This window comes from Chanodichthys erythropterus, chromosome 18 (genome assembly GCF_024489055.1).
Source record: "Chanodichthys erythropterus isolate Z2021 chromosome 18, ASM2448905v1, whole genome shotgun sequence".
In the NCBI taxonomy this organism is placed as follows: Eukaryota; Metazoa; Chordata; class Actinopteri; order Cypriniformes; family Xenocyprididae; genus Chanodichthys; species Chanodichthys erythropterus.
This window is the reverse complement of record NC_090238.1, coordinates 2,106,371-2,250,549: the sequence shown is the minus strand read 5'-3', so window position 1 is coordinate 2,250,549 and position 144,179 is coordinate 2,106,371. Positions and strand designations below refer to the sequence as shown.

Below are 144,179 nucleotides of genomic sequence, written 5' to 3'. Positions count from 1 at the left end.
TTTCCATTTTTATACATTTCCCGATTTTTTTAAACTTTATTTCTTTATTTTTTTCAATTTTCTCTGATGACAAGGGTGGGGCAACCTGTCACTCACATGAGATCCAACAATAGCAAACCACAACCATCCAATCAATTTCCCACAGACAAAATCAAGCCCCGCCCTACATTTGTTCTTGTTCCAGAAGCTGTTTCACTCGATTTACGGCACAATAGGGAAAAGAAGACAAGCACAACTTCCCTTTCATGCAGACTTTAATCTCTAAAAGAATAAATAATAAAGCACCAAACAGGATTAAAAAGCATCATAACAGTAGTCCACATGATGTGTCTTTTGAAATGCATTGATTCTTTGGGTAAAAAAACAGACCTAACTTTAAGTGAAAATCTTCCCCTCCACTGCAGCTCTTAAATATCATTCTCCATTCTGTGCATTTAAGACTGGTATGACACGTGAGAATCAGTGTTATTTGGCATCAGTGATATCAAACCTGGTGCGATGCATCAACATGCCATTTGCTGAATCTGAACGAGAATACAAATGCAGTTTGAGTGCTTCGGAGAAGAGGAATATTATCAGTAACTGACAGCTTCTGTGTGGATGGTATAAACACATGCATCCCAGCTAATAAAAATATGATCTAAGCTAATGTTCCGATTAAGTTATGAAAACATTTAAAGTGTTTTAAAAATGTTTTTTCTTGGTTACAGGAATGTTAAGGGAACATTCCATGTTATCATTCTTCAAACATTATTGGAATGTTACTTTAGAATGTTCTGAAAACATTTTTTTTTTTTTTTTTAAAAAAACAGAATGTTACAGAAAAAAGTTCCATGAACAATGTGTTAATAATGTTTTGAAAACATATTAAAGACCAGATAACTTTGAACAAGTGCTCTATTAATGTCACTGGAAGAACATTTCTAACATTGAGAGAATCTTGCTAGAACATTAGCTAAAGTTTTATGGATGTTTTTTATGATTTTATGATTTTTTTTGGTCCTTTAAAAGCTCAACAGACATAATGACAAAGGAATAACATAGGCTGCTTTAAAAGAAGAGACTGCTTTATGGTGAGAATCAGCATGTTTTCTGTATGTTGGATCAGTTCTTAACATTCTCATTTGTTGTTTCTTGCTTATTATTTTTATGCCAACACCGATTATTCCAGATGTAGTCTCATTCTACACTTAATAACTGAATAGGATGAAGAGCCACTGGACTGTCATTGTCATCCTCGCTTATTACAGTCATCTGAGACAAAGCCTCCATCTCATGACCGTTAATGTCACGTCACACCCATAAAAACACCAATGAACCGCTCCTTTACGTGTAGAGGCTCCGTTATTGTGGATGTATATGAAATACATGTATGATTTTAATGTTTCTGGCATAAAAAAAATCAGTGAGGGATCTCATAATTACAACAGTTTTAATGATTGCATTGTCTACAGTAATTTCTTGTCTTCATTAATTTCTAATGAGTATTATGTGCGGGACCAGCACATTAAAATGTTAAAGAGATCAAGCTGCATTGTAAAATATCATTAATTAAGCAATTAATCAACTGCAAATAACCGAGTGAACTTTTACAGCACTAAGTTATATATATTTCCAACCAAATTACTAATTTAATTTAGTGCCGCTTAAAAATGGATGTCCTGTAATCAGGAACAAAACTTTAAACTATTTCTCTCACTTCATTATGGAGCACATTAGAACGTAAAAAAGGAATTCAGGGTTTCAGATGCAGATCTTTTGCATTTGTCTCATACATATACACTACATAGTGATATAACTTGTTATGTCTCATAAACACATATCATCTCTCAGCACAGAAATGCTGCCTAATCAGAAATAATAAATAAATGTATACCTGTACGGTCATGTTCCTGCATCAACATATTTTGGATGTTGTATTTTGGATGTGGATGGTCTTCAAAACGGGCATTTTGACATAATTTAGTGTGTATTTGCTCAAGAAGACGCGTAAGATAACTCAATTTGGTACTGGCGCCAGTTCTCTTTCACAGTGTCTTTTGCTTGAATGGCTTAAAATCACTTGAATGTTTAAACTGACGATTTTAAAAACGTGAAAACGATAATCTTTCTTGAGGAAGCAGCAGATTAAGGGGCGGAAATATTATAATATGATCCCCTTCCTACGTCACTAGGGGAGTGAAATCTGAACAGCTCGTTTTCTCACATGCTTGCAGAGAAAGGCTTACCAAAACAAAGTTACCGGGTTGTCATTTTTCACATTTTCTGGCTTGGTATATGCACTGGGGACCCGATTATAGTACAGAGAAAGATCATCATGAAATGATCATTGCATTACATTGTGAGGGATGTGCTGCTGATGTCCGGGTCTAACACACTAAAGCAATATGCCTGTTTGAACAAGCCGATTACAGGTTTTTTAAATGTTGATATGGGTTTTCGCTTAAGCTGTCATTACTGAAACAAAGCAGCCTCTCAATGATCAACCCCTCATCGACTCAACTATCCCCGCCGTCACGCGTCCACCGTATCGACACTCATTGACCAACGGGTGAGTGAGTAGGTTGTTGTACATGGACTGTGTGTGTGTGTGTGTGTGTGTGTACGGCTGTATGTATTAAGGTCAAGCATGCAGGATCATATGATGATGCACAACCCAATCCATGAATAACACTGAACAAATTGTTTTGTTCAGTGACTGATTGTCCCTTATATGTTTGACTTACCAAAAGGCTGGACAGTTTTGCTGAATGTGAATTGTCTATTTGAGCTGGAATGGAAAAATCAAGGTTTGGAATACCAAAGTTTGTTCAAAATGTACTTGCTTAACTCTGTGAAAAATATTCAGAGTTTTGTTTGAGGCACTTACTAGTGAGTAAGCAAGATATCGACAAGCAGAATAATCATAATATTACTTGTGAATGGACTTTCTTTCAAATCTACACATATTTTCTGATATTATTTCTCTGCACAAATCTTTGTTGATTGTTTCCAGTGGAAGTATTATTGTGGTGTAATAACCTAGTGAAAAAGTCAACATGTGATTGTCAACGAGTGGATCTCTGATCTGGTGTGAGTGATTGGAGGCGGGGCTAATTTGCATATTCATAGCACCACATATACTAAATGAGGCAAGGGTGCAGAGTTACATTCAAGCTATTTTAAGACATGGAGAAAAATATAGGATAAAAACATATAAATATGTAATTTTGGTGATCAAAGATGAGTTTTAATGGATACAATTATTGACCACAGTGGGACTTTAATAATTTTAGTGCTTCAACTAATTGTCATTAAAGTTTTTCAATATATATATTTGTTTTGTTTTTTTAATTTCAGTGAACAGAAATGTTTTTAATATTAGTTTTAGTTAACTATAATAACCCTGCTATGTTTGTCATGAAACCAGATGTGGTATTATACAGACAGCTGCTATGAACATGTCAACTTTCATGATCTTAAACTAAATTACTTGGCAACATTCTCTGTTGAGCTAAAAGAAAGTTGTCCGCTGATGTCCGCTGTAGTGCTCATTGCCGTAACGGGTATTTGTGCTGTTATGTTGTCTGACAAATTTCAGAACCCAAAAATGTACAGTATGTTTCATGCCTCTGTTTCTTCAGCGTTCTCTGCTCACAGGAAAGATACCTGAAAGTAAACAGTGGAACACACACAAAGGTGAAGTGATTACCAGTGTCAGGCCAGGAACAAGTTTTCCCCTGGCAGCCTCCGAGAAAAACTCCTCAAGAATCCCAGCCGTGGCTTTCTCTTCGTTGCCCTATATACAGTAGCTAACATTTACTCTGTTTGGTATCAGCACAGATGCAAAAGAAAAATGGTAATGATATTTGGCCTGCTGTTGTATGACTAATGAGACAAGCTTAGACTGAACCCGAGTTACACATTTCTCTTGAGTGGTGTAAAACCTGCTGCCAGTGTCCCAGGGAGATTTGGGTGGTTTCTAGGGTGTTCTGGTGGTTGTTATTGTGATCTGGGTAGTTTCTAGGTTTTTTCTTCCTGTCCAGTCTTTGTTATATTGTAACATTCTGAAGTCATTATTAAGCATGTTTGCAGTTTTGAGACCCTATGCTTGCTACAGAGCTTTCCTCCCAGACTACAATGAGGCATCTCATCTTCTGCTGTGTGAATGCTGATGTCATGGATTCCTTGTGACTGGGGTAGATAAAGCGCAATGCTCTGTCATTTGTAACTCTCGACAGCTGTCCGCTTTTCTCACTATCTCCCAGGGTGAGCTTTAGTGGGCTTTAATTGGAGGGTTAAGAAGAAATCGACAAAGTTAAAGCAAGACAAATGAAGTAGGCAAAGTGGTGTGGAGATGCTAGCTACTATTACTTCTCAGGCAGCGTGATGTGATGGAGCGTTCGCCACATATCCCAGAGTTCAACATGCACCATATGCCAGTGAAAAGCAAAGGAGCTATGAAAACTAAAGATCAAACTGCCAAATGAGGTGCAGTTTTGAAATGTTGTACTTTTATTGGGTTTTATTGGGGTATTTAGTTCTCATTGGCTGGTTGCTCTGTGAGATTATTTGAGATTATAGTATCTTCAGAAATTAGAAAGAGCTTTATTGCCAAGTTGCATATTAAATATGCTATATACAATGCAAGGTAGGGTGACCATATGTGCCATTTTCCCAGGACGCATCCTGTCCAGGATTTCTAAATTGCCTAAAATGGTTTCTGTCAGGTTGGGTGGGTGGTGGAAAGAGCGAGGACTCAATATGCAGGAAGATAAGGGCTTTTTATTAATAATAAAAAATAAAACAAAAAAACAACAAAAACTAGTATAAGACAACAAACACAAGCAAGGTCACATTCAGAGATGAATATCTTGGGAATGGTAGCGAATATCAAAAATCCGTTCAGTCATTTCTGTGCGGCTCGGTCCAAAGATCATCTGAGCTGATTTTGGACAAAATTGACCAAAATTTGTAGGAGGAGTAGCGAAAAAACTGTTTTTGATTTAATTCAATATGGCAGACAGGTACATTTAAGGAAAATGACAAATGACACATTGTCGGAATCGGCATAAGCCAGGGAATAAAATGACATAAAGCAGACAAATTTTGGATAATGTTTTCAAAAGTTATAAGCAATTTTGCAAAAAACATTATATCTGTGGAACACTAGGTGGCGCTGTGCTGAAACTTCTCATGTACCTTCAGGACACTCTGATGGTCATATGTACCAAATTTTGTGATGATATGTCAAATTGTTTAAAAGTTATTGCAATTTATGACAAAATTCAAAATGGCGGACATGCTTTTCATCCGATGTTGACAAATTCAATATCCCCGGATTCGGCATGGCCCAAGGAATCCATAGACACCAAGATCTTGATTTTCTAATAAAGTGTTCAAAAGTAATTGGCCAAAATAGCCATTTTTCATATCTCATGACCTGTAGGTGGCGCTGTTCCCAAATTCGGCATGGAACCTTAGATCATGGTCTTGATCAAGGGTACCAATTTTTGTTTCGATTGCTCAAAGTTTGGCCGAGATACAGCCTCTATAGCAATTTCGGGTCAACCTCGTTAACTTCGTGACATCATAACTTTTGAACAAAGATGAATAAAAAAAATCTGTTCAGTCATTTCTGTGCGGCTCAGACCAAAGATCACCTGATCAAAGTCTGGACAAAATTGGACAAATTTTGAAGGAGGAGAAGCGAAAAAAACAATACTGTACTTTTCAAAATGGCCACTACTGTAATGGGTGGAGACTTAATGTAAGAAGTTGAATAGCATCAGCATGAAGAGACGAATCAGATGAACTAAATTTAATTTTTCTATGACAAAGAGTTCAAATGTTAAAACCGTTAGAATGTTGAAATTTTGAACTGGTGGTGGCGCTATAGAGTTGGTTCTAGAGACTCCAAATTTGGTCCAATCACTATTCATGAGCATCTCTACAACTGTGCCAAATTTCATCATTTTCTCATGTTCCGTTGATAGGGCTGCCATAGACTCCCATTCGGGAGGAAGAATAATAATAATAAAAGGGAAAACGTACAATTACAATAGGAGCTACAGCCCCTTCGGGGCTTGGCCCCTAACTACCCCGTGGGGGAAAACAGACTTGACAAAAAACAGGACATGACATGACTTGACTTGACTAGACTAGACTAGACTAGACTAGACTAGACTAGACTAGACTAGACTAGACTAGACTAGACTAGACTAGACTAGACTAGACTCGAATTGCGAAACACACCAGGGAAAATATGACATTACACGACAACGAACCAGCACAGGACTGCAAACACAAGGAGAATAAATAGGAGAGCAAACAAGGCAGGTAATGAGGGAGGACAGGTGGGGCAAATCAACCAATAATCAGGTAACAAGGTGGGCGGGGTCAAGACAATAGACATGAGAGCACATGGCACAAAGAAACACACGACAAGCCATGTGCTCACACCAAACAAAACAAAGACACAAGGACATGGCCAATGAAGACAAATCACAAGCCATGTGCTTACACAAGACGAGACACGAACACGTGACTATGAAAACTCATAAGCCACGTGTTCACACAAAACAAGACAACATGAGAGCACGCAGCCCGTGAAACACAGATTGCGTGCTACACAACACAAGACAAAAACACAACATGAAAGCACGCGGCAGGTGGAAAAAAAAACGCGTGCTACACAAAACATGAGACAAGAGCGCATGGCAAGTGAAAGTACACACAAACCGTGCGCTCACAATAAAGACAGGACTGGGAGCGCGAGTGTCCGAATCCTGACACAAACCCGAAACCAAACTAGACACGAGTGCCGGGATCCGAACGCCACGCTCCCAACATGAAACAAGGCACGCAGACAAGAGAGCGCACAGCCCCGAGAACACTCGAGACTGTACGCTCACACAAAAACACGACAAGAACGGGAGTGTCAGAGCTCTGTCACAAAACAAGAAGTAAACTAGACCGAAGTGACAGAACCCTGACAGGTTTGAGCCCTTGCCTCTTTAATCGTGAAAGTGGTCATATCGATGTGCCCCCGGAACACGATTTCTAAACGGAGGTCTGTGCAAGCCACTGTTCTTATTGACAGTCTTCATGCAACGCATTAAAATGTTGTCGTATTTGCAATGCTTTGACCGTTCTCTGTAGATCCAGCCTTCTCGCAAACCACGATTGGTTGATTATGTATAATGCACGCTATTGGTAAAATAATTTTTTAGTCATTACCTTCCGCAAATATGAAAACAAAACCAAAACTACATTTTATGCAACTTAGAAATCCTGGACAGGACGTGTCCTGGGAAAATGGCACATATGGTCACCCTAATGCAAGGGAATGTGAATAAGAGTTATGGTGTGCTAAATAAAAATGAGTATAAATAGTGTTTTTATTTCATGTTTATTGCCCAGTGGGGGCATTTAACTGTTCATCTTGTGCCTGGTCGTTCTGGTGCTCAGATGGCAACGGTTCAAAAAGGAAGTGGCCTGGGTGTGAGGGGTCCAGAGTGATTTTGCTGGCCTTTTACTCACTCTTGGGTACAGTTCTTGGAGAGTGAGAAGGGTGAGAATCATCATGCATTGGTGATTCTCTCAGCAGTCCGGACTATCCACTGTAGTCTTCTGAGGTCTGATTTGGTAGTGCAGAAAGTGCAGAGGACAGACTTTATGACTGCAGAACCACAGAAACAGCTCCTGTGGCAGGTTGAACTTCCTCAGCTAGTGAAGGAAATACAACCTATGCTTGGCCTTTTTCACAATAGAGCCTATAGCCCCATTTCCAATGCAGGAGCTTTCCCCAGGAACTAGGAACTTTGGGGTGGTACTCTGTGTGTTTCGACCACAGAAACCAGGGTGTAAATGAAGTTCAGGGTAAAAACTCACCCCTCAGAAAGTCCCTGCTCACTAACTAGTACTTTTTTCAAAGTTCAGGAACTTTCAGGGGTGGGACTTAGGTGCTGAACATGCTGATTGGTTGAGTTCATGCAGCGTTTTGATTGGCTGACTCCACGCAGCATTTTATTTCATCCAACATTTTTAAATGTCTTGTTTTTAAAAGTTGATTGCTATTCGAGTCAACAAAATATGACCAATGGACCGACGACAAGGTTCAGGCTTTATTAAGCTTATATGCAGAGGACGAAATCCAGCAGGAACTGGAAAGCTGCACGCAGTCCTACGTCACAGGTACTTTAGACCACTATGGAAACGCAGACAGCAACATGTCTGGAGGATAAAATTTCCTGGGACAAATTGTTCCGGGTAATTTCAATGGAAACAAAGCTTATGTGAGTGTCCCACTTCAGGTCCTGAGAGATGGTGGTGCCCAGGAACCTGAATGACTCCACTGCTGTGTTTTTCCTGAGGTCCACTGAGAGTGTTCAGCTCCAGGTTGTTGTGACTGCACCAGACAGCCATCTCTTTAACTTCCTTTTTGTGAGTAGACTCATCACCATCCTAGATGAGGCCAATGAGTGTAGTGTCGTCCGCAGACTTACGAGCTTGACACAGAGCTCTTTTGCAGTGCAGTCATTGGTGTAGAGGGAGAAGAGCAGTGGGGAGAGAACATACCCCTAGCGGTGCCAGTGATGATGGTGCAGGGCTTGAATGTGAATTTTCCCAGTCTCACTAGCTGTTGCCTATCTGTCAGAAGGTTGATGATCCACTGACTGATGGAGATGAGTACGGAGAGCCGGGTTAGTTTAGTCAGGAGGATATCTGGGATGATGGTGTTGAAAGGATCCTCACATAAGGTCTGTCGAGATGTTGGCTCTCATGTTGACTGCATCATCCACAGACTCGTTTGTCCGAAAAGCAAACTGCAGGGGTCTAGCAAGGGTCTAATAATGTCCTTCAGATGGTGTAAAACATTATCAATCTGACACTAACAATGAGATAATCATTAATGACTGAAACTGGAACTAAACAGAGTAGGCAAATCACAAACTAACAGAACAGAATAACAACATAGAAGTCCATAATCGTGACACTTATAAGACTTTTGACCAATTTTGAATCATCCATCCCTACAAATCTGTTTTATTTCATCAATATTTTTGGGGGGTCTTTATAGCACTTTATAGCACCCTCTTTGGAACAACTTGAGGGTGAGTAAATGATGACAGAATTTTCATTTTAGGTTGAACTATCCCTTTATAGCCAGATTTGAATTATAATTCTACAACCTGTTTGCTGCATTAAATTAAATTAAATTAAATTAAATTAAATTAAATTAAATTAAATTAAATTAAATTAAATTAAATTAAATTAAATTAAATTAAATTAAATTTAATTTAATTTAATTAAATTTAATTTAATTTAATTTAATTTAATTTAATTTAATTTAATTTAATTTAATTTAAATGTCCATTATGTTCTTCCAGTAATATAAATAGAATGTTAGTTCAAAATTATCTGGTCTTTAATAATGTTCTCAAAATGTTAGAACAAAAACATTATTTATACATCGTTCATGGAACATTTTTCCTGAAATGTTTTAGTTAGACGTTTTTAAATGTTACTAATTGTTAAGGGAACATTTAATTTCATCATTTTGCAAACATCGTGGGAATGTTACTTTTGAATATTCTCTAAATGTTCTGAAAGAGGCATATAACCATGAAAAAATGTTTTTAAAAAAACTGGACATTCTGAATGTTTAGGGAACATTCCGAAATGAAGTTTTCATAATTTAATGGGAATGCTAACAAAATGTTCTTAGAATAGTCTATATTTTTGTTAGTTGAGTAAGAATGTGAATGTGAAAAAGACAATAAATAAATATAATGTATAATGTAAATGACTTGAAACAACTTGCATGTGAATTAAAAGGAGGTGGTACCACACAACAGCACAGGCAATACCGCACTATACACTGATGGATACGGCTGTCGCTCATTCCTCTAGCGTGTGGCTGAGTTAAGATTTAAGATGATGATATACACAGACTTTCGGCCGACAATGAATTGGCGAGCAAAAGTCCTGTGGACTGTAGACAGCTGTCAGGTGGCCACCGATGAGCGAGCTGAATGCATCACGTGCACTCATTTGCCAGTGTCACAAGGATATTGTTCGTAACGTGGGTTCGCTGCCATTGTCTCAACTCATTTATTTCAGTCAAGGTCTACAGATATAAATAAAAGGAAATGTTACTGGAGCATTTTAACTGCACGGCCAGCCTTGAGCGCTGTAATGCAGCCACATATCATCAAGAGTGCTGAATCTCCCTTTGTCACTGAATATGACATGCAGCTCCTTCAAATGCTCACGTTACGTCTAATTCTCAAAGATGAATATTGTGATTACTAGTGCTAGACTGGTGTTACGGTCAGGCCGATTCAACTGGCCATACTGACATTATCTGCATCAACACAAATGTAACTCTAAACCTCTGAACTGTTAAGCAGAAGGTTGCTGGTTCGATCTCTGCAGCCGTCACCACCAGTGTGTCCTTGATGATGATTTTGAAGCTTCTGAACGTCGGGCTCCATTGTATGAACAGAAACCAGCGTAACAAACTTGACCAAAATCAAATCCTCAACGTCTTTTGGCCTTTTTCTACAAACCCGATTCCAAAAAAGTCGGGACACTGTACAAATTGTTAATAAAAAAGGAATCCAATAATTTACAAATCTCATAAACTTATATTTTATTCACAATAGAATATAGATAACATATCAAATGTTGAAAGTGAGACATTTTGAAATGTCATGCCAAATATTGGCTCATTTTGGATTTCAAAGAGATACACATTCCAAAAAAGTTGGGACAGGTAGCAATAAGAGGCCGGAAATGTTAAATGTACATATAAGGAACAGCTGGAGGACCAATTTTCAACTTATTAGGTCAATTGGCAACATGATTGGGTATAAAAAGAGCCTCTCAGAGTGGCAGTGTCTCTCAGAAGTCAAGATGGGCAGAGGATCACCAATTCCCCCAATGCTGCAGCCAAAAATATTGGAGCAATATCAGAAAGGAGTTTCTCAGAGAAAAATTGCAAAGAGTTTGAAGTTATCATCATCTACAGTGCATAATATCATCCAAAGATTCAGAGAATCTGGAACAATCTCTGTGCGTAAGGGTCAAGGCCGGAAAACCATACTGGATGCCCGTGATCTCCGGGCCCTTAGACGGCACTGCATCACATACAGGAATGCTACTGTAATGGAAATCACAACATGGGCTCAGGAATACTTCCAGAAAACATTTTCGGTGAACAAAATCCACCGTGCCATTCGCCGTTGCCGGCTAAAACTCTATAGGTCAAAAAAGAAGCCATATCTAAACATGATCCAGAAGCGCAGGCGTTTTCTCTGGGCCAAAGCTCATTTAAAATGGACTGTGGCAAAGTGGAAAACTGTTCTGTGGACGAATCAAAATTTGAAGTTCTTTTTGGAAAACTGGGACGCCATGTCATCTGGACTAAAGAGGACAAGGACAACCCAAGTTGTTATCAGCGCTCAGTTTAGAAGCCTGCATCTCTGATGGTATGGGGTTGCATGAGTGCGTGTGGCATTGGCAGCTTACACATCTGGAAAGGCACCATCAATGCTGAAAGGTATATACAAGTTCTAGAACAACATATGCTCCCATCCAGACGTCGTCTCTTTCAGGGAAGACCTTGCATTTTCCAACATGACAACTAGAAGCCTGTATTAGACAAGAATGGGACAACATTCCTATTCCTAAACTTGAGCAACTTGTCTCCTCAGTCCCCAGACGTTTGCAGACTGTTATAAAAAGAAGAGGGGATGCCACACAGTGGTAAACATGGCCTTGTCCCAACTTTTTTGAGATGTGTTGATGCCATGAAATTTAAAAGCAACTTATTTTTCCCTTAAAATGATACATTTTCTCAGTTTAAACATTTGATATGTAATCTGTGTTGTATTCTGAATAAAATATTGAAATTTGAAACTTCCACATCATTGCATTCTGTTTTTATTCACAATTTGTACAGTGTCAGAACTTTTTTGGAATCGGGTTTGTAGATGCCCTTGCTGGCTCAGGGCTCACTGAGGATGAAGAGACCACATCAACATCTGGTCCAGATGAGGCAGTAAGGGCAGGAGGAGTGATGGAGGGTCTCGTCCTCTACACCATTTCCAGGATCTACTGTGGCTCTCCATCCTCAGTGTTCACACCACACATTTTACATCCTACAAAAATGCACAAACATCATACAAAAGCAGTCATTTTAACAGCACAATGTCATCTGATTTCTGTATTAGAAGTAACAAAATGATCTTCATATTTTTTATTCAGGTTTTCCCTTTTTTTTCACACAAACGCCTCTGTCACATTGCCTTGCAGGTTCTGCTCCACTACAAAAGCTCTGCAGCAAATGCACAGAAATCAAGAATCAGAAACGTGCTCTGTTTGAAAGTACAATAATTAAAATAAACTACAACTTAAGATTGAAACAGACTTTGTATTCATTTCTGTAGTATCCTCACTCAAAGCCTTTGATGGCAGCATTCATTCATCAGCCGCTCAAACGTGTGATCATCTGTCCCTGTGACATCCAGACAAGATTCAAGTTACTCTGTGATTTATGTGCTCAAATCTACATTTACATGTTGAGGGAGTTGATGATGAGTTAACTCACTTTTTATCCAACGCAAATGTTCTTTAATTTTATTTGTCCGTTAGTACTGTTGATAAATAGATAACTTATGTTTAGTTACTCCATGTAGATTTGTTTATTTACATTATTAACATCCATGTAATGTAATCAGTGTTGACAACAGTGAATTCTACACACATCACTCACTCAGATGTCTATTTCATGTTGTGATGTGCTCATCATCTACAACAATACTTATCGAAAATGTTCCTGTCAGATGTTAAATAAACATTTAGTAAGCATCTTCAAGATGTATAAGGTTTAGAGTTCATGTAAATCAACTTTGGGAGACGTACATGTACTTACTAGAGCTCCCCTATTAGCTGTACATAATAAAAACGTGTTCTTTACAGCAAAATCACAACTATACTATACTGTCTAGCGTCTTTACACCTTCAACAGTTTACTCTACAGTAGTTCAACAAATGTGATTTTAACACAAGGAACCGTGCTATTGGTTACTCACATTTGAAAACACCCACCTCGCTTTTCTCCTCCGTGTTTGATTATGACGTATCCTCTCCCGTGGCCTCCTGGGAAGGCTGGGATAGAAAAGTATCTGACGATGAGTGCTTCAGGATCTGGGCGGAAGCAGTAGATTTCCAGGGATTTCTCACCTACTCTTTTATGAATACTGAGGTTTCGGACATACTACTCTTTTCACATACTGTTTTCTCTTATATGGTAGGGAAGTGGGGAGAGTGGGGTAAGATGAGCCAGTGGGTAAGTTGACCCACCCCCTGTATCTTGGCAACTATACCCTTTTATTGCCATGTGACCATATTTTGGAACCACCCATTATTTCTGCCAGACTGTGTAAAGGAGAAGCACATGGGAGGAGTGGAAGGCGCCAGTTTACTTTAAAAACTGTTTTTGGCTAGTCAAAGTAACATTTTAGCATAACAGATTTAATGGCTGTTACATCAAAGTGAATTTGCCCAGGTCTAAAGATATTTATGAATCATATTGGTGATTCAGCAACGTATAAAACCATGCAAATCATTTAGCTAAATATTAACCTAAATTGGTAAGCTAGCTTGTTTTTCCCAAAATGGCAGCGATGGGGCAAAGTGAGCCAAATGCTGTGGGGTAAATTGAGCCAGTGTTTACCCCACCATAAGGCACTGAATTTACAGTGTAAGTATAAACTGCTATAATTTAAATGTAATATTATGCAGCTGGGTTATTTTTTTCTTTTCTTTATTTTATTTTCTTTTCTATTCTTTTTTTTTTTTTTTTTTTTTTGAGTTTATTTGATAGGAACAGTGTACAAGTCCACCAAATCCTTCTCTGATATGAAGAAGATGTTTAATCATATAGCTTTCCACCAGTAGTCCCTAATGGTCTAACATGGTCAACATTGCAGAAAAACTACCAGACCAAGAACATTTTGACTAAAATATTTATTAGTTTCAGTAACATTTATTGATTCTAATTCAGTTTTTATTTAATTTTACTCAAATTCTGTTTAGTCTGTTTTTGGGAAGGTTACAACTTTGGTGTTCAACAAAATGCAAACAATTAAAAGACCACAGAAGTTAAAAAAAAACGGCTCATCTTACCCCACTCTCCCCTAGGCATATTCGAACACAACATTAGTATACACGCATCCGAATCTCACAAGAAATAGTCCAAAACCCAGGTAATTCTCGCCTACTCTTTCATGAATACTAAGGATTCGGACATAGAGAAGTATGCAGTTTCAAACACAGCCACTACTAACTAACTCAACCAGGCCCCGCTCCTTTATTTAGTGTATGCCTTGGATGGGAAGTATTTAAATGAGGAATCTTGTGACATGTTTGTTCCCGGAAGAAAACTCTGATATAGTGACAGTGTGACACTGATATAGAGAAGAACTCCCGCTGGAGGGACTTTGCAGAGCTTCTTCATGCTCAAACAGCAACATTACACACTAAAGAGAGATGAACATGTAATAAAGCACAAGGTCCTCTTTAATATTTTTGGTGTTTGTTTACAAAAATGGTCATATTAAGGACATTTTTGTTACTTTAGCATGATGAACTGAGTTGTGTTGATCTAGCACTGTTTGACTGCTCTGATCACTTTTGCAATTCAACAAGTGCTCTATAGATGGAGCTCTTTTCATTAAAACTTAATAAGTGTTCATCACTACAGTAACGGTCCTGTGGTTAATGACACTGCAGCAGCATCAGCACTCAGACCTGTTCTTCAGCAAATAAAGTGAAATGCATTAAATACGTGACTGATTAAGCCTCTGCATGCAGCCGATGGTGGAAATGGTGGTGTTATAAATGGGGTCTTCTCTCCTTTACTTAACAGACCGCAATGCTTCAAGTGTGTCAGTGGGAAAAGTACAATCGTCGGTCGTCCCCTGAAGCACAATGACTTAATTTAGTTGTCCATGGAAATCTAATTACAATCATGCACAGCGAGGATCATTCAGTACGGCTCAGCTGCTTTACAGGTACTTTCCACACCTGAAGAGAAGGAGACACAAACAAGGCTTTGAACCGGAATTCACAGTCAAATGTGGTCAAAACCGTGCTCTTGTCAGGAGCAAAACCACAACATATAGGCCAGGGGTAGGCAAGTTCGTTCCTAGAGAGCCGCTGTCCTGCTGAGTTTAGCTCCAACCTTAATCAAACACACCTGAACAAGCTAATCAAGCTCTTCAGGATTACTAAGGCTATGCAGCTGAAGGTTTTTTTTTCAGGGTTGGAGCTAAACTCTGCAGGACAGCGGCTCTCTAGGACCGAACTTGCCTACCCTTGATATAGTTCTATTTATGTACTACATAATATCATTGCCATTAAAGGAACATGAACCAATTAATGATGTCAAACCAGGTGTGATGCCGAAGAAACAAACTAATATGACTTGATGGTAAATGTGTGTTTAAGTCATGCATCGCTATTATTATTTCTCAGAGTTAGTGTTAATGCTTTGATCAAACTTCTCTTGCATGTAAAACTCTACTCATGTTATTACACAGCTAACAGGGAACATGTTTTGCAAAAGTTATGAAGATTTGGAGATAAAACATTCTTTAAATAACTTTTTTTTAGAATGTCCTTATGATGTGGACAAACGTTCTTAGAACAAAGTTCTTGGAATGTCTTTATAATGTTATTGTTACACTGTAAACAATTATTTTCATGATTTGTTATCACAACATTTATTCTTTTGTCAAATCAGCTTATGTAATTAATTAACAATAATGAATGTGATTCAGATAACATAATATCTAGAGCTTCTGTTGATTAAACCAATCGCCTTCATTGTATTAACTTAATTTTTTTATTTCAATGAACTCAATGAAATAAATTAATGAAAATTTTAAGGCAACCAGGTAACTTACTTTTTTACGTTAAACCAACAATTTTTTTTATAGTGTACATGATGAACATTCTCATAATGTTGAGAGAAAACGTTTTGTGAACATTTTCGGAACATCCTTATTAGTGTTGTCAAAAGTACACTGTAAAACCTGATAAGTTCAGAGTACTCAAAATTATTGTAGACACCGATTTTAAGTAAAGAATAATTATAAATAACAAAGTAAACCTGATTTTTTTTTTTTAGTATTATTTTGATGTTTAAGTGCACTATACTTAAAACTATTTACCATACATAATGTTTGTATTTTGATGCAGTGGTTGTAAAACCCAATAAGTTCAGAATACTCAAAACATTTAAGTAAACAACTCAAAGATTATTTTAATAGAACTTAAAAATATATGTATTTTATACTACAGAAATTCAGTAATTAATATTTAATTGAAATATTGAATAAACTAACACCTAATCTTTACGGTTATGTGTTAGTTAACACCATTAGCGCTCAAAGCATCACATTTTTAAAATTTCACGGACTTGGTACTGAAGTCGATACTTTTGACAACACTAATCCTTATGATCTTGTTTGTACTTGATGAATATTCATGTTCATTTCTTGGAATATTACAAATAAACGTTCATACAATGTTATATTGTGAGTAAAAAATAAGGTTAAGAGAATGTTGTACTAACATTATCGTAACCTTTGAAATAACATTGCAACATAATACATAAAACATCACAACATAATAGTCGAATGCAGTTATTGAACTGAACTGAATCAATATTGAACTGAACTTGTTTCATAATTGAATTATACAACATTAACAGTGTTATTTTATTAATATGAAGGTGCTCTGAAACAATCTATTATGTAAAGAGCTACAAAAATGTGACTTGACAACACAGATTCATTAGTGTACTAAAGCCTTACAAACACTGTAGGTGAACTAAGAGACTAAACGAACAGCAGAATCATACAGGAGAGCTTATAAACTTTATAAAGAGAAACGTGCTTCAGTTGCTAGTTTGAAAAATGCACTTAAATATTATTCAGAAATATCCTGTTGAATGTAAAGTATTTGCATATGGTGACACATTTTTAAAAAAATAATTTTTTACCTGTCTCTACAGCCGCTCCGAGAGACTTTTGGCCTCATGCTCACTGCCTTACATGACTTTTAATCTTTATCATTTCTTTGCACATAAGCTGTTCTGGATCCGTATTTTTTTTAATTCACCTGCACTGCCTCTATTGTCTGAGCACATAAAGAGCATGTGAAACCATCGCCGCTTCATGAAAATGTGTTTGGATTCACTTTGTTGGTCTAATTGATATTTTGTTGAGAAATCTATGCTCTGGACATTCTCAATTAGCCGTGTGGTGACAGTGCTAATTCTCTTGAAAAGCGTCCCAAAACGCCTGCCAATATGTGCACTTTACCAACGCACATTCATTAGAGCAATGCAGCGGCTGTAAGTAGGTGTATTGATCAGCTTGTGAATGCGATGGCGGTTTTCTTTGTGTCTTTGTGTTGTGCCGTGACAGACTGTAATTGTGAAAGACACTTTACTGCATTAAACCCTTTTACAGCGTGGAGAAGCTCTCCGGTGTCGAGGTGTTTTTCTCCTGGGCTGTTGTAAAAGTGAGTTGACAGATGCGCCTGAGATCAGAGGCTTGATGGGACTGTCTGTGTCTCTTTGGGTGATGAATCGGGATAGACATCCTGCACAAACAAATGATATTCAAAGCAATCCAAAAGGAAAAACACAATAATTAGGTCACCTGGTATTTCTATCAAATTAAACCTTCCAAACGCGCATATTATCATGTTTTCAGTTGCTATACAACAACCACGGCTGTTCAAAGACATCATTACATAGTCCATATGATTGGTGCACTATAATCTTCTGAAGTCACATGATACTTTTGTTTAAAGGGGACCTATAATGCTCCTTTTACAAGATGTAATATCAGTCTTTGGTGTCTCCAGAATGTGTGTGTGAAGTTTCAGCTCAAAATCCCCCACAGATCATTTATTATAGCTTGTCAAATTTCCCTCTATTTGGGTGTGAGAAAAAACACACAGTTTTTGTGTGTGTCCCTTTAAATGCAAATGAGCTTCTGCTCCCGCCCCCTTTCCAGAAGAGGGCGGAGCTTTAACAGCTCAACAACAACAAAGCTGGAGAATCTCATGCAGCCAAAATGAGGATTGTCAGTAACTGTGTTCAGCCTTACATTGTTCAAACCGGAGTCGACACTGATGGAGAGACTCAGGAAGAAGTTACAACTTTTAGACGTTTCTGAATGGTTAGTGGATAAATTGATGTAGTTGCTGTGGAGTTGATTCAACTCATCCACTAGCATGTGCCGTCATGTTCATCTTTTGTGCAAAAATCGTATGGACGCCCACTATACGTAGCCTACCTGTTTGCCAAACAGAGTCATACACACCAGACTAACATTAATCATTGCTATTGTAGCATCTGAATAGATCAAACACACAATTGCTCAACAAAGCAGTCTCTCTTCCAACCCTTCACCCATGCAGGCTCCATAATGTCTGCCTTCCCCACTGAGCGCTATCACCCCTTCTGCACAATTTTCTCTCCACATACACTTAGGAGACAGGGCACTAGAATCATAAATTGTCTATAAAAATGGATTCTTTGCCATTAATTCATTGACAACTTTGTCTAAATGAATGAACATGCATCTCGCCAGTGAATTTTTGCATTATATCTGTTTGTATATTGTTCTTTTGTATATTGTAAAGTGTTATAAAAGCATATGATGATACTTCTTGATCTTAGTCCATCTAGGTGGTGTTTAATATCAAATTACTCCTTGTTTAATGACATTTTAGTGGACGTCGAAATATCATAGAATGCATTGTATGTTTGTTATATTTATCAGACTACAAATGGACACAAACCTACTAGTTAACTCCCCCCATGCAAATGAACTCACTTTCAAACAAAGGAATCTCCCGCCAGAGAATTACACCTTTCTCATTGGTCAAGCCAAGACCGAGGGGCGTAAACTAGGGTGACCATATGTGCCATTTTCCCAGGACGCGTCCTGTCCAGGATTTCTAAGTTGCATAAAATGTAGTTTTGGTTTTGTTTTCATATTTGCGGAAGGTAATGACTAAAAAATTATTTTACCAGTAGCGTGCATTATACATAATTGACCAATCGTGGCTTGCGAGAAGGCTGGATCTACAGAGAATGGTCAAAGCATTGCAAATATGACAACATTTTAATGCGTTGCATGAAGACTGTCAATAAGAACAGTGGCTTGCACAGACCTCCGTTTAGAAATCACGTTCCTAAGTCGCGTTCAGGGGGCACATCAATATGACCACTTTCACATATTGTAATCCTAGCGTAAACTTTCTGTAGAAGTGAAATACCTCTGAGCAGATCAGAGTTTTTCCTTCTGGTTCTTCTTTTTGTTCCTGCTGATACTATGGATTGCGTCACGTGAGACCCCACCCGGCCCCCGAGCCGGGCTGGTAGGCTTCCCTTTTCCTTTCAAGCCATGAGCAACTGCCTCCACCACAAAAGAGTCAAATTAATAGGCAAGGCAAGGCACTTTTATTCATAGAGCACATTTCAAACAGCCACTGCTGACCAAAGTGCTGTACAATCAGTCCAGACAATATAAAATACATAAATACATCAGCAGACACAAACACATCGTAACCCATCATAAAAACCCATCATAAAATTACATTTAACCAAAAGCCAAAGAGATTTAAAACTATCAATAGTGGAAGACAACCTTAGGTGTTCCGGCAAATCATTCCACAGACACGGAGCAGCAACAGAAAAGGCACGATCACCTTTTCATTTCAGTCTAGATCGTGGCAGTGAGCATCAACTTGTTTGAGGACCTTAAAGATCTAGAGCATTTCCGGTGGAGAAGGTCTGTAATGTATTGAGGAGCTTGACCATTTAACCCCTTAAACACATACAACAATACCTTGAACTTGACACGGTATTCAACCGGCAACCAGTGAAGCGAAGCAAGAACAGGTGAAATATGTTCCCTCTTTCGGGTACCAGTAAGAAGCCTGGCATCAGCGTTTTGTACCATTTGTAAGCGGGATAAGGAAGACTTAGCCACCCCAAGGTACAGCGAGTTACAATAATCCAGCCTCGATGAAATAAAGGCATGAATCACCGTCTCCAAATCTTTTACTGTTAAAAATGCTTTTAATTTCGCAATAGATCTCAAATGATAAAAGCTACTCCTCACCACTGAGTTAATTTGTTTGTGAAATTTAAGGCCGTTATCAAAAATCACTCCCAGATTTTTGGTATAAGCATGAGAATTCTCACTTAAAGGACCCAGTTGTTTTTTAATCTGTATATTAGAAGCTGGTGATCCAAAAACTACAATTTCGGTTTTAGAGTCATTCAGTGTTAAAAAATTAGCTGCCAGCCAGCCTCTTACCTCCTCAAGACAGTTCAACAAAGACTTTATGTCATAATTATCCCCATTTTTTAAAGGGAGATACACCTGTGTATCATCCGCATAAAAGTGATATGGAATATTGTGCTTTCGAAAAATCGAGCCTAAAGGGAGCAAATGCAGCAAAAACAACAGCGGGCCCAAAATAGACCCCTGAGGTACACCACAAGTTAATGGTACAGAAGAGGAAGAAAAATTCCCAATCTCCACAGAAAATGTTCTATCAGAAAGAAACGATTTAAACCAATTCAATGCGGTACCTTGAATTCCTACACAATTACTCAACCGCTCAAGCAAGATAGCATGATCAAGTGTATCAAATGCAGCACTGAGGTCCAGAAGGAACAAAATTGCACAGTTACCCGAATCCATTCAACACCTTCAGCAAAGCTGACTCTGTACTGTAATGTTGTCTGAAACCAGACTGAAATTTGTCCAACAAATTATTCTCACTTAAAAATACCGTCAATTGATGGAAAACAACCTTTTCCATTACTTTTGATAAAAATGGTAGTTTTCAAATTGGACGATAGTTATCTTAAATATAAGGATCTGAACTGGCCTTTTTGCGGATTGGATTCACTACTGCGTGTTTCAGAATTGATGGAACAGTACCTTGAGATAGGCTGCTATTTATAATGGTTAAAACATAAAGGTTCAGGTACACATAACACTTCCCTAAAAAGACGTGGAGGCACCACACCCAAAGAGCAAGAAGAAAGCTTCATTTTGTTGAAAAGCTCAACAAGAAAAGTAGAAGAAATAGGCTAATAGGCAAATAGCGCAAAGTTTGTCGTCATTTTCTTAATTCAATGCAGAAGATATTGATTACAACTTCTATGCCAGCGTACCGAACCATCAAGGATTTCTCCTGAGCCTGCAGATCGGCATAGCTATGGCATTTTCAAGTATCATTTGAACACCAAAACAGCGATTTAGTATTAAGATTTTGAACCCTTTTGTTAACAAAGCTGCTTTATAGTATTGAAACTAAAGAGATGCAAACAGATAAAGTGCAATAAAATAAATAGGCTACTTAAATGTGTATTTTGGATTTTCTTTCCCCCACCACTGTACAAGAAGACGAGTTTTGGAAGCAAAATAGACCAAATCTCAAAATTCATAGAGCAAGAAAAAAACACTGCTCATGCCTGTACTGTCTGTTATTCATAGCTTTCAAATCTCATTCATTTTGCATTTTCAAAAAGACTTTGGCATCACTCACGACCCAAACTTTACACCCAATGGCAATAATATCAAACTTTTGAGCAATGTGCTAATGTGGCTTTTTTAAATAACACAAGTTGTCATGAAACAGAAGTTGCGCTAGTCTTTTCTGCAATATTGTGCCGTTTATCTGAGTGAAACGCTTCGCAAACAAGAACAAATGTAGGGCGGGGCTTGGTTTTGTCTGTGGGGAATTGATGGATGGTTGTGGTTTGCTATTGGTGGATCTCATGTGAGTGACATGTTGCCCTGCATTATTTTAATGTAGAATAAACTTTATACTAGGCTACATGAGAAATTATGTTTTTTGCATGAAAAATTGCATGAAGATTTTTCTTCATGTCTCCTAGCTATTCCTCTGAAAAAAACAACACCATGCTGAGTAAACAATGACAGAATTTCCCTTTTTGGATGAACAATTTCTTGAAGTAGGGCTACTGAGAGAGTGTGTTGATGTTTCTAATATCTGTTGGCATATTCGAGCTTCCAGTGCAGAGCCCTGCCTGAGGATGACACGGTGAGGAAGAATATGAATGTCATATAATATACCGCAGCCTATTTATGAAAGTTCCCTCTCAACAGCAAGGTCACCGCGGCCAGACGAGAGACGTGATACAGAGCCCAAGTACAGATGGCCATATTGAAATGAACCGGACCACACACTTCGTTCGCGATTTCCCTTCCCGAATGAGTGATATACCTGCGTGAACTGTCAGAGAACGAGCAATTTGCGGGATGTCGGAGAGGAGATGCAGCCGCGCTCCCGCTCCACCCCGTCGGACGCGCGCTTATTTATTTACAGCGTGTTTTGCACTGATCTCATAACACTGTAAATTACCGGCCGGTCAAGGTTCCTTTCTCAAGCGCGAGACGACATATGATCTATAAGACATTTAATCCCACAATCACATACCATCTGTCCATTTCCATATATCAAGTCTTAAAGGTCATATTTTAAATACAAATCACATTTAGGAATATAAACGTGTGAATTATGACCGCTCATATGTATGATAGTGCGTTAAGTAAAATGATGCACTCGAGACAAGAAAGTCTGTGGATAAGCGTTTGACTCTTATTTGAGAACAAATAAATGTGCAGCGGGTTTCACCTTTACCCTTTAAGACCTTTACATTCATATTGGTAATGAATCAGTGTGTGACTATCTATCTATCTATCTATCTATCTATCTATCTATCTATCTATCTATCTATCTATCTATCTATCTATCTATCTATCTATCTATCTATCTATCTATCTATCTATCTATCTATCTATCTATCTATCTGTCTGTCTGTCTGTCTGTCTATATATTTCTGAATGTTCTCTTAAATTGTTAATTTAAAAAATAAAATTCTTGGTTATGCGAACATTAAGGGAACATTCCATTTGATCATATTTCAGACATTATTGGAACTTTATTTTTGAATGTAACATTTAAAAAACATTACAGGAACATACAACTAAAACGTTTCAGAAAAAAAAAAAAAAAAAACCCATGTACAATGTATAAATAACATTTTTGTGCTAACGTTTTGAGAACGTTATTTATTATATTCCTTGAGGTTCACTTATAATGTTAATACATTTTTTTACTCAAAAAACATATATAAAACATATATTTTGAGTTTTTTACTCAAAAAAACACTATTTTCAACCTTCATTCTGAGCCTCTGTCTGAAATTATCTGTCTTTAAGGCATGGCTCCTTTAAAGGGTTAGTTCCCCCAAAAATGAAAATGCTGTCATTAATTACACACTCATGTTGTTCCACACCCGTAAGACCTTCTTTAATCTTCAGAACACAAATTAAGATATTTTTGATGAAATCTGAGGCCTCTATAGACAGCAAGATAATTAACACTTTCAATGCCCAGAAAGGTACTGAAGACATATTTAAAACAGTCATGTGACTACAGTGGTTCAACCTTAATGTTATGAAGCGACGAGAATACTTTTTGTGCGCCAAAAAAACAATATAACGACTTTATTCAACAATATCTAGAAATGGGCGATTTCAAAACACTGCTTCATGAAGCTTTACAAATCATTTGTTTTGAATCAGTAGTTCAGATCGTGTATCAAACTGTCAAAGTCATGCAAACTATTGACATTTCTGAACACTTATGACGTAACAAAGCCTCGTTTACTGAAATCACGATACTTTGGTGCTCCAAACCTCTGATTCGAAACTAAATATTCCTAAAGCTTTGAAGCTTCATGAAGCAGTGTTTTGAAATCGCCCATCACTAGATATTGTTGAATACAATTATTTTGTTTTTCTGGCACACAAAAGTATTCTCGTCGCTTCATAACATTAAGGTTGAACCACTGTAGTCACATGAACTGATTTAAATATGTCTTCCGTACCTTTCTGGGCATTGAAAGTGTTAATTATCTTGCTGTCAATGCAGACCTCACTGAGCCATCGGATTTCATCAAAAATAACTTTGATCAAATGCTTTATCAATGTTACTGGAAGAATGTGTTCATAACTTTGAGAGAACCTTGCCACAACGTTAGCCAAAGAGAATGTTCCCTGTTAGCTGGTAGTTTATCACAATGAAGCGAACGCAGGTTGAAAATATGAAAAATAGCTCTAAAAATGTACTCTGTGTAAAACGTTCTGCTGACAGACCCTTTAAATATTTTATACTTTGAGGCCTTAACCAAAGAGATGTGAGAATTAGGCAGACATGTCAAGAAATGCTTGGTTAAGAAGTAAAGAGAGTGAGACGGAGAGGGTTTGTGGGTCACGCTGCGGGTCCCTCGAGAGCGGCCGTGTGCTGCTGAGAGAAAGATCTTCACTGTAATGGCAAACAAGTGCATTTCTTTTAAGGCCAGTGGAGATTTCTAACCTTTGGTTGACATGCAGAAAAGGTCGAGTCCATCCCATGCAGCCCTGACCATTTCTGCCCCAGCGCAACACATGTGCCTGAAACACACCATCAACATGCTTCTGAAACACTCGCCTGATATCTGTCCGTCTTCTTGCCATGTTACTGCACGTGCTCCCAACTTTCCATTGACTGTACCATTATGTATTGTCTTGTAATAAAAAAGATTAGAAGTAAAACTGTCACAAGAGATGTAGATGGTGACCAACAAACACAGCTGCTGGTGTCTGAAACCAGCTTACGAATAACTGAATAAATCAGAGGCCAGTTTAGACTCGATGAGGCTTGAGTTTGAGTCTCATACAGTAATTAGACAGATAAATTACGCTATCATCTTTTTAGACATCCTGATCCATTTCTCAAGCCAAACATCTAATTTTAAATAAGAATGCACTTGGACAGTATTAAACACATATATTCAACAAGCAGAAACAGAGCTATAGGGTCCAATGAGAAGCTGGCTGGACCAGGAGAAGCTGCTGAAAGATGAAACCTTTTATTTTATGTCTGCAGCAGCTGCTCCCGTGGGATTGCTGCATGCTCTTTTTTTCAGTCCTGAGTGTAATTTTAGCTCTTACTTTATGCAAAGTGTAAACTGCAGCTCGGTTCAAAGCCAGCCGCTCGCACCGACACGCGCTTCTTCCGTCGGCCATCGGCGCTGAGAGTGATGGAGATGTGTTTAGACGGATACCAGGCCTTGAACTCGTACTGATGGGGATTCACGCTTTGATGAATGCAAATCAGTCCACCGATGGAGCAGAAACACACCGGCGACATGGAATGCTGGGAAAATTAGCTTTGACTTACAGTAAACAGCGAAAATATTCGTCCTGATAACATGTTTCCAACATTAGATGCTAATGCTTTAGTTGATGGTGTTACGAACTCAAAGAATAAATAAACTCTAGAATAAAGGATGTGCATGTGAAGTCACTGTTGGCTGGAGCAACTGCTGTTACGCCCACTGAGTGGCAAAAAGACTGAGTGGCAGGGTTGGTTTTCAGTGTGAATGCCACGAAAAAGCGCTTTGCGATTGACTGTACAAATAGATTTGACAAGAAACCTGAGGCATATTTTTACAGTCTGGCAAAATCTAAAATAAAGAGAAGCAAATGGATCGCTACAATTCACAGAAACAACTGGACTCCAGGTAGAGAAACGTGGATGTGCAGTTATCATTTTGTGTCAAAATGTTGGATTTTGGGGTAAAATCATACTTGTATATATTGTATTGACAACTCATCAATTAAATATCTTATATTCTGCATAATTGGGTGTTTTTAAATACAAACCCAATTCCAAAAAAGTTGGGACACTGTACAAATTGTGAATAAAAACAGAATGCAATGATGTGGAAGTTTCAAATTTCAATATTTTATTCAGAATACAACATAGATGACATATCAAATGTTTAAAATGAGAAAATGTATCATTTTAAGGGGAAAATAAGTTGATTTTAAATTTCATGGCATCAACACATCTCAAAAAAGTTGGGACAAGGCCATGTTTACCACTGTGTGGCATCCCCTCTTCTTTTTATAACAGTCTGCAAACGTCTGGGGACTGAGGAGACAAGTTGCTCAAGTTTAGGAATAGGATTGTTGTCCCATTCTTGTCTAATACAGGCTTCTAGTTGCTCAACTGTCTTAGGTCTTCTTTGTCGCATCTTCCTCTTTATGATGCGCCAAATGTTTTCTATGGGTGAAAGATCTGGACTGCAGTCTGGCCATTTCAGTACCCAGACTCTTCTTCTACGCAGCCATGATGTTGTAATTGATGCAGTATGTGGTCTGGCATTGTCATGTTGGAAAATGCAAGGTCTTCCCTGAAAGAGACGACGTCTGGATGGGAGCATATGTTGTTCTAGAACTTGTATATACCTTTCAGCATTGATGGTGCCTTTCCAGATGTGTAAGCTGCCCATGCCACACACACTCATGCAACCCCATACCATCAGAGATGCAGGCTCTTTTTATACCCAATCATGTTGCCAATTGAGCTAATAAGTTGCAAATTGGTCCTCCAGCTGTTCCTTATATGTACATTTAACTTTTCCGGCCTCTTATTGCTACCTGTCCCAACTTTTTTGGAATGTGTAGCTCTCGTGAAATCCAAAATGAGCCAATATTTGGCATGCCATTTCAGAATGTCTCACTTTCAACATTTGATATGTTATCTATATTCTATCCATGGATTATTGGATCTTTGGTAAATTGTAAGGAACACTTTCGAGCCCAATCTTTAGTTTAATCGTTTGTTTTACTCGCGTTTTCAAAGTTTTCCCTATTAAATCCAGTCATGCAGCAGCTCTTTTGCCACAAAGTCCAGCTGAGGGATTTCATTCTGGTCGGAAAGTAGCGTCAATAAATGCATAGAGAAACAATGTCATTTGAATCTATTTTTTTTTTCCCAGCTGATGAACAATAAAAACATCGACAGCCAATCAGAATCCATCCTGCTTTAAAGAGCTTGAGCATTTATGAAAGGAATAATTGAACAGCTGTTGAATTCTTAGAAAATAAATGCATTATTTATATGTGCATTATTTTCTAAGAATTCAACGGCCCGTTGTCAATTGACCCTTCGCCGGGAGTTTGATTGACAAGTGATCTAACCAATCAGAACGCCGAATCCGCCATTTTGTCCGACAAAGCAGTCAGGAGTTAAACTTGAAAAATTGTGTATATTGACATCTTTCCGCATTTGAAACAACGTTGATTCTCATGTTCATTCATGTTTATTTAATGCTATAAATTGACTCGTGTTGATCGGTTTACAAGCCTCTTGAGCTGAGGCGCTACAGCAATCTGTCACCACCATGGTCCTGACACATAAAGAGCAACAAAACGGTTTTATTGTTTGAATTTCTTAAAAAACTACAGTTTGAAAGCTGGGACTTTGTTTAATATCATAAGTAACCTGCTCTGTCTTGTCTGTCGGTGTGTTGTCAGTATCCTCTTTGCTCCGCGATGTATTTTTCACTGCGTGTAGCGTGACAGCGCCATGGGGGGCGGGTCTTTGTGAAGGGTCAATTATTCCGCTTATACTACGGTTACTAACCTCAAGACCACTGTTCTTGTGTGTGGGACTAATTTCTTATGCATTTCATCCCTATCCTCCGTTGTTCATTCCAAAATATCATTTCAGGCCAGTGGCATTGTGGGTTTTGATTCTTTTGTGGTTGTAGGCTGTGAGGACCTGTTGAAATATCTGAAATCATTTGGCGAAGTGATATTGAACTGCAATGCAGTCAAGACCTGCTAGAACTACTTTAGCCATGCTGAAAATAATTGAGGCGCTACAGCAATCTGTCACGACACATTAAAGAGCCACAAAACTGGGACTGGGACTTTGTTTAATATTTGTTTAATTGTTTTATATTAAGTCTTGTCTGTCGAAGTGTTGTCAGTGTCCTCTTTGCTCCACAATGTATTTTTCACACTGTGTGCATAACAGCGCCATGGCTTGTCGGACAAAGCAATAGTAACTAAGGGCGTGAGTCTTTGCAAAGGGTCAATTGCACACCTTAGAATGTTGGTCAGCCAATCAGATTCAAGCATTCAACAACCCCACAGTATAAAGATGACTAAACTGCAGCAGTGCTTATAATAAACAGCGTCAGGGTGGACACTAATATCATTATGGTTATCATTAAGACAACCTCCTATCTGACCTGATCTAGAACACTAGATAGGCAGCATCTTTGAGTCATACAGCTAGTGTTCTACACGTGAAGTGTATGACTTGACTCACAACTGATTTCAATGGAGTTTGACATTAACATGTTCTAAAAGCAACATTTCAATAGCTTAAGCATACAAATACACAAGAAAAACAGTCTATCTTTTAATTAGATTCATCTATATTTTAGTGATACCGCTATAATATATATAGCATAGTATAACATACTTTAAATGAATTGAAATCATACCTATGTAGATGAATACCACATTATTCTGTGTAGGAAAAGTGTAGACTGGAAGCTGGTGTGTAGAAAACAATGAAACAATGAATGTGTCTCAGAACTGAAGCAGATGAATGTGTTTCTCTCGGCAGCAGGTACTGTGTGTTTTTGCTACACAGCACATGTCAGTTCTGGGCTGTTTGCTCCAGTGTCTCCAGGGCTCTGCGGGACGGCCGGCGTCTCTGAGGACGGCGCACAGCACTTACACGTTACTACATTACTGAGCCACGCTTCAACAGAGGAGATAAAGGTCATTGTCATCCTGCTCTGCTGACCACAGTTATAGACTGGACAGTAATGCAGTCCTGCGCATGCCTTCAACTCTCATCTACCCATTCATGTGCAGATTTTGTGTGTCTTTTAAAATAAATAACAAGATAAATTCATTAACTATAACATTCCTGTAGCTCAAACAGCACATCATGGCACCAGTGTCATGTGATTGATTCCCAGGCAGTGCGTGAACTGATAAAATGCGTACTTTCAGTGCAATGTAAATTGACTAATGTTTTATTAACGTAATAAACGTAAATGTTTTATTGATGCATCAATTAAAACATCCTGCCAGCAGCTTAAATCCTAAAATGTCCCAAAAATTGTTATTAAATTACTAAATTATTATTATTATTTTTGTGTGTGTATAGACCAACGTCTATAAGCAATTTAAAGGGGACCTATTATGCCACTTTTTACAAGATGTAATATAAGTCTCAGGTGTCCCCAGAATGTGTCTGTTAAGTTTCAGCTTAAAATACCCCACAGATCATTGCGTAGCATAGCATGCCCAAAATATCCCTTTTTGGATGGATTCAAAAATGCGCTGTTTTAATGTGTATCTTTAAATGCAAATGAGTAGCTGCTCCCCACCCCCTTTCCAGAAGAGAAAAAAATCACTAATCATTCACTATTCCCTATATTAGTCCACTTGAGGGAGTGAATGAAAACGAGTGAGTGAATTCGGACACTGAGTGTGCCGGAAGGGATGCCACTTTGTCATTTGCTGTTTAATAATCATTTGAAACTTGGCAATCTGGCAGCTCCAGTAGTAAGATTAAAATATTCATCTTGAACTTTGTCTTGGAAACTATGTATAAACCTTAATTATTTAATAATCATTTAAAAAAGACTATACCTGTATGATATTACGCTGTAGCCACATTGGACCAGCTGTTTGGAAAATGGATGGATGGATGATTCAGCTACAGGCGCCATCTTCTGGTGAGAAGCAGGAATTCATTCAGAGAGCGACTCTCACAGTGCATTATGGGTATTCTCTAGCCGTTGAGAGTACATTCATTATTGTGGTGCATTATGGGATTGAATGAGTGCACTCGATATCGTCCACTATGGTGTCGGACAGCAATACAAATGGCTGTTCCCTCAAAACAGTGCCCTATTTAAGGGAAGAGTTGGTGATTTCGGATAGTTTATGATTTATGGGGAATATAAAAATAGGAGTGGGTTGGATTTTTACCATTATAGGGTAGTTGTGTAAGACACTGCCAACACTTTTAAGTGCAAACACAAAGCAAAAATTAATTTTGCATAATAGGTCCCCTTTAAAGCATATTTAAACATTGAATTAGCTGTGATTTGTTAAATTATCATCCCAATTTTTTATATAATATTTGGATACTTGTGTATTTGAATTGCACTCTTTATTTTCTTCAATGACGAGTGTGTTCATGAAATGATGCTGATCTTACCAAGATCTTACCTGAAATGACCTCCATCATGTAGATTTGGTACATGTGCACTAGATATTCTGACAGTAATTTTGTGAGGGGACTGACACGAAATGAACAGAACTCTAACACAGCTTTGAGAGTACGTCTTTGTTACTTTTTCATTTCTGACATAAAAAAAAGAAAGTGACACAGGTGTTTGTTAAATGAACAATATTATTGTACAGCGTGGCCAAAGTGATTTAATATACACAATGAATATCTTGAGGAGAAACACAAAAGCCTTCGTCACTTTGACGTTTTGAACATTAAGGGACCAATTCTGACCCTGACATGCTGAGTTATAAGCAAATAAATAAATAGATATGCATCTTGTCCTTCCTAAACAGTGACTGGAGAGGCACAAATCAACATTCATGTCAACTGGGTAGATGATGAACGTGGCCAATTGTCCCATTGTCAAAAGAGTAGAAAACAAGCACCTAAATCTGTGCACCAAACAGGACGTGAAGAGTGTTTTGTGTGCTTTGGTGGTTAGTGTGGTGTATATGAAACAGACAGCTAACGTAGTTAATCTAGCGATACCAGATGTTGTTACAGTCCTCAAAAACCAGTAGACATTACGACCGAACTGCTAGCTGACAACGGCTGAATAAAGGGCACTACGAAATAAAGGACTATTTACAGAATGGGTGAATGATGAGGTAGCTACGTGAATGTTGCATATATGTTAATTACTGTATGTCCATCTCAAGTGTAGGACTAACAGATGTTAATAAAACATTGCTGTACTATTGTGTTGCATTACGACGACAAAATGGTGTGTGATTTCGCAATTGCATACAGTAGCATGAAGCGTCTGTGTTCATGAAATTGAGAGGTGCGCATGATTTCGGTCAGAATTGATCCCTAATGTGAACCCACACAGTTGCACTGCATAAAAAAATGAATCCCTGTATTATCTTCTCTTGCTATCCGTCTGGTCAGGTTGAGACTGTGGCGGCTTCACGTTTTCTGGGAAGAGTTTTCAGAAATGCAGAGACAGATTCGACCTGGGGTGCGTGTCCTGTTCTCGCTGCTTAAATAGCAAACTATGATGATTTGTTGGTGTAATTAACTTTCCCAAAACCATAGTAAAGTTGCACCTCCGTCGTTTGGTCCAACATTATCGGACTGTTGTTAATGACATCATGCATGCACTGTAAAACTTAATACACTCTATCTACTCAATAAAATTGTGGCAATAGATAATGAGCAATATTATTAATTAAATTCAACATATAAGAATTGAGTTAGAATTAGTCAAATTAATTGCTTAAAAGTCAACCTTTTAAAATGTGTAAAAATAACAAACACCATTACAAAAACCACAAACCGACATAAAAAGCAAAGAATCAAACTACCCAACTAAATGAACACTGATCACCATAGTGGTGACCAAACATTTTCAATAAACTCAACATCAACATCAAACCTCTGTTAATTATTGTGTTTCTCTTTCCTTCAGTGATTCTGCTTATTATCATCAGGTGTCTTCAGTTTTGGTAATAAGAAATAAGGAGTTCTTAATTTATCTTTGACATCTGTTATTTAGATATTTTTGTTTAAATTTGAGTTGTTTTAAATGATTGACATTTAAGGAATCAATTTGATTAATTCTAACTCAATTCTATTTGTTGAATTTAATTCATAATATTGCTTGTAATCTGTTGCCAAAATGTTATGGAGTAGATATAGTGTATTACTTTTTATAGAAGTGGTGGAGTAATAACTTCTGCTAATCGATTCAATAAGGTACAGTCACGTTTACTGCTGCTCAACGAAATTTCACAGGCGAAATCCAGTCGTTTCAATAGGAATCCGTTATAAAGTTCCCCACGCAGACTTCTCACATGTTCAAACTTGTCATGCGAATTTGCTTGGTTTGAAAGGGCTTTGTACACCTGGATCAATGGATCTTTTTTGCATGCAAAATTTCGCTAATGTGACGCACCTTTATCATAAATCAGAATATCACAGTTCATTTACACAAACAACAAAAAGCCATTCATTTTTTTTTAATCACATTAACATGCAGTATGTAATTTTGTACACTTTACTCAGCAGCTTTCTCTTATGTCATAATCCAGATTCCCTAACGCATTTACACTCAAGTGCATTCTTCAAAAACGGCACTGATTGTTGACACACTAAAATAAAATGAAATGTTGATTGGAAGATATAGAATGTACTGCATTAGCTTGTTTATTGTGTCCAAGAGCATGATTTATATGAAGTCATACTAAACTAGGGCTGGGAAAATAAATCAATGCATCGAAAAATGATTCTGGATCGATTCTGAGATTTTCCAAATGCATTCTTATCCTCTTTCGAATCGATTCAGAGCTTAGTTTTTAACAGCAGATGGCACTGCTTTCTTTAGAAACAGCCGTACACTGCTTGCTTCCAATTCCTTACACACACCACTTCAACCATCTATAAAATAATCGTTAATAAAAGCATTCTGAGGTGCAAGTACATTCTCAGACTCAGCCGAATGCACGAGCGCTCTTCTTCATGAGCATTTGAGTGTGCGGTTAAAAACTAGCCTTGAACGCCATCTGCTGTTAAAAACAAATCCCAGAATCGATTCCAGAGACATTCGCAATGTATTCGGAAAGTCTAAGAATCGATCCATGAATCGAGAAACATCAATTTATTGTCGCAGCCCTAATACTAACAAGAAACTATGCTTCGAAGGTTGTGATGCTGTTTGCAAATGTTAGTTGGAACTATGGTTTCAGGAGGCACTGAATCATTAAACTATCCCAGCTAACAAAAATATATTCTAAGAACCTTTTGATAACTTTCACATTAAAGCTGCAGTCCGCAAAACGTCTAGTTTTTAAATGTTTTATAAATGTTTTTTCTTGGTTATATGAACATTAAGGGAACATTCCATTTGATAATATTTTCAAACATTATGGGAACATTACTTTTGAATGTTCTCTGAACGTACTGAAAAACATCCAACTGAAATGTTTCAGAAAAAAAAATGTATAAATAATGTTTTGAGAAGTCCAGATAACTTTGAACCAATTTTCTATTGATGTTACTGGAAGAACTTTGAGAAAACCTTGCCAGAACGTTCCCTGTTAGCTGGGATGTTGGTAATGACGGAACTTGTGACCACGGTTGTTTTAGGAAACGCACCCCAAGACACAATCCCCCTCAGGTCCTTCGATCACAGTATCGACTCACGACAGCGCCACAGTTCACTTCAAGTAAATGACATCAGTAGCGAATGCCGACAGACAGCAAAATGTCATTGCTGCCGTTTTCAGAGCTCATGTTTGTTGGATTTTCCTAATTGATATCTCGGACTAATGGCCGTACAGCTGTCCAGTGGATCTAGGGGTAATAAGCTGTTTATAGGGATGGCGACTTTGAAGGCCATTTTAGACACGATGCTATTGTGTCAACATGAGGTCAAACACCCCTCCTGTTCAATCTGCTGTCATCTTCCAAGAGCTAAAAATAAAGCTGGTGATAAAGACCTGCACCTGCCGCACACCTTCATTCGGATGCATGGCTATAAAAGTCTGAGCAGATGATGGGCACCTCGTTTCCTCTGCCGGAGGCTTAACAAGCCCAAAATAGACATACGGGCATCTGATTGTTTGAGTCTTCTGGACTTCTGCCATGCATCGTAAATCCTTTGAAACCTCGCCCCCTCCCTTTCGAATGACCCACCATCCCTTGCTCGGCCCTCCGACTACATTTAGGCCAAAACATCAACGACAACAATAACAAGTAGTTTAAAAAAGCAGTACAGTGCAACACAAGAGGTGGGCGCTCCTCGTCCTCTCTCTCGCACACGCCACCCGCCCGTCGGCTCAATTTATTGCTGAGTTACTACAGAGTAAGATGAATGAGATCCTGGCTACGGACGTTTGGATAAACACGTCACAAATGTCGTCCTCCCGGTCGCGGATGGCCAGGATTCAGGAGGTATTTTCAAGGACGTCGGCAAGTTCGCATTTAGGGAAGAACCGGGCCGTCCAGACATCCTGCGGCTCGCCGCCATGAATATTTACAAGTCCTCAAGGTGTCCTAGTGTCGTCTGAGAGGCCGAGCCGTGACGTATGTTGGACTGAGGTTGTTCGCGACGCGTACGAGGGTCAGCTTCTCGAAAGCAGAATGAAAATGACCACCTATGTGAGACTATTCACTCTGAAATGACTTACAGATTCTTCCATCATTTATAACCACAGATCATGAACAAAAAGCATTACTGTACAAGTACATAGTATTTGTTATAATTTGTTTAAATTATTTTTTCATTTATATTTACGCTTTAAACTGAGTTATTAATTTTTTTCAGGTCTTTAAAAACGCCTCAAGCCTCGGGCAGACGAGAGACGAGCGTCCTGCAACCTGCGTGTCCGTCGGAAGACCGTCTGTCCTCCGCAGTCAGACTGTCTCTGCCACGCCCCGCTCGCCGTGGCCTCCGTGATGTCACGTGACGACCGGCCAATCAGACCTTGGCCTCCAGCATTTCCAGGAAGAGTTTGTGCATGGGCACCTTGCCCTGCATCTTGATGCTGTAGAAGTGCTGAATGGCCTTGGTGGCCGTCTGCCGGAGCAGAGGCAGCGTCATGAGCAGCTTCCCCGCCCGCCGAGGGTCTTCTGTGTGCTGACAGCTCTCGTAGTCCTGCAGGGCTTCGTGAAGGGCGTCCTGGAGCTTCTGAACGGACTCCACGTCCTCTATGTGCATGGAGTCTGTCAGGAGAGCAACAAACAACACATACTGAGCACACGTACTGACATCTCACACTAGGGTTCAAATGTTTGAGGTCGCTAAGATTTTTTTAACGTTTTTCAAAGAGTCTCTTCTGCTTAACAGGGCTGCCTTTATTTAAAACAGTGAAATATTATTCCAATGTAAAATTGCTGTTTTCTATGTGAATATATTATAAAATGTAATTTATTCCTGTGATTAAAGCTGAATTTTCATTCTTCAGTGTCACATGATCCTTCAGAAATCATTCTGATATGATGATTTGCTGCTCAAAAAAAAAAATATGATTATTATCAATGTTGAAAACAATGTTGTGGAAACTGTGATACAATAACATTAAAAAGTTTGGGGTAAGTAAGATTAAAAAAATGAAAGAAAGAAACTAGGTATGTACCGATATGAAAATTTTGTCCGAAACCGATAACCGATAATTCTTTATATCTGAAAGCCCATAACCGATATATTGGCCGATAAATCTAAATAACATTTTTTATATAATTTTTGAGACAAAACTTACAAAAACAAAAGTCTCACCATTAAAATCCCAAGCAATGTACAATTATAATGTTCTCATTATAATATTATGTAGCTTTTGTGCGCTGTATGTTGCACTTAACTGTATTTCAATTTTTGAAGTGATTTCAATCATATTTCAAGCTACTGGAGTGTCTTGGCTGAAGAAAATAATTCATTATTTATCAACTTAGTCTGCCAAAATTTCTTATCGGACCAATAACGATAATATTAAAAATATATCGTCCGATACTGATATGGTGGCCGATATATCTGATATTTTTATTGAGCAAGAAAGCTTTAAATTGATCAAAAGTGACAACTTATCATAAAGTTCTTAAATCAAGAAGCATTTTCTTGACAAGTAAAAAAAAAAATATTTTCTTGTTTTCAGGGAAAATAAGTGTTTTTCTTAAAACAAGCAAAATAATCTTATATCAAACCAAAAATAAGATATATAAGATTATTTTGCTTACCCCATTGGCAGATTATTTTGCTTGTTTTAAGGAAAAACTCACTTAATTTTGACTTATTTTTCCTAAAAACAAGAACATAATTTTTACTTGTCAAGAAAATGCTTCTTGATCTAAGATTTTTTAGATATTTGGACTGGAAACAAGACAAAAATTCTAAGTAAGAACAGCATTTTTTGCAGTGTAGAGACAATGCACGTGACGTCACCATTGGCCATTATGACTGCGGTCACGCCCACCGAGTGGCAAAAGACTGAGTGGCAGCATTGGTTTTCAGTGTGAATGCTGTGAAAAACACACAAAACACTTCCAAAACGGGAACGAGCTTTGTGATTGACTGTACAAATAGATTTGACACAAAAACTGAGGCATATATTTAAAGACTGCTGAAAGCTACCGAAAAAAGAAGCAAACGGATCACTGAAATTCACAGAAACAGCTGGAGTCAAGCAGAAAAACATGGATTTGAAGTTATCATTTTGTGCCAAATTGTTGGATTTTTAGGTAAAATCATTGTATTGTTATATATTGTATTGACAACTAATCAATTAAATATTTACCATCTTATATTCTGCATAACTGAGTGTTTTTAAATAAACACTGACAAAAACTATACAAGTTTTAGGGCTGGACAATATGACGATATAACATTGATATAAGTGATCACTCGGATTTAAACCTACCTATATTGTAATTATATAAAATATTCACAGGCAGATTTTCTTTATGTATTTCCCCGGCGTCAAATCAGGCACATATAAATGTCAGGAAACACGACTCCTGGCTGCATGTCAATATCCATGGATTAGGTTTATTTGACAAGTTGTAAGAAACACTTTTGAGTCCAACCTTTAGTGTAATCGTTAGTTTTACTCGCGTTTTCGCATTTTCCCCTATTAAATCCAGTCATGCAGCAGGTTCTGTTGCCACTCCGGCGGGAAAGTGACGTCGATGCATACCCTCTATAAAGACATTTATACTGTTACAAAAGATTCTATTTCAAATAAACGCTGTTCTTTAGAACTTTCTGTTCATCAAAGAATCCTGACAAATAAAATGCATCACGGTTTCCACAAAAATATGTCTTGCCATCACAGGAATAAATTACATTTTAAAATATATTCACAAAGAAAACAGTTATTTGTGAGCAGAAGAAACTTTTTTCAAAATCATAAATGACCCCTTACTTTTGAACAGTAGTCTATATAAGTATTAAAAAGTATTTATTTGACAATGCTTTATATTATAAATATGATCCATAATACTGTTTCCATGTATCCTGATATTATCATGTCAATAAAGCAGTAACAGTGTGTGTGAGAGAGAGTGTGTGTGTGTGCGCGCGTGTGTGCGGTGGAGCTTAAAAAAACACGTCTGAAGAAACAATTTCCTTGCAATCCATCAGAAAGAGTCTGTCGATACGATTGATAAACTGCTAATTACAAAATCAATGGCTATGAATTTTCACAGCTGTCAGACAGCGGCAGTCCCGCGAGAGCCATCGGACAGAGCGCGTCTCTCTCTCTCTCCGCACCGGGCCTGTCATCCCGCCGCACGGCAAAGGCCACCATCAGCATTTTCATTTTTCAGGCAGACAAAGAGAGACAGCGGCCGAGACGGCGGAATAAAGCGAGGCGAGCGCAGGCTGCATTGATCAGGCGGGGACGGGGCCTGCCTTCTGAAAAGCCAGCTGTCGATACGGCCGCTGTGTCTTCTCCTCTGAACAGGCCTTCGCTCGGTGATACTCATTCCATTCGACTTAACACATTTTATTGACAGCCCTGGTGTTCCTAATGAAATGCTAAATTTATCTCTGGCGGCGGCCGGGCCCCGTGGCTACTGTTATGGAGATACGGCGACACAGAAGGCGTTCAATTAAAAGCTCAACGCTCTTGTCTTTCCGTGCGCCCTTCATCTGTATCTCAGACGGAACGTGATGAGCGTGTGTTTGATTGTACTGTACTGACAAATAAAGAATACAGACAGACAGTGTGTGTACTGTACGTGTCGAGCGGGTCAGTCTTTGTTGAGTTGTTAGGATCAGGATTTGAATTGATGCAGTGGTGGAATAACAATCAAATTATTCTCAAAACATTACATGCAGCTGTTTTGGTTTGTATATACTGTAAATGAAAATACGGTAAAGCGCTATAATATAAAGGCTAAATCTTTCCCGTAGCTCAGTGGTTAGAGCATGGTACTAGCAATGCCAAGGTCATGGGTTCGATCCCAGGGGATTGTACATACCCGGATACAAAATGTATAGTATAATGCAATGTAAGTCGCTTTGTCTGCCAAATGCATACATGTAAATGTAAATCAGATATGATATAGGGAACTTAATTTAATAGTAATGTTAATGTTTATCACAATTTTCTGATTAGAAATTTAGAATAATTGATTTTCTGTGCAATTTATGCCTAACATTGAAATATGTATATATGAGAGGGACACAGGAAAATGATGATAAAACATTATGAAAATTAAATGAAGATTTTTTTTCCAGACAAATTTAACTCAAAATGTGACAAATGTGGTTGGGTTAATGTGTTAAAGAAAAAAAAATGTATATGCAATTATTTGTTAGATTTTTTCATAAGCTTAATTAAACTAAACACGATCTTTTTGGAACAATTTAAGTCCATGGTTTAAATTTAATTTAATTTAGATGGATGGATGAATGGATGGATAATTAATGTTAAATCTACATACAAAATGTCTTTTCTGCTCACCAAGACGAAAATTTTGTTTTCTATGTGAATATATTGTAAAGTGTAATTTATTCCTGTGATCAAAGCTGAATTTTCAGCATCATTACTCCAGTCTTCAGTGTCACATGATCCTTCAGAAATCATTCTGATATGATGATTTGCTGTTCTAGAAACATTTATGATTATTATCAATGTTGAAAATTTTATTTTTCAGGATTATTAGATGAATAGAAAGCTCAAAAGAACAGCATAGAAATTGTTTGTAACAATATAAATGAATTAAAAGTATTTGTTTCTTAAAACTAAACTCTTACTGACCCCAATCTTTTGAACGGTGTTGTATGTATAAATATATTCTCATCGCACCTGAGTTGGCGAGTGCGATGGCCTTCAGTGTGACGAACTCCTCTTTCTCCACCTTCAGTTTCTTGTACTTGCGCACAAGCTGCAGGATGGACACGTAGAGGTCCAGCAGGCCCGTGAGCCGCGAGTGCTCCTCGTCCATCACGTAGTCCTCCGCGTACACCAGCTCATCCTCGTAGGGCAGCGAGCGGAACACGATGCTGAGGATCAGGATCTCCATCCATGCGCTCTGCAGTAGACTCATCTGGTCACCAAGAGAAAGGCTGGAGAAACCTGAGCAAGAGACGAGACATTCTTCATTCATTACAAAATACTGTACAATATGAATGAAGGGAATGTGATTGAGAACCTTAGTCAGGTTAGACGCCATACTGAATTTCCTGATACCCCCATGTCATCCTTTCCAACATGATTACGTAATGCGTGGTGCATCACATACTTAAGGTTAATAAGTATATACACTTTTATTTTTTTATTTTTTTTTAGAAAATGAGTGATGGTTTCTCTAGATAAGACTCTTATTCCTCGTCTGGGATCATGTAGAGCTCTTTGAAGCTGCACTGAAACTGACATTTGGACCTTCAACCCGTTGAACCCCAGTGAAGTCCACTATATGGAGAAAAATCCTGAAATGATTTCCTCAAACACCTTAATTTATTTTCCACTGAAGAAAGAAAGACACGAACATCTTGTATGACATGGGGGTGAGTAAATTATCAGGAAATTTAAATTCTGAAGTGAACTAATCCTTTAACATGGATGAAAATGAGGCTGTGAGGGACAGAAGGACAGTCTTTACAATGGCAAGCACTGTATAAAGGTCCTAAATCATGTAATTTTCACAACACACAACTTTTAAAATAGTTTCATGGTGTTTTTGTCAACTTGACTAAGGTCTATGGGCAGCCTGGGGCTAGTTGTCACATCTCTTTGAGGTTTTTTTCAGTCACAAAGTTGTTTTCTGACAGTGGTTTTATGTCTTAAATTGTATATTTATTGTGAAGCTTGTCCTTTAAATTAAAATTCATTATCATCATATTTTCTGTAACATTTGATACACAATACAACCGCAGTGATGTCTATTAAAAATCATGTTTCAAAATTTGTTTTCAGTTCAAATTCTGCTGAAAGGTCTACAACAGACTGTTTTCATAGGAAATATTGTTGTGGCAACTTGCCGCATATATTGTGACAACATGCCCCTCAGTGTGTGTATGTGTATGTGTATCCCGGACGAGCCCCCAGATCTGTTCAATATTTATCACAACACCTGATTTGATCATCGATATATTCTTTTAGGTTTTTAACTACCACCTCCTTCCTGGAATCCCACATAAAAGAAAATAAATAATTATCAATTAATGTATATAAAACAATAGTATGGTATGAAGTAATTAGATTAATGTGAGTATTTTCTTATTTTCTACAATTGGCGGACACTGAAGAGCATGAAAAACCGCACAACAAATACAAAAAACATTTAATTTCCCCTTTAAGGGTACTGTTTAATACAGAAATAGCAGAGTAACACTCATAAATATCGTGTAAGGCTCATTGTATGTGCTCTTTATTCATGTTTCCTCTGCTCTGACAGCTGTCAATAAACTCTTTAGTGATGTTCGGCAGCACATTTGCACAACATATGAGTCGCGCTCCCAGCGTCTGATGATTAAAATGATTGCTTTACAAGTCGACTAAAGCGGCGCTATCTGCCGCGCTCACGATTAAAGAGCTGATAGATTACAGTATTGATCGCCTCACCCCGCCATAGCTGACCCCAAACCTTCATATGAATGGTCTTATTGAGGCAGAGATGAGCGGGCGATGTCTATCTGCTGCCAGGTGACACTTTGCAGTGTTTGCGGGCCGACAGACAGAAAGAGCCAGAGGAAAATAAGAAAGCGGGAAAAAGGGGAAGCTGAGTGTTTAATTTCCTTTATCAGGTGGGCAAACAGCTGGAGGATACATTAATTAACAGATTGCGATCAGGACTGCGGGGCCCCTGACAATGTGAAGAGGGATCAATAAGGGCCTCGGAATGGAGGTGGCGGGATGAACGGGGACAGCCGGAGAACAGGTCAGCACAGAAACGCTCCGTACTTTCGGCAAACGTGTGCAGGTGCTGCTGGCCTCATTTCTAAGCATAAACACAAAAGGCTGGGTTCATGGATCAGAGATTCGTATGCAAAGTGCATTGATTCCCAGCTAACAGTGAATGAATGTTCTGGCAAGGTTATGAACAAGCATTCTTCCAGTGGCGTTACCAGAACGCTTGTTCAAAGTTATCTGGACTTTAACCCTCTGGAGTCTGAGGCTGATTTGGGGCCTGGAGAACTTTTGACATGCCCTGACATTTGTGCTTTTTTCAGTTGTTCATAAACATATTAATGGAAAAAGTGTCATTACACTGTATTCAGCACAAACTAGGCTACAATAATATGTGAGGAACATGTATGTACATGTTTGTGTTTTTGAAGGAATAACATTTATGCGTGGTTGTTGAAAAAACAAAAAACTTAAGTCACTGAAATAAGGCCAAAAAAAGTATAATAAATCTGTGTTCATAAGACTTTAGGGTATTGGAGGTTGTAGACTAGAGTTTTTGCTTCAAAATTATGTAAAAATTATGCTGCCTACTCCTTCATATTTAACAATATATTGATTTAGTTTTTGTAAGACACTTTTTGCCAAGAAACACAGTATGCAAGGAGGCGTGAATCACCACTGAAAATGGGCCATTCTCACCTGAGAAGACAAAAGAATTGGATAGTAATGAGCTGAAATGACTTGCATATTAATGAGGCATTTCAGTCAGGTAGGCTGTGAAAAAAACCTTCTGTGATGTCTCAAGCTCATTATGATATATGAAACATACAGAAAAATATTATTACAATATAAAGTAATGGTTTTATATTATACTTTAAAATATAATGTATTTCTGTGATGCAAAGAGTCTGAATATAGGCTTTTAGTTTAAAAGCATGCACATTTGGAGAAATATTGGATTCTCATATGCTTATGTCAATTTTCTATACAGAGGAGTTATTTTTATTTAATATTCACTGTCATTACTATGAGCGCTGGTGTTTTCAATTCATCCTTGAAGTCGGAGGGCGCTCTGTGCATTTTAGTCCACAAATTCATCTAAAAGAAGAAGAGGCTATTCCATGAATGGAGTTTCCAATACATACAGCAGCAGGAGGGCGCTAAAGAAACAAAAACTCATCTAAACTTCATCTGTAGAAGACAAGTAAACAGGAAGTAACTGCATGTCTTCTAGAGATCGCTAACCATGACTTTTACATCCAGATAAACACTTTTCAAGACAATAAATACACGATTGAGATAATAAATGCATGTATTGACTGAATTTGCGTCTGAATAGCGCTGGCTCCGTGGGCGTGGCCGCATTAGCAGATAATGAGCTGAATCACGGATTTCTGACATGGCTCTCTTTTCATACAGATTACATAAACAAAGAAGGTTTGTTTTCGATTTGACTTACATGATTTAAAACCTGACATCTTAACGTTTTTTTAGACATGAGTGTAATTTTTTTGTCATTAGTATTCACTAAGTTACAGTTCATTTTCTGAGAACTATCAGATTGGAGTTCGTTCAGAGGGAGAGGAGAAATCACGCATCATGTTAGTTTTCTTTATTTTACAAAAAGCACAAAATTCTGTTTTTACTCTGAGTGTACACAAATGAAAGAAGATATTCCACAGATTAAAATGGTGTATAACTCTTAATTGTATGTGCAACATTGACGGAGTATTTTGAGTCTCTTTCACACTGATAAGAAAAAAACCACGGTGGTATCGCCGGCGATACCGTCAGACCTCAGAGTGTTAATAATGTTGTCAAAACGTTAGCACAAAACATTATTTATACATCGTTCATGGAATGTTTTTTTCTGAAACATTTTAGTTGGATGTTCGTCTAATGTTTTTTAAATGTTTCTACTTGTTTCTTGTTTCAGAACATTCAAAAGTCACGTTTCCATAATGCCTGAAGAATGATCAAATGGAATGTTGATTCAATTCAGTTTAGTAAGTGTCAATGTTGCAAAGTTAGTGTCATCCCAGCTAACAAAAATACATTCTAAGACCATTTGGCTAACATTCCCATTAAGTTGTGAAAATGTTATTTCTGAATGTTCAGTTTTTAAAAACATTTTTTCTTGGTTATGCAAATGTTGAGGGAACATTCAATTTCCTAATTTTTCAAACATTACGGGAACGTTACTTTTCAATGTTGTCTGAACGTTCTGAAACAAGTAGCAACATTTAAAAAACATTTGATTGTAATGTTTCAGGTTAAAATGTTCCATAAACATTATTAAAAGACCAGATGACTGAATGAATGTTATAATAACGTTACTGAAAGAACATTTGAGAAACATTTCCTGTTAGCTGGGATTATTCAGATCAATCCAATTCAAATTTTGTTCTCATTCGATAGTGTCAGTGCAGTTAAATCGATTATATTATTGATTATTAACGGCCTTTTAAAGCCTGAATGTAAAGCAATTGATTGAATATTGATGTCTTTTATCATTTAACTGCTGTTGAGGTTTTATAAAGTTTTGCGTTGTGGACAAGAACAGCCCTTACCGTGGTAAAATCACTGTAACACTTGGCCTCATGGCTTATCTCAAAGGAGAGAGATCAAGTCTTTACATTTTGACAAAAGATTATGACAATCATCTTTTAAGTGTAAAAAGACAAGGAACAAGCATTAGGTGAGAAATTAGGAAACAATTATCTGTGACTGTAGGAGTTTAAGTCAAAGTCTTGGTAATGTTTGTTAACGCCACAATAGTTTTTAACCTCTGTCTCAGAATGCTGACTTTAACTTCAAATAAGCTGCTCATGTAGAAATGTTTCTGAAATCTTGGTTTTTACTCTCGCCATTGTGATCTATCTTAAGCTCTAGTAAAAAATGTAATCAGTTTTTAGCTTGTTTTTATGCAGCCCTATAAAGTTCATTGCTGGAAACATCTTCTGTAACAAAGACAAGCTCGGCCGTCTCCCCGTGAAATATTTCACGCTCACTAAATCAAAGGCCTCAATTCTGTAAAAAGGCAAAAGCAGAAACCTTCGCAAAAAGGCTTTTTATGAGTCCGGCAGCCTTTTACAAACAAAATAACCATAAAAAATGACAAGTTTTAATCTGCCTGTATTCACAAGCTTATATCTGAAAATTTATTTCCGTGAGTTTATGGCTTCGGTCTCCTCCTCCTCCTCACGCTGATGGTTTGTTGGTGGAGTTTGTGTGAGTTTCACTGTCAATCAACAGCGTCTCTAGAAAGCAAACTCTTCAGCCCATGTCACATGATGCTGAAAATAATGATATATTATTCTTAATAAGTTTGCATAATGCAAATATCATGTTGTGTCAAACTATATTTGATGGATCGCATCTGAGAACATAAACACAGTAGAGCACTTTATTCTCAAGTCATATGATGAACTCATCATTAAAAAAGCATTTCATTTAATGCCCACATCCACAAGTGTGTAGATATGCTTTTGAAATCAAAGACATAAACTTGAATTACACAGATCTGCATCCGTGGATGATATATGCATTATTAAACATCAGTCCCACAGCGTCATTTCATCAGTGAGTACTGTTATATCAGGAGTGATTTCAGAAATCATGTGCTTCCTCTTTTGATCTTGAGCAGATGTCTGACTTCAGGTATTTCGTCTTTAGTTTATTTCTGTAAGACACTAAATATTTAAACTAACAAATTTCACCATAGTTGATTAATAACAGTACATTTAGACAATTGTTCTGTATTTAAAGTTTTCTGAAATGTTGTTTAAAAATGCAAATGATGCATCTGATTAAAAGCACACTAATTTGCATAAGTCTTCAGAACAGAAAGGTACAAAATTCTTGTTTGATTTTGTTTATTTATGGAAGCTTGTTTCCACTGAATAAAAAATGAAAAAGGGTAATTGCAACTTTTTATCTTGCAATTATGACTTTTTTTCTAAGAATTGTGTGATATAAACTTGATATAATGTCAGAATTGTGAGATATTAAGTTGCAATTGTCTGTTATAAAGTCAGAATTGTGAGATATAAACTGTAGAATATAGATGGTAATACAACTGTAAAGTTTGGTGCATGTAAAGTGGAAAGCAGCCTTTAAAGATATGTATTGTAATTGGCTTAATAAATTCATAATGTTTTAATAAAAAAAACATAAGAAAGGTTTGTGTGAGGTCCAGAGTCTAGAAATGACTCTTAACTCACTATAAAAGCAACAGAAGTCAATGGACTGATAAAAACGAATGTGTGTTAGTGTGATTCCTCTACATTTTGCATGACATCACCAGCAGGGACCCAATCAATACATGTCTGCTCATAAATTACACTGCTCCATAAATAATTTCACACGTGCCTTGAGCTCATGCGTCTGTCTTGACTCATCTCATGACAAAACACACTTTCAAATAAAACCGTGCAGCAGATTCCACCTCGCAGTCCAACCCCAAAACTACTTTCATATCTTACTCTGAAGATAAGATGTTTGCCTTCATAATATTTCTTTAAAAAAAAAAATTAAAACTCGCTCACCTGTGATATATTTTTTGACTTGTTATACATGATGGATGGAAATACCTTCAATTACCAAGTCATTGAGAAAACCTGCATGTTTGCAAAATAATATTATGTTGCTTCTTGCTGGTTTCATGACAATTTCAAAGTGAAATGTTCTGTGGGTGACACTAAAAACGTGTTCAGAAACAGATGAACATCAATCTGGCAATGTTTTATTGTACTTATCGCACCAGTTCTGAAATGAAATATCCGGTGAGTGACGCATTTTAAAATAATGCAGCAGATGTTGACAAAAACAAACATGAGATAAAAACACATTTGCAACCATGCAATTTTAGTTTTTCAGCTCTTTTATCATGACTTGCATCACAAGTGCAGTGCTGTACCAGGTGAGCGAGCAAGTTTACTATGTCAGATAAGCCAAACATTTTTTTTTACAAACTATGCACTATAATAAGTGTTTTGAGGTGATAATATAGCATTTGAAAGGAATTGTGCAAAAAAGGTCTTTATTAATTGATAATCTGCACCTGTAATCATAGTTTGTGTGAAAAGAAAAAAGTTGTTTTACTGCCACTAGAGTTGCAGTGAATTGTACACATAGCTACATTTTTGGAGCAAAAATGTAGCTAGAGGTATGTTTCACCAAACAAGCCTATGTTGTCATCTGTGTAAGTAAAATGGGTTCTGAGTGCCATTTCATGTTGACTTTAAATGAAGATCTATTGACACTTTACTAACGTTAAGCGCCAGTGCAGGGCTAGAGATCATTTAGTCAGTGAAGTGTGAACGATATGACATTTGGTTCTGTTAAATACAGTAATACCCTTGTCTTAATCTGCGTCCCTTGACCTTCTGACCGGCCCGCACCACTGCGTACTCGTCCCCAGAGACACCGCTGGGCCTGACATGAGCCGTTCAACTTGATGACAGGCCAGAAACGAGGTTTAATCAGTCACGTAATTACACATCATTTATTTCCGCTGCTAAACTGATTCTGTGGTTAATGAGTAGCCGTGTAGTATTGACGGACCAAAACAGCTTCCTCAAGGGATTGACTCCATGTGTCTTCTGTGTGTCTTTAGCTGTGGATAACAACTGTAACGGACAAATTAACAGAACGGAGTTATGAAAAAGTGAACATTACATTTCGGAAGTGCATTTTTTAAGAACACTACGCAGCAGGATATCTATGAGTTAGTTTTCAATGTTAACTTAAGAACCCGAAATAGTGTTGTCAAAAGTACCGACTTCGGTACCTATCGGTACTGAAATTTTAAAAACGTGACGCTTTGAGCTCTGTTGAGCGGATTCATAAACATCTCTGATTGGCCATTGTGTTGACACGCTCATCGGATATGCCTGTGATTGGCTACAATGATCAACGCGTGGGAGCATTTGAAAGCACACGGAAGTGTTTGAATTTGAAAGCGTTTTGAAAGTGGGAGCGCGAGCGATTGAAAGCAGGCGTCTAACAGTGGACCGATCCGCGATAGACGCCTGCTTTCAAACGCTCCCGTGTGTATCTGTGTAAGCGCTTAGTGAAGAGATTAATTGATGACTATTTACAACGTTTTTACAGCGTTGATCATTGAAGCCTATCACAGACATATCCGATGAGCCGTGAAAACAACAGCCAATCAGAGATGTTTACGAATCCACTCAACAGCATTCAAAGCGTCACGTTTTTAAAATTTCAGTACCGACTAGGTACCGAAGTCGGTACTTTTGACAACACTAACCCGAAATAGTCACAGCAAAGTTCTTTCTCATTCTTTACTTAGACGTTTGAAATACCCTAGTGCATCTACCAACCCAGGAAACGTGTAACCCAGTAACTTTCTTTTGGTAAGCCTTTCTTTGCAAGCATGTGAAAGAACGAGCTGTTCAGATTTCACTCCTCTAGTGACGTAGGAAGGGGATCTTATTATAATATTACCGCCCCTTAATCTGCACGTTTCAAAAGTTGGATCAAAGCATGTTAACTGTTCTGTCGTTGCTGCACAGAAGAGCACTGAACACTATTTAGAGTCTCGCTAGCTTGGAGAGCCTGAAGTTGACCCTGGCAAGATCGATTGATAAAAAAAGGAGCGTTTCTGTCCGAGCGACTTTGGAAAAAATATTAGACCATTCACAGCATTTGATAGCAATCATAAACATTAGCCTGGTGTGTATGGCTGTTTGGGAAACAGGTATGCTATGTACGCCATACAGGTTTTGATCAAAAGATGAACATGACGACACATGCTAGTGGATGAGTTGAATCAACTCCACAGCAACTACATCAATTTATCCACTAACCATTCAGAAACGTCTAAAAGTTGTAACTTCTTCCTGAGTCTCTCCATCAGTGTCGACTCCGGTTTGAACAATGTAAGGCTGAACACTTTCCTCATTTTGGCTGCGTGAGATTCTCCAGCTTTGTTGTTGTTGAGCTGTTAAAGCTCCGCCCTCTTCTGGAAAGCGGAGCTCATTTGCATTTAAAGGGACACACACAAAAACGGCGTGTTTTTGCTCACACCCAAATAGGGGCAAATTTGACAAGCTATAATAAATGATCTGTGGGGGATTTTGAGCTGAAACTTCACAGACACATTCTGGGGACACCAGAGACTTAAAGGGATAGTTCACCCAAAAATGAAAATTTGATGTTTATCAGCTTACCCCCAGTGCATCCAAGATGTAGGTGACATTTTTTCTTCAGTCGATCACAAATGATGATTTTTAACTGCAACCGCTGCCGTCTGTCATTCAAATAATGCCGGTTGATGGGAACTTCATCTATAAGAGTGAATAAACCTTGCTTAGACAAATCCAAATGAAACCCTGCGGCTCGTGAAGGCACATTAATGTCCTAAGACACGAAACGATCGGTTTGTGTGAGAAACCGAAAAGTATTTATTAACTTCTGTTGTCAGAGCGCGATCTGACCTCACTCACCGGAAGCTGAACGAAGTTGGACATAGTGGTGTATTAGAGGTAAAAAATGATATAAATACTTTTCGGTTTCTCTCACAAACCGATCGTTTTGTGTCTTAGGACATTAATGTGCCGTCACGAGCCGCAGGGTTTCATTTGGATTTGTCTAAGCAAGGTTTATTCACTCTTATAGATGAAGTTCCCATCTACTGCAATTATTTGAATGACAGACGGCAGCGGTTGCAGTTAAAAATCATCATTTGTGATCGACTGAAGAAAAAATGTCACCTACATCTTGGATGCTGATAAACATCAAATTTTCATTTTTGGGTGAACTATCCCTTTAAATATAATAGGTCCCCTTTAAAGGCGTTTACCAGCCAAAGTGAACTTTTCTAGAAAGTTGACTTTTTACGTGCGAAACAAACTCCAAGCAAAACACGTTTTGGCCTGATTTTGCTCTAAATTATGTCAGACTAGTTTCAATTTAAGTTGAAGTATATCGGGGCCTTCACAAGCCAACATTTCTGTGCGAGTGGGACACGACTGCATCTTCTCTGCTCACACACTGGTACTCAACACATGGTGGACCGCTAATGACATGATGCTGATTAGTTGGCTTTCCTGGGCAACTAGTCGACTAAGTAGAGAGCACTAGAGCAAAGACTCTTGTCTTCTGTGGCAGATGCCCCTCACTCACCTCTCCCATCTCATGCACGGGTGGTGAAGGGGTCGGATCCGGGCTTTGATTGCCCCATCCATCATGATCGGTGGCGCTGAAGCCCGTCAATGGTTAAATTGAATATACTAAGGCCTGTCGGTCGGTGTCTATATTTAATAAAGGCCGCTGATGAGGTGCTGATTTATCGGCCGGCAGTATTCACACTCCATTACAAGGAGATTACACAGCTCGAGCTGGATCAGCCTTGGAAACACAGTAAGGAGATTTCACCATTTAATGACAACGAGAGAGAGGGAGACGGGTGGATACAAGCGGAATCACTGTATGTACGAGGGGAATTATCCACCGTCATGAGGGGTGACGTGATGCTTGTTAAATGTAGGCTTGATGCTTGCAGGTTAACTTCATACGCTTTACCAAACAAAGCAGTTTAATGCATGTGCCCATGAACTTAGTCTGACTTGATAACTGACTGAATGTGAAAACTGGACTGAGGAGAAAAATATACAAATGCAGTTTGGCTTGGCGAGGTAGTGTAAAGTCTGGGTCAAATTTGTGTGCACAATAGGTCTTTTATCTATTGTCAATAGATTAGAGATTTATGAAGCACATCTCACACAGAAATCACTTTCAAACCAAGTAGCTCAGGAAGCTTCGGATCATAAGTGAATCAGTGTGTCAAATCAGCGGTTCGGAGCGCCAGAGTTACGTGATTTCAGCAGTTTGGCGGTTTGACACACGATCCGAATCATGATTCGACACACTGATTCATTTATGATCCGATGCTTCCTGAAGCAGTGTTTTGAAATCGGCCATCACTAAATAAGTCGTTATTTTGTTTTTTTGGCGCTCCAAAAATATTCTCGTGGCTTTATAATATTAATATTGAGCCACTGTACTCACATGAACTGATTTAAATATGTTTTTAGTACATTAATGGATCTTGAGAGAGGAAATGTCATTGCTGGCTATGCAGGCCTCACTGAGCCATTGGATTTCAACAAAAATATCTTAATTTGTGTTCCAAAGATGAACGAAGGTCTTACGGGTGTGAAACGACATGAAGATGAGTAATAAATGACAGAATTTTCATTTTTGGGTGAACTAACCCATTAATACATCATAACACTATTGACAATAGACAATACATTTTTTTTGCTTGTGAAAACTTCACAGAAATATGGCTAATGTGACTGATTTGGCCAAAAGGTGATATTGTAGAAGGCAATGCAATGACTTCTGAGGAGCTGTGCTTCATACATCGCTACTCTACTTACAACAGACAATTGAAAATTTCACTGATAATTTGCTAATGTGCCCACAACTATTGGATTTGGCCAAAAGGAGGCATTGTAAAAGGCAACTTGATTTCTCAAGTGAAAGGAGCACGTCTGCGATGCCTTCAAATGCTGCCTATATAGGCAACTCACTGTCTATTAGAACAAAGCCATTTTGTGTCATTTCATCACACTCTTGTTCAATCAGAATAATGCTTTTGAGAGCAAGACAGCTATCATTGCCACAGTGGATGCTTCAGGTTGGGAAACAATCCGACATATTCTCACTGCAGAATTCCCTACTGGAACAATCTGGCCCTAGGAGTCAGGGGTCCAGAGGCAGGTGATCAGCAGCTGTCTAATGTGACAGGGCAACTGTGTCCGACCAGTAGCGGTATGTAAAGCCTTATTCCGAACCAGTTCTGCTTCTGTTGTTCATGATCATCAGACGTTAGTTCTGCAGTTCCAGCAGCAGCTTTGTGCTAGGCCTCATCGGAATCGTGATCCTGTGGGTTTTTCATCTCGTTGACTAGCATGTCGCTCGTTTGCATAGCTGTGAAGTGGCGTTAGTGCAAGAGGAGGGGAACTCCAGCACTCGGACTGAGTGAAATGCGATACGGCCGAGAACAAGAAGCTAGTGTATGTATGTCAAAGGTCCTTAGCACCTTAGCAGGAAAAAAGCCATCTGTCAACATGTCCCACACATCAGCTTTAATGAGACGCCACTCAAACTATTTACAGAGAGCCCCTCTCAGTCCCATGCCAACCAGAGCCCGGACATTCAGCGGAGGGATTAATTAACAATTAATCAACGGCCGATTCGATAGGGCCTGACCATACGAGGAGGCTGTTTATGGCCGTTTACTGACAGATGAGATGGGAGTCTGAGCGCAGTGTCCTAACGTGCACTATAAAAGGCTTTACTGTGACATATAAATACGGTTGTGCTTCCGACAGGTGCGTACGGGACCTGGGAGTACCAAAGGCCACAGCGCGTAACGTCCGTACACTAATAATATTCGTGAAAATCCTCAGTTCCTCATGGATAAAATCTATCCCACACTTTACCTGTTGCACTTAGATTACAGATTAGATTATTGTAATATTGCATTACAGAAGTAAAATAGTTGTGAACAGCGTTTTAAGTCGACTCGATTGAGAAGGTCACCTCATGTGGTACAGATTCAAGTCAATGTGAAATGCTGTATATTTTGATACTGTATGCAAAGAAAAATAACACATATAAAATGTTACCAATGATCCATCGCTCAGTGTCCTAGTCAGTCGTCTGCACTCCATAATAAACTCCATGATAATGTTTTAAAACTGCTGTTTATTACAAAAGCTATAATTAAAGCCCCATCAGTGCATCACTGAATGTCACAGGCAAAGACTAATGATGTTAGAGCTTTAAATTACTTTTAGAATTGTGCAAAATTGTTTTGTTTATACAGTAAATGCTGCTGAATGATATGGGTTTATCTAGTTTTTCTCAACCGATTTGACACATTTCTCCAGAGTAATAACTGTTCTCAAAACACAGTGATCTAAACACAAATGTAAATACTGACATCAAAACTGCATTCTCTAATGATTTTAGAACACTTTCAGCTGTAGATGTACAAATAAACTAACAAAAATACATGTTTATTGTAATGTTTTTTGTAACTGGTTTTGTTATATGGGTCATTGAGCAAATAAAGCTTCAAAGATGGCATCTTTAAAAAAATATTTTCAAAACTGATGTAATGCATATTTTCGAGTCATGAACAATGTGTTTAAACAAGTTTAATTTACATTTACATGACATTTCAAAGTCTTTAAATTCTTTTTAGCTCGCGTTAATCGCGTTTTTTTTTTTTTTTTTTTTTTGCAGTGACAGAAAAATCTGAAGGCCGTCTGTCATTTTGACAGATTACACTGAGGCTGATGTAACTTGTAACTGTAATTCCCAGTCCTGTCCAGATGGTGGCGAGTGCGCTCCAGTGTGGCGGCAGAGCGCGAGTTCAGTCTCCAGAATAAAATGAAAACGATGCGTTTGATTCATAGACAGTAAAAGAAATGGACACAGCGACCCCATTGGAACTCAATTGAGTCAAGTGAAGCCCATTTTTAGTGATTTTTAGCACTTCCGTTTCTGACGCGCAGACTCACACTAAGCTTGATGACGTCAGCAACCTGTATGACAGATGTAAATCTTCTAGTAGCTGTGCGTGAAAACTGCCATCGTTAATCTTGCAGAGACGGCGAGCTTGAGCGGGGAGTTCTTTGGCGTGAGTGAGCAGGAGTAAGTATTCTGATTAATTATTTTGTATAGTATTTTAAAATTTAACGCCAGTACGCCATATTAAGATAATCTCCCCGATTGCCTGCGAGCTTCGCCTCCTGTCTGTACGGTAATTTCTCTACTGTGCGACAGAGAGTCGAGTGGTTATGACGCAATCGTTAGCTTATTTTTACAAAAACTGTTTCTACGGGGCCATAATGTAACATAGAAGGTAATGGAGCCCTTTATACATTGTCGTGTATCTTTGGAAATAAATAATGGACAAATGGAGTCTTTAAACACCTCAGATGTAAAGTTATTCACTGTCAAAGTGACGCCAAAATGAATGGGAGTCAATGGGGATGCTAACGCAAGTGAAGTTCTGCTACAAGATGGCGGCACCCGGCCGACTTCAACTTCCGGTCGACTTCCTTGGGCACTGGTTTGATTACACACAGGCGAGCACCCAATTTAAGTCCATTTTGTAATAATAAAGTTATAATATTTATACTTACATTATTAAGTTTCTAATCCAGTTCGTTTTGTTATTTTTGTTGCTGACTATCAAGTTTATGGTCATCGAATGGCTTTTCTGAGGTATAATGTTACGTGACATTGATTCCAACACTGATTGAACTGATTAAGACGTGATACAGATTTTGGTAAGCTACTGTATCTTTTAACATATTTTCTGATGTTCATTCATGTTTATTTCGTTCTGTAAAGTAGTAAAGAGGAAGGGATGATCGCGTTCATTTACGATCCGCGACAACTGTTCAAGATGAAAACTGAAAAGTCTTTGTTCAACTTTCTTTTCATAATATAAATAAATGCATAGCTAGGCCTATTTGCTTATCCTCTAAGCTTGTGAATAAAAATGAAAATGTGGACAAAAAAAGAAACTATTAAACTTCTTATTAACATTAAATGACGGGTAATAATTGATCATGACGGATTTTTTACTATCCTGCGAAAGTCTAACGCGACCTCTGGGTGGTACAACCAAATATTTGTAAATATGTAGCTACCAAACTTGAAATGAGCTGTTTTTATCAGTACTTTAGAGATATCTATAACCCTTTTCACTCTGCCACAGTGATCGACTGGGGTCCTCTGGATGTTGCATTACAGCATCTTATCATAGCATCTTAATGTTATTACCCTGTCAGTTGATAATAAAATATTTGCAGTTGTGCCACCCTGACATTTGGGAATATACAAATTGCCAGGCAAACGTTTTTCAATTATCTCAACAGCTTTAAATCTAAAAATGTGTTTATATGTATATTCAAACATAACATTATGCCAAAGTATTTTATCTTGAATTTCTAATAAATAAAATTTCTTAAAAAAAAGAAAAAGAAAAAAAAAGGGTGCTAAATCCAGAATCCCCCATACCCTCAGATAGGACTCCCCAGGTCCAGGATTCAGAAGAGTTACGGTAAATCTGATTTGATGTGAAATCCACCTCTCCTCCACCCCTTCCAACCTGCTGTCCATGTCTTCTTACAGTTTCTCCTCTTGCTCTTTCCACTACACCAGTGTCTTTCATTATACTCTACTTCCTCCTCTCTCCTCATATATGATTTCCCTGTATCTGTTCCACACTCCCTTTCCTTCTCATTACACCCCTTCCTCTTCCCACACTACCACATTTACATTTACACCTCTTTGTTTTCCCCTTTCTCGTGCATATTTTCTTGCTCTATTTATGCTTTCCCTCTCATATTTTCACTATTACATAATGCAATTGTGATAGGTGCATAAACATTTGGGAAAACTGCATTTCCTGTGTTGTGTGTATTATTAATCAAGCAGATATCAGTTTGGGGCTGTTTTGAGAACAGTGATCCATGTTTGGATAAATGTGTCAAATTGATTAAGAAAAACTGTAACAGCTGATATATAATGCAATGTAATGACAGAGAATAAGTTTACTGAATTACTGAATTTAAATGGGATTAAAGCAGAATATGTGCAATACCTGCTGCAGTATATTGTGTTAATAAAATCACACAGATTGACAATAATAACAATGTGCATTAAGAAATTGTTCAACTTAAACTGAATGTACACATCTCTAACAAAACAAAGCAAAAACAAACAAAAAATGAAAGCAAAAAGCAAAAACAAAGCAAAGCAAAATAAACAGCAAAAAATAAAATAAATAAATAAATAAATAAGTAATAAATGCAATTGACAAATGCAAATGACAAAAAGAAAAACACACACAAAAAAGCAAAGCAAAACACAAAAAACAAAGCAAAGCAAAAACAAACAAACAAACAAAAAAACAAAACAAAAAATCTAAAATTAAAACAAAAAGCAAAAAACAAAACAGAAGACAAAGCAAAACAAACCTATAAAACAAAAAGCAAAACAAAACATAGCAAAGAAAACAAAGCAGACCAAAAAGCAAAGCAAAAAAAAACAAACAAAAAAAAGCAAAAAGCAAAAACAAAAACAAAACAAAAGTAGTGTGTGTGTGTGCGCGTGTTTTTTGACATATCAACACACAAATTTGTATAATGACATAGGTATTACAAGGAGAGGTGACTTATGAAGACATTTTTCAAAAGGCTTATAAATCACACAGAATTAGTTTTTGTGAGAAAGAAAAAGTGTGCACAGTTTCCTGTGATGGGTAGGTTTAGGGGCAGGGGTAGTGTAGGGGAAGAGAAAATACAGTTTGTCCAGTATAAAAACCATTACGTCTATGGAAAGTCCCCACAATTCACAAAAACAAACGTGTGTGTGTGTGAGTGTGTGTGTGTTTGCAGAGCTGTTTGAGGAGACTGTGTTTTTGGGTCAGTAGTGATCCAGTCGGCTGTAAGCGCCTTGCTGAAATGCTCTCTGTGCTGACGCAGCACTGTGTGTGTGTGTGTGTGTGTGTGTGATTAAGGGGGTCAACATCCTCCTAATCTCCTTACTAGATAGCACTTCACCCAGCTAATGATTACCATCTTCCCCAAAAACACAACACAGACAGACCGCACTGAGTCAGGATGAGCACACAACAACTACTTTCCCTTTCCTCATTTAACATGTCTGCTTTTAACGGCAACTGACAGGACGAAATGCTTTGGCAGATGTCTCTACGGTAGATCTTCATGGTCTTTGTGCTCAGCTCTATTGCTTTATATTTCACCTAAACGTGGCATTGCTGATTCAGGCGTGTCCACTGACCTGGGATGTGTTTGGCCCAGCCGATGATGACCACCAGCTCGCGGTCGGCCAGGTCACAGAGCGTGGTCAGGGCTTTGATGTCGCTCTCGGGCATGCTGGGGTCGGGCATGGCGTAGATCTTCTCCGGCTCCGCTACCAGTAGATGGGACACGATCTTCGTCACTGAGGATGAGGAGGCACAGAGATGTAAAATCATTTACACTTGAAGCGCAAAATAAAATATAACGTTTTTTGCTGACAGTTTTGCTACAAAAATATTCACAAACAATTCATTAGATACTCTTTCTGCCATTACGTATTCATATTCATACCTGTTAATAAATTATTATAATACAAAAGAACTTTTATTTAGTTATGCACATTGGTATGTTATGCTTAATATAAAATAATGTCTATGATTTATTAATGAAAGTTTGAAGGTTTGAATGTCTAAACTGTTGCATTTGCATTTAGTGTGACACTCAATAGTGGGATTATGACTATAAAACTGTTTTTAAATTCAATTTTGGTCACATTTGCAAGTGCAAAAAAATCAGATGAATTGAGTGCATGTATGAACTTTTACATATGAACAAATTTAGAGATACAAGTGTTTGCAAATCTTTTGAAGTGAAAATTACATTGACTCACTTTAAAAGTCCATTATCTATCTATCTATATATATATATATATATATATATATATACACATAAGTGATAGTGTGTTTGTGTGTGTGTGTGTGTGTGTGTGTGTGTGTGTGCTTTTGTTTATATTACATTGTGGGGACCAAATGTCCCCATGATGTAATATAAACCTGAGTTCACCTACATCGTGGGGACCAGCCAGCGGTCCCCACAATGTAAATGGGTTTATAAATCATATAGAATGAGTTTTTGTGAAAAAGTAAAAGTTTGCACAGTTTCCTGTGAGGGTTAGGTTTAGGGGTAGGGGCAGGGTAGGGGGATAGAATGTACAGTTTGTTCAGTGTAAAATGCATTGAAGTCTATGGAAAGTCCCCACAATTCACAAAAACAAACATGTGTGTGTGTGTGTGTGTTCTCACATGGTTTTTTGGCTGGCGGTGGCAGTGTGAGCCCCAGGTAGGCTGTGTTTTCTGCATCCATTCTCCTCTTGTATTTCTGTCGCCCTCCTCGTACGCGATCTAGCCGAACACCTGAACAGACACAAAAACTACATTACACACGTTCAGATGAACACACATCTTGAGTTTGAAGAGTCTAAACTGTCTATTTTGACTGAACACAGAAACACACGAGTGACTGACGGCGTTTAAGAGATGACAGGAAGAGTCTATGATTGATATACGGTATTATTATGATGGTTTTACATCATGCTCGTAGAAGATGCGGTCAGATTTCATTGTTACTTTATTATTTACAATTTTCGAATGGGTCTTACGTAACAGAGCAATTCAAATTGCAACCATGAAAAAGACATGTGCTTTCAAAAACTGCAAATATTTTCTAATAATTTGATTATTTTTTTATTGACTTATCTTTGTACACACACACAAACAAGCTTCAATAGTAACCGTATCAGAGTGTAAATAAATCATTTCTCCTTTAAGGGAAATTCAAACCGAGGAAAGAGCAGACAGATTCACCAACACAAAAGCATGCAGGCGTGAGAGAGACAGAGAGAGAGAGGTAGAGACAGGTCTCAGGTCTGCTGGCCGCTGCAGCGCTGCGCTCTCAGCGTGTGACGGAGGTGTCAGGCCTCCATATGTGAACACTGACCGCGGCCGCTGTGACACTACACGCCTGCCGCACATCCAAACAGATGAATATTTAACACAGGGTCACTGAACTCACAGACGGACCTGCTCACGGTTTCTCCACCGAGAACGCTAATGACATTTATACACACCATCATGTGCAAAACTGGGCAGTTCTGATCATAAACCAACAGATGACGAGCAGTCGATATGCACACACTGATAAAGCACACAAATATTATTGAAGAAGTTCGAGCAGGACGAGTTTAGCATGTTTCTCATTTTACGATAACACACACACACACCATAAACGCCACACTGCTCGTCATAACATCTTATTTATTAGCCAATTATTTGATAAGAATGCTTTTGCATTCGCACGTTACTCACCACTCCTAAAGCTGTAATTTTTGACCTGTTGGTTTATTTACTCAGGCTGCTTTCAATATTAAGAGTTTACTGGATAAAACTGCAGCATCTGAATGTATTTCTAAAGGGTTAAACATACAATCAGAAGCTTTAAATCTGAATCTTGAGTACGGGGCAAAATGACAGCTGAAAATGTGACTATAAAGCTGAAAAGCAAAGGTTTAAATGCTTATTTTGGATTAACCTTAATTGATTTTCTCACAAAATTACATTTTCAGCTACCACATTCAGACAGAAAATCTGAAATCAGAAATCTATTTTGACAAAATAACCATTTTTTTGCACATCACACGTTTAATGCAGCACCACTGTGTTTTCCTGCGGTTGCTAGTTATTAATATGACCTATGATTAGAGACATGATCTAAACCAAAACATTTATTTATATTTGTGTGATGGAGCTGACAAATCATTGTGTTGAAAAAATGAAATTAAAAAATGAAATTTCATAGTTGTAAATAAAACAAAGATTATTAATTAAAAATATTATTTCAGACTTTCTACTTCAAAATTTCATGTTTACTTCAATGTGTTTCTTGTCGTTTCCTGGTAATTATTTGTAAAATTTATTAGCTGAATTTCTGAGTCAAAATGATTTCAAAGTAAATCCTGCACCAAATTTATTTCAGTTTAACAGGGTTAATGTTATGAACAAATGTTAATAGAGCGTTCGTTAAATGTTATCTGGGCTTTAATAATGTTCTCAAAACATTAACTCAAAAACATTATTTATACATTATTGATGGTATGTTGTTGGTGAGACCTTTCAAAAGACATATGACAATCTGAGCTGTGTGATGTTTTTGACACATGCAGTATATAGTACAAATAAGCATTTCATAAATTATGAAAACATTTTTATTTATTTTTTTCATATTTATCAGCAAATAACTCAGCACTAAGGAGTTAACTGAATTGGCCACATTAATTGTAAAATTCAGACTCTAAAGTTTCAGATGACACTTATTTTGTGTTTATCAAGGCAGTAGTTTTGGAAAATATGATTATTAATTTTTTTAGGTGGCACCCGCGGGCGGGATACTCGTTTATTGGGAGTCCTCAGCACTCATTAAGAGTTGATCAAAATGGTTAGATGCATTAAAATGATACCTATTTTGTGTTATTCCACTTTGGAAAACAAACATGGATGGCTCCGGGATCATTGGATTACACATTGCATCCCGGAAAGACGAGAGACATGTTTTTAGCCAAGTATGTTACATCACTCTGTGAGTAATATCTCATGATCAATGGATTGTGTTGATTTTGGACTCTTTTTAATCGTGAGAATCTGCTGTAAATAATGTTGTGCCACTTTCTACAATCTAGAAAAACATCATGTGAGATCTACATATTTATTTTATGTGTGCTGTTTTTGTTGTAAACGCATATTACGCAATTTAAGCACTCATTAGAGGGTGAAAACAAGGCTTGATCTGAACGTGTACGTCTGTGATTTTGAATGCAAAAATAATTATTGTGCTACCTACTTGGTTTCAGTTTCTATTTGCTCTCAAACAGAGATATGCACGCTCCCGCAGGATTTAAAGGGTTAATGTCTGACAAATGATACAATGGAGTGCTTCCAACCAAGAAAAAACATTCAGAAATAACATTTTCATAACTTAACTCCTTCCCGCCATTGACAGAAATTTCCGGCTTTCCATGTCATATGGTAGGGGGCGCTATTACACATCTTCTGAAAAAGTACAGAGTCTCAAAACACAGGCGAAGAAGAAGTAGAAACGAGCGATAGAAGCTTTGTAGAAAAAGAAAAAACACCTTGATTTTCTCAGCTGGTGGAGAAAAAGTTAATGGGAAGATTAGCAAAACTAGCTTCTGCTTGAAATGATATAAAACTGTGAATCTCAGCAGCTGAAATACAGAAAGAGCATGACTCATATTAAAGGGAAAATGTTGCTGTTTTAAAAACAAATGGCAGGTAAAGTTACAGGATGTGCATCACATACTGTAGTTAATCCAAAAAAGGAACGAGCAGTTAAACTTCCCTGCTGGCTAAATGATTTCATCCCTCTGCAACTACAGTGTCAGATGAGGTTCGTGTGCCACAAATTACTCCTGCAATTCTCCCTTTATTGAACATTACAGAGTGAGAGATTAGAGCGGGGAAAGAGGAAAAGAGACAAACACAAAGAGAAGAGGAAAGGAGGGTCATTTAGCATCCATAATCAGCTGACAAATTAGAGCGGTTTTATGATTACGGAGAGCGTAACGCAGGTTAAGAATGTTAATCTGACTGTATATGCTTTGCATTTTCAACATTTCCCAGAAAAGTCCAACTCCGTAATATATGAACTGCTAAACGCATCTGATCTGAATTATAATGTCTATTCCATCAAACACGACACAAAGAGCAGCGACAACAAACTGCATTATCTTTTTAGAAGCCGAATCGGGAGATTTCTTCTCCTTATACAAATTATTTGATTCCCTAGAAACAGAAATCTGATTAGGATTGTCTTTCAATTTCCTGACACTGACAACCCACTAACCTAATTACCCGCTGGTCCCCGTGGTCCTACTCTTCCTCGCAAACTCCGGGAGATCATTTGATGCTTGCTAAGTCGCAGTAAAATCTCATTTCTCCCAACTACAATTTTAATATTGTTTTATTGATAGTCACAGACAGTGGGGAGAGAGATAAATGATTTTGAATTATGCTAAAGATTGGATTGACTAAATGCACCGTAAATATAATTTAAGTTTGGCCCTAATGGTTCGACTTAACAAGCTTATTAACACAACATGCCAAAAGGACAAAACTTTAGGCGTATTTTCATTCTTTGTCACGGTATTGTTGCTGAAAATGTCTGGAATATTATGCTAATGCTAAATAAACAAACACAACCCCGAGGTCTGACGATGGATCCTTCCGTTATGATCCTGCTGGAACTAGTCTCGGCTGGTTTAGAGTCCAGCCTGCTTCTAAAACCACCAAACTAGGTCAGCTAAGACCAGCAAAGCACCTCAGACTGGTTTCAGCTGCTTTCCAGCACTCGTGTGAATTGTTTAAGGTCACATTTGGCCACATTTCTCCGGTCGTCAGGTTTCCCTGAAGATCCCGTCAACCGGGCAGCCCATTGTGGGATTCAGACGCTTCATGTCACATGCTACTGTCAGCCATCGCAAATCCAGTGTGAAGATTCAGAGGTACATAGGTGCCTGTTTTAATTAGAACAGTAACTGCCATAATTAAACAGATGCTGACAGGAATTAAACCTTGGCACTATCTAGTCTCCCGTTACACTCGGAACATGAGGGTCAGGGGGAGAGACGGAGAGAAAGAGATCAAAGAAAACGGCCGATTTGTAACGGATGGATCGTGTATCATGAGGTCTTCAGATCACAACCTCACTGATCCAATCAATACAAGTACAGTATAGCCACATTATATAGATACACAATCAAATCACATCCTACTAGATCAAGAATGGCTTTTCCAGTTTATCTTCTCAAGATACATTTACTTAAGAAACAAAATAAGTGCTGTCGACCGACTGATCGCGATTAATCACATACAAAATAAAAGTTTGTGTGTACATAGTATGTGTGTGTACTGTGTGTATTTATTATGCATATATAAATACAAACACATGCATGTATATATTTAACAAAAATATATTATATTTAAAATATTTATATTTATATATAATTATACATGCAAATATTTCTTAAATAAGTACATGTATGTGTGTGTATTTATATATACATAATAAATATACTATGTACACACAAACTTTTATTTTGGATGTGATTAATCGTGATTAATCATTTTTGTTTTCTGGAAAATGTATCAAAATTATGTGAGTTCGTGCTATGAGAAAAAAAAAAAGTCTGACATTTTCTGACCCCCTATTTTTTCTTGTTTTATGCATAAACTCACGTCAGTTTAATGCATTTTTCACTTAACAAGACTTTATATCTGAAGTCATTTTTCTTCTCCAGTAAACGTATATTGATTTAAAAATGTAGATATTTGTACTGAAAAGCAAGACAAAAATACTGATTAAGAAAGTAAATAGTTTAAAATTAAAATCCATGCGTTTGACGCCAAATTTCCTAGTTAAATGCAGAAGCAAATGTTGTGAATGCCATTTCATGTTGAACTTATGCTGCCTTCACGTGCTATCGGAAATGTGATCATTCCCACTTCTGAAGTCGTGATCGCATTCAACTTTCAAAATGGGAGGACATTCATGTGCAATTTTTACCTAGGAAACTCGATAATTCCGACACCACGTGAAGGCAGCACTAAAGTCAGCATGAAACAGAAGTCGTGCTCGTCTTTTCTTCTCTATTGTGCGAATGAAACGCTTGTGGAACAAGAACAAATGAAGGGCGGGGCTTGATTTTGTCTGTGGGGAATTGATTGGACGGTTGTGGTTTGCTATTGGTGGATCTCATGTGAGTGACAGGTTGCCCCGCCCTCGTCATCAGAGAAGAGAAGAGATGCTGTAAGAGTGAGGAGAAGATATTCTGATTCAAGATTATGAGGAACATGAATTTAAAACAATAATGATGTGCACCGATAAATCATTTAGAATAAACACTGCAATATTACATAACAAAAATAAGAATTGTCCATTTTGATTTCACGGTGACTGTAAGACAAAGCGAGCACTGAATGCATCTTTAACATTCTTTTGGACAATTCCACATGCCGCATTAGAGGAATGAGCGGCTCAAACTGGAATATCTTCAATGAAACACGAGAGCGGTAGTCAACAAATACATTGCTGAAAGCGAGTGTGCTTTACAGTGTTGACCGCCGTCGATTCACAGCGAGCGGATCTCGAATGTCGTTTCTTCAAAGCGAGCGTGGCGGTGTGGGAGAGAGAGAGGGCTTAGGGCCAGCGTGGAAGGCATCCGAGTGCGGATTAGCCTTCGGGCCTGTGGCTGCGCGAGGGTCAGCTGACCCCGGGCTCCTTTTCCTCTCCCAAAACAACAATCCCCTCTCGAGCAAAGCCCCTACAAAAGGGCCTGTCCCCACTCCGGATGGGGGTTGCGGGACTTGGCAGGGGCCCTTATTTTTGGTAGTCTCACCTGTTCTGGGTGCCTGTCATCTTGGCGAGGGGAAAGTGTCAGCGTGGCTGGGATGGTTGGCAGTGCCTCGAGGAGCTTAGGCTGACCCGTTTTTAGCTAGGAAATTCACAGGGCCGTGTCCTAAGGCCACGGTGAACTCTACCTTTCATGGCTGCCGACAGCCTCCATCTGAACTGGCCTCGCGTCAGCACTATTTCAAAGAGCCCTGTGTTTGCCAGCTTGTGGGCGAGTGGCATTTTTTCTCACGTACAGCAACGAGAGAAGCGGCAAGGGGACCGCAGGGCTGACATCTAACCCAAAAACACCTGTGCAGCCGCTTCTTCTAGCACAGCCAGACCGCATCAGGCACTCTTCCCAAAGACAGTGCCAACAAAGGAGGAAACTCTCGCAGTACAATCCTGCCAAAGGACAACCAATGTTGGTCACTGTGGGTTGAAAAAAAATTGTGAAAATTGGACTTTTAGGGGTACAACAGCATGTCATTAGGGCAGAAACCTCAAAGGGATCATCATTGTAGCTTATTTAACCCTAAAAGATTCATAGTAGTACCTTAAAAGGTACATATTATTACTCTAAGGTACTAATATTAATGGGTTAGTTCACCCAAAAATGAAAATTCTGTCATTAATTACTCACCCTCATGTCGTTCCACACCCGTAAGACCTTCGTTCGTCGTCAGAACACAAATTAAGATATTTTTGATGAAATCCGATGGCTCAGTGAGGCCTGCATAGCCAGCAATGACATTGAAAATCTCAAGATCCATTAATGTACTAAAAACATATTTAAATCAGTTCATGTGAGTTCAGTGGTTCAATATTAATATTATAAAGCGACAAGAATATTTTTGGTGCGCCAAAAAAAACAAACAAAATAATGACTTTGTAACAATATCTAGTGATGGGCCGATTTCACAACACTGCTTCGGAGCTTTACAAATCGAATCAGTGATTCGGAGCACCAAAGTCACGTGATTTCAGCAGTTTATCCGTTTGATAGGAGATCCGAATAACTGACTCGATTCGTAATGCTCCAAAACAGTGGTCTGAAATCGGCCTATTGTTGAATAGGCGTTATTTTGTTTTTTTGGTGCACAAAAAAAATATGCTCATAGAAGAACCACCGAACTCACATGAATTGATTTAAATATGTTTTTAGTACCTTTATGGATCTTGAGATTTTCAATGGCATTGCTGTCTATGCAGGCCTCACTGAGCCATCGGATTTCATCAAAAATATCTTAATTTGTGTTCTGAAGATGAACGAAGGTCTTACGGGTGTGGAACGACATGAGGGTGAGTAAATGACAGAATTTTCATTCTTGGGTGAACTAACCCTTTAATGTTCAATAATATTATATATTTGACTGCACTGAAAATATCGGATGAAAACAAAACTTAAATAGAATTGAGCTGAATAAAGACACTATCGTCTTCTGTGGAGTCGACTTTGTTTCATAATTGGCAAATTTTGCAAAAACTACACAGTTTCACTGAAATTAATTAAATCAACGTTGACTCGAGCTGAATAACACCACTATTGTCCTTTTAAGAACTGCTTTACAGCGGAATTTGATTTATCTGATATATTTGATTAATTTTGCATCATTGATTCTGTTATTTTTCTGCTTTGAGACAGTCTGTATTGTATAGGAACAATCTGTATTAAACAAACCGTATGCTATATAAGGTGGGTCTTGCTCTGCTTCCAAACAAACTCTGGTGCGGTTCGATATAAACGCATCACTGACCAAAGACATCTAAACGAACAAAAAACAGGAAGTGATGTCACCAGATGTGACCCTAACAAGGACAGAATGCTGAAGCACACCTGCTTTTTCTGGTCATAAGAGCTACTTTGCCCATTACAGATCGGTTCAAGCATCAGAACCACGTCTCCTAGCAGCAGATCTTTGTTTGTGTGCAACGGAGTGATTCCTGGTGCTGTTTTGACTCCTTTACATGTTTTATAAACTCTTCACGAGTTCTCAGATGGACAAAATGCCATCATACTGTATGTACATATGTACATTTAGCCCAGCACACAGCTTTGTTTTGGATGTTCGCTTTTTTTAGTGTGAACACTAAGCGAACCAGGACTAAATGTATTATTTTCTTTTTTTTTTGGTCCGGACCAAAAGAACCAAGAAAACAAAACTGCAAGTGTGAAAATACCCTAAAAAAGTGACTTCATTAATATGAACATCTTAGGCAAGATAAGATACAAAGTTGTCTTATTAAAAGTACTAGCTTTCCTGTAGCTCAGTGGTTAGAGCATGGCACTAGCAATGCCAAGGTCATGGGTTCGATCCCAGGGATTGCACATACTCAGATACAAATGTATAGTATAATGCAATGTAAGTCGCTTTGGATAAAAGCGTCTGCCAAATGCATAAATGTAAATGTAAATGTACTTTCCCCTACAGACAAGCTGTTGGGCCTTGTTTCTTGGAATCAGCAGTTGAAATTGTGTCGGAAAACTTATTTTGGAAAAAGATCAGAACTTGTTTAGGTAGAAACAAAACTAAACCTACACTCTAAAATGGCCAAAAAACTATGATTTAAACAACTTTACAGTTCAAAATATTATCAACAGTTTATCAACAAAAAGTTGATAATCCTTACAGACAAATATTGATTATGTATGTTGGTCTGAACAAAAATGGCAGTCGGGCTGAATGAAAGTGCAAATTCACTTATGGGAAAGCAGAAATATAGCGGTTACCCCTGTGCATAAAGCAGTTTTACACTTATAAATGCTGAAAATAAGATGAAAATAAAATGTCAACGAAACTTTTCTGAAGAAAGTCAGTTCCTTTAAGATATACATTCAAATATAAATCCTCTGTGTTCATGTGAATGGCCTCATATGACAACATATTTTAGTAATTTCATTGATAGTCTTTTTGTAATCAGACCTGGCACACAGTGATTATTGTGGTGGGTCATATGATTCCACTTATGAACTATTCAGTTGATGTCTACACTTTCTTCAGGCTGTGAGTGTGTGTTTTGTGATCAGGCAGTCATCTGTCTCCCTGTTGAGATGATCTACAGCGTGTCATCCTCGTCCAGCAGTGATCTAGGCTCTCTGGTGGAAAACACATGTTCACGCCTGCGGTAATCCTCTCACCTGTTCAGATGAGGCCTCGAGGGAAACAACCGCCACACACATGCGGTTCACACACTCGTGTGGTAAAGGAATCGCTCACATAAAATGAGCATTCTGTCTTCATTTATTCACACTCATATGTCGTCCCAAAACCTGTATGATTTTTCTGCGATGTTCGGCAGAGTGTGAAAAAAACAAGTCAAGTTTCAAAAAGGACACCATAAAAGTATAATATATGAGTCATGCACTATATTCAAACATCACAAGGTCTTCTGAAACCTTTGCATGAGAAATATAGCACACAAGTCACATGACCACTTTGTTATGGTGTCTTTTTCCTCTTTTTGAGACAATAAATCATCCACTTTCATTGTGTGTAAGTAAATCACAACTAGGGCTGCATGATTAATCAAAATAAAACAGATATCGCGATATAGCTTAGCTTAGTATTATTAAATCGTAAAGGCTGTGATTTCATTTAATAAATATGTGGGCTCTGTGTTTCAGAGTGAAGCAAAATTTTCATTTCTGCATTTAGCAGGCGCTTTTATCCAAAGTTCCTTGAAAGAGAAGAACAAAAACAGTTTTTTGTGTGTGCAAGAGTGTTCATTCACACTTGAGCAGCTCACGAGTAAATGCTGCTTTATCTCTGCATCTGTTCTGAGTTTGAGTCACTATAACGTGCATTTGGGAACAAATTATGCATCAACCTTCTTCACATACTGTAAAGAGAAGTGCTAATAAATTGGCTGTTGTCAACAAAAGAAAAGCTTTAAAGCAACTATATGCAAGAAGTTTCATGTATTAATCGCTTTTTTATTGCCAATGTGTGAGCAGTTTGTAACAAGACCTTCCCAGACCTTCCTAGGTTGTCCTTGAAAGCCTGTAGACTGATTTTTATGTGAATGACTCGAGTTGTTTTGCTGTCGTTTTGGATGTGACATTTACACAAAGAGCCTCTCTTCCATTCAGTACATATGAAAGGAACGAATGTGTATACAATGTTCAGGATAATGCTGAAAGAGCCTTTCTGTAATGTAATGTCAATGTGTCGTGCAAAGAAAAGGGATTCATTCAAACTATAGTCTCACTTAACCGGATCTATATAGTCTACAGTCTCAAATATACTTTATAATCAAACTATCATAACAGTGTAATTTTAATCATCTGCCAACATGAGGCTAGTGAATCACAGAGCTGGTATAAACATATCCACATAACTATGATCAGAAGCTTTCTGAACTGCTGTTTTCTCATTTTGTTGTGTTTTGTTATGGAGAGGAAAGCTTGCAGCACATATTTACATATTCATCTAAACGTCGCTCTCAGCAGCGTGGACGGCGTCTGGATATTCATTAACAGTTTATCGCTGCAAAGCTATTTCCAACTTCTTTTTAATTCTAAGTGAAGAACAAAAAAGACCTTTGCTTTGAGTATATCGGGGCCTTGAATCACGTTCAGTCTCTTGTACATTATGAGCGCGAGCACGAGCAGAAAGTTGAAGGCTGTAGTTCACTTAATGGCCACCGGTGTCACTAATAAAAAGGGTTTCTGAATTCTACAAATAGACTCTTCAAGCTTTGCACTGCAGCTTTCCACCTAAAGTAAAAGTTTTTTGATTTAATGTCATTGTAATTTTACAGTTATACTTAAAATGAAAATAAAATTAATATACTCAATTTTCATTTTTTACAGTGAAATATTTTTAGTGTAATACTACTACTAATAATGACTATATTTACTATAGGGTAAGGGTTTGGTTTAGTTGCATGTAATTATGCATAATTTACTGTTGAAAAGTTAGAGTTCATTGAAAATTTAAAATTTGAGTTAATACAATGAAGGCGATTGGTTTAATCAACAGAAACTCAAAATATTATGTTATCTGAACCTCATTAATTATTTAAGTTCATTTGACAAAAGAAAAAATGTTGTGATAAATCATGAAAAAAAAAAAAAATAATAATATATATATATATATATATATATATATATATATATATATATTTATTTATTTTAATTTTTTTTTTTTTGCAGCATAATTAATTATGTGTAGCATGATACAAGGATACTGTAAAATAAAGTGTTACCTATCCTTATTATTATTATTATTATTGATAGTCATATTTATATATAATCACAACATTTTTGGCCAAATTGTGCAACAAGTCTTTAATTAACACATTTTAAATCAGAATTTTTATATTAAAATATTGCAATTGGATTTCCTCCGATTCATGCAGCCCTAGTCAGAACGACACCTGAGTGAATAAATGAAAACTTTTGATTGCACTAACAATTAATTATTGCTTTTGTGCATGTAATATCACAAAAGACTGAAATTGCTAATAAAACACCTAAAATACATAATATTGAGACGGTTGTAAAGCAGGATTGCTAACAGTGCATCCAGAAGAACAACACATATTTCTCCGTAGATTTTACTAGATGCCGCTGGAGTATGTGCGAGATGTGAGAGCGAGTCTTGCGGGTTTAAAGAGTCTTTGGATTACGTCAGTGTAATCTCTCAATAGTATCTGTTCCTTTCTTCCCAGCTCCGATTCGCTTCCATTGATCAGAGGAAAAAAACCTGTAGTCCCTGACATTTGAGTCTTCTTATTGATCACTTCCTGTTTTGAGGGAATGAAGTGGGTCCAGGACGATGCAGTAAATCTCATCACTGAAAACATCCTGCGCTCAGACCGCCGGGCCTCTGCGCCTGATAAACTCTTTACTTTTATCAGCTCGGAAATAATTCTATCATTACCGTTTGAAGTCATTTTTCTCTCCTCGTGCTGTTTTTGTTGAGATCACACGATGCACTTCTCTGTGAATAAATACCTAAACACACGTTTTATAACAATCCCTTTGTTTATGTGTGAAATAAGGCTGAATTTACTTCAGAAATACAGTAAAACCAGTAATATTGTGAAAAATTATTACAATTTCAAATAACTGTTTTCTTTGTGAATATATAGAGTAAAATATCATTTATTCCTGTGATCAAACCTGAATTTTCAGCATCATTACTCCAGTCTTCAGTGTCACATGATCCTTCAGAAATCATTTGATGATTTGACTAAAAAAGTCAGTTATCACATGACTTAACTAATCCTTGTCTCTATTAGAGATGCATTGTCCTCAGGTTTGTCTCTGGAAAGTTTCCTGTCCTGTAAAGTCATAATGAGTCGAGATGTTTCCATCGAGCGCGTGACCTTCGCTCGTCTCGGCAGCGGCTCACCGTCGTCTCCGGTCGGGCCGGTCGTACGGTGGACGGACGTGACCCTCTGCCTCGGTCTCATTTCCTTGTCGCCTTGAAAAGCCTGATTGATTTGGCGCTCACGTAGCGTCGCATCGGAGACAGACAGTGACCTTGCGATTGAGGAGGGACGCAGGACGGACGACTAGAGGCCCTTTCACATCATCATATTCATTTGGAAACGCTGGTTAAACTGGATTAACACGAGTCAAGTTTGACTTCCAGGACACTCAGTAACTTGTGGACCCATATTGAGGAAGTCATGTTAGAAATGGAGCAGAGAACAAACCCAGCCTGTAGAAATGATCTGTGTGCCTACATACTCTATTACATCTAAGTCATATTTTCATTGCTGTTTGGGGTTGTTCTTATTGACTAATTATTATATTATATTATATTATATTATATTATATTATATTATATTATATTATATTATATTATATTATATTATATTATATTATATTATATTATATTATATTATATTATATTATATTATATTATATTATATTATATTATCACAGTTATTGTTATAAAAACATTTTCATTACTTTGAAAATAAATAAATATTAACTGAAAACATAAAAATAAAATGTAATTTAAAATATTAATCAAAAAAAAAAAATATATATATATATAATTTCAGTTAAACACTTTACATTAAGGTCCCATTAGCTAATGCATTAACTAACTTTAACTAACAATGATCCATACATTTGTTACATTGTGTTTATTCATTGTTGTTGATGTTAGATAGTAAAAATATAGTAAAAAATATATTTAAAACAATAGTGAATAAAAATTATGGATACACTTTATTTTAATGTGTCCCTATTACTGTGTAATTATAATATTAATTAAGTACATGCACTTTAGGGTTAGGGTAGGATTTAGGGTTAATAGGATGTAATTATGCCTAATTTATGGTTATTACTATAGTAAATACATGTAACGTGTAACAAGGACATTAAAATAAAGTGTTACCAAAATTTAAAAAAAAAAATCTAAGTCATATTTTCATTGCTGTTTGGGGTTGTTCTTATTGACTAATTATATTATATTATATTATATTATATTATATTATATTATATTATATTATATTATATTATATTATATTATATTATATTATATTATATTATATTATATTATATTATATTATATTATGTTATGTTATGTTATAGTATCACGGTTATTATCGTAATAAAACATTTTCATTACTTTGAAAATAAATAAATATTAACTGAAAATATAAAAATAAAATGTAATTTAAAATATGAATCAAAAATATAATATATAAATTTTACTAAAATAATCCTACATTATATATAATATTATATTTTATATTATGGGGTTGTTGAATGCTTCATTCTGATTGGTTGACAAATGTTTTTCATCAAAAAATCCTGAAAAATCACGGTTCCCACAAAAATATGAACTGTTTTCAACACTGGTAATAATCATAAATGTTTCTTGAGCAGCAAATCATCATATCAGAATGATTTCTGAAGGATCATGTGACACTGAAGACTGGAGTAATAATGCTGAAAATTCAGCTTTGATCACTGGATATAAATTACATGTTAACATATATTTGCATAGTAAACAGCTATTTTATATTGCAATATTTTTTCCCAATTTTGAACTTATTTTTGGTCAAATAAATTGAGCAGTGTCAGTGTTCCAGTCTCCTCCTCCATCTTTTGCCTCGACACAGGTGATTCATTTCTGACAATCTTCCCCTATTTTCTGGGCTCTTATTCCTCCAGATAATATATTTGCATTAATTTTTCATCAGCTAGTAATGCGATTCATTCTCGGCGTCTCGTGCAGAGGAGAGATTCCGTTACTTCATTCAGCTCCATATAGACGGAAGCGCTTTCACAGGCACAGATGGATTGTGGGTGAACTACACCATTACAGACCTGTTTTAAATCCAGCCCACATGTTCTCATGTTACTCCTCCACACACATTAGTCTACATACGCTGCAAAAATGACTTTTCTTACGTTCTTAAATCAAGATACATTTACTTGACAAGCAAAACGAAATCAGATATTAAGTCTTGTTTTCTGAAAAAAATAATAATAAGTTTATACTTTGAAAAAATTCTGCCAAAGGAGTAAGAAAAATGTGTTACAATAATGCCCCATTAGTCAATATTAGTTAATGCATTAACTAACAATGATTAATACATCTGTTAAAGTATTAATCAAAACCTTATTGCAACGTGTTTCCATAAAAATAAACATAATTCAAAGAGAAAACAAGATTATAAATATTTCTTCTCATCTTAAGCTTAAACTCACTTCATTTTGTTGAATTTTTCAGAAAGCAAGACTTTTTATTCTATGCATTTTGCTTCTCTTGATTTAAGAAAGTTCAGATATTTGTACTGGAAAACAAGACAAAAATACTGAGGAAGAAAATCATTTTTTGCAGTGTAATAACATGCACCAAAAGCAAAGGACAAGAAATATCTGTGAGCGTATTTGACTGTCACCGATTTCCCACATGGCAGGACTTTAAAAAAGCATCCGCAGGAAGAGAGCTGAGATGTTCGGAAAACATTTAGCGGATCAATACGTCGGGGAGCGAGCGTGCGCTCTGGGACACGAGCCTTTCCAGCCGGAATACTGTTACACTTCTATTAGTCAGACGCACGGATCGACCTATTCAGCATATTTCTGTCTCTGCCCAACAGGCGCAATTATTTACTGCCGTGTTGCTCATGCGAGTGAGCGCGGGTCGTGCCAGCAGCGCCTCGGGTCCAGCGCGGCTTTGACACGAGGCCACCGGCGCGCCAGCCAACTACATTTACGGCTCTAGCGCGGCTTGTGTGTCTCTGGCAGGAGCGCAGCTTCATCTGGCGCTCTGTGAAGCCTGATCGCTGACGTGTGTTTGATGAACTAGGCAGTCGGTGAAGATGCTTCGCAGCATGTGACTGATTTAAAGGCCAACAAATGACACTGCATGCGACCTAATGAAAGCACTGCTGAGGTGAACGCTCAAACATGCTTCACACACGCACGTCGATGAGGGGAAAGTCTGAACGGCGTTTCTCAAGAACCCCTGAAACTTGAACTCTGAAGATGACGGCGTCACATAATCTGTCCATGTTCGTCATGACGAGCTTCTACTAAATGACAGATGAATCTGTGTCTGTAGAGTTTGATCAGACACATGACCTTTGACACTTCAGGGGCCCGAACACGAACGGACTTTGACATCAACAACAAAACACACAGGAAGTGTTGCTCCTCACTTCTTAAGTCTATTTATTGTACTATTCTAACTATGTCCATTTATATGATCAGTCGAGTGGCGAGAGTTTCAGAAACTGATCAGATTGTTGCATAAATGCATTATTTGGATCATTTGAGGGAAAACAGAGCAGGATCCCGGACCAAAGCAAATCTATTAAAGGGATAGTTCACCCAAAAAATGAAAGTTATCCCATGATTTACTCACCCTCAAGCCATCGTAGGTGTACATGACTATCTTCTTTCAGACGAACACAATCGGATTTATATAAAAATATTCTGGCTCTTCCATCCATCCATCATAAATATAATCATACGGCTCCAGTGAGTTAATAAAGGCCTTCTGAAGCAAAGTGATGTTTTTTTCAAAGAAAAGTATCCATATTTAAAACATTATTAATTATAATAACTAGCTTCCAGCAGACGACCGTATGCAACGATTTGACCTCTGACCCAGCGTATGACGTAATGACAAACGCAGAAGCTCAGAGGAGAGAGCAAAACAAAACACCGGAAACAAGAGGATTTCGATATAAGAGAAGAGGAGCTTGAGTTTGTTGCACAGCTCTGTTTGTTTGAATCGTGAGAGTTTGCTCTAAACTTACGATACTCCTACATTTCCTACAATTAATGCTTTAAATATGGTTATTTTTCTTACACAAACGCATCGCTTCACTTGGGAAGGCCTTTATTAACCCCCTGGAGCCGTGTTGTTATCTTTTATGATGGATGGATACACGTTTTGGGGCTTTAAAATCTCTCTATTCACTGCCATCACAAAGCTTGAAAGAGCCAGGATTGTGTTTGATTGAAAGAATACACCTATTTTTGGTGAACTAACCCTTTAAGACCAATTAAAGCAAATATATATATAGTTTGATTTTGAGGTTTAGACTTGAATCTAAACCAAACTCAAACTCTGACGCTTAGACTGGGCTTAAACTAACCCTAATCGATCTAACCCTGGACAAAGCTGAATAAACTGACCAGATATTCGGATTAGAGGATCAGAAGGGAAACTAAAAACAGTTACTTTAATATCATTGACATACTAATAATTTATTTTTAATATGTTGATTTTTTTTTTTAATTTATTTTAGCTAAAGTTTTATTAATTTTATTGTGTATATTGTGTATATATAGTTTTTTTTGTTATTTTAAATTAATCAAAATTAAAATGAGAAATATTGTTGCTAAGTTTAGCTTTTTATATATATTTATTTTTTCTTTATTTTTTCTTTTTCATTTAAAGTTTATTTGGTAACACTTCACATTAAGGTCCCATTAGTTAATGCATTAACTAACTTTAACAATGATCCATACATTTGTTACATTGTGTTTATTCATTATTGTTGTTGATGTTAGATAGTAAAAATATATTAAAAAATATATTTAAAATAATAGTAAATAAAAATTATGGTTACACTTTATTTTAATGTGTCCCTATTACTGTGTAATTATATTTATACATACTGAATGATATTAATTAAGTACATGCACTTTAGGGTTAGGGTAGGATTTAGGGTTAATAGGATGTAATTATGCCTAATTTATGGTTATTACTATAGTAAATACATGTAACGTGTAACAAGGACATTAAAATAAAGTGTTACCAAAATTATTGTTAAAAAAATATATAAAAACACTGTTTATTAAATAATATTAACTGACATAATGTTTAATTTTAATAACGTAGTAAATGTTTAACATTAACATTTATAAATGTCATAGAAAACATTTTAAAGTCAATGAATGAATCCTTATTGTAAAGTGTTACTAATTCTTTTGTTTAAAGTAACTTTTTTATGGTTTTAGTTACCTATAATAACCCTGGGACAAAAATTGATAAAGAGGTTTAAGTAAACTGAAGTGATCGACCCTTTCAGAAGCATGCATTTCTCCATCCTTCTGATGCGAAAGAGACATCTGTCCTTTTAAAACCCAGTGGAGCTCCTCACCTTCCTTCAGCATGCCCACTTTCAGACACTTCATGAAGCGGCACGCCTGACAGGACTTGCGTCTTCTTTTGGTGATCTCGCACTCATTGGTGGCCGGACAGCTGTACTCGATGTTACCTGGCGGGAGACAAAGAGAAGAGAGCGTGAGGCACTTCTTCTGCTCGCTGTCCAAAAATAACCCAACCAAAACAAGCTAATGCAGGAGAGTTTTACAGCGCCGCACTGCATCCATCAAAGCCATCAAAAGAAGACTCTATAAATCACTTTATTTATAAAATCATCTTTTACTCAATTTGATAAATTGCTTGTGGCCGTGAGACACTGCAGAACAGGGACAGCGTGTGCTGGAGAGATGAAGAAACATGAGGCAACAAAACAGATGAGACAAGATTCAAAACAAAAGATCCCGACGCTTCTGTTCAAATCACAGCTCACCAAATTACATTCACAAATTCAGAGCGCATTTTCGGCAGCATGCGCGCTTCACGTAACGAAACCGAGGCCGCTTATGCTGCGGCGCGGGCCGCTCGCTATTTACATGGAGAATATAACCAGCTACTGATACATTATTCAAGCTGAGCGCTTCAGCGCTTGATACCTGCACAATAAAAGAGCCGTTTGAGTCGCATTGTGAGAGTAACAATAGGCAAAGTGCTTGATATACTCTGCCATTCTGCTTGTGTCCATGTACATTTAACTGCGGCGAGGCATTTCAATTAGGACATGTATGGGTAATGGCAGGAGAGAAGCCTAAATGCAGAATGACAGTCGGCAGACAGCGCTCTTGTTCTCGTGCGAGCGTGTGGTTTGAATGTCTATGCGCTCGCTCAATTTATTCAGGGCTGTCTTGATCGCTGAAGACGGTGTGGTGAATAAAAACATACTGTACAGCGGAGGAAAATAATAGCGAGTGCAGGATACCACCGGGATTTACCGGAAAAAGAACTTTATCACTGTATGACAGTGTGTAACTTTTAATCAATATAAAGTGACCATGGAATCAAAATGTAATGTAATATTGCAGTGTTTATTCTAAATGATTTATCGGTGCTCATCATCATTGTGTTAAATTCTTGTTCCTCATAATCTTGAATCAGAATATCTTCCTCTTGCAGCATCTCTTTTCTTTGATGAGGGCGGGGCAACCTGTCACTCACATGAGATCCACCAATAGCAAACCACAACCATCCAATCAACTCCAATCCAATCAAAATCAAGCCCTGCCCTACATTTGTTCTTGTTCCAGAAGTGTTCACTCGGATATATAGAGACAAAAGAGAAGAAAACAACTTCCATTTCATGACGACTTTAAAGGACATTGTTTTATTGCACTTATAATGCTTTTACATACAAAAATGGTCATAATTTTGAAATAAAAGACATTTTTCCTACCCTGATTTGAATGCGCTCTGATTTAAGGGGCGTGTCTCTGTGAGACTTCAGTGTAAACGCCCACTGCTGTGATTGGCTGACATGTTTGAATATGAATAGCTAATTATTACTCTCTCTTTTAGCATGTTTTTACTATTACAGCTCTCAAGATTAACTTATCGTGAATCAAGATCTATAGCATTATATTTAGATCGTGGCATGAAAGGTTGCAGTGATGATCATTGTAGTCGATCACGTTGTTGAGCTCATGAAAGCAGTGATCTCGTCATTGCAACTCAATTTCTGCACACTAACTAATGCTTTCATCGTAACTAACAGTGCAAACACAATGCAAATAAGAGATTCATTAAATAAAACGGGAGTTTTGGTGCGAGTCCAGAACTCAGTCACTGATGTTTGATTGACAGCTCCAGCAATTGTAAAGGGAGCGTTCTTTGATCACTTTCTATATATAATTTAATCACAGTTTAAATAACAGATTATTTTCATCCTACACTCTAAAAAATGCTGGGTTAAAAACAACCCAAGTTGGGTTGAAAATGGACAAACCCAGCGATTGGGTTGTTTTAACCCAACTGTTGGGCTAAATGTTTGCCCAACCTGCTGGGTAGTTTTATTTAACCCAACTATTGTTTGAAAATGACTATATGGCTGACTTAAAATGAATCTAAAATGAAATTAAAATGTTAATTTATTAAACATATTAATAAATGTTAATTTACAAGATATTTTGGGTTCATTTTAAGTAAGCAATACTGTAATTTTTAAACAATAGTTGAGTTAAGCAAAACTACTCAGCAGGTTGGACAAACATTTAACCCAACTGCCGGGTTAAAACAACCCAATCACTGGGTTTGTCCATTTTCAACCCAACTTGGGTTGTTTTTAACCCAGTATTTTTTAGAGGGTACTAAGAGAAGCAAGGTGAAGTTGAGCGTTTAGTCACTGGTTTGATTTACTGACACACACACAAAGATCATGTGACTGTACATGAATCATTAATATCAGATCAGGCATTAGAATGAACACAGTTACTGACATGTTGTTGCATTACTGTCGAGTCCATATCGTAAAAGTCTGTTTGCGCTGAAATGTGATTGATTAACCAAAGAGGTGCATTATATACTCACGCACTTCAGTGTGCGGCGGAAAAGCAGAGGTTGACAATAACTAGCCAAAACAGGCAGAAAGATTTGCGTGATATCAAGGTGCGAATTACAGGGTGTTGTATCTTAAATTATTGTAAATATTAATATATACATTTCTACAGCTCTGATTGATTTTAAAGAGTCATTTGGCCGCCGGCGCATACTAAAATGGGTCATATGATGAGTAGTTAAAATTAATCCAAAAACGTGCATTTATTGCATGGATGGATCAAGAATATAATGGAGTGTTTAAAATGCATATGCATTGTTTATTTGAAACCTTGCCCTCTTTGGCTTGCTGTTAATGCACGACGCGAGAGCAATGGTCAAAGTCCTTTTTGCTCGTGTTCACATCAAAAAACAATGGAATCTATCTATCTATCTATCTATCTATCTATCTATCTATCTATCTATCTATCTATCTATCTATCTATCTATCTATCTATCTATCTATCTATCTATCTATCTATCTATCTATCTATCTATCTATCTATCTATCTATCTATCTATCTATCTATCTATCTATCTATCTATCTCTGTTTCTTTTGTTTGTTTTGTTTTTTTTTACAAAAGATCAGCCTGTCTGCAGTTGAACTATTTTCTATCTATCAGCATCACTGCTGTAAAGCTTTCTTAAAGGTTTCTTAGAAACAAATCTTACCTATTTAATTCATTATGTATGCCTTTATTTATTGCAGTGGATTAGTAGAGATAATAATGATGCAGTACTGTAAAGATATAATTGAACAGGTCAGTAACCTCATATACAGAGCGTGTAGATCATCAGCCTTCTTCTGCTTTCTGAAATATTCCACAAACGCTTCCATCCCCCATTCCCAACTTATGCAATTATGTTAACATTATTGCACAGATCAAGCGGAGGGTCCCAAGATGTATTAAATAATTAGAAATTCACCCTTTTATCTGGGTTATACAAATCAGTATGCAAATGTAGCAGATCTCTTTGGGTTTGGGGTAAATAAAGGTGTGAAAACGAATGTGATAGAGTCTGATTCCGCCTCTTCCTGTTTTCCCATTTGTTGTCACGAGCAACTAAACAGCCCTAATCAAACACATTTCCTGTGCGATTCCACATTCCGACTCATGAATTGTTTTTCCCACAGCTAGAGCGAGCAGAGACTCATTGCTCATTTATCCTATCATATTTTCTGGAGAAGGAAAGGCTGAAACTTCCTATTCTGGGATGCGTCCCTGTGGGATCATTACGGCAGGATACGTCTTGAATTGCAGTGTTGGTAAGCGTATCTCGGCTGTCTGATTGGCACTCTGTGTGTGGAAAAGTCAAGCCACCGTTCCATCGGGAGACTGATGGCTCTTACTCTCGGCATCAGGTCCGGTCCAGATCGCAGATGATTCTGACCTCTTCCTGTCTGGACCAGTTTGAATAATCTGCAATGAGGAACAGACCTTATGCTTAAAGGATTAGTTCACTTCAGAATTAAAATGTCCTGATAATTTACTCACCTCCATGTCATCCAAGATGTTCATGTCTTTCTTTCTTCAGTCGAAAAGAAATTAAGAGGAAAACATTCCAGGATTTTTCTCCATATAGTGGACTTCACTGGGGTTCAACGGGTTGAAGGTCCAAATGTCAGTTTCGATTTTGAAGTTGGAGGAGAAAATGAGATGGGAGTTTTTTGCTCTACCGTGGTACTTCTGCCTACGTCACATGTGACCTTTCCAACATGATTACGTCATGCGTGGAGCATCACAGAGCAGTGCAAGATGAGCAATTGTGGTTAAAAAGTAGATAAATGTTTATTTTTTTTAGAAAATGGTTGATGTTTTCTCTAGATAAGACTCTTATTCCTCGTCTGGGATCATGTAGAGCTCTTTGAAGCTGCACTGAAACTGACATTTGGACCTTCAACCCGTTGAACCCCAGTGAAGTCCACTATATGGAGAAAAATCCTGAATGTTTTCATCAAAAACCTTCATTTCTTTTCAACTGAAGAAAGAAAGACAAACATCTTGGATCACATGGAGGCGAGTAAATTATCAGGAAATTTTAATTCTGAAGTGAACTAATCCTTTACTCGTAATCTTGAATCAGAATATCTTCTCCTCCCTCTTGCATCTTCTCTTCTCTGATGACAAGGGCGGGGCAACCTGTCACTCACATGAGATCCACCAATAGCAAACCACAACCATCCAATCAATTCCCCACAGACAAAATCAAGCCATTTGTTCTTGTTCCTGAAACGTTTATTTGTAATCAAGAGGCGACACTTAGGAATGATGCAATATGGAAGACGAGCAGGCAATCGCTTCAGTTTCAGAATGGATCTGCTCAGAAGTCCAATAAAAGTTGTATTTTTAAAATAAAGAGTCTTGGGATTGGAGAAGACCTTCTCAACATTTATCTGCTGTAATTTCTTTGATGGTTTTTCAGGAGCGGTGCCAGGCCATGGTTTGGGGAGAGACTCGGGTCAAGTAAGTAAATTACAGTAAAATGGAAGGTCTTCCTCATCAAAATCTAAACTGACTTTTACAGGCTTCCTGTCAGGCTCCATTACTTCATAGAAGAAAGAGAAGGAGCTTCCATACAACTTTACACCTGTGTTGAGAACGGGCTCAGGAAGAGGCTCACGGAGGTGTCGGGTGGGTCGCAGCGGTCATGAACGGACGGTGAGCGGAGATGACGTTAATTCAGACCGGACTGAGGGAAATATCACCATGTGTTTGGTGGAGGGTCGAAATAAACAAAGCAAAATTGAATGTTGACTGAACGCTTTTAGTGAAAGCAAAATCATGCTAACATTAAACAACCTGCAAATGTTGGGTTAAAAACAACCCAAGTTGGGTTGAAAATGGACAAACAAAGCGATTGGGTTAAATGTTTGACCAACCTGCTGGATAGATTTATTTAACTCAACTATTGCTTAAAAAATACTGTATTGGTTGCTTAAAATGAACACAAAATATGTTGAAAATTAACATTTATTAATATGTTTAATAAATGAACATTTATTAATAATTTTAATGAATAATAATTAAAAAAATCAACAAGCTGTCGTAAAAATAATGACAGTGTCGTGTTATGTCTGTCGTCATGAAATGACGTATGACTGCATTACCAATCAAAATGTGTGTTCATTTAAATGCAATGTGTGGACTTTTTACGCCATTTGTCCTATTTCCATTTAGCAAAACTCATTTTTTATTAATGACTACACCTACCCCACCCCTAAACTTAACCGTAGTGATTTATAGTGCATTTATTCTTTATGAGCACGTGTGTTCTCTGGGATCAAACCCATGATCGCATGATTGCATATTGTTATTGCAATGCTCTGCCAATTGAGCTACACGAAACCCGAAATAAGATGCAGTTAAAAGGGAACAATGCATTAAAATGAAAGTGTCCTGTTGTCGATAGGGGCGCAACTTTAGTAAACGCTCCTATGGGTCGTATTTCAGGAAAGTGACAAATGACCTATATGGGCATATTGGTTGGAGTTTATTGTTAAATAAGAAACAACTTGTGATTTCATTAATGTATTAATAAATGAATTAACATTAACTGATATTAATCAATGCTTTAGAAGTATTTTTTATTGTTAGTTAATATACTGTAGTTAAATATGTAAATATGTTCAGAGAACATTCCAAAGTAATGGTTACATAATGTTTGCAAAATGATAAAATGGAATATTCCCTTAACGTTCACATAACCAAGAAAAACATTCAATAAACGTTAGCAAAATGTTCCTAGATAGCTGGTTTATTGTAAGGTGTTACCACCTTTATTTTATGCAGTTTGTCTGAACTTTTCCTGTTGGGTCTGACATGTTCAGCAGTTGTTCTTGCATTAAGAGCCGGGATGGAAACCCTGTTATTTACTTACTTAATCACATCTAATCCACATCTCTTATGCCTCTTTTCTTGTCTTCTGTCAAAAGCTCATCATCTGCCCTATTCTTCCTCCTCTTGTTATCTCAACCTGCCCTTGTCTCTTCCTGCCTTAAATCCTCCCTCGTTCTTCCAGAGCCTTTCGTCTGCTTATTATGCCATTAGTCGTCCGGCTCTTGCACAAGACAAAAAACGAGTCCCTCTTCAATCTAAAGAAAGTCCTCCGTTTCTTCCCCTCCTTCCCGTCCACGGCTGAAATTACCCGGCGACGCGTGCCTGCGTTTCTAATTGCGCCGGTCGTCCCCGGAGACAAGCCCCTCCCCCCGGCCTAATGAAAAGGCTCGGCCTTAATTACTCCTGCTGAACGCTGATTGTTATTGACAAAACTCCTGTGGCTCGGACAAACGGCTCTAGATTAGCTCCATTACAGGCAGCGCTCCAAGAGGAAGAACAGAACGACAGAGGGGGGAAATTGCCATCTGACAATACAAAGTGAGGAGGGGGGGGGGCGCTTTCTTTCTTTCGTGTAACTCTCCTCCTCTTAATTCTGCTCGTTCGTTCGAGTGTCTCGTCGCGAGCGCTTTTGTGCGTCTGTCTGTGTTTTTAAGGCCAGACTCTAAATATGTGACTTGAGGCACGCCGCTCGTGTTTCGTCAACAGTGGAGACGGTGAGCGCAAATAGAAGCGTTTTGGACGAGTTGTGATTATTTGCCTTCACAAAGGTACATAGACTGTTTAAAGCTGATACAATGCGGCCAATGTCAACGCACACCGCGAGTGTTTAAACACCTGACGGCCGTGAAAGTTTGGGGATTTTAATGTTGTGTTTGTGTCACTGATGGGCAGAAATCTCTGTGGAGATTCAGAGGAGACTGTCATAATTCATGCTTCATACTTTATTTTAACGCTGTAAAGACTAACACTACAGCAGATACTAACATAACATGCATAAACATATATGTAGTTTTAAAACATATAATGCAATGCAACGTAATGATGATTGAGAGATGAACAAATAAACCTTCAGCAAAAGATGATGATCATATTCATGATTTTTCTATAAAATGATGTCTGGATAATCAAGTAAACCGAAGCTGCTTCAGTCCAGTTGAAATATTACTAACAATATTCAAATTATTCTCACGTTTACTTGATAAAATCAGTGCAGATTTCACAGCAGAAAGACACGAGCTGAAGGAGGATGTTTGCATGAATGTGAGCATTGGGAAATGTGGGTTTTTATGTAATAAAATGCTAAAGGTTTATAATATCAGAGCAGCATGACTGGTGTTGCTCAGCATCTCTCTCTCTCTGTATCTCTCTGACACACACACACACACACACACACACACACACAGTGAAGTTCACGTGATCAGTATCTGGTTGAGAACAAACTGTGTGTCAGTCTGATATGACAGTGCGCTGCTGCTCGTCTGTTGTGACCCTGAACATCACGACGCACGACAGAAACCTCTGCATTAGACTGTCACAGTCCTCCACAGAGAGCACCATATTTATTCACAAAATAACTTCTCTATCCGCTCTCTGCTTTGAATGAAATTTTTGAAATGAAAGTTTTTATTTATTTATTTTTATTTATTTTTTTGGGGGGGGGTTTATGCGGGGTTTTGTTGTTGTTGTTTTTTAAGGCTTGTGTTTTAGTAAACTATAATAATCTTGCTTTGGAGCGACCGAAATTCAGGGAAATTTGCATATTTATGCTACATTTTACTTGTTTTTATACGTTTGCAGAAACCACCATGCTAGTGTCTCTTTTTTTTTTTCCAGCTGATTAATTATAAAAACATTGACAGCCAATCAGAATCCATCATGCTTTAAAGGGATAGTTCACCCAAAAATGAAAATTAACCCATGATTTACTCACTCTCAAGCCATCCTTCTTTCAGATGAACACAATCTGAGATATATTTACAAATATTCTGGCTCTTCCAAGCTTTATAATGGTAGTGAATGGGGTGCGTGTTTTGAAGGTTTCTATGGATTTTTGTAAGAAAAATATCCATATTTGCCGAAAGATAGCCGTACGCATCGATTTGCGGCAAAACAGTAACCCCTGACCAGATGCCTGACGCAATGATGAACGCAGAAGCGCAGAGGATAGAGCATTAGAATTAGAAGTCTAAAACGAGAAATTTTACAGAGAAATGTCAGAGGATTTCGAAATAAGAGAAGAGGAGCTAGAGTTTGTTGCACAGCTCTATTTGTTTGAACCGTGAGAGGCTTACGATACTCCTACATCCTGCGTCATACATCACGTCAAGTCGACTTGTGGAGTATGCATACGGTCGTCTGGCGGAAGCTAGTTATTTTAGTTTATAAAGTTTTAAATATGGATATTTTACTTACAAAAACCCTTCCTTTCACTTCAGAAGGCCTTTATTAACCCACTGAAGCCGTATGGATAATATTTATGATCAATGGATGCATTTATTTTTGGCTTCAAAACACACTCCCCATCATAAAGCTTGGAGGAGACAGGATATTTTCAAATATGTCTCTGATCGTATTCGTCTGAAAGAAGATAGTCACATACACCTAGGATGGCTTGAGGGTGAGTAAAATTTCATTTTTTGGGTGAACTATCCATTTAAAGAGGCAGACGACAAAACTACAGCGCACACTTAAAATAAACAGAACGATATCGTCCTCTGTCGTGGACGCTAATAACGTTATCTTTATAGTTATAGATCTTGGTGTGAACGGGCCTGACACGGTCTCTTCCTGTATAACATGTCAGCTATTGTCCAAAATAAAGCACAATATGGACCAGAACTTACACCATTAGTCAAAATCTGGCCATGTGAAGCGCTTCATCCATTCTGTGCCGTAGTGAGAAGAGACGGCTATTTCATCCGCTCCCTTCTGGTCAGTGTGGTCACCTGATCATATGTCTCTGTAACTGTAAACCTCGTATAGGTGATCAGATGGATTGATTACTAGAACGTCAGCGCTGGCGCCACACCATACATTACCATGTCCAAGTCATGACGATATGTCAATACGCACAATGTATTTTTATCGACAGTTGGCCACCGTTTCTCATTCTCAGAATAAGTGACATATTTGCTTTGCTTTATATGAAAATATGAGAGGTGTTTTGAGCCCACTACAGTATACAAATATGACTTGAGTACTGTGTTGAAGTCTCACATCAAATAAATGCAGTCTTGGGGAGCAGAATTACAGAAATCATAATTATTCCAGACCGCCAACACAGAACACATGGAGAAGGAATACCTTGTATTGTTCTCTTGAAAAAGGCCTTGCAGGCTTCACAGGAGGCCACGCCGTAGTGATACCCCGACGCAATGTCTCCGCACACCAGGCACAGGCGCTTGGGGATGGAGTTGAGCATGTACTCGCATTTGATGGAGCCGGGGTCGTCCAGTAGCGTGCTGGAGCAGTCCTCGTAGCGTTTGCGGCAGGCGCTCCCCGCCGCGCCCAGCGGCCCGCCCGGCGTGAACATGGGCGGAGAGTCCAGGCCGTTGGAGTGGCTGTTGATGGCGCTGGCGTAGCCGCCGCTGGCGTCCGAATGCGCGCCGGGACTGGGGTGGCTGGCGGTGTCCACCAGAGAGGACGGACTGGAGGGCTCTGTCTTGATGTAGGAGCCACAGCTGGACGTCATGTGCCGCTCCTCAGCGGCCATCCTGTTCAGCAGCCTGGAAGACAGACAGAGACGTGAGGTGAAGGACGGCCGATGTGGTGCCAGATCAACACTTTAACAATCAGGTGCAATTTCTATAATTCTGTAATTTATTTTAATTCATGCGGTGCATTTATAGGAATAGGGCTGAACGATGGTTAAAATGGGACCATCAAAGGATGATAACTATAATGATTCTCTCATTCTATGAGAATAGTGAAGGCCACACCACAACTATAACGATACAGAGAAATGAATCACTTTCAGAACTATTTTTTTTCCAGCTGATGAACTATAAAAACATTGACAGCCAATCAGAATCCATGGAGCATTTAAAGCGGTTGGTGTGAACTCTTAATGATGTTCTTTTTATCTTTAAAGTCCCCCTGTAGTCAATAATTTTACCAAATCACCAAAATGACATATTTAAACATTTTTTCCTGTGAAAAAAAATTCTTCATGTCTTAAAATAGCTTGAATGTAACTCTATACCCTTACAACATTTAGTATACGAGGATCAATTGATATGCAAATTAGCCCCGCCTCCACTCGCTCACACCAGCTCAGAGATCCACTCGGTCAACTTCTTGATGCACAATGGTATCGTATTATTCCAGCATCGGACACATGACGGTAATTAATATGATTAGCCTTTTGCTTGACTACGTTATCAAACAGCTAATAATGTGTTGCTAATGTTACACAAACCATGTTCCCATTCACGAGTCGGACAGCTGCCTTCTAACAATCAGTATCCTTACAAACACTTTAACTTCGTAATATTCATCATATACCCGCCATATTGCTAAATCTACACGATTTTTCATATCAACAGAAAAACATTCTGGGATAACCTTCTCTTGAGACTCTCCTGCTTCAGAGCGGTCATAGTTAATGATATGCTAAACCCCGCCCTCACATTGACATGATTGGTTACAATGTGTTTGTGACATCAGAACCACCAGCAATCTCAAAACACATTTTTGAGATTATCTTAAGTTCACTGCAGTTTAAAAGAGAAAATACTCAGCAATGGTGTTGACTTATGAATTTATACATGGTTTGTCTTAAAGCATATTAAAAACACCACATAGACATATAAACAACATTAAAAACCTGATTTTCACCACAGGGGGACTTTAAAGTTATTTATTGTGTGAATGCCCTTTAATCATTATTGTCGTCATTTTAGAAATTTCTTTTTTCATTATTGCAATTATTGCACTTTCACGTGAGCACGAATCAAGAGAATGTCAACATTATATATATATATATATATATACACAACGCAGTTTGATAACCACCACAACAGGAAAAAGCGCAAAAGAAGAAGAGACGATCTATGCATAGATATGTTTACGTGTAATCTCTCAACCAATGCTTCAACCGTGGAAAGACATCAATAAATCAGCTTGAGAATAATATCTCACGTAGCATGACATTCACCTCAGGTCAGTCATTCAGTGTCCACAGCTTGATAGTTCACTAGAGGAGCATTTCACTAAATATATGCACTATATTAGCTTATATATTCATTATATTTACTTTACCTGTTAGTAATGTCTTCATTATTTAATATGTTTGACAAATTAATTTGTCATGAAAACAAGTTATTACAGCAACTGTGTAAAAGATCATATTTCAAAAATGAATTGGAGTAGAAAAATAAGTTTTACTCTCCACCTTAAGAAACTGGTACAACCTCAAAAAGCTTCTCTCAAAGATAAAGTTACATTAATATTCATTCCAATTTCAAAATATGCTATTCAATATTTAGTATACACTTTATTTTACAGTACGTGCACCTACATGCTCTTACAGTATTCTTACCTAAGACAAGTACTGGGTGATATAAGGTAACTGCATTGGTTGAGATTATTTTAGGGTTAGTCCCTAGTTATTACTCAGTTATTGTGATTACTATAATAAGTATGTATTATGTACAAGCGGAACAGGACTGTAAAATAATGGGTTGCACTTTATTTTACAGTGCCGTAGTTACATTGTAATTACTCAAATAAATACTGAGTAATATTAATTAACTACATGTACTTACTATAGAGTTACAATTAGGGTTAGGGTTTGGTTTAAGGTTAGTTACTTGTAGTTATGCATAATTTACTGTTATTACTACAGTAAGTACATGTAGTAACGTGTAACTACGACACTGTAAAATAAAGTGTTTCCAAATAATGTATTACTTTGTATAGTAGCACAGAGGTTGCACACGTGTATTCAGCAACCACAATTGCAGAGAATATAGTTGAGATTCATGTTTGGTTTTATTAGAGTTTTATTAGAGTTTGCTTGCAGATTTAGTCACAACAAAGTCAAACATTTAGTCAAACAACCTTGTGAAGGATCACATACTGGCTGTATCACACTTGCAGTGTTTACATGAAGCAAATGGATCCAGAGAAAAGCTCTGATTGGGGGATTTAAACACTTGATATCTGGCAACCCCAAGCATATATAGACATGTTACTAATCCAAGGTAATGGAAATGCCAAATTAAAACAATATTTGCAGGATAAATAACTAGTGGGCCAGTACTGCAGATGATTGTCTAATTCATCGAGAAATCGTGATTTCAAATATGAATCATTGTGCAATCTTTGAATATGGTCCTTAAAAAATAAATATTAAAGACCAGATTCAAAGTGAATTTCATCTCATATCAAGACAAATACCACTGACGCTTATCTGACACTTATATTTCTCTTCATGTTTATAGATGTTAGGATTGCTGTAGCAAATCAAATCAGTCCAATACTGTGACAAACAATATTGGAGAATAGCTGCAGAATAATATATTTCAGGCCACAATAAACAGAAGAAAGTTCAGCATCACTTGAAGCCTTTATGTAGATGTTGTAATGCATTATATATTTTCATAAATATTTGTAACCAAAGTTAAAATGCATTAGCAGATTCCTTGTTGCATCTGAAATTGGTTGTATGTCATTAATGCACTATTTCTAAAGGTGTAACAATGAATAGATTATAATAGTACTTTAATGTATTATAACTGTGTTTACAGTTATTCATGAGATCATGCAATGCATAATTACTGCATTAAAAATACTTCTATAATGCATCATATATAAAGGCTTCAAGTGAAGTGTTCTGCAGGAAGTCTGTTTAATGCTTCGCTGTTACAGACAGCACCGTCAAAAACATGTGAAACAGACAGAGCATTATTTATGTCACCCAGCCTATAAATAATGAGCGTTACAGGGGTCACGACGGGGTCACGCACAGCTGTTTTAGGAATGGCGGCCAGAGCTTCCCTTGATCCCATACAAATCACGTCGTCAGGCTTCATCTCTGATTTTATATCATTGAGAGTTTATTAATAGTGTGAATTATTATTTCTATTTTAAAATATAACAGTATCAATGTAATATAAACAGAAAATAGAAATACATATTTTTTTGTTCTCATTCTAATTGTAAAGTACTGACAACCATTACAGAACAAGATCAATCTTATAATCACATTAAATTTAAATAAATTCTTAATAATAAACGTTTTATTTAGCTTGAAATAACAAGTAAATCCACACGCAGAACTGAATACTTTTTTTTTTTTATTTGTGCATGTGAAATAATCAGTATTTATTACTTCTAGTATCACTGACATACTATTATAGTTTATAAAAAATATTTGAATTTATTTATATTTTCCATTTTAAAGTTTTTTTTTTAACTAAAGTTTAAATATGTCTGTATTTTTTTATTATTTTTATTTCAGTTTTATTTTAAGTAAAATTAGGATTAAGTTTAAATTTAGTTAGCTGGAAAAAAAAAAAGTATTTTTATATATTTAATTTAAAGTAACAAAAAAGCTTTTTAATTCTAAAAGTGTAAAGTCCTCCATTTAAAGAACAAAAATCACCACAGAACACAAGTAAATTATATAATGAAACTGAAATCAGAAGAGAAATACGAACAGCAGTCAGCGGTGTCAGTGAAGCGCGGACTTCCTTCAGACAGCCTGCTTCTCTGACTGATTTAATTGTAAGTGCGGGTGATGCTGGGTTCAAGGTCAGGGGTCGAAGGTCAACCTTATTTTCTCGCCCTGGTTTCCCGTGCCCATGGAGATGGGGTCAGCGTGTCAAATGAAATCTCATCGCAGCCTCTTGTGTCATGTATATTCAATGCTGCGGCAGGTGCCGCCACCTCTGGAACATCACAGAGAGGTTAACGGCTAAAATAAATAATAAAAAATAGCTCCTTGTTAAAACACTGACCTTGTGGAAAAAAGCCTCTGTCAGAGAGAGTGTGTGACGGTTGTGTCCTGGACACTGCAGAAAGATTAGCTGGATATCATGGAGAAATCCCAAACTAACACTCGCCGAGAGCTAAAGGCCTTTGGTGAGTAAATAACGCTGGAAGAACTGCAGTCGAAGTGTAAGAATGACAATCTGATCGATGTTATTCAGTTCAGACTCACTAAAGAAAACACTCGCAGAAGACAATGAACCACCAGCTGTTCATCTACGATACTTTCCCCTCCACAACTCCACGTGATTGAGAGAAAGTGAAATATTCATTGCATTAAAACAAAACATGATATGTGCTTTTAGTCACTCTCTCTCTCTCTCTCTCTCTCTCTCTCTCTCTCTCTATATATATATATATATATATATATATATATATATATATATATATATATATATATATATATATATATATATATATATATATATATATATATATTCATATATGTGTCAACTGTTTTACAGTGTTTATATTTGTCAACATAAGTTAATTATATTAATTAACATGAAATAAAGCAAAACCATTCTAAAGCATTTATTAATCTACGCTCATGTTAATTTCAATATTTACTAATACATAAGTTGAATCTGTTAGTATTATTTAATGAACCACAGCTAACATGAACTTACTATGAACATAAATAGAGATTAATACATACTGTAACAAATGTTGTTAGATAATATTAATGAATGCATTAACTAATGTTAACTATGGGACCTTGTTATAAAGTGTTACCATACTTTATAATATAATATATTAAAAATATAATAAATGGTTAGATTAGGGTCCAATTCTCACTATTAACTACGACTTTTGCCTCAATAAACTCCTAATTACTGCTTATTAATAGTTCGTAAGGTAGTTGTTAAGTTTAGGTATTGGGTAGGATTAAAGGGTTAATTCACCCAAAAATCTAAATAATGTCATTTATTACTAACATTCATGTTGTTCTACACCCGTAAGACCTGTTTTGTTTTGTTTTTTGGCGCACCAAAAATATTCTCGTGGCTTTATAATATTAATATTGAACCACTGTACTCACATGAACTGATTTAAATATGTTTTTAGTACATTAACGGATCTTGAGATTTTCAATGTCATTGCTGGCTATGCATCGGATTTCATCAAAAATATCTTAATTTGTGTTCTGAAGATGAACAGAGGTCTTACGGGTGTGGAACGACATGAGGGTGAGTAATTAATGACATTGCTTTCATTTTTGGGTGAACTAACCCTTTAAGGGATGTAGAATATGATCATGTAGAATAAGGTATTAATATGTGTTTTATAACAGCAAATATCCTAGTAATATGCATGATAATAAACAACTAGTTAATAGTGAGAATTGGACCCTAAACTAAAGTGTTACCAAAAATGATTTATGTCTAGTAAATGTTCACAGTTGACAAGTGTGTTAATAACTTTTAGACTGTGGTTTGCAGTCTTGACCAACACCGATGTTAATAAACGTGAGATAAAATGCATGCAGAGCAGTACAGATGAATCCTCTATAGGCCGTACATTATAAGATTTGTTTTTTTAATCACTTAAGAACAAATTTCATCTTCACAGAGACGGCCTGGCATGAGAGAATCGAGCTGCTGAACACGAGAGACTGTTATTTTGTTTAATTCAGAGTGAAAGCAGTTTGTTTCGAGCTTCTGAATAAAGATAAATGCATATGCACCTTTCTGCACATTCATTTTATTTATTAACAGCCATATATTAGAAACAGTGGCATACAGGGCAATTCCATTTAGGCTTTATTTCGAAACTTCAAGGGGAGCTTAACCCTGGGTCAAAGGTCACGGTGAAGGTGACACTTAGCATAATTGCATAAATGTCTGAATGGCTCTCTGTTCATATATAAAACATGCGCTCAGCTCAATCTCTCCAGCAGCCTCATAGATTCATACACGCTCCTGTTCTGTGAGCCTTTCTTTAAATGTGACTGTCCATAAACATGAATGACTGAACTGAATAAACAACTGCAATTCCTTAAAGATTTCATTAACAATACTCTAGTACGTTTAAGAAAGACATCAAAACACCTTTACTAAAGAAAATCAACACTATCAACAACTTTTTTTAAATTATTATTATTAAAAAAAAATCCTTTTCAATAAGTTTCCATTAGTTAATGCATTAACTATTATAGACTAACAATGAGCCATATATATTTACAGCATTTATTAGGCATTCTTCTTCTTCTGCACAGCGAGTCAATGACAGCCCATAGAGCCGCTTGTGGGAAAGTTATGAATTTTGGCACACTGATAGAGGACAGTCCCAACATTAACTAAAGCAAATTTGGTGTCTCTAGATCAAACTCTCTAGCGCCACCACTTGTCCAAATTTTAATTTATGTTTACGCTAATAACTTTTGAACCATAAGGGTTAGAAACATTTTTTCCCCCCGATTCCAAATGCCAAAAAACCTACTTTTTCGCACTCCTCCTAGACAGTTGCTCCAATTTTAATGAAAATCAAATCAGATCATCTTCAGACTATGCTGGCTAAAAGTTACCAAAGCTTTTTGACAAACCAACCATTCTCAAATAATGTGCAAACGAATTCGAAGAAGATTATGCCAAATTGGACATATCTGTATTCTGACCAAACTTGGTGCATGTCATCAAAAGCATGACCTGAGGCTACATGCTGTGTTTCGGCACAGCGCCACCTACTGGTCTGGAGAAAGCTAATTTTTTATTTTACAATTACTATGTTTACTAATAATATTTTTGCTTATAACTTTCAAACAGTTTGGCCAAAAAACAAACAAAAAAAAAAAAAACAGTTTCAAACAGTTTTAAAATTTAAAAAACTGGTCTTGTTAGATTCAGGGCATGCAGAGTTGAATGTCATCAAATTTTACCATATCAGCCCTTTTGGGCATCAGCCATTTTGCATTTTGTAGATAAAAAGCATTAGCGTATCTTTATGAAACTTGGTATGGGTCATCAGCACGATGCCATGAAGGAGACAGAGAAGTTTCGAGACGGCGCCACCTAGTGGTGAACACAAATACTCATATGCTCATAACTTTTGATGTGGTTGACTTATTTTCACAGGAGTCATCTCCTTAGATTCCTGAACCTTGCTGAGTCCAACGATACATAACATGCTAGAATTCGCCTTATGGTTTGTGTGACGTGGTGATTTAGCGTTAAAACAACATTTGCAAATATCTTTGAAACCACCGTAGGAAATTCATAAAGGTAGGTCGATTGATAGTAAGCGGCAAAAAAATGCAATCAAAGTCGTGCATGGGTTATTTTCGTATATAACTAAACAAAATGAGATATTTTCACCAAATTTGACACTTATTTATGGGTATATGAAAATAAAGTATATGAAATAAAATGCTACATTTTACTAATGATTTTACTTCTTGCTTGCTTCTTTGTGCTTGGCCCTTTAAAGGCTGCTTGCAGCTATATTTAATGTTAATGTTAGTTAACGAAAATATTCATATTAGTTCACAGTGCATTAACTAATGTTAACCCTTGTGCTGTGTTGAAAACCCTATCACACTCGTGTTCCTGGTCAAAAATGACCGGCATGCAAAAATTGCTCATAAATCTCTTGTTATGCTACCTTATCAACAACTATTGAGTTCAATGTTTTTGTCAGCTTGTTTTCTTTCAATTAGCACTGGTTTTGTGTTTATTTTTGGAACTGATCGATCGTAGGCCTTATTTATCTGAGCTTATGTACCTCAGTTTTTGAGTGAAAAATGTGTTTTTTGTGGATAATTTTGTCAATTTTGCACAAAATATGAAAAAAAAAAAAACAATTCAATGTTTATCACACTATAGTGTGCTTTAATGTTTAAATATGAAATTTGTTTTGAAATGTTTTTGTTTTTATTTATTACAAAATGGCACAAAATCACACTTGTGGTGTTCCCGGTCAAAAATGACCGGCCTGGAGAAAAATAGCTTATACATCACTTGTTAAGCTTTTTTATTACCAAATATTGGATTTTTGTCAACTTGTTTTCTTTAAATTAGGACAGGTTTTGTATTCATTTTTGAAACTGATTGATGGTAGGCCTCACTGATCTGAGGATAAAGTTCATCTCTGTGCAAAAGAAATCCTGTAATACTCAAAATAGTTTGTTTGTGTTCATGAACGTGTGTGTGTGTGTGTGTGTGTGTGTGTGTGTGTGTGTGTGTGTGTGTGTGTGTGTGTGTGTGTGTGTGTGTGTGTGCGCAGATGCACGAGTATGCATGTATAGACACATGCAGAGGTCCAAGGCCTTTATTTTTGCTCGTCCACATGTATATATGTGAACACGATGAACAAGCTCCTGAACACTGATTGTTTCATTTTCAAAAATAAATACAAAACCTGTCCTAATTTAAAGAAAACAAGTTGACAAAAATACTGAATCCAATATTTGGTGATAAAATAGTGTAACAAGTGATTTATAAACTATTTTTGTAAGCCGGTCATGTTTGACCGTGAACATCACAAGTGTGACTTTGTGTCTTTTTGGAATAAATAAAAACCAAAATAAAAACATTTCAAAACACATTTCCTGCTTAAACATTAAAGCACACTAGTGTGATAACTTTTGATTTTTTCATATTTTTGTAAAATTGACAAAATTATTGACAAAAAACACTTTTTTCACTCAAAAACTGGGAACTGGGAACAGCACAAGTGTGATAAGGTGAAAAACCTTCTCCCAAAAGTACGAAAATTATCAAAAAATATTTGAGAAGTAGAACCCTGTGTGAACAAAGTCTTACGTTTCAGTCAAATGCAATGACATTAACTAACATTTTCAGGAAAAAGAAAATCTTCTTTGTGTCAAAATGACCCGAACACCGCATGAGGGTTAACAGATACAACTTTTGATTTTAATAATGTATTAGTAAATACTGACATTAACTTAACTAAGATCCCCAATGATTCAGTGAGTCATTAGATGAATTTAAACCGAGTTCTGATTCACGCGAGTTCTTGGCTGATTCATTAAAAGAATCATCTGATAAGAGTCATTCTCAGGTGAATCGGACGACTCATGTTTATTGTGTGCAACGAAAGAAGATGAAAATAATAGCCTTTGTATTATTTTGTATTTATTTCAGTTTCTCTCGTCACATTCAACTCTGATAAAGTTAAATTCCTCTTGTTGTGGAGCAGATTAATAAAGCTGATGAATATGAACCACGAACGCCAGGAAATCATTTGATTCCGTTCTGAATTCGAACCGGTGAGAAATATAATTTAATTTTTTCATTTCAAAATGTAGGCAATGTAATGCTTCCCATTCCTCCACGTTCACATCAGTATCTCTCAGCCGAGTTTCTGTCCTCGGCCCGCTGCCGTTCCTGTCCAGGACCCTTTCATTCCTCGGGATGATCCCGCTCACGTCTGCTTTTGTTCACCGTGAACCCATTTAAATTCATGCTGAGCGTCGCCCACCAAGCATCATGTTCAGTTTGGGCCTAATCTGATTCCAGCCGGTCATACTAACAGAATTTCAGCCGCTGTAATATGATTGCACTCCCGCCACAGCGCTGGACACGAGTTAGCCTGAAGATCTCGCGCCGCGGCTCTCCAGAAAGCTTGAGCTTTGCTCTGAACTCTTAACAAAGTGCTGTAATAGACCCGAGAGCGAGATACTTCCCCTTCACGGCACATGAAAACCTACCCAGACTGCCCAACAATAATGGATCTGAATATTAGAGTCACCATGAAATCAAAATGGATCGTTTTTATTATTTTTTTTATGTGATATTGCAGTGTTTATTCTAAATGATTTATCGGTGCACATCATTATTGTGTTAAATTCATGTTCCTCGTAATCTTGAATCAGAATATCTTCTCCTCCCTCTTGCATCTTCTCTTCTCTGATGATGAGGGTGGGGCAACCTGTCACTCACATGAGATCCACCAATAGCAAACCACAACCATCCAATCAATTCCCCACAGACAAAATCAAGCCCCGCCCTACATTTGTTCTTGTTCCTGAAGCGTTTCACTTCGTCACAATAAAGAAAAGACTTCTGCAAGACACCTCTTTGAACATCCAAACAATATCTATTTAAACCATAAACTCATGTTGCTCAGACCTACACTGAAAGACTTTGGGTTTACTTGAAAAAAAAATGTAGGAAACCATTTTTACTAGTAAATCTCACAAATAACACATTGAAGTAAACGTAAGATTTAAAGGTACAAACACTGAAAGAGTATTTCTTGTAAAACATACTCCAGTAATATTTGTTTTACACTGTAAAAAGGCTTTGAAAGTTGTAAATAAAGATTATTGGAGTAGTTTTACAAGAAAATACTCTTTTAGTGTTTCTACAGTTTCACATTTAATTCAGTGTCTTACTTGCGGTTTTGTTGAGTGACAATTGTTTCTACAATTGTTTTTCAGTGTATATCTTAAATTAGCATTAAATTGATCAAAAGTGACATTACAAACATTTTTAATGTTACAAAAGATTCTATTTTAAATAAATGGTGTTCTTTAGAACTTTCTATCCATCAAAGAATCCACAGAAATCTGAAGCAGCACGACTTTTCTCAACACTGATAATAATCATAAATGTTTCTTGAGCATCAAATCATCATATCAGAATGATTTCTGAAGGATCATGTGACACTGAAGACTGGAGTAATGATGCTGAAAATTCAGCTTTGATCACAGGAATAAATTACACTTTACTGTATATTCACATAGAAAACAGCTATTCTAAATTGTAATAATATTTCACAATTTTTACAATAAAATACAGCCTTGGTGAGCAGAAGAGACTTTCTGATCCCAATCATTTGAAAAGTAATGTATATGTAGAAGATTTCTTTATGAAACTGAGAGGACATCTAAAAGCCATATGCATTCTTCTAATGCAGAGACCCTTTCATATTTCTGTCTTGTAGAGTCACTGGGTTCACGACACACACACACACACACACACACAGTATCAGGTCGGTCAGAGGGCCTCAGCTGATGGGCTGATAAAGGAACAGCAAACGGAGGAGGAACTCAATTAACTCTTGACATGCTCTCACACTCCTCTGTGCTCCTCGCTCTCCCGTCATGATGGGCTCAAGCAAAAATGCAGCTTTAGCATGAATATATTGCATTTGTTGTTCGAGAAGTGGGCTTGTTTTGTTTTGGAGCTCAGTTTCATGGATGCAAATGAAACGGGGTTCGTTCAGAGCTTGGGGCGAGAGCCAGTCTGGAACTGACTGCCCATAAAACACCCCGGGTTAACAGCTACCGAGGGAATACGGGCCGAGGGCCGACCCTGAGGTGTGTGTGTGTGTGTGTGTGTGTGGTAACAGGGGTAAGTAGCACTCGCTCAGGCCCCTGGGAGCCGTTTTAATCTGCGGGCCGCAGCGGACAGCCGCTCATTCATTAGTGCAGAGATAAACAGAGAGAAGGGGAAAGGTGAAGACGAGCACTTTGTTAAAAAGCGAAGGAGAAATTTGACAAGGATTTATGACTGATCTGAGGAGGTGGAACACGGCCAGAGAGAAACGGATGCAGAGAGGAGAGCACGAGCTCAAACATGAACTACTGGTTCTGGACATTGTTTCTGCAAATGATGCTGATTTAAATGTAAAAATATCCCTATCACTATTTCACCACTTATTTACAGCAACACGGTTTCTCCTGAAGCTCAAGCAGTGTTCGCATTCACTACCAGTCAAATGTGCGGCTCGGATGCACTGAAAAGCCTCTATCAAATGCATTCATGTAGTTTTGGTAAAGAAAGTTGACACAATCACTATTTTAGGTTGATATGATGTGATTTTAAGTAAAAGAAAACACGTTTCGTTTCATTTTAATCATCTTTTTTGTCTATATTAGGTCATAAATGGTCATGCGATTTGACCAAATACATTTTTAAAAGTACAAATATTCAGATAAAGTCATCTACGAAATGCATTTATGTAAATTATTTTAAAAGTAAAACTGAATTACTTATATTTTTGTGTCCATCAATATTTTAGGTTGAACTGTATGTGATTTTAGGTAAAAGCATATTGTAGTTTTTAATCTTAATCATCATTTTGTTTATATATTTTTTTATTAATAACAACATAACATACGTCAAGTACAATTTAAATATTTACTTCTATTTTGTAGAGTTCTGTGACTCTCTCAAAAAACATAATTTAAGGGAAAAATGAGGGTGGGGAATAAATTTCACAACAAAATATGCATATATGCATAAATATATTATTTATTTATTTAATAAACATATAAGCTATTTTTTCCTACAACATCACAATACATCATTTTAGGGAGAAATTTTTTTTTTATCATATTATATGTATTATTTATAGTGCTATCATAGATGTATAAGAAATATATATTTATATATTATTATAATATTGTATATTATATATACATATTTTATATATAAATATAAAATATTTTGTTAAATATGTACATATGTGTGTGTGTGTGTGTGTGTATATATACACACTACACACAAATATATATTATGTAAACACAAACTTTTATTTTGGATGTGATTAATCGCAATCGTTTGATAGCACTGTTTTATTAAATTATATAATTTATTTATCCATTTATTAAAAATAAATATTAATAAATAAGTACTGTATTTATTTATTTAAAACATTAAGCAATTTTTCCACTTTCTTTTCCTTCCTGATTTAATAATTAATTAATCAGAGGGTAAAAGTACAACTATTCAAAGTAGCCTCTCAATTGACATGAGCTCATAAGATCTGCACGCATAATAATTCTACAGTAGTGAGTTTTTAGGGATGGTTTAGCATGTAACTCTATTAGAATGATTTCTGTGCTGGGGCAGGTGGAAACAATGGCAGGGCAAGTGAACGTCTCTGACTGGGTCAACAGAAAAACTCTTACTGAGGAGCGAGAAGAGTGAATGAGACGCTGAGAGTTTGAGCGATGGAGGGAGAAAGAAAGAGAAGGAGTGAGAAAAACAACAAGGTGCGAGGGAGACGGATCGATACCGGGTGACGGTGCCCGGTTACTGCAGGGAGGAGAGAGCGGCCCGGCCTGGAGGTCCGGCAATTAAACTCCAGGGCCGAGGATTAAATTTAGTCCGTCTGCCTCGCGTCACCACTGCGGCTTTATAAAGCTATGAGATCACTCGCCACAACCACGAGAGCCTCGGCACGCAACGTCCCGCTGCAGCCCAGAAACAGATCGCATCTATCGATCCGCAGCGTCCTTCCTGCGCTCAGGATGTGGGGGAGGAGACACACACACACACACACACACACACACACTAGGGCTGTAACTAGCACTCAGAAATCATCTGCCACATACCGTCAGACATTAGCGTTTCAGCTCATTTTTGCCCAATAATGACAGCTAGCAATGGGAAAACACAGGACTGGCCTCATTACAGTTTCTTGTATATAAAGTAACAGTAACTAACTAAGAGTGCTTTCTGTCCAATTTTACAGATGCTGATGCAAACTGATGTAATAATCAAATGCGCTCCCCTGTTCGTCTTATCTTTCTCAAACGCCATTATATTAGTGAATCAGTTTAGTCTCACTGAAGTCTCAGTGCAAATATTTAGCTAAATTCTGCTGTTCATTGTTATATTTCTGACTCAGTAATACAAATGATGGTGTTGTCTACTTAATTTTCATCTAATTGATATTGCTACTCTGGTTTTTGTCCCTCAACCAAAACACACATTTAAAAAAGCATTTAAATATTCACATTTTAGATGTTTACTAAGATTCGTCTATTATCTATTGAATCCCACAATATCATTTAAAATATCAGTAAGCCTAATATATATAAAATCATCATTTATTGGGTACTTTCAGTTTTTCAATTCTTTCCTTTTTTTTTTTTTAAGTGAAGTTTAAAAAAAATATATTTATTTTAATTTTAAATCATGAAACTTTATGTAAAAAAAGTGTCCCGCATGTTCATGTCACTACCGAAACAGTGTGTGTTTGAGTCATTGAGACTGATTTTAACATGCTTCTACATTTCTGATCAGGAAATATTCCTCTCACAGCCTCTCTTTCACAGCAGATAGATCATCATTCTGAGTTAAATGTGTTCAAAAGTCTGAAAATCTGTGTGGAGCTTTAAGGATCGTCACTAACAAACACCTTTTTCTGCAATTAAACAAACTTTTTTGAGTGTTATTCTATAAAATGTAGTTTGTTTTCTGTGTTCAACTGTTCAGAGCTGTGCTAGATAACCATGTGCTGATTATCATCTTTGAGCTAGACTGAAAACTATCGAAAATTGTCACTATTGAAACTTCACCATGTTTCAGTCATGACTGTTTCGGTAGTGTCTAAAGGTCGACCGATATATCGGGCCGATATTTGTCTTTTTTTAATATATCGGCATCGGCCGAATGATAAGTTTAGAAATGTTGTGCAGCCACTTATTATTAGTGTGACATTTTAGCATGCAAATGAAGGGGAAAAATTCGAGATATCAGCCCTAAAAATCGGCAGCACATATCGGCCATCGGCTGACCCTGATTATAAACATCAGCATCGGCATCGGCTATAGAAAAACCCATATCGGTCGATCTCTAGTAGTGACATCATTGTTTTGGTAGTGACAAAAGGGAACATAGTATCATTTATTTGGGAGAAATAAACACAATTTTAGTGGAGTTATGCAAATCATTAGTATTTAATATGTTTTTAGTATGTGAGTTAAATCCTGTAATGTGATGTGGTCACTACCAACACATCACGACCGAAACAGGCAAAAATAAAGTATATTGAATGATCAACTAAGATGTTATTATAGTGTTTGATTCAATGTTTATTCAAACTAATGAATCCTTCACTTTGACATCAGTTTGATCAACTTTATGCCTTTTACAGAGGAAGATTGGATTCAAAATACAACAAATCTCATAAATTACACTTGAAATATTGTTCAAATTATTATTGATTTACCTGTGAATACATTTACTTTGAAAAAAAAAAAGTTAACACAATCTTAATTATCTTATTAAATTATTTATTATTGTGTTTCGGTAGTGACAAATTTGGGGAGAGGAAAAATATTCCAAAAATTTCTGAAAATACAATATGAGAATTAACTGCACAATTACTAAAAATGTGTACCTTGGATAATATACAAAACACACACACACACACACACATATAAATATATTAGTATTTTATAGTGTATTGTAGTGTATTATTAGTAGCTTACAGTGTATCAAGCTACTTAAAGGGTCTGTAGCTTCCGAAATGATGCAGTTTCAAAATAAAATGCATATATAATGTATATTAAAGCAGGGAAATCTCGCCGGCGTGACTGCGGCAGTGAAAGAGTTAACATGTGAAAGTGTGTGAGCCCAACGGTGAAGCTCCCTCTTGAATTGAACAGTTCATCATATGAAAAAGTAGTTCATTCCTCGCGTGGAACACACTTGGGAAGGTTTTTTTAAAATCGTTCCCCTTTTTCCCTCTTTACACTAGAAATAATGCATATTCCTCATTTTTCTGCTAAATAATTAGCTGCCAAATCAAATATGCTCTAATGTAAGACGCAGAGCCAGACGAGTGTGTGATTCATGCGGCTTGTCTTTAGTCTGAACAAGACCATGGTGTTATTTGGGTGTGTGTGTGTGTGTGTGGCTCGACACATTTATTTGCATAACACACAAACACATGTTTATCCAGCGATCATAATGAGGATATACTGTAGCATAAACTCATATTTTATAGCGTCTTCTGTGAACTAAGCTTGCAATTATAATAATGCCATAACAATACTAAAGCGTGAGACAGAAGCATCACATGACAACAGAAACCTGCATTAGAGGATCCCAGATAACAGGGAACATTCAGGAAGTGTTCGTTCAGTAACATTCATTCAAAGTTATCTGGTCTTTCTCAAAACATTAGCACAAAAACATTATTCATACAATGTTTTTTTCTGTAACATCTGGACGTTCTTCTAACGTTTTTTAAATGTTACTAATTGTTGTTTAAGAACAGTAACGTTCCTATAATGTTTGCAAAATTACAAAAATTATGTAAGTATAATGTATTTGCTCAGATATGACGAATCAAACGAGTCAAATACAGCAGAAATCTATAGGGAACACTTTATTTTAAGGTGATGTAGTTACAGCACTTACTATAGTAATAACATAGTAAATTATGTATAATTACAAGCAACTAACCTTAATCCAAACCTTAACCCTAAAGAAATACATGTACTGTAGTTAATTAATATTTCTCAGCACTTATTTGTGTAATTACTCTGTAACGACGTCACCCTAAAATAACGTGTAACTGAAATTTAGCTACAAAATCATGACGTTAAACTATTTGCTTGTTTTAATTATTTTTTACTAATATGCACCAATATTATAATGCATAATAATGTGCAAGTAGGGCATTTTTATTTTTAACTGGCCACTCTGACAGTTCAGTGACGACACAAACCACAAACTGAATCAATCGATTCATCAGACACAGAGTTTAAAGCAGTGATTCTGGCTCAATAATAATATCATGTTTGAGTGAATGAGACTCAAACACTGCTCAGTTACACATTTCTTTATGCAAGTACATAGTAGTAAAGACACTAATATAAAGCGTGACCAACGTCATGTTTGCACTCCTCGCTGTAAACTATACTACTGTACTTCACTATAATGTACTGCATTTGTCTTTGCACCAAATCAAACTGAATTAGTGCCTTAACATGTGCATGACAGAACAATCTTGTCCTTCTGTGTTCTTTTAGTTTAATTACACTGTCCAGCGATCTATTAATGTGTGATGTGTTTAACATACTGTACCCACAATGTACTTTAAATACAGTGCAGGGTATTCTGATCATGTGTGATACACACACACACACACACTTATGAAAGAAAAGCCAGCTTTAGCATTATGAGCTGTAACGCTGTAACTCAGCGTGGAAATGTATGGATGGCAGCATGACACACTGTGACTCCAGCAGCAGGTTTACGTGTCATGTGACCGCAGCTCACCTTCACGAGAGAGCAGATTTCCATCGGAACGGCCTCAGATGTTCTGGGAACGTTCACAGGTCAACATGAGAGCGGCGCAGGGACACGAACGCTGTATAATGGAGTCTGATCTACATGCTGCAGATATTCACCTCATCACTGATTAAAACACACAGAGTGAATATATATATAAATCTATGTGTGTCACCAAGACTGCATTTATTTGATACAGTAAAAACAGTAATATTGTGAAATATTGTTATCATTTAAAACATGTTTTCTATGTGAATATATAGCTAAAGTGTAATTTATTCCTGTGATCAAATTTTCAGCATCATTACTTTATATTTCAGATAAATACTGTTCTTTTGAACTTTCTATTCATCAAAGTATCCTGAAAAAGATTGTACACACCTGTTTTCAACATTGATAATAATCATAAATGTTTCTTGAGCATCAAATCATCATATCAGAATGATTTCTGAAGGATCATGTGACACTGAAGATGGAGTAATGATGCTGAAAATTCAGCTTTGATCACAGGAATAAATTACACTTTACTATATATTCACATAGAAAACAGATATTTGAAATTGTAATAATATTTAATAATTTTTACTGTTTTTATTTTATTTTTGATCAAATAAATGCAGCCTTGGTGAACAGAAGAGTCTTTATTTGTTTCAAAAACATTACGTTTTTTTTAATGTTTCCAAACTACTTTATATATTTTTTTTAATTTTATTTATTTATTTATTTTGATTTATTTTTTAATTCATTTGTATTGTTTTAAACTTGTATTTATTTATTATTTCATTTATTTTCCTTTTTTGCATATTTATTTAGTTAGTTAGATAAAAATAATAAAATAAATTTAAATAATAAATACAGAAAATAATAAATGAAGGAAAAAGTAATAGAACAAATGTAATTCATTTTCCTGAATTTAACTGAATTTATTTTATCAAATCATTTATCCCTTTATTTTCCTACATTCATTCATTTGTTCGTTCGTTTATTTATTTATTCATTTATTTGTTTATTTATTTTTCTTTCTTTCATTTCTGTAGGTTTGGGCCTCCACAGAAGAGTAGACACGTCAAACTATATGTATACTTGAAACAGAAAAATAAAAATCATCTTATCAGATGTTCATCTCTTTAGTTTTGATGTCAGATGTCGTGTCAAGGTGTTCTGACACACTTGGTAACAGATGTCAGCATGCACAGGTTAAGTAGAAATCAACAAATGCACTTGTTTGCAACAAAGTCCTGACACAAACCCATCTCAGAACACTTGTGCATCTGTTTACAGTCTTGTTTACTGCTCGTGAATACTGTATGTGAACATCGCTGAATATTCTACTTGAATTGACACTTGGATTGACAAACAGACCAAGATAACAATATTAAAGATGAAGCATGTCATTTCTGCATCAAACCGAATTGCAAAACTAACAGAAAGTTTTTCCAAAAGCTCCGCCTGTCAAACAGAGTCCCGCCCCCAAACTCGCATGATTGGCTGAGTCAGAATTTGACATGTGGAGTGACACAAACAAACAGATCAATGTCTGTCACAATGTTTCACTCCTCAGGAAGCCAGACAACCAACAGCTAGCCAATAACCTTTGTTTCATTATTAGTTCTGCATTCTCAGCAAATGCACCGGGACAGAAGAACAGCACAGAATCCTAACAGAGCACAGAAACCACCTCGACGGGAATCTCACACACCTGTGGCGACATCATTTCCCGTCCTAAATCCCACCCAGCGGCTGGCTCTTCCGCTCTGCCCGCGGTGAAGGCGCCGAGCGTGACTCGGTCTGCATGCAGCACACTCGGTTTGGCTGTCAGTTGGAATCAGAGCCGCAATGGTGACAGACCGTTTCAATATTGATTCCATAAATAAACAGAGCTAACCATCGATCCTAATGTTATTTTGCATTTCAATTACTGCTCAGAAACATAACCTTCAAACGACTGGCCGCTCAATACCAATACCATTCTCTGATAAACGCCGGCACGCGGACGCTCGGCCTCACGTTTCTTCTCCCTCTCTCTCCGAAGTGTAAATTAGCGGACTTAGCATTTTCCCCCACAACATTTGATTACCGAGCAAATCGGGACGCGGCGCTCGGATCGTTTACTCTCCATCTGTGGGATTGATGCAAATAGAGAGCAAGTGCTAAGGATGGAGCGATGTGAGATGCATGTTTGAATGAAATTACATGTGCAGCATCACATGCCAAAAGAGTTCTTACTGTTAAATGAGACCAAAACCATAAAAAAAACATTTCTCTTACATCAAATCAAATACACATTAACTGAAATTAAACAATAACACATTTTATTTCAATGAGATGCCGAGACAAAGTCTCTAATTTTCAAACTTAAAAATAAATAAATCTAAAACTGGAATAAAAATTAATGAAAACTGACATATTAAAAAAAAAAAAAATAATAATAATAATGAAAATGACAAAAACACACAACAAAATTACTATAACTAAAATTAAAATGTAAAAAAACAAATGCAAATGAAATACATGATATTAAAATAACACCGCAGCGATTAGTGAGGAACTTGTAGTTCGCATATTTTTGCTGTCGTATCATTTAAATACAGCAGGCTTCAAAAAATCCATTTTCTATTAGTAAAGTGTTTTAATAGTTAAACTGAATGAGTTTAAAAGGCTGCAACTGTGTAAATCTGGAAGAAATCTCATACTAAACCTACACTGTGCAAATGCTGTCACTGGGGCGGGACCTTTTCAAAACGTACTGTACTAATATTTACCATTTACGTTCTAATATGCACGTTCCAGGGGTAAATAAGGCAACATCACTTCTTCCTCTGTGTGTGTGTGTGTGTGTGTGTGTGTGTACCTGGTATTCCCTACACAAGATAGCAATACCAGCAATGTTTGACCTTGTGAGGAAATGTTTTTGATCCCTGTGAGGGATACACTCTAAAAAAAAAAAAAAAAAAAAAAAATGGGTTAAAAACAACCCAAGTTGGGTTGAAAATGAATAATCTCAGCGGTTGGGTTAAATGTTTAATGTTCAATTTTATTTAACTCAACTATTGTTTAAAAATGACTGTATTGCTTGCTTAAAATGAACCCAAAATATGTTGGAAATTAAAATTCAGACACACAATTACTAGAAAAAAAAACAATAATAATCAAAAGGTGAACATTTATTAATTAGAAAATGTAAAAAATGTTGATTGTTTTAATTATTATTCCTGTATTATATATTTAAATGTAAATTATATTTAAATATATCTTCCTGTATTGCTTGCTTAAAATGAAGCAAAAATATGTTGGAAATTAACATTTATTAATATGTTTAATGAATGAACTTTTATTAATACGTTTATTAAATAATAATTAAACAATAAACATTTATTAAGTTGCTTATTAATAAATGTTCACCTTTTGATTATTATTGTTCCCTCTAGAAATTATGTGTCTGATTTTTTTATTTCCAACATATTTTGGGTTCATTTTAAGCCAGACATATAGTCATTTTTTAAACAATTGTTGAGTTTAAAAAGAAAACTACCCAACATGTTGGGTAAACATTTAACCCAGCTGCTGGGCTAAAACAACCCAACCGCTGGGTTTGTCCACTTTCAACCCAATTTGGGTTGTTTTTAACCCAGCATTTTTTAGAGTACACTAAGTGATGTTTTTTGAAAATGTAAAAATGCTTTTCTGTGATGGGCAGGTCCAGGGATAGAGTTAGTGTAGGAGGAGAGAATGTACAGTTTGTACAGTATAAAAACCATTACGTCTACAGAGAGTCCCCATAAAAAGATGGTAAACCAGACAGTGTGTGTGTGTGTGTGTGTGTGTGTGTGTGTGAGACCCCCCATGCGGATGCATTATCCTCAGCACGCTAACAGAGCTGGTTTATTTTTAAACCTGCTGTCATGGCGCGGCGAGGATGCCAAGGTTACCTCGGTGAGAATTGGGGGACGGATGGGCAACATCGGGCGGTTCGGTCACTGCCGCAGGGTGTGAGAGCGCTGAAAGTGACCCTACTGTCAAGACACGCTGAGACCACAGCGCTCGCACTACGATACAGCACACTCCTTCTGCCGCAATTTCTCTGATTTTGCAGGTCTTGTTTGACACACTCCTAAAAATAAAGGTTCCATATTGGAATCGATGGTTTCATGAAGAACCTTCAACATCCACTGAGCAAAAGATTCTTTATAGTGGAAAAAGGATCTTTAGATATTCTAGAGTTCTTTAGGGTTCTTCTATGGCAACACTGCAAAAAACCTTTTGGAACCTTTATTTTAAATGTTCCAAAAAGGAACATTTGAATAATCTAAAGAATCTTTTGTGCATGTTGAAGGTTCTTCATGGAACCGTCGATTCCAATAAAGAACCTTCATTTTTAAGAGTCTAATGCCTTATAATTGTTATAATAGAGATTCATTACCAGAAACAGAGAGCGTGAATCAGGGTTAAACGCGCACGGATGACAAATATAGAGCACCAAAGATGTGCTGATGATAAACACAGGTGAGTGAAACACATTACATGGCGTGTTGTTTTAAAAACTGCATCATTCTGAAACTGAGAATCGGGCTCATTTTGGCCAAAGGTCAGCTGGCCGGCGGAGGGCTCATCCAGAGAATCGAAACCCTCTCCAGAGCTCATGAATATGTGGGTTGACCACAGCCATGGATCTGTGTGAGTAATGTTTTCTGAAACCAAATTACTGTAAGCTGATCCCATCTGGATAGTGTCAGAGCCGGCCGCTTTGGTTACCCGCGATAGCATCTCCTCACAGACAGCAAAAATCTGATTAACCCAACAGCACTGAAACACTTGCTCAAAGAGCGCCCAGCTTTTAACTTAAGATGCACTAATGCAATTCCCAAAGCTGCTTTTTTCTCGACCTAATGAGATAAAGCGGAAGGGGGGAAACGGAGGGAAGGAAATGCGAGAGATACGCGCTTTCTGTGCTCGATTCGCCAACTCGGTAATGAAGTCCAACAATTGTTCAATTGAATTTGTCTTGCGGTGCTTCTGCACACAAACATAACCCTGTCATCCCCGTGAAGAAAAACACAGTGAGTGAGAAGCCCAAATACGTGGAGTCAGTCTTCGCTCCAGGGCGTATTGAATATCCCAGCTGAGTAAAGAAGACGTCAAAGTGACCGCTGTATTTGTGAAGGGCTCGGATCAAACAAAACACATCTGAGCGTCAGCCTCACGACATTCACCGGTGGCCGCTTCAGAGCAGCGGAGCATCTGAGGTCAGGCGCGTTCAGCCTCACGCTCTCCCAATGTACCGCAGCCGCGATCACGTCCTGCACCGACAGCCACTGCCCTTCAACACCATTAGAAACACTAACAACTTTGATAACATTTGTGGAAATATTTAGACTAACTTTTCAGATCCAGCTTCCTCTATTAATAAATACACTAATTCTATCACTCTACATTAATATTACATCTATAATGTAACTGCAAATGTTTTTATGTCATAATGTCACGGATGAAAAAAAGGACTATTTAATATTTTTCAATCCAAAAAAATATGTAATATAATCTCCATAATTTGGTGGAACAGATTCAAATTTTCAGATACAGTAATAAAAGTGTTTTAGCAACAAACCAGCAGTTTTATGAGAATTTTTTTTTTTTTACATTTAACAAATTCTTAATAATAATAATAATTACACTGAGCTTTAGTTTCCAGTATCTGTAAAGTACACTATTTCTGACAACATTTTAGTGGAGATATAATATAATTTGCATTCTAAATTTCTACACTAATTCTAAATAAAGGTTTTATTATGTAGAAATGCATGCGTGGAGAGCAGCTGAACTCTGCTGAACCTTCGTAATCCGTCTTAGTGTAAAACTACAAAGCAGCTTAAAATATGTGTGTTTAAGATAGGTAAAGTGTGCAGAGTGTAATTTAGCCTATTTTACCCCAAACACACACACACACACACATGGCCCATTTCATTATGTCAGAGCTGCTGATGTGACATTACATGTAACAGAGTAAACGAACAAATCCATATCCAAAAATCCATGATGCTTTTTGGACATATCACAATGTTGATTTTTTATGACAACCCAAGCACAAGGTAAGCGTTTGATTTACTGTTTTAACCCATGTGACATACTGTATGCAATGTTTATGTTTCATATGTTCAAATGCAAAATTAATGGACAATTTGGAGAAACGTGTAGAAACAAACAAAAAAAACAAACAATGATGAAAGGCAAAGCATTTTGATTTCTGCGTAAAGCGAGCGCATTATTCCACAGCCTGGCTCGAGCCGCGATCTCAGACGGCCCCGGGACACCTGGAGCCCTCCGGGGCCACTCAAAAACACATTTCTTTCACCACGTCTACTTCATTTAATAAACAAACATCCGTCCCTCTGCCTGAGGCCAGAACCCTTCAAGCACACGCTTGACATTAGAAGAGAGGCATTAGAACAAACTATCTAGTTTAAAGCAAAAGGAGGAAAGTGTCTCAATCTGTGCGTGTGAAAAGCAACAGTGCAGCAGAAAAACCCTTCGACAGCAGCAGAAAGTTCAGGCAGCGCACAAAAACTGTACTATCAGAGAGTTTGAGAATAAAGAGCAAAAACAGACACAGGAAGCAGTGTTAGTGCATGAAAGAGGAAGATGCACCTACTGGTTATGATAGCTGAGAGGATCAGGGATGCAAAGTTCGGAAATGTCCATCAGCCCAGTTTTAGCATTCCAGGAGGAAGAGAAGAAGGAAAGCGGATACGCCGGACACTCGCCTCTCCCCCCAAAACCACAAGCGAGCACCTTGAGAAAAGTTGCGGCGAAAAGCCCCTCCAGCAGCGCAGCCCACCGCCGACTCAGGTACGCACGTGTGTGTGTGTGCCTGCGCATGCACGTGTGTGTGTGTGTGTGAGCGGGGGAGGAGGGGGTCTGACAGGGTGAAGCGGAGAGAGAGAGAGAGAGAGAGCTGCAGCGGCAGGAGAGCGCGCTACGATGAGCGTGTGAGCGGCGGAGAGGCAGAAATGAGTGTTTGCATGCTCAGTGTCGGCCTCTTTAAGACTGAAGAGCTTGATGAATATGGAACAGCTGCTGTTGGCTGCTGCCTCAGAGGGGCGGGGCTTAAACACACAGATGGGGCGGCGCTACACTGGGAAGGGGGAGGGGGAGTGAGCAGGAGGCGGGGCTGATGTGCTGAAATACTCCCACAGATGATCACACACACACACACACACACACAACAGACTCGAGCTAATATATCACAGCACAAAAACAACTTATTCTTTCCTATATGAGGAGGAACACCTTGTAATATTATTTTGCTAATTTTACATGTAAAACAAGATTCCTATTTGCAATGACAGCATGAAAAATCTGTGCTAATCCACTTATTGTGTTAACTGTAAATTGTTATCTAAAAGCAACTATATATAACTATATATATATATATATATATATATATATATATATATATATATATATATATATATATATATATTAAGTTAATAGTTGCTTTTAGATAACAATTATAACATATATATATATATATATATATATATATATATATATATATATATATATATGACCCTGGAGCACAAAACCAGTCATAAGTTGCACGGGTATATTTGTAGCAATGGCCAACAATACATTGTATGGGTCAAAATTTAAAAAAATAAATAAATAAATAAAGCCAAAAATCATTAGGATATTAAATGAAGATCACGTTCCATGAAGATATTTTGTACATTTCCAACCGTAAATATATCAAAAATTATTTTTTGTGAGTGGATATGCATTGCTAAGGACTTCATTTGAACAACTTTAAAAGCGATTTTCTCAATATTTGGATTTTTTTTTTTTTTTTGCACCCTCAGATTCCAGTTGTTTAAATAGTTGTATCTCGGCCAAATATTGTCCTATCCAAACAAAACAATTGACCCTTTTGACTGGTTTTGTTGTCCAGGGTCACACATATATAGAAGTGCATTAGGTGTAAATTATCAAAGTTACATTTTACTTTTGATACTAAGTATATGTTAATTGAAATTAAATTACAAACATATGTGCATTGGTGAAAAGGATCTCTTTCACGCAGTGTCGTGTAATATTAAAAACAGGAGAAATGCATTTTACAAATCTGACATGCAGTTACTGAAGGTCCATTCTCAGCCTCCAAGTTTCATGAAAGGTGAGTCTCAGTGTTGATCAAGCCTTGAAGAATGCAGGGAATGCAGACGCGTTTCACACTCACTCACACTTGTACTGTATGATTTTATAAGCGTGCAGCAGCAGAGAATCAGAAGAGAGCCGTAACCAAACCACATGCATGACAAGTGGCCAGTTTGAACAGCTGCCTCTGTGTCACAAATTCACTGAAATAAACACACACACAGAGGAGCCTGTGGGCAGCTGAGGCATGCTGGGTAACAGGTATGCTTTAAAAAATAAATCATGTTGATGAATGTGCATCATTCAGATGTTAAGTGAGCTGATTTGTGTATTTCAATGCCTCGGATTGCACAGAAGCTCCTGGAACCCCGCCCTGCTCTATTCACCGGCTCACGTTTCCATAATCAATACTAAAACATCACACAATCCCTATTGATCATCACTCACGTCTCACTGCAAGCCCTCAGAAATAAAACTCTGCGTATATATTCAGCGAGACATAATAAAAGGATAGCCAAGATTCGGTCAGTTAATGTAAATCAACTATACATGTCTCTTCTGAATACTGTAAGCTACAGGGATAACCTCTCTGTTCCCAGTAAATGTCATAAATATTCTCATTTCTTTGACAAGCAGTTCAATATAAAAGTGCACATGCAGTTCAAATAACAACAAAAACTGACATGAGCGTGAAAATACTTGCGAATCTGCATGTGCTTCTTTTTTTTTTACTGTATCATTGATATGGAGCAGATGATTGATATCTCTGGGATTCAAGAACATACAGTAATTTAATTGAAAAACATGGAATTAAAGGTCATTCATCCACGAACCTAATCCATATGATTTGCGTAGAATCCCTTTGGAATGCTTATTAAGGTCTGGTCTTATGTTACACAGGATTTGATATCAAACGCTGATATTGTGCATGTGTTAAATGATGAGATATCTCTAGATTTAATTTAGCCACACACACACACCTCATGTTCCTCCGCTCTGAGACTAGAAACTGCACATGAAAAAGCAAGAATTAATTCAAATCAAATATTACAAAAAAAAAAAAAGTTTCCACGTAAAAGCTGGTTCATATTTACACTGAAAAAAGTGAAACTACTGTGTTGTTCATTTAAAGTGCATTTTTACATTGGACTAAGTGAAAATCATGGTTTCTGGTTTAAACCTGTTTTTTTCAGTTTGCCTTAAAGCAAATAACGAAGCCCCTAGAACAAATTAAAAACAACAATTTGACTTAAGTAGTATTTTTACTTTAAACCAGATGTTTTCATGTCACGTGACCACATGACGTCACATCAACTAACTGCTCGCGCCACCAGCCAGCATTTTGCCATCCGCCATTATCGCTTCGAGTCTGAAGACGGTCCGTTGCCCAGGAAATCTTTTAGACAAGGTAAGCATTCGAAAATGTGTTATTTTAACGAAAATAATTGTTTTTCATTCACATTTATGGTTAGTGGCAGGATGGACAATTAGGTTATTACTTTACAGACAACTGTGTTTGTGCACATGTTAGCTAAAGCTAGCCAAACCAAACCATGCTATCGCAATACGCATGTTGCCTCAGTGTGACAAATACAAGGTTAATTTAGTTGTTATTTCACTGTGATGTAAGGAAAATATAATGGTAATTTAGTGTGATAAGGCTCGTTTGTCTCTAACAAAGTTAGTGCTCGCATAAACTACAACAGCTTTCTCACATACACTGCAGCCGTCAAATAATCTAATGTTGGTTAAACATTGACCGCGGGAGCTGTTACGTTATATGAGACGTTAATTGTAATGTCGGAATCAGTTAATGTTCGTTTGAGCCTATTTGTGTATAGAGTCGGTAATTGTTTTTTTTTTTTTTTTTAAACGGACAACAATTATTCGGATTTCACATAGGCAAACGGCTGAAGCGGTGCCAGTTGTTGGAGATGCGTTTCCCAAAAACATCGTTATCCATCTAACATCGCTAATTCTGTCGTTACTAACTTAGTTAAATGATTCTGTGTTTCCCGAAACCATAGTTCAAACGAACATTCACAAAAAGCATCGCAAACTTGTGTGGTTGGAACGACAGCTTTCTTGTTTTTTACGACATATGGACTTAATCATTATCTTGAGCAAAATAAGCAAGCTCTCATTAAGTACAATGTATATCTTTTATTTTGAATATATACAAATGTCATTTACATATTTTAGTTTGTCAAGAGATTTTAAGCACCGTTTTTGAAGAGTGCGCATGTGTGTACGTGCTCTAGTACGCAAGTAACGTTAAGAGATTGAATCTGGAAAGCAAAATGACTAAGAAAAATGAAAGTTATTAATAAAACTTACTGAATTAGAAAATGAGTTCTGATTGACAAGGAAGAATTCATATTCCATTGTTTCTCCTGTCAGCATAATGCAGTTTAGTACAATATCACTACAAAAGTAGGGACTAATTAATAATTACAGTCTAGTGATTATGGATAGTGCTAATTGCCCCAACAAAAAACTAAGATGTGAAATCTCACCTTTTCCTTTGTGTTTTACAGGTTTGATTTTTGTTCCCTGGAAATTCCAGAATTTTGCCCTAATTGCTGAATTTGGTGAGTACCAATGTAAACATCTGTGAACATTATTTTTATGTTTTAAATAGGAAACACTAACACTAGAGAATAGCTTTTAAATTACCACAGAGTAGTGTCGTCACGGTACCAAAATTCCAGTAGTCGGTACCGATACCATGAAAATGTTATGGTTCTCGGTACCAATTTCGGTACCACAGTAAAATTTATTGGAACTATTTTACTATTTTATATAGCCTATTTTAAAAACATTAAATATGATTTGGAGTGTGTGTGTATATATATAGGCTACCTCAATTAAATAAATTTTGAAATATAAAAATAAATAAATAAATAATTAAATGCTCAAACATACATTGTGTACTGTTGAAAAACAGCATATGCTGGTAAGGTAGGTTTTAAAGCTGTATGCTGGTCAAACGCTGGTCCTAAACTGGTCTTGCTGGTCCATACTAGTCCTAAGCTGGTCCTGGACCAGCATAAACCAGCTCAAACCACCATACCAGCTTCAAAACCTACTTTACCAGCATATGCTCGTTTTTTCAACAGGGGTAAAAGACGTGTTTATTTTAAACAAATTTAAATTCATATTCACAAATTCATTAACAACTCTATTTTGACAATTCTGGTTAAAAAAACTGCTAAGACAGCATAAGGCCTTATCAATTTGACTTAAACAAATATTCAGAATTTACTAAATAATATTGACTGTGAAATTTCTTTTCTTTTTTTTAACCAGAATTGTCAAAAGACAGTGTTGTTAATCATTTAATTTGTGAATATGAATTTAATGTAAGTTATGACCAATTTTGTACTGCAACTAATATTATTGTTTTCTTGTTTTGACTAGATCCTTTTGGATGGGCAGACATGGCAGTCAAAAGGCCAGCCAAGTTGCGTGTTATTCTGAATCCTGATGACACCAGGAAGCTAGTTTTGCCTGGTGGAATTCCAGAGTCAATGGAGCAGCTTATGGCTGAAGTTAGGAAAGTGTGTGGGTTAAATGGCAATTTCAGACTGCAGTACCAAGACAGAGACTTTGGAGATGCACTAGTGAACTTGACATCTACTGTGGAACTTGAGGATTTGACAACTGTCAAGGTCATCCCAATATCTGATGTTAGATGTTTTATTGTGCTTTATTGTGTGTAGTCTGTGTGAAGCTCTAAATATTGGAGAAATTTGGATACAGGATGTTTTATTGTGTTAGATCTTGTATTCAAAAACCTTTTTAAAACCATTTTATTTTAATGTTTTTTCCATCTATTGTTGATTAAGGCTAGTCTAACTGGCAGCAAAAGTCATTTGGCTTTATTTATTTTTATTTTTGTATGTTTTTATTATTTTTTATTTTTTGACTGAGAAACTGATGCATATTTTAAAGACATCACAATAAACACAGGTCTATTGAAGAGAATAATCATGTCTTTATTTAAGTAACATTTTGTCTTGTGACTAAAGAGAATAAATTGATTTAGGTGTTATTAAAAATCTAGTTTGTACTGAATCAGAAATTTAACTTGAGTAAACTTAATAAAATTCCTTGTAACAAAATTACAGCAATTTTTTTTAGTTTAGTCCAAAGTAAAAATTATACTTGGATGTTACGGTAAAAAGTAAGTTTTTCCAAAGTAAAAATTTTAAGCTGTACTAAAGTAAAAATAATGATTTGGTCTCCATAAAAACCAATATTTTAACTTTGTTTCAATGTATTTTTTTTACCTTGGGCTGAAGAACTATTTTGATTGATATTAAAATAAAATTTAAAGTTTTAACCAAATTAAAAATATAGTTTGAGAAAAACTAATAAATTTAGCTGTAACAAATTACAGCAATTTTTTTAAGTTGGTCCAAAGTATCATTTTTTTCAGTGTAGAGCATTGCAATGAAAGCTGTATTTAAGATCTCAAGCATTAGTTACAGTTTGTAGTTATTATTCCCATTCTCAGTTTAGCTTTGAACTCAATTTGTTAGGTTAAATTCATCACAATAAAAACAAAAAAATCATCATATGTGTTTGTCTTGTGTTTCAGTGCTCTTGTAAATGAGGTGCTCAGCAAAACAGTCAGTTTTAGTGTATTATTGATCATATTACTACTAGATTTTTTCAATCAAATATTTTTGAATCTGTCTGATTGCACACGTTTATCTGGATATCGAGACTTATGTTGTTTTAATTATACTGATTACTAAATAACACTAAAACAAAACGGAATTAACTTTGTTGTATATATTAATCACTCACAAATGTATCTAAAAGAAGGTTTCTCAGATTTGGACAGTTTTGCAAATCAAAACTTACGAGAGAGAAAAACACTGATCGAACTGTGAATGTGTTGATATGAGCTTCACGCGACAAACTGACGTGGATTCGGTGTGTAATTTGCTCAGTTGTGTTATAAACATGTTTAAATAAACGAATCAACGCAAATGATACTAGTCTGATAAAGCAAAAGCGAAATGATCCAGCTTTAATACATGAGAGTGAAAAACAGCGGTGTGTGTGAAAGTTCCCGACACTCCACAGAATTCACTGACAGCAAGAGAAAGAGGAAAGAAAAGATATTTCAGGATGCAATGTTCCAGAAAAGAGGAGAAGATCGGAGATATTGAGTGTACCTGCAGACACAGACACACGGAGCTCATCCTCAGGTGCTTCTCCATCTCCTACTGACCGCGTTTATCGCACCGAAGCGCCGCTGGACGCTCATTTGTATGAGCTCCTCCTCCCGCTGCTGACCACTGAAACCGCCGGAGCTGCGGGCCACTTTCAGGGGAACAACTTCTTTAAACCATTAGAACTTTTAAAGAATACCTATATTTATGTAATTACCGGGGCTTTTTGAATTATGCTAGCATAACGTCCAATCCATCTTAAAGTTATCATATGAAATGTTAAATTAACCATTTTTATTGGAATATTGCAGTAGGCTATTTATTATAAACGATGTATCATCATTATTATTTTTTTCTAACTTCCCCTCACTCTTGCAGCATCTCTTCTTTGATGATGAGGGTGAGGCAACCTGTCACTCACATGAGATCCACCAATAGCAAAAATTTAAGCCCCGCCCTACTTTTGTTCTTGTTCGCGAAGCCGCTTCACAATACGGAAGAAAAGACTAACGCAACTTCTCTTTCATGACGACTTTTAAAGTCTTAAAACTGTTTAATAAAATAAAAAAAAAATGTCTGTAAATATGTATAAGTGTGAAATAATGCTGTATCCGGAAAAATATGCATTCTTACAAACTTTGTAATCCTGACTGGGTAATAACTGACTAGTTTTTAATGTGGTTCACTGAACTAAAACTAATGTTCCTGAAGTAGGATTTTGTTCAAAATCTTTTTATAAAGATTGCTGGGGCGCGACACACTTTTGAATTAATTGATGTAAACAATTAGCTACCTATTAGTGTACATCTCCAGGTGAAAAAAATGCTATAGTAATTTATAGTAAATACTATAGTGTTTTTGAACCATACTATAGTAAAGTACTTGAATTAATTTGTTGTGATAATTCTATAGTTGCTGTGATAATATACCAACTATAGTAATATAATCAAATGACTTTACCCAATACTGTACTAAGTTTTCTACAACTATAGGGTATGTTATACTACAATATACACTACAGTTTACTGTAGTAAAAACTAAAGTATACTACAGTATTTATTACAGTTTATCATTTCACTATAGTTAATACTACAGTATGCTGAAGCATTCAGTAACACACTGTTATAAATACTATAATATATACAGTATACTACAATTTACTAAAGTATGGTTCAAAAACACTATAGTATTTACTATAGTTTTTTTTTTTTTTTTTTCACCTGGGACCTAGCAAACACAGAATGTTCCCCAAACATTAGTAAAACCAATTCATGGAAATTCTACAAGAAGCATATACTAATTTCAATGACTTTTCCATCATTTTAAAATTCCTTGATCCCTGAGCTTTCTATTACCAATCCTGACCAGTGGCCGACGAGAGGCTATGCACAGGAATATGTGCACTAGAGCACTAGTTAGTTGTGTTGGTCGGCTGGATTTCACTGATGAATAAATCAGAAGAGTGTCTGGACTGAGCTGAACTCACACTGCTGTCAGTAATAATCACTGGGTTAAATGTCATGACTAGCAGTTTTAAAGGCCTAAAAATGGCTGTTTTGAACTCCGTAAGCCATCATGTAGTTTAAGACATTGAGGTGAATTTGAAGCTACTTTGAGAAAAAAAAAACTCTCTAAAAACAAAGATAAAGCTATTGATTTGAGATTTTAATGTTTTTTTTTATTCATATATTGAGAAAAAGAGACAAGCAAACATATGAGCAGAACAGGTTCAGAGATAAGATTAGTATTTTCATAAATCCTGTATTAAACATCCCAAAGGATGAATGTGATTCAGATTATAAAACTGTGAATGAGCCTGATTCCTCTGGACTCCACTAGAGGGAGTGCTGCTTCACCACAACTTAAACACCAATAAATAACAACTAATCACTCAAACCAACACAAGCACTTCATGAAATGTATTTCTTGCAGATTTACATCTCAATTTAAAGGTATTTTGAAAGCTGACTATGCATATAAATGCAAAATATTTTAGCTTTCTGTCTGCAAATGTTACATTTAAACTGATTTTTTGCAATGTGAAATTAGGGACAAGAGACAACTTATGAAATGAGTAAACTAATGCAAGCATTTATATTACCATAGCTCATATTTATTCTATATTCCACCTGTAACTCGTCCTGCAGCGTTGGTGCTCCAGACATGAACGATTCCTCAAAACATGTGACTAGTTGAGGAGAGATGCATGGTGCTTTTGAATTGGACATACAATAAAATGGACACAAAAATCCCAAAGATGTATTTTCGGATCAGAATGTGAACTTTCACATTTAATTCAAATTAAATTCATATTATTAATTAGTTTTAATTCAATGGGTTACTTACCATTTCTTTGCATTCTTGCACAATTATTTGTGAAATTGACTAGCAATTTCTGAGTAAAAAACTGTTGTAAAGTTATTTTTTCATTTGAATTGTTTTAATATTATATCAAGAAAATACCTTTCCATCATCTGTTTCTATCATATGTTGTTACTGTTTCACATTGTAATGTCTCACAGGTATTTAATCAATTAGCTCAAATCATGGGTGAAATATATATTTAATAAATCATAAAGTCTTATGATTAATTATGATACAAACCCAATTCCAAAAAAGTTGTGACACTGTACAAATTGTGAATAAAAACAGAATGCAATGATGTGGAAGTTTCAAATTTCAATATTTTATTCAGAATACAACATAGATGACATGTCAAATGTTTAAACTGAGAAAATGTATAATTTTAAGAGAAAAATAAGTTGATATTAAATTTCATGGCATCAACACATCTCAAAAAAGTTGGGACAAGGCCATGTTTACCACTGTGTGGCATCCCCTCTTCTTTTTATAACAGTCTGCAAACATCTGGGGACTGAGGAGACAAGTTGCTCAAGTTTAGGAATAGGAATGTTGTCCCATTCTTGTCTAATACAGGCTTCTAGTTGCTCAACTGTCTTAGGTCTTCTTTGTCGCATCTTCCTCTTTATGATGCACCAAATGTTTTCTATGGGTGAAAGATCTGGACTGCAGGCTGGCCATTTCAGTACCCGGATCCTTCTTCTACGCAGCCATGATGTTGTAATTGATGCAGTATGTGGTCTGGCATTGTCATGTTGGAAAATGCAAGGTCTTCCCTGAAAGAGACGACGTCTGGATGGGAGCATATGTTGTTCTAGAACTTGAATATACCTTTCAGCATTGATGGTGCCTTTCCAGATGTGTAAGCTGCCCATCCCACACGCACTCGTGCAAACCCATACCATCAGAGATGCAGGCTTCTGAACTGAGCGCTGATAACAACTTGGGTTGTCCTTTTCCTCTTTAGTCCGGATGACATGGCGTCCCAGTTTTCCAAAAAGAACTTCAAATTTTGATTCGTCTGTCCACAGAACAGTTTTCCACTTTGCCACAGTCCATTTTAAATGAGCCCTGGACCAGAGAAAACGCCTGTGCTTCTGGATCATGTTTAGATATGGCTTCTTTTTTGACCTATAGAGTTTTAGCCGGCAAATGTGAATGGCACGGTGGATTGTGTTCATCGACAATGTTTTCTGGAAGTATTCCTGAGCCCATGTTGTGATTTCCCTTACAGTAGCATTCCTGTATGTGATGCAGTGCCGTCTAAGGGCCCGAAGATCACGGGCATCCAGTATGGTTTTCCGGCCTTGACCCTTATGCACAGAGATTGTTCCAGATTCTCTGAATCTTTGGATGATATTATGCACTGTAGATGATGATAACTTCAAACTCAATTTTTCTCTGATATTGCTCCACTATTTTTTGCCGCAGCATTGGGGGAATTAGTGATCCTCTGCCCATCTTGACTTCTGAGAGACAATGCCACTCTGAGAGGCTCTTTTTATACCCAATAATGTTGCCAATTGACCTAATAAGTTGCAAATTGGTCCTCCAGCTGTTCCTTATATGTACATTAAACTTTTCTGGCCTCTTATTGCTACCTGTCCCAACTTTTTTGGAATGTGTAGCTCTCATGAAACCCAAAATGAGCCAATATTTGGCATGACATGACATGTCCATCTTGATGAGCCTGGGCATATTCTACGACTTGACACCTCCTCTCCTTGGTTTCTTTTTGAAACCTCGAGGAAGGGCAGGTGGACACTTGTCCATAGACTCTCACACTCCTTGATCCCTTTGGATAGGATGAAGGCCAGGCCCAGTATCAGTGTGTACTCAATTGCCGAGGAGGGGCAAAGGGCCATGTTGGTAGCAGTCCAAGCCTGGACTATCGGTGAGCTGGTTAGGATGGGCAGTCGGGACAGTGCTTGGAGAGCTGTGTCGATGGGGGTAATGTTGATTAGCTGGGACCCCCCTTTCTCAATCATCAGTTCCAGTTCTGGATCTAGGGTGAGGTTGTGATTCCTGAAGGAGGATGGGATTTCCAGTTCCGACTGGTACTCTTCACTTGAAAGATGGTACAATGCCAGTTCGTCGAGTTGGAGGGTGGCACCTGGGGGTACCTGAATCCACATACTTTGGTTGGGCAGGCTGACACGAGTGGCAGTGTCGTGCCGATTGTAGGTCAGGGTGGCAGTGCGAGTGGGGTTGTTGATGAGCCATTGATCGCCCGCCATCTCGGCTTGTATTCTGATGACTTGGGTGCGAGGCTTGGCCTCGGCAGGGCTGCAACCGGCAGATTCCTTCAGTGTTGTCTCTGAGGAAAGGCTTGTTAGAGCCGAGGTAGCGAATGTCTTTGGTCAGAGTACACCTGCGCAAATGGGGAGCCCGGTACAGCTGTAGGTTGCTGTCGTGGTAGACTACCACATATGGAGGTGTGTATCTTGAGATGGGGGTTACCTTGCCACCACCTTACATTGACTCTGTCTTTGGGTCTGTAGATGTTCTCTGATTCAATGATGGGTAGATTCAGGAGGAAGGCCCCCTCACTCTGCTCGGGGTTGACATGCAGTAGGATGGCAGCACCCAGAGAGTAGGCGAGGCGGGCTGGAAGAGGCTCGGTGGGTCTGCCAGTAGTAACGTCCAGCACAGTTTGTACGCATCTTAGGGGTACAAGGTACGGGGAATCCTATTCCTGGCCATGCTCTCAATGAAGGAGCTGACCTCCCGCAGAATGTCTGTCATCCGAGCTGTGACCAGCTGATTTTGGGCAAAGTCATTTTGGAAGACTGTAAACAGTTGCTTCATTGAGTTCACCGTTTGGTTCAGCAGGAAACTGTGAGTACGGAGAACCACCACAATGCCAAGGATTTGCCGATGGTTTGCAGGGTTTGACTCTGTGTTGCGAGATGTTTTCTCAGCTGTGGGCGTAGCTCGTCAAGGTGCTGGTGAGTGGAGTAGGCTGTGATGAGGCTGGAGTCTCCCGGTTGGTACAGCAGGTGCAACAGCAGTGTCACCTGCCGCGCTGTCATTAGGTCAGCGGGAGACACCCGAGTTGACTCCTGTATGATGTCTATGATGGCCATGAGCATGAATGAATGAATGAGGCATTTATATAGCGCTTTCCTTTGTACAACTGTACACCCAAAGCGCTTCACAATCATATCAGGGGTCTCTCCTCATCCACCACCGGTGTGCAGCATCCACTTGGATGCCAGTGCGCTCACCACACACCAGCTGTAGGTGGAGAGGAGAGCATCAGAGGAAGTTTTACATTCCAGTCTTTCTGGTTGAGAGTAGCTGCTACTTCAGCATACTGCCATGACTGGGAACACCACTTGAAGTTCTGTGGTGGGCAAGGTTGGATGTTTAACCATCCCACTCCTGCACCTGCCTTTAGGATGCCCTCATGGTTGTAGGAACATCCATCGACGTAGGCAGTGGGCATACCTTGGCACGCATTCTCTTCAAAGTACCTGTGACAGGTTGGTTGTTGTTGTTGGGGTACCTTTATCTCAAGTGTCAAAGCTGGTGTGTTATCAGAGCAGTTTTGGCAGGCAGCCAAACCGTCGCCCCGTGCAGACTTGTGGTTTCTGGCATGTCGTGACAGTGGCACTTGCTGGTTCAACTTTCTGAAGTCGATGGTGGATCGCCACTTGACGTCTGGTTTGACAACGGACCAGATGGGGGCTAAATAGGCACTGTTGCATTGGCAGATAACACCTTTTTCTTCAATGGAACGAATAATCTCCTGCAATGGTTCATGAGGCGATGGGAATTTTGTACCGCCTGACGAAGGTGGGAGGAGCATTTGGGTGTGTTGGAATGTGCACCGTGTGAAGTTTAGTGAGGCCACAGTCTAAAAAGTCTTTGGCAAATGACACTGAATTTATACCGGACCTGTCTGAGTTTTTGACGGTCTGCATCATTCTTTAACCTGTTATCGACGCCGACGCACCGAAGCTTCTTTGTTTAAATTAGCTCAAATTTACTGTTAAATGTAATGTAATTACCTTAACAAACTATACATCATTAAAAAGATCTAAGACTCGAGCCTCAATTTTTAATCTTTATTTTACTCTCAACATCGTATAGTGACCGTCATTTGTTAATATGCGTCAGGAGTTATGAATATGAGAAACGGAGTCGTTACCTTTTCATTGGAATATGAGCGTCAGCCTCAGCCATTGACAAAAAACTCCTGTGAGATTATCATGAAAAAACTCAACAAAATAACATCCCTTAGGGCTTTTAGCTTAAAAGCATGCACATTTGGAGAAATATTGATGGATTCTCATATGTTTATTTGAATTTTCTATACAGAGGAGTAATATTTATTCAATTTTTACCCAAAACGTGCTGTTGTCATCATATTAACGCTGTATACACTGATCTACTGTGTTTTCAACTCATACCTGCAGCCGGAGGGCACTCTGTGCACACTTAGTCCACAAATGCCTCAAGGAAGAAAAGACATATCATGTGACATTCCAGGAACAGGCTTCCAGAGTTTGCTATGCTATATAATCCTATGCTATAATCATGGATATTACGTGCAGATTGACACTTTTGAAAGTAATGAATACACGATTGTGACGATATGTGGTTTATCTGTGTTCTTCACGCCATGTCAGGTATTCATAATAGTAGATTATATTTATAATACAATTTCTCATTGTGCAGAAAAGCATACAATGATATATTTTCTGTCTGATTTTTGATCCGAAGCCACATCACATCACAGAAGGTTATTTAAAACACTCGACTTGTACGTTTGTAGCAAAAACATGGTTTTAATCTTATACATTTTTGTGTTTTGTTGGTGTGCAAAGCTAACATGCTAACGAGCCCAGAGATGCACCTGTTCTGAGCTAATGCAAATAAATAATTTTTGAATTGTAAAGCTCACTGATTTTTTTTGTTGCTTTTTTTCATTTCTTGGGATTTTCCAAAAGAGGAGTTGCAGGTTAACAGGTTAAGGCATCTACATCTTTCAGAATTTGCTCTTTTGAAGTCCTTTTTCTTTTTTGGGGTCTTCTGTTTAGCTTCTGATAAGCCATAAAGATGCCAAAGTCACAGTCTCTCCTTGATTCGTGATTTACATGTGCAGTTCAGGAGGCTAAAAGCATTCTGAAAATTCTAAAGTTGGTTGTCTAAGACAGATATTATCCAGAAGTTGCAACATGCTAGGCACACATAGACTAAATATATTTATAACTTATAGCTCTGCGCTTTTGATGTCAGTTCCAGAAGACAAACATTTGATTGCACAATTGTATGCTTTCAGAACCACAGGAGATATTAAAACACTTTAGTTAATAAACATGGATAGCTGCTCTTCCCATAAACCTTCATCATGTTGATCCAATACAGTTGGAAACATCATATTTCGGGAGGCTTCCTGGGGTCATGTGTGGTAAACAGTGGCTTCTTTTCCGAACTCGTGATACCTACTTATTTTTTCCTGCCGCTCTGTAAATGAATTACGACATGATGGCAAACCCAGTTAAAGTCACTCACGTTCAGAGTAGCAGACAGTCAAGACCCGGTGAAATATGTCCTCGGATCAAACAGAATCAAGCATTAATCTAAACTTCTGTCCCTTTGAACGTTGCATAATTCAAAACTCAAACATTTTTCTTTCCATCGCTAAACCAAATAAGACTCTGTCCACTTGTTTTTCTGTCCGTTCCTCTCAGTCCACTCCATCCCACCAAATTTCATTTGGAAGACGCTCGTGGCCACCCGTGCCGTGGTCCGGCTGCAGATTTACTCACTTAACAAAAATGGACAGGAGGCCGTAAGTGCTTTTTGAATCTCTGAATGGACTCCAGTGTGCGTCTCTCTCTCTCTCTCTTTCTCTCTCTCTGGTTGTGTTTTGGAGCGTGTGTGAGGAACGGGGGGTGGGATACTCAAGAAATGAGGATGTCTACTTCATGGGACCTGACAGGAAATCCATACACTGCAATGTTTATCATTCAGTCATTATCTTGCCGCCAAATGGAAGGACAATAATCCAATCATTTAGGTCGGCTTTACCTGAGGCTCTTTCACAGCTTTTTTTAAACAGTAAAGTGTCTAATGTGGCAATGATAGAGAGAAGAGTGTCACTTCATACATAAAATGAACTCAATATAGACCAGCTGCTCTAGTAAAACCAGGCCAATTATCATTTAATGCTCATTCGATGAAAAAGGCAATTAATCTAGATTTACATAACATCTTATTGGGTGATTAATGTGTTTATATGTGTTTAAAAACCCCAGTGTGCCATCGCAGGCTGAATGAATACATTTTAACTATGTCTACAGAAAAGTAACAGGGTTGACTGTTTGTTTAATTTACACTTCTTTCTCAAGGTCATGACACTACAAGCTGTTTAATGCTGATATTTCCACATATATACAGTGTATATCAGCTGACATCACGGTAACAGGGTTGATAGTTTAAGATTATTCTCTACTGATAATGTGATAAAAAATGAACACATAACTTCGCAATAGGATAATCAAAAGTGACAGTGTGTTACAAAAGATTTCTATTTCAAATAAATGCTGTTCTTCTGAAATCCTGAAAAACAAAATAAATGACAGTTTCCATTAAAATATGAGGCAGCACAACTGTTTTCAACATTGATAATAATTAGAAATTATTAGAATGATTTCTGAAGGATCATGTGACACTGAAGACTGGAGTATTAATGCTGAAAATTCAGCTTTGATCACAGGAATAAATTACATTTTACTATATATTCACATAGAAAACAGCTATTTTACATTGTAAAAATATTTCACAATTTTTTTACTGTATTTTTGATCAAATAAATGCAGCCTGCCCTTGGTGAGCAGAAGAAACTTCTTTCAAAAACATTTACAAATCTCACCAACCTCAAACTTTTTTGTGTGTTTTTGTGGCTTAAAAGTAAATATTGTGTAAAACAACCCGCCTCGTTTGCTGTAATTAAATTGAGTCGCTCTCTTGATTCAGCCAATGAAATCCCTCATGGGTCAAGCTACTGAGTGCCACACACATCTGACACCAAAACTGTTAATCCCATAATAACACGCAGGTCATTAGAAAGTCTTTCATGGACAGTAAGCGCGTCGGACCCTCTTCACACCAAGAAGCGGCTAAAAGGAAGTTTATCTCATTTGGGAAAGTGAAAGGAGCGCGTTCTTATCTGTCAATAAACAGTAATTAGATTTGGTGGCCGATAACGTCGATTGCTTTCTAATCTAGCTGTCAGCTGGGATGTGTATAATTAAAAATCCTGATTGATAAAGGGGTCCGAGGCTGCCCACAGTACCTCCTCCAGACGCATGCATGTACTCAGATCCACACATGATGATGGGAGAAATAAAAGGCCTGAGGAGAAAGAGTAGAGCGAGCACCTTTTATTGATCAGCGATATCTGCTATCAGTGATGCTCCTCAACAAAAAGCTGCTTGAGGGACCTTCATCCAACACCAGAGAAATGACAAGTTCTTTTATTCACCCTCAATCATGTTTCTTTCTTCAATGAAACACAACAAGTTGTCCAAGCTGTGCTTTTCCAGACAATATAGTGGTGATTTTCACTGCCAATTTTAAAAAAGCTTCATAATAACAGCAATTAATAGTATCATAACAGTGGTCTATATGACAGAATGCTATACTATAAATCCTTTGATACTTTGCGTGAGGAACAGACTGAAATGTAAGTCGATATTGACTGATAATTCCCCTCTGTCGTAAGTCTGTCATGCTCATATTAAAAAAATGGCACCTTAGTCGCATTGCATTTGGTATCACTGGCAACAAACGCCATTGGTTCTTGTTTGCCACATGAGCGATGGCAGACAGATTCAGGGTTATTATCGTTAACTAAAACTAAAACCATAAAAAACATTTTCATTAAGCTACTTGAAATAAAATTAAATAAAATTGGCAACATTTCATATTTTAGTTTAGATGGTTGAAGTACTAAAATAACTAAAACCAAATAAATTAAAGCTAAAATGTAAAAAAAGGTAACCTTTAACATCTAATTTATTTAACTCCCAGTCAAATAGTTAGAAATCCTGAAAGCACATTAAATATAGACACAACATACACATACAAAAGACATTATACACGTAAGGAAGAAAATGCAACTCAAAACAACACAACAAAGATATCTCAGATAAGAAAACAACAAAATGCATGATGGCAGAGGAAAATATCATTTTATAGAGATTGATGGAAAGAGCAGAGAGACAGACAGAGAGAGAGAGAGACTAGAGTCTGTCAGTGTATGACCTTCACTGTCTCGCTCTGCTCACCAAACTAAAGTTGACCCACTAGCATGAATGATGGCTGTGCACTTCTTTTTTTTTACCTCAAACACATACATACACACACACACCCACACACACACACACTTGAATATGTGGTTTATGGGGACACTCATATGTCACGTTCTTGTCTTTTCTTTTCATAGATTTCATTGTCACCATTTGCCTGAGTTCTCATTCATTATTAGTTGTCATGGTTACTGATTAGTTACACACCTGTTCCCTCTTTCTTTGTTTATCATCCTTGGGTATTTAAGCCTTCAGTTTCCTCAGTTCTGTGTCTTGCGTTAACGTTTATGGTGGTTGTGTTTTTCTCAGAGTGTTTATTAAAGTTTATTTGCATTGATAATCTTCATCCTGCACAAATCTTTATTGTGGATTTCACTACACACAACCACTTATTACAGAATGCAAGACCCAGAAAGGATCTGGGTCTTGCATTCATTTCCCTTTTAAAACCGCAAAAGGGAAATAAAAATATGGATATCCCTGCTTTCCGCCTGAGCAGGGTGATTGCTCCCTCGAGGATCACACAAGGGATTTTCTCAATCTGACATGCCTCACTCACTATCCTGACCACTCACTCTGCAAATTCTTCAACGCCAACCTCAATAAGTGGTCGAAGGCTCGCCTGCCTGTGGAAGTTCTTCGTGGGAGCTTCGCAGAGTATGTGGAGTGGATGCTACAACTCACTATACACCATCTGCCCCACTTCTGACCCACCATGAAGATCGAGCCAGAGTGTTTGCCAGAGGCCAATTTCTTCCCGAAGCCCGAGGACATCACGGAGTCTAAACAGTCATAGAGGACATATTGGTGGAGTTTTTTAAGGGAATGAATTGGACCCCGTCCACACTCCCATTGCTGAGGGCTTATTAGTGGAGTATGAGGGGATGGATTGGAGCTCCACCCACACTCCTGTCGCTGAGGGTCCAAGTTGCAGGTTCAGCCCAGTCCCAAGTCCTGTTCGTCATTGCTGGTTCAGACCAGTTCCAAGTCTTCTCAGTCTCTGCTGGATAAGCCCAGTCCCAAATCGTATTCATAACCACTGGTTAAGAACAGTCTAAAGTCTTTGTTGCCCAACTCCAAGTCTCCTGCATCATGGATGTTTCCTCCCAGCCTCCCTCCTCCTTCTTTTCTGCCATAGCCATCCATCCTTTCAGCCCCCAGGCTCCTAGTTCTGCTCAGGTCTGCTTGGGGCTTCCCAGTCATCAGCTCCATCTTGGTCCATGGATCAATCAGCTCCACCTCAGCCCTCCAACCCATTGGCTCCACCTTGGATGTTTACACCATGGTCTGTCATCCCTCAGGCTCTGCCAGGGATCCCTCATCACTCTGGCACCGCTTTGGACGTCTATATCATCAGCTGTGCCTTGACCCTCCTTACCTCCATTGTCCTCACTCCCACTGTCTCCAGCCTGGTCTGCCAGGCCAAAATCTACAACTTGGTCATGCATACATGTGGCTCCACCTTGGCCCTCCATGCCTTCAACCTCACCCTGTATCTATGTTTCCTCTGCTACACCTGGGTCCCTTCTGATCATGTCTCCACCTTAGGCAGTCAGGCTCCTGGCTCTATCTTGGCTCCTCCCTCCATCAGTTCCATCCTGTCTCGGCTCTGTGTCATCCTCTGGCTCCTCCCATCTCTGCCCTGGCTTCTCCCACCATCATCTTCGCCTTAGCATTCATTTTGGTCAGCCCCTCTTCAACTTAGTCTTATCATGGTCCTCGTCTTACTCCTGACCCCCCTCTTTCCTGCCTCTTTTGGACTTGTTTGCAGCACCAATCTAGTGCTGTATTTTAGTGTCTTATTCGCCGACCAGCCACTGCCTCTACTGATATAGCACTGCATCATGCATATTTAAATTTAGGTCATTGATATTCTATTCAGTGAAAAACACACCTCCTTGGCAATGAGGTTAATTTTAGAATGCAATGTATCAGTGGTATTTTCCTGCCACAATAAACACTGCAATATAAGCAAGTTTTATTTAAAAGGATGTTCCCTTCATCATGGCAACAGTTATACTGCAATCAAAATTTAATGGGGCAAAATAGCGATGTATGAACTCAGTTCAGACGCAAGTCACTCTCAAACCAATCAGCTTTCTGTGGGTCAGCATGGTGAATTTGCATGAATACTGGTCTGCCGACCTGTCGGATATAAGTGGGCTTTGTTGATTTGTAGCAAATTCAGCTACAATACAAGACCATACACATAGAACAACACATGATCACTACAGTACAGCACTCCTTCTTTCAAAGAAACTCACAACACATCACACATTTAAAGTGTGTGTGAGTTTATATGAGTCCCAAAGCAACGGTCCAGCACTTAATTTACTTCTTAATGGCAGACAAAATTTACTCAGGAAAACTTCCATCGGGCACAAAATGACTTTCTTTAGTTTTCAATTTGCATGTCTTTGATGGCGATTGAGATTGATGCGACGGCAGCTCATGCATGTCTACTCTGAGAATTTACCTCATTTAACTGATTTGCATCATTTCCTCACCAAACAATGTCGTTTATTAACTTTAATCAGATATTTTAAAAAAATCGACAGTGATTTTGCTTGCTGTTAATGCTGCTCAGATTTACACAAGCATGTTCACGCTGTTGAAAATGAGTGATTATAAGAGAGTTTATTGTTGATTAAAACGTCATCTGTTTAATTGCTGCAAATCCTTCTTTCGACTGTTTCTTGATCACTCTCACTATACATTTGAGTTTTATTGCTCTGTTTTAATTGTGTTGCACCAGTCATTCACGAGTCAAGCAAAACAACCTTGTTTGGATTTTAAGTTCAAGTGTTAAAATGCTTGAAAATCTGCAATGTTTTGGACTGAAGCCAGCATTATCAATCCAACCCTATACACCCACTCCTATTCACTTTTCTTTTGGGGCATCGCAGGAGTATTTACCCATGGAAATGTCCATACACGTGTGTGTGGTTTGTGAAGAACGCAGTGTTGAGAGAACATATCTGCAGCTGGCCATCAGGATGAAGCGGTAAGATATTCAGGAGCGCTGAACAGAGAGTTCAGAGAGTGTTAAACACACAGAAGTGAATCTCCCTGCTGATTAAAATGGATGTTCCCATGCTGATCCTTCACCGTGGAACTTTGCGGTAAAGGAACTCCTTAATATTCCCGCCCATGTCTGGCTAATGTGTAAAAGTGATGAATAGCAGGGGGTCGGAGGGCCATTTGATTGTGCTTCACGGGCAGCCTGAAACACTTTGAGCTCGATGGATTCGTTCAGTGCATTTGTGTGTCGCTGATGTAACATTATTAGTGTCAGTGTGGTTTGACTGCAACTGCTCAGAGATCAGTGATGCTCTGTGTTGTTGACATTGGTTATATGACTCATATTTGTATTTATAATTACTTCATAGGGCTTCGAATACATCAGAGTCACAATCTGACCCATGTATATATGCACATTCTGTCTAGACAATAATTCATGCATATGTAAATCTCCACATGGAAATGCTGTCAGTTTAAAACAATTGGGAGTCATTTGCAAAGGACATTATAAATACAATATAGTATAGTAGTATGTAGTGTTCACTCTACTTTAACTCAAACCATATTATGCAATAATGGACCCTTTCTCAACACTAAATACAACATAGTATTTGTTGAACAACAGTAACTAGCAATAGGAAATAAACACAATTGTACAATTCAGTCAAACGAACAAAAGCAGAGCTCTACAGGATGTAAGTTAAATATAGCCTTAATATTAAATTATTAAATTTAACATAGCCCAATTCAATTTGCTCTGGAACAAGTAATGGATTAATAAGACCAAAGATTGCCTGTTTTATGTACCCAAAATGAATTATATCTCATGTTTAAGCACTATAAGAGCCAGTGGCAAATCCACGAAGCACTGGCCGAGATGAAGCTGTTCTCAGCGGGTACACGAGCTGCCGCTAACACCCTGGAGCTCACATCTCCGAAAACGTCTAAACAATTTGTAAAATAAGCGCTATGATTAAATTTGAGTCACATATTTCAGGTCTAAACAACTACATTCTTGCCTAAAAAACTCTTAAAACTACAGTTCGTGGTACAACAAATGGAGTATTCGCAAAAATTACGTTGGGTTTGCTCGGCTGCCATGACAGTCGCTTCAAGCGGAGTGATACAAACGGTGAAAAGGTAGTAGTGATGTTATCACTAGAATATTGCACGGATCTCAGCCAATCAGATTCAAGAACCAGAAAAAACTGTTGTATAAAATATATTTTGCTTAATATTTATTAAATACTAATCATAATAAAAATCATAATAATTATTACTTTATAGTCATATTGCATGTTAAAAACATTTGGAATGTGGCCTTTGACAACAGATTATTATTATTATTACTATTATTATTTTGCTGTTTACTTTACGGTTACTGGAAAATTTGTAATGTATGAATATCCACATTTTTACAAATCATTCGCCCTAAAAATATGGTTTGCCCTAAAAAGTCATTTTTTTCCAATAGTGTGTATCACTAACACACAACCTTTGATTTCAACAAGATAGAAACGTTTTTTTATGCACTTTTTTAAAGCTGATTAGTCTGTTTCAGGGTTAATTACAGTTAGCTAAAACCATAAAAAATCTGTTAAACATTAACTAAACTTAAACTTGTTTTATTTCAGGTAGTTACAGAGGAAAAATTCCTCATTTTCATTAAGTTCAACTTGATGTACTAAAACAACTCAAAAACTGAAATAAAAATGTATAAAAACTATATATTAAAAAACTAATATAAATGACAAATAACACAACAAAAACAACAAAATTACAAAACAAAAAATAAATAAATAGAATTAAAATATAAAGATGAATTCAAAATATTGATAAAATGCTTTAATAGTATCTCAGTGATATTAAAATAACACTAGTCTGTTTGTTTTGAGGACCTAACTGTGCACAATTATTGTGAGTTTCATTTTATCCATTATTATCATATTATTATACTGTGGCCTAATGGTTAGAGAGTCAGCCTTATAACCTGAAGGTCGAGGGATCGAGGTGGGGGGAGTGAATGACCAGCGCTCTGGTAACTCTTATTACCCACAACTGAGGTGCCCTTGAGCAAGACACCGAACCCCCAGTCGCTCCCCGGACGCCGCAGAAAAAACAGCTGCCCACACACCCGTCAAAGTGTGCACATGGATGGGTGAAATGCAGAGCACAAATCCAGAGTATGGGACACCATACTTGGCTACATGTCACTTTCATGATGTTGGGCTGAGGTTTGGGATACGGTATCGACACACACACACACACACTCATTGAGAGTAAATGTCATCGTGGGATGACAGATATCTGATCACATCTTCTGAAGACACCACCACCACACAAAAACAGCGGCTCTTGTCACCGGAGCTGCTCAATCACCTCTACAGTTTCATCTCAGTCCTTTTTGATATCCCCGCATCATTTCAGAACGCCGCTTCCCCACAGTTTCAGACGGCGTGTCTTCTTCATCGCGGGCTCGTGTTGTGGCGGCAGTAAAGGGCCGCCCGCAGTGGGAGAGATCCTAATTAACAGCCTTTTCATTGGAATGGGCCTTTCTGTTGCCGCTCTTTGCGAGCGCTTGTTTTATGGCAGCGTCAGGGAGCCCCGGTCGGGGATTTGGAGAGGGATAATTGCCTTTGCCGCAGGCTCCAGTAATCTGGTGGGCTAATTCATTATTTTAATAAGTTAGCTTCTCCTAGGGGGCGAGAGCGGCTCCGCGTCGCACCTCAGAACTCTGACAGCGGGCCCTCGTTATCGTGCCGCGCTCTCCGTGGCCACGTCCGCGCGGGGTTAATAACAGTTATTAGCCCCTCTCCTCGGCCGTAATTTCTGCCGTAACTGGGTCCATTCAGACCGACGTCAGACGCTGATCGGTGCGGCAGACTCAGTCCTCCGCACAAGAGAGGAGAAGGAGCCGCCGGTTTCACTGGGGGTAAAACAGTCATCGGGGCAGCAGGTAGATCCAACCGATTCATCCAAACAAGCAGTCGGTCGTGGGGTTTGCGTAACTAATGACTCCATTTTAGAGACAATCTTCTTTCTGCCATGCTAATGGACTGCCCGGCCGGCTTTGATGACTGCAATTCACATGGACATTTTACACCGTGCCTGATTAAAAAGCATGTCATTGTCATTTCAACAAGGGGGAGGGTGGAGCAGACATGCTCCTGATGCATCAAAGTATCAGAAAAAACCCAAGAGATCCAGATTAATTTATATTAAATAAGCTTTCTTTTACATCCGCTACAGGTATATATAACTTGAAGTATAAAGTGGACAAGTCAAAGTCTATAGGATTTAAAATCCTTTTTCAGTGTTTGAGAGTGAATACATATTCTCAAACATCTGCACTGGCACAAAGTAGTAGTCAAAGCGATGTCCGAATGGGATATTTGGACATTTGTTTATTTGGACAAAAGGGTCCTTGATTATGATTTCACTTTTTTAACTTTAGTTAGTGTGTAATGTTGATGTTTGAGCATAAACAACATCTGCAAAGTTACGACACTCAAAGTTCAATGCAAAGAGATATATTTTCTTTCAAAGAAATCACTTTTAAGAAATACAACAAACGGCTGGTAGGGACAACAACGAGCTTCTTCCCGGGTTAGTGACATCACAAACCCTAAAATTTACATAAACCCCGCCCCCGAGAACACAAAAGTAAGGGGGCGGGGCCATGTTGGGCTGCTTTAGAGAAGAGAAAGAGTTGTTGTAGTCGAGTGTTGTTGTCATGCCGTCATTTTACGCCGGACTGCTTCACAAACGAGGATCAATTCAACACAAAAGATGAACATGACGGCACATGCTAGTGGATGAGTTGAATCAACTCCACAGCAACTACATTTTACCACGCAAAAAGATGCAGAGAAAAATGAGAAGCTCACAGTAAATAGCATTCATTGTCTACAACAGAATAATCAGTAATATTTACAGTAGTAAGCCATTCTTCTGCATTACTCAACAATAGTTGGGTAAACTTCTATAGTGGTATATGGAACATCAAATATATTTATTTTGCCTTTCCATTTGCCCAAATAGCTAAAGAAAAAATCCATGATAAGGTTTGTATGACTTTCCAAGAGAGGAAAACAATGTTGAGAGATTGATGTCAAATTTGCCATCACTCCCTCAGCCGGTGTATTACAAACACACATGCAGCGGCATTAAGCAGTTTTGTGCAGGGAATTTGTGAGACTGGGATAAAATGCCAATGTTGAATTGAATGTTTATTTTTTCACACTTTCAGTGGATGCAGATACTGTGTGGGCCTGAGCTTTACAATGCTCTTTAAAAGGGACCTATTATGCTCTTTTACAAAATCTTGTTGTTTTGTGCTCTACTCTTCCCAGTCTGTCAGTAACGCTCTGTTTAGTTCCTGTCTCTATGAAGCCCCTCCTTCTGAAAAGCACATTGCGCTCTGATTGGTCGGCTGGGGCAGTATGTTGTGATTGGTGTTTGGGAAATGTCCCGCCCCTTACCATAACCGCCAGTTTCAACACACTACTAACTAACTCAACCAGGCCCCGCCCCTTTATTCTGCGCATTAATTATTTAAATTAGGAATATTGTGAAGAAACTCAAGACTACAATGCGTTCCAAATTATTATGCAATTGACATATCAGTAAGATTTCAGTACAATAAACATTCAGATTTTAGTTTTTCTAAGAAAATGTTTGTTTGTTTATTTCTCCATGTCTTTTTAGATAACCGGGATCAATCTCAGACAAAATAATTTGCCAGATCTATGGAAACCCTACTTAGAGGTTGTTCCACATTATTAAGCAAGTCACAGTTCTCATGCAATATGGGAGGAAGAAAGATCTTTCTGAAGATGAAAAGCATGAAATGGTGCAATGTTGTGCAAAAGGCATGAAAACAACTAATATTGTGTGAAACTGAATGGAGATTATTGAATTATCATAAGATTTGTGAGTGATTTAGAGCACAGCAGAACTCGGTCAGATAAAGGCTTATTGAGGAAAGTTCCTGTCAAAAAAATTTATTGTATTAAAAGGGCAGCTATAAAAAAGCCAGTGTTGAGCAGCAAACAGGTATTTGAAGCTGCTGGTGTCTCTTGCATAATAATTTGGAACACGGTGTACAATGGAGGCATTTCAGGGAGTTCAGAAACACTGATATAGAGAAGAAGAGAAGAACTCCCGCTGGAGGGACTTTGCAGAGCTTTTTCATGCTCAAACAGCAACATTACAGTTGAAAATGTACAAAAAAGCATAATAGGACCCCTTTAACACTGCAGCTGTAAAGTCCCAGCGATCCTGTCGACTGCCTCTTTTTGTCATAGAAAACCCCTCGATCTATGTTCAGTTTTGAGTGACACAGCCTGTGCTTTACCATACACAACACTTCAGGAATCAATGGCTGAAACATTGTGGACCCACCTTAAAATTCATGAATTTCTAGCCCTGCTTTAGTCAAACCTTTTCCTATCAGCTCATTTCATCAACATGCTTTCCACTGTAATTTGTGCTTGACAGAAGAGCTAATGTGGAAAGTGTTCTTTTCCAAATTGATTCATATTGCTTGAGCATTCCCATGACTGATTACACAATGTTTGTTTAAGACAGAGAAGGTTTTACACTGGCGCAGATACACATCTAAAAGCTCAACCATCCACTATGAGAAGGAGGATGTGGTCAATAACCCCGCATGTGATATCACTAAACTAGTTCAGCATTAACCGCTTAATGTCTGCCGTGAGCAGCCACATGTGGAGAGCTGGCAGCGCAGAGGCTCCTGGGAAAGCCTGAGGCCTGCTGCAGGCCGTCGCATTCAAACACATGCAATCATCTGCTTTTACTGCTGCTTGTTTAAATGTTTGCAATTGGCTGAACCTGCGAACTCTCAGCTGATCAGGTGCAGCGTTTGGAGCAATACTGATTCAGTTGATTAGAGATCGAATTATTCTTACAAAGTGAAGTAAAAATAGCTTGATGGAGTTAAATACAGCTTCAGCTGACTTGTACTTGAACGTTCAGTTTGCTGGCTCAGGTTTATGTTCTGTGACTACAGTCGTCCCACATCAGCACCAGCGGTGCAAAGGAGAATGTATTTCTGCTCGTGAAGCACGGAGGTCATGAGCTGTAGCGGCCTTTTTGCTTTGCTGCCAATATCGAGTTGATTTTGAAGAGCTCAACTACGTCACGCAACATAATGTTCTCGACGGCAGCGAATTCCCCTCTGCCCCCAAAAATAGTCCATGTGCATCATTCTCAGCCAGCGGATCAATAGTTCCATTCCCATTTCAGCCCGTCCGCCCACATCCCAGAATAGGACAGCTTGCAAAACCCTCTCGCCGCGTCAGCTAATTGCAAACCTTTTGTTTTTAAAAACCATCTGTGCCACTGCCAACATGCGGATGATGGTGCCGCTCACCCGGAGGTCACCAGGTGCTTGATCAAAAGCTTGTTTCCAAACTCACAGATAAATGTCAAACTGAGGTAAATCAGGGAGCGTCTCAAACCTCTTCCAGTGCTGGATGTCGGTGTCATTTCATGCACTCATACAAATGAAGGTTCTTTATTGGCATCAGTACATGAAGAACCTTTAACATACATAGAATCTTTCCACTGCACAAAAGCTTCTTTATAGAGAAAAAAGGTTCTTTAGATTATCAAAATGTTCTTCACACTAAGAAAACATGTTTCTTGATCAGTGAAAGGTTCTTTGGGGAACCAAAAATAGTTCTTCTATTGCATCACTGCAAAACCCCTTTTATTTTTAAGAGTACACACATGTGTACTAGGCCAGCAGGCATTCTCTCAATAGTGATGGTGGCTTTCAAAACACTGCTTCATGAATCTTTGAAACCTTTGAGAATAATTTGTTTCGAACCAGTGATTCAGAGCATGTCAAACTTCCAAAGTCACATGATTTCGAGTCTTTGTTACGTCATAACTGTTTTGAAACGTTTTGAAATTTCAGTGGTTCGCCACTAGGGGTGATGATCTCTGTCAACCCGTGAACCAGTTCCTTTATGGTTTTTAACTGATCTCGGGTCAGTTTTATACATTTTTATACATATTTAATGAAACATTTGCATAATAAAAAGAAAGAGTTGTAGTTAATAGTCTCTTATTAGCCTGATTAATCAAGCTTTCCATAAAATAAACAACACCCTACAACACATTATAGAGACACTTCATATTTACTGGTATTAGATGATTTGTTAATTGCATTTTAAAACATTCAATAAAACATTTGCAATTGGTTTGTAAAAGTTGTTTTATGCATTTTAGACTGAGTTTTTGTTGCATTTACACCATTTTGACCAGGACGCGTCACCAGCTTGTGGTGTTTCAAGCGCTTAAAAACTGAATCATTTTGTGAAGCTATTGGTGCAAAGTTTGGTTAAAATCACTATCCATCAAAAAGCACATATTGCTCATTGTGAACTCTGAATATAGATTTGCATCTTGCATGGGAAAAAGCATTGAATCTACACATTGCCATGTTTTGTCTGTGGATTTCTGTTATAAAGGCCTGTGCACACCAAGAACAATAACTTTAAAAGATAATGATAAAGATATAGTTCTAAATATAAGAGAATAGCACTGTCCACACCACAGCTATAACGATAACGACACATAGGAACAATATCATTGGGATCACTTTCAGAACGATTTTTTCCAGCTGTTGAACGATAAAACACTGACAGCCAATCAGAATCCATTCTAATTTAAGGGCTAAAATGGCGGACGACATTGCGGAGAAGTTCATCGCTGAGGTCCAGAAAAATCCACCACTGTTTGACAAGTCAAACCCCCTTTTCAAAGATACCTTAAAGAAGATGGATATATGGAAAACAATCGGTCTCGGAATAAATGGTAAAGTATTAACGATATTTGCCAGGCTAGCAAACAGTGTAACATAACATTACCTCAGGGATCCAGTGCTAGTTTCAACAATATTGTCTTGATTCCTCTGAAGTTGCAGTGAAAAAGACTAGATGTTGCTTTTATTCCACTATATTGACTTCTTCAGCTGAATTCACTGTTAGATTAGATCGATTACACTAGCTATTCACTCCAAACACACTGAGGACATCTGCTGGTTAAAGCCGTGTTAATGCAACAAGAACAGCAAAAACATGTTGAACACACTTTGAAACCGCAGCACGGGAGATTAGAATAAACAGTTGGTGTGAACGAAAATATAGTTATTGTAATAGTTATTTTTATAATTATCGTTCTTGGTGTGAACGGGCCTTAAAACTCTTAATTTTGGGGGCAATTGTTCTCATTTGATGTGTTCATTGGTTTCCATAGTTTCTGATTAGTCCCACCTGTTTCTGGTTTAGTTCCTCATTCCCTCTAAATGCTTTGTTCCTTCTGTGTGTGTTTATTTTGCATTGTTTTTTTTTTTTGCCAAATTTCTTGAATATTGTCATCTGGTTCATTTCAATTAAAATGCTCTTTGTCGATTCAGCTCTATCTCTGATAACTGTGCAGGCATATATATATATAAATTCTGATTTTAGGTTTAGCTTTTCATTGGGGTTAAAGCGGGAGCTCAAACAATCATTTCTTGAGTTTAGGGTTGTCCACTACAGATTGAGGACATCTATAATAGCTATAGCAAGAGAGACCCGTTAGCATTCTCCTTCATCTCAGAGAGCTTTTTAGGCACTGATGGTGTATAGGTACAACATTAGCAGGGATTAACTGGACTGTGTTAACCAGCTAAACCTTACGTCATAGTCTTACAACTGTTTATTTGACATCAGTTACTTGTGATTTCTGGATGAAGATTTTTTTTTTTTAGTGACAGAGATTGCACACATGAAGAGCAATTTCTAACTGATGCAATATATTAAAGCTGAGCCTAAATTATTTTTCCACTGCTTTAATAATGCAATGAAGCTGAAATTGGATCAGGTTTTTCATGATCTTGGGAATCCAAACGCACTCTGTTTCTGACACCTGATGCATGGAAAGATAAACTCGTCACGCTGTCACACAGATACAGATGGACAAACACTCCACAGAAGGCAGCATATGATTCCTTGAGGCTATGAAACACTGCGTCAGACGATGCCCTGAAGGCCTGGCAGACAACACAAATACAATGCGAGTGGACGGCCTCTACAGCTCCACAGTTCAACCCATCATATTCTACTACCCTGTAGTACAACTGGACCCTCTTGAGACATCTAACCAGTCTCAATCCCACAGTCACTGCTCAGCCTGTAATTTTCACACTCTTAAATCTAGTCAGACACCTTCTATCATGACGGTGATCAAACCGGCTGAATTCCTCTCTCCCGCTCCACCTGATTCATAGACGTGGAGAAATCCCTCAGGGAAGACGATTAAACGGTAGCGGACAGACGTCTCTCATACCGTGACCTCTCTAACATTCACTCCTCTGATCCTCAAGGGAGCGCGGGCGGGAAATAACACAGATCGGACCTGGATAATCGCTGGCGTAACTAAAGCGGTTGGACTTATCCTGTCAAATCGCAACCTGTTTTTGACACGGCTAAGCCTCCTCGTTTTAGAGCGCGCTAGTAATTAACACCTTTTGGAGTGCTACTTTAAAACGGCTTTGATCGTATCTCCATCCCTCACTGCGACTGACCAAACGCAATCAAATGCGATCAGCGTTTGAGAATTTACATTTTATTGACTGGCTAATGCCCTCTAAATCTAGACCGAGAAAGATTACAGGATTCTACGGTTCATTTCACTGGATTCCTGCTTTAATTCAACCTGAGTGTTTCTAGTTCAAATTTTACCGCAGCCCCCCTACGGGGACCTTAACTCTTTCTGCTGTATAATTTCAATTGCTTTCTTTTTGTTAAATGTTTAACTTAAATTGGGAGCCTCATAAATATTCCGAATCACTCGCCCAGTGTTTGATGAGGAAATGAGAGTCCTACCCACCGAGATTCCCCAGGCAAGGAGATGAAAACCAGAGAAATCCCCTACAACTTTTCTCTTAGAAGTAGACCTGTGCGCCACAATGCTGGGCCGCTGCGTAGCGTGTCTGCTCGAAACGGCTTGTCCGCTGCACACTTTAACTGTGAATTTATGAGCTTTATGCTTTTTTCTGGTATGTGATTTAGCTCGAATACAATGCAAATCAATGTGTTTTGGGTATCTTTCATTCAGATGGCCACTTTTTTAATTACTTTCTTAGTGGCTTAGTTCACCCAAAAATAATTTAGTCATTATTTAGGTTTTTATTCAGATACATAGCATCCAAAAGTTTTGGGTTGGTAACATGTTTATGTTTTAGAAAGAAGTCTCTTAAGTTACAGGTAAATGTGGCCCAAATCTGATTGTTTTGCCCACATGTGACTCATATCTGTTTCCCCCACGACAGTATGAACAGCAAAGTTTCAAAATTCTGCTCTCTTCTGTCACATCATTGCTTTTATTTTTCATATTGCCTGTGCATAACTTCCCTGGCTTCCGCAGCAGATCACATTATAAATAAACACATAATCACTTACTTTATGACAGCGCGCGCGTGTGTGTTGCCAAGTCTGCGATTTTCCCACAGAATTTAGTTACTTTTTCACTATTGCCATGGGTTGTTTTGCAACTCTGTGGGTTGAAGCGATCACACTTACGCAATATTTAACCCCCCGAACACGATTGGGCTAGTTTTGAGAAGCATTTGAGTGGATTTTGTGGTAAAAACCTGGCAACCATGTATCGTTCTTTTGTGCATGCAGGTCAGTTCAGAACCATGATCTGTTCACACTGGAAATCTGATATTGGCCACATTTAAAACAACAATGTGAACAGCTATACAAAAAAAATAAATAAATAAATAAATAAAAAATCGCAACTGAGCATTAAGGCTCGCAGTGTGAACGTTGCCTTAAGCTCACCAGGGCTGTATTTATTTGATCAAAAATGCAGTAAAAATGTAATATTCATTCTTGCAGTAGCTCAAATGTGCTTGTGTCACACAGAACAAACTTTTTTTTGAACTTGTGCATCAAGCAAACACATTTTTGGTTCCTTTACCATATTTGATGAGTGTTATATGTGATGTTTTGGCCTCAGTGATGTCGAACTTGCAGTGCAGTGATGAAGCACCAATATCTGATCTCAAATAGGGTTGTACACAATTGTATTTTTTTGTCCTTTTAATAGCTATTACACTCTGAAAAATAATGTGTTGGCTCTATTAAAAATAATAATACTAATAATAATAATAATGCAACAGTTTTTGGGGGTTTTTTGAGTTATGACAACCTTGAGTGAATTTACGTTCAACCAACAAGCTACACTGAGTTACAGGAACTTCATAATTTGTGGCATAAACACACATTTTTAAGTTGATTACTCAAAAAATAGCCCTGGAACCAATTAGTCTTATCTATTTCAGTTCAAATCCACAGCTATCACAGCACATGCTTACATAATTTATTTAATATGTATATTTAATGAACAAATAAGATATTACTTGTCACTGGCCTTAGCGCAGTCATTGTTTATAGAGTCAATGTAGTGTTTACCTTCATTTATCTACTCTTCAGCACAATGGTAACCACAAAAATTATAGAAACTCTTTTAAATGTCAAACATAAAACACTAACAGGTCTTTACCTTCATTAAAAACAGATTAAGGAGTATAAATGTTGAAATTAATTGTTATTCAGTCAATACAAAATTTGCTGTGAACTAGAAATCCACTGCCCAATTTTTGAAGTTATCAAGAAAAAAGCCAATTATCGCAGAAATTCGAGTTTAAATTACAGATGATGTTAAAGATCAACATTATTATGTCAACAGAACTCAACAAATTAATGTTTGCAACTTAAATTAAATAAATTAGATTTTTTAACTTACAGCCGTGCATTTATTTGTTAATAGGTGCCCCGAACTATTCTAAAATGATCTTTGTTTTTACTTTAATAATGTAATATATATCTACTGTATATTGTGTGTATGGGTTCATAACAAATTCATTGAGAATACTGCCCCCTGAAACAAGCATTCGCATTTAAAATATGCATGCATAATATGCTCACTTCCACATGCTAATTAGTTTGTGTTAAGCGTTCCTGTCCCTGACAAAGTTCTTCATCAGCAACAAGTGTGAGGTAGCGAATGGCGTTTCCTCCTCTTTTATTACTCCCTTCCCCTCTCTGAAGAGCCCTCGACAGACAGGCAGACAGACACGCGCTCTGTGCCATGTTTCGGGGTCGCAACCTCGCTGTGGCAACCACACCAGGAAGTCTCAGTTAGACGCTGCAGGAAGTCTTCATTCAGCGGTCTCTCGCTGCGCTGGCTATTTACATATGCAACGTTTCAGCAGCGTCTCACACACAACATGCACTGCAGCTACACAGACTATCAGAATACAAATGCCACTCAGGGCATGAGGAGGGCAGAAGGAGGCATGTGGGTAAACTGTTAATTTGCTCTCTGGGGTGGACGGAGTGGAATAACAATGCAGCTCAAAAGACAATATCCATATACTGTGTGTGCATATCTGTGCGTTTCATCAGCTGGAAGACTAACAAGTTATTGTGACTGAAAACACAACATGTGTTGAAAAATGAAATAACAAATTATTCTTTTTTTTAAATATGGTAACTCTTTATTTCAATAGTCCACTTTTTGAGATGCTTGTGAATCACAGCCTCTGTTGAGGCAAAGTTACATTAATTATTATTATTTTTTAAAAACTATGCAATTGAGAACATATGTTTTTTTATGCAAATTTTTTTCTTTACATTTCCATGCATTGTTTTTTATTCCAGCGGTAACCAAAAATGTGCTTAAAAATATATGGATGGAGACATACATATCGTCATACAGTACGAAGATCCGTCACTGACACCGATTAAAGTTTCACAAGCCTAAAGTACACATAAACACTTGATTTGTGAGTCTTTCTTGAACAATCCATTGAACAAACACAGCTAATGAATGAATGAACGTAGAGTGTTATGTGAAAACAGTGTTAGTCATCCGAGCCCACGATTCTCCAGGCCTGGAGATGAAATGCTGACTTTCAACTCACATCTCGGTGAGGTCACCCCATTGGTATCGCAAGCGCAGCAGTCACGTTGTGCCACAATGCAGACAGATTGCTTATAATAACTGTTAGAGACCTTTCATTTTTCATTGTCAGCAATTTGCAGGATAATTTTGGCACCCTTTAAGGAGACAACCTTCCTATTAAGAAGATAAAAATAAACAAACGAGTTGTGAAAGCTCTATATCGGGATGAGCTAATCCTATTTACAGATCTCTGGCGTCGATACTGAACCATGCGGACATGCTTAGATGTGACAATTTTTGCTATTTTTAAAAGCAAGCTACACTTAACGCCGAAAGGTTTCTGGTGCCAGAGCGCCTAAGGGGATAAAACGTCACAATTAAAATCATATTACAAAAGGCTGTATAAGAAGTTCATCTAATATAGGAACACAGTAGAGATGGCTTAAAAACTCAATTGTCTATATATTTGCTATCAGATCAATACTTTTACCAAGTAATTTAATGAAATGCTTCTAGGCCCTTAACATTTTACAAGAGCGTTGTGTTTTATCTGAACACCAACAATGAAGTGGTGTATAACAAAACGACAAAACTGAGAAAATTCACCGGATGACTGATTAACTAATAATGAAATAAACATATCAGGAGTGCATTCAAAGAAATATCAGTATTTTAGCACAAAGAGAAGCGTCTCAGAAAAAGAGTCTTGTTTGTGATCGCCTCTGATAAAAGACTAATGAGGAATTAAAGACAATAAACAAATCATCACCCTTTTAATGTCATCCAAAAGTCAATATCAGCCAGCAATTAGTTTCTGTGTCTGCTTCGCTCGTCAAGCTGCGTGTTTCATACAGACTCTCTTCCAGACACAATGAAATAAAGCCAATGACACTCTTTTTGGTCTGTTATGTAGGCTACTCCCCATCTTGCATTCTTTTTATGTATCTAATATTTCTAATTTACCACCAGCCAGAAAAAAAAAAATGACACACGAAGCCGTAAATTTCCTACTAATTCCAAATAATTCTGATTACATGGACGAGTAGTTTTCAATCAGAAAGATAATCTTGGTGATAGATGGTGGGATAATTGGCTGTCTCGGCGACGTAAATATTGTGTCGTTCTATTAATCTTGCCGAATGAGGTGTCAACCTGTCACTCATTCGTCAAACTGAATAAGGAAACATAAGAGATAAATAAATGCATGCCGGTCAGGATGCGCGGGCGGATGTGTGCGAGAGCCGCTCTCGTGGGTGTCCGAGTGCCTGAATGCGACCAGAGCTTTTAATAAAATTCAGGAATATGGTTTTGCTTAACCATCCAGACTTCACACTGGACAGAGTGGACAGAGCACTGAAATTAAAAGTGATCAAACATGCAAGTTATTAACATGGCACAGGATGAATTTAATTTGATTGATTAGATTATGCCAAACTACTCCATTTCTTGTCTATTATTTTTTTCTTCATTATACCACTTTTGATTTTATGCAAACCCCCAAACATATCAAAATGAAAATTAATTCAGAAATATAAAAAAACATGATTATTAAAGAAGATGTGTAGTCAAGTCATTGTATATATTAACTGCATTTTTAATATTTTTATATATATTTTATTTATATCCAGACCAAAACAATGCACATTACTTCACTGATCCTTTACGAAACTGACTCGGCCTTTGATATAACATTTTAGTAATAAGTCTATTTATTTTGCTGTTTTATTACATGTTTGATTTTGTCAGGGTGCAATTATTTATTGGGGTATAATTTTGCCTTTATGACATGATTATGATTTCACTTTTTTAAACTTTAGTTAGTGTGTAATGTTGCTGTTTGATCATAAACAACATCTGCAAAGTTACGACACTCAAAGTTCAATGCAAAGAGAGATATTTTCTTTTACAGAAATCACTTTTTAAGGACTACAACAAACGGCTGGTAGGGACTACAACAAGCTTCTTCCTGGGTTAGTGACTTCATCAACCCTAACATTTACATAAGCCCCGCCCCTGAGAACACTCAACAAAGGGGGCGGGGTCATGTTGGGCTGCTTTAGAGAAGAGGA

The 144,179-nt window shown here is 37.5% G+C and overlaps 1 protein-coding gene across 5 annotated transcripts; it reads right to left on the bottom strand.

The window, feature by feature from the left end:
* Window positions 1-31,936: 31,936 nt before the first annotated feature.
* Window positions 31,937-115,471, bottom strand: esrrb (estrogen-related receptor beta). Of its 5 annotated transcripts, none has more exons than XM_067367965.1 (7): window positions 115,421-115,471; window positions 84,397-84,818; window positions 74,726-74,842; window positions 56,977-57,087; window positions 55,935-56,096; window positions 39,030-39,299; window positions 31,937-34,947 (listed from the first exon to the last, which is right to left on the bottom strand). In XM_067367965.1, the coding sequence occupies exons 2-7, from the start codon at window positions 84,803-84,805 to the stop codon at window positions 34,703-34,705; spliced, it is 1,314 nt and encodes a 437-aa protein (XP_067224066.1). In that variant the 5' UTR covers window positions 84,806-84,818; window positions 115,421-115,471; the 3' UTR covers window positions 31,937-34,702. The 5 variants fall into 5 exon arrangements, with proteins under 5 accessions (XP_067224066.1, XP_067224064.1, XP_067224065.1 ...); XM_067367963.1 differs by lacking the exon at window positions 115,421-115,471 and adding an exon at window positions 108,730-108,779; XM_067367964.1 differs by lacking the exon at window positions 115,421-115,471 and adding an exon at window positions 108,074-108,158.
* Window positions 115,472-144,179: the final 28,708 nt, after the last annotated feature.

Bases quoted from the DNA above. Each gene is read 5' to 3' on its own strand.
- esrrb (XM_067367963.1), bottom strand. From the start codon at position 108,779: ATGGACATTTCCGAACTTTGCATCCCTGATCCTCTCAGCTATCATAAC. The intron at 84,819-108,729 runs GTAGGTGCATCT...TCTGTCTTCCAG, and splicing joins CCTCTCAGCTATCATAACCA to GCTGCTGAACAGGATGGCCG. The intron at 56,097-56,976 runs GTGAGAACACAC...CCTCATCCTCAG, and splicing joins ACCGCCAGCCAAAAAACCAT to TGACGAAGATCGTGTCCCAT.